Source organism: Hordeum vulgare, chromosome 3H (genome assembly GCF_904849725.1).
Source record: "Hordeum vulgare subsp. vulgare chromosome 3H, MorexV3_pseudomolecules_assembly, whole genome shotgun sequence".
Classification (NCBI taxonomy): domain Eukaryota; kingdom Viridiplantae; phylum Streptophyta; class Magnoliopsida; order Poales; family Poaceae; genus Hordeum; species Hordeum vulgare.
In genome coordinates, this window is record NC_058520.1 from 369900607 (window position 1) to 370044785 (window position 144179).

Consider the following 144179-nt stretch of genomic DNA (forward strand, 5'->3'; position numbering starts at 1 on the left):
GCCCGAAAGGGGGCACAAGAGCATCGAAGGCATCAAGAATAACATCCAGGAAGGCAAGGCCGCAGAATTCTCGGTGGATGAGCAAGGGGTATTGTGGTTTGGGAAACATTTAGGTCTACCCAACAAGGCCGAACTCAAGGATTTGATCCTGCAGGAATCCCATCACACACCCTACTCTATTGACCCCGGTGGCACCAAGGTGTATCAAGACCTGCGAGAAAAATTCTGGTGGCATGGCATGAAGAGGGAAATAGCATAGTACGTCGCTAAGTGCGACGTGTGCCAAAGGGTCAAGGCTGAACATCAACGTACTGCTGGACTGCTACGACCTCTCCAATTGCCCGAATGGAAGTGGGACAAAGTCGGCATGGACTTCATCACTAGTCTTCCGAGATCAAGCAAAGGGCACAATTCCATATGGGTCATTGTCGACCACCTGACCAAGGTGGCCCATTTCATTCTAGTCTACACCAATTATGAAGGTAGCCAGTTGGCTAGCCTATATATCCATCATATAGTGAGTCTCCACGGAGTTCCCAAGGAAATTGTATCTGACCTAGGCACGCTGTTCACCTCAAGATTCTCGAAGAAGTTCCAAGAAGCTCTCGGAACCAAACTCTCTTTCAGCACCACTTTCCACCTGCAGACGTGCGGACAAACGGAGAGAGTGAATCAGATACTCGAAGACATGCTCTGCGCTTGTGTTTTGGCACATGGTACCAAATGGGAAGACTGTCTGTCGTTCGTTGAGTTCTCATACAACAACAACTACCAGTATAGTCTCCAAATGGCCTCATTTGAAGTGTTATATAGACGGAAGTGCCGCACCCTGCTCAACTGGTCCGAAACCGGCGAAGGATTGATTTTCAGGCCGGAAGTTCTGCAAGAGGCAGAAGATTAGGTGCAGCTTGTCCGAGAAAACTTGAAGGCAGCCAAGTCGCGACAAAAGAGCTATGCGGATTCTCACCACAGAGAATTGGAGTTCAACCTCGAAGACCAAGTGTACCTCTACGTTACGCCTCTCAAGGGAATCTAGCGTTTCCACGTCAAGGCGAAACTCGCTCCGAGGTTCATTGGACCTTTTAAGATCACGACAAGACGTGGAGAAGTTGCTTACTAGTTGGAGCTACCTTAGGAACTTTTGGTTGTGCACAACGTTTTCCACGTGTCACAACTCCAAAAGTGTGTGCAAGCGCCAAACCATCCAGATCTTTACAAGTATATTGACCATCAGGCCATTGACCTTCAGCCAGATCTCACTTATCGTGAGAGGCCGGTCTGCATTTTGGATGAAGCAGAGCATTGCACCAAAAGCCGCACCATGAAGTATTTCAAGGTTCAGTGGAGCAACCACACCGAAGCAGAAGCAACATGGGAACGTGAAGACTATCTCCGATCTGAATTTCCATACCTTTTTAGCACCAGCTTATGAATCTCGGGGACGAGATTCTTGTAAGGGGGATAGGTGTGTCACACCCTGTTTTCACTTCACTTTTAGTGTAGTTCAAAAATCTGAGTTTGTTACAACTTTTCAAAAACCAATGATGTGAGTGCCATGGTTGTCATTGTATGCTTGTATTCTTGATTGTGTATTATGAAAACCATATTTTTCATAACCTAAATATTCTCAAAATCCTTTTTCTTATTTCTAACTATTTCAAAACCTTGCTTTGGGTTGCACTACAAGTCCTTGGAAGCACGGGAGTGCTTTCACCCAAAGACGGTGATCTGGTTTTAAAACTATTTTAGCTTACGAAAACCATAAAATAATTATTTTATAAATTATTTTCCTATTTTATTTGCATGTCCATTTCTGAGGCCAGAAATGATATTCCTATATGGAAAAATATTTTTCTGCCTTAGAAAAATCTGAGTAAATTTGGAGATACTCACAGGACATATATTTTTCATACATAAGATTTTCAACCCCTATTTATATTCAAAATATTTGAGTAAATCCTTGAAAACCTATTTTGTCTATTTTGATCTTTTGGAATATTTCCAAACGAAATATTTTGAATAAAATCCCATAAAATTTCAGCATCCTTCCCAAGCTATATTTAGTGGCCACACCAAGTTTCACCTCATTCCAAGGTGGTTTGGTTCCCTAAATAATTCCAAAACCCTTTCTGTCCAGAACCAACTTGAAAGATCTCTACATTACAAAGTTTATCCAAATGGGATGAAACTTTGTGGGAGTGTTCAACACCCCAAATGAGGAGCCTCTACCAAAAATAGGATGTGCAGGAAGTGATTTAACCACATTCCCTTTGGAAGGGACAGATCTGCCATTTGAGGGGTGATTTCTAGTTTGCATTGCCAAACTCATCCAATGAGGCTCAAACTTGGTGGTGTATTTTATTTTTGCACCCAAGCTAATCCTGTTAACTCTCACCGCCAGTGGTGAGGTGTTGCTATTCCAAACACCTATCGAACACCTACTGCCATTATAGCAAAACAGCTCCTACCCCACTCCACACTTAAGCTCTTCCCTCCAAACCTTTTGACCAAGTAGCCAGCACCACTCACCAACTGCAGGAGAGTGGCCGCTCTTCGAATCCAAGCAGAAGGACGCAAAATCCCAATTCTAATTTCTGGTCTAGCACTGGCATCTCTTCTTTCCTCTCCTCCCATGGGCAACAATGAGCCCCTCAGCTCCCAAACGGCTAGACATCTCCAAGCCAAGCCCCAGGACAACCCAGACAAGGCCAAAGTGCCCCCGAGCGCGCCAACATGCTGTGGAATGCCAAAGCTGTGCTATGGCCACGCTGTTGGGCACACCCGAAGCTAAGGTGACCAGCCCGGCTGGTTCAAGCCTCCCCCTGTTGCCATTTCGAGTCCCCAACCACCTCTCCGCATCAGGGCAGCTCCAGGGCCCCTCGTCCCTCGCTTTGTTGACCAGAGCGACGCGTGCCTACGCGCGCCTGATCCACTAGAAGACCGTGGCCATGCGTGCATGCTCCTCCTCACTCTCTCTCACTCTCAATGGGTCACGCAGGTCCTAAACCACGTCCCGCACACCGTGTTTCCACCCCAAAGGCTCACTGCTCCTCCTGTGAGCTACAGTGAAACCACCGGCGCCACCGGTTCGATACACCATCGAGAGCCTATAAATAGGGCCTCCCCATCGCTCTAGCACCTACATCCCAATTCTCCAGAGGCTGAATTCAACCCCTAGCCTCTACATTTGAGCACAACAAACTCATGTGCTCGAGATCGACCGAGGCCCCGCCGCTTCGGAGCTACGTCGATCTCGGGCTACGGGCCAGCTCCGGTGCTCCTTTCGCCTCCTACGGGTTCCTAGCATACTTAGGGAGCTTCCCCATCACCTCCTCGAGCATATCCATGCTCGTAGCACACAGTTCATCGACCTCCCGAAACTGCTCCGCCGTTGCACCTCGTCGCCAGTGAAGCAGGGCCTCCCCCTTCGACCTCTCGACCACCAGCAGATGGGCAACGATAGGCTGGTTCCATTCCTGCCCTTTGTTGGGCTCAAGGCCATCGGTAGCATCGCTGGCGAGCCTTCCCTCCTCTCTGTCCCGAGGTGGAAGACGACCCCGACAGGTGGGGCTCACCTATCAATGGCTCATGTCTCCCCCTCTCTCCCCTCTCTGCTGCTGACCACAGGGATCTGCGCGTCAGGTTCGAACCTGGCCGCGCGCCTGCCTGGGCTGGTTGGCTGGCTGGCCAGCTGGGCCGGCCCAAGCCAGAGGCCGAGCCAGGCTTGAGCTCAAGCCCTTTTTTCTGTTTATTCTGGTTTTAAATGATTTTTTACAAAAATAACTATGCAATATAGTTTTATTATTTTTCCACCATAATTCTTCTAAAAATGAGTAGTATTTAACAAAGCCTTTTGAACAATTTTTGAGACAACGTTTCTGTTTTCCAATAATTAAAAAGGCTACTTGGAATAGGATTGCTTCTGTTAAATTGATTTTAAAAATAATCCTTTCACTAAAACCAGATATAAATATTTTTAAAATAACAATATGGATTTATCAGAATTAAAAAACATTTTTCAAGTGACTTTGTGGTCTTTTTTTGAGTGAGCTACTTATTGCTTTTTATTTATTACGACGATAGGAACGACGTTTGACGAAGGAGTTGGACTTGAAGACCCCGAAGACCCCGGATACTTAGCTGATCAAGGCATGCAGCCCTTTGACCATGTTTGAGCATATGTTATATTGCATGCTAGTAAAGCAAATACTCCCATTGCATATGATCATGAATATTCGGTAAATTATTGAAGTGATGTTACCGATGGATCCTCCGGTGCACTTGCAATTGAGCATGATCCTACCACCTATGAGGGTCACGCTAATATCATGTTGCAAGTAGAGCTAAGCATAATAGTAGCATGAGCATGATGAAGGTAAATATCAAAGGTTTATGAAAACATCGTCGGGTGTCACTAAAGCCCGAGGGTGATGATGAGTTAGAGGCCACTTTTGGTGAAGTGGTGCACCTGGATTTTTCTGTGAGTGGTTTTAGAAATGGGAATATATTTATGATGTGTCGACCGTCCCAACCTTACATGTGCGACCATGTTACCCCTTTATGGGACGGGGCTTTCTTGATTACTCTGGTCGGTGCTAGCAAAGAGCCACATTACTAGTGGCTGGAGTGATATGTGGTCACTCTCATGACCGGGTCGTACCAGGTAGGGCGACTATGCCGTTTTTATGTGTTTTAGGCACACCATTGTTCCATGCATTGATGATACTGTCCAGAGTTGGTGCTCGTAAGACGTACATCATGTTGGTTGGGTACCAATCGTGTGGACCTCTTTGTCTAATATCGTCACGGGAAAGGCATTGATCGGGTACTTACCACGGGCATGTTATATACCCCGAGTCATGGATGACATGAAAGTTTCCCGAATTTTGTGGGTACGACGTACAACCTCTGCGGAGTCTAAAACTATTCGAATAGCCGTGCCCATGGTCAAGGATAGTTGGGTGGTGCTCCTTAAACTACGTCCAGTCGTTGCCGCATAAACCAAGTGTGTATGTGTGTGTGTTTCATGGTGATATCTGAGTAAGAGTTGATATCACCAAGCTTGGTGACTTGGCATATCGGGTGAACCCGGAGTGTTCAACCCTTGACAGATATATTGATATCTGTAACCTGTTCTTCTCAAAACCATCTAGCTTATGTTGCACAACCATGAACAGGTTTACTTATAGTTAAGCTGCTATCAACCGAAACTGCATTTTACATGTTACTCTACTAAATGCATCGGTCATATCATGGGCTGTTTGCGAGTACATTAAAAGTACTCATTGGCTTGCCACTGGTTATATTTTTGACCAGACATGGAAACACCAGAGTTTGGAGAAGATTACGTCATCAGAGACGGCCGTGCGAACTAGGATGCTTACCAGTCAGAATGCCTGTCGGTGTATGCTAATGGCATGGGCACCGCTTAGCCCTAAGATGTCCGCTACTAGTTGTATCAGTGTGATTTGGCCTTATAGGCCCTACCTTGTGAACTTGACCTTATTAGTCATGGGTTGTAATATTTCGGTACTTGGATCTAAAACTCTTAATATTCAGCATCTGTGTGTTCGGTAAGCATTGATCTCTGGGATCACTGAGCACGTGCATTCGGCGATCTCGACTGGTAAGTCGGGGTCCCCACATGTTTCCAATTAGCAATATGCCATCCACATATAATACTGGAAACGCTATAGAGTTCCCACTCACTTTCTTGTAAAGACAAGCTTCTCCATAAACTTGTATAAACCCAAACGCTTTGATCACCTCATCAAAGCAAAGATTCCAACTTGAAGATACTTGCACGAGTTCATAAATGGGTCGCTAGAGCTTGCACACATTGTTGAGCATTTTTCGGATTGAAAAAACCTTCCAGTTTCATCATATACATCTCTTCCTTAAGGAAACCATTAAGGAATGTTGTTTTGAGATACATCTGCCAAATTTCATACTCGAAAAATGCCTTTATTGCTAACATAATTCTGACGGACTTAAGCATCGCTATGGGGAGGAAGTATCATAATGGTCAACTCCTTGAACTTGTGAAAACCCTATTGCGACAAGTCGTGCTTTATAGACCATTTGTTCTGAATAATCTTACGACCATCACGTAATTCTTAAATTACCGTCCGCGTCCATTTTTTTGTTAGAGATCCATTTGTTCTGAATGGCCTTACGACCATGATGTAATTCCTCCGAAGTCCACACTTTCTTTTCATACATGGATCCGATCTCGGATTTCATGGCCTCTAGCAATTTGTAAGAATCCGGGACCACCATTCATAGCTCGTAGGTTCATCATTGTCTAACAACATGACCTCCAAGACAGGGTTACCGCACCACTCAGAGTTAGTACATGTCCTTGTCAACCTACGAGGTTTGGTAGTGACTCGTTCTGAAGCTTCATAATCATCATCATTAGCTTCCTCTTCAATTGGCGTAGTTGTCATAGAAATATATTTCTGTGTCATGCTACTCTCTAATTGAAGTCATGGTTCATGAACGTCACCAAGTTCTACCTTCCTCCCACTTAGTTCTTTCGAGAGAAACTCCTTCTCTAGAAAGGATCCATTCTTGGCAACAAAGGCATTCCCTTCAGATATGAAATAGAAGGTGTACACAATTATTTCCTTAGGGTATCCTATGAAGACACACTTCTCTGCTTAGAGTTCAAGCTTATCAAGCTCGGGCCTTTTCACGAAAGCATCACGTCCCCATACTTTGAGAAATGACAACTTAGGTTTATTTCCATACCATAATTCATATGGTGTCATCTCAGCAGAGTTAGATGGTGCCTATTTAAAGTGAATGCAAGTGTCTCTAATGCATAACCCCAAAATGATAGTCGCAAATTGGTAAGAGACATCATAGATCGCACCATTTCCAATAGAGTACGATTATGATGTTCGGACTCACCATTACACTATGGTGTTCCGGATGGCGTGAGTTGTGAAACGATTCCACATTGTCTCAAGTGTGTGCCAAACTCAGAACTCAGATATTCACAGGCACTATCAGATTGCAGAAATTTTATCTTCTTATTACAAGGATTTTCAACTTCGGTCTAAAATTGTTTGAACTTTTCAAAACTTGTGTTTCACTAACTAAATATAGCCATATCTACTTAAGTCATTAGTGAAGGTAAGAAAATAACGATATCCACTACACGCCTCAACACTCACTCAACCAGACACATCAGTATGTACGATTTCCATCAAGTCACTTGCCCGCTCCATTGTTCCGAAAAATGGGGTTTTGGTCATCTTGCCCATGAGGCATGGTTCGCACATAGTGATTCCAAAATTCCCTCAGCATGGAGTTTCTTCATGCGCTTTACACAAATATGACCTAAGCTGAAGTGTCACAAGTAAGTGGTACTATCATCATTAACTTTGCATCTTTTGGCATCAATGTGATGAACATGTGTTTCACTACAATAGAGATTCAACAAGAATAAACCATTCATATTGGGTGCATGACCATAAAATATATTATTCATATAAATAGAACAACCATTATTATCCGATTTAAATGAATAACTGTCTCATAATAAACAAGATCCAAATATAATGTTCATGCTCAACGCATGCACCAAATAACAATCATTTAGTTTAGAACTAATATCGATGGTAATCAAACAGCGAGCGTGCCGACGAGGATCACATCAACCTTGGAACCATTTCCGACGCGTATCACCACCTCGTCCTTTGCCAGTCTTTGTTTATTCCATAGTTCGTATTTCGAGTTACATATATTACTGACCAAACCGGTATCAAATACCCAGGAACTACTACGAGAGCTAGTAAGGTACACATCAATAACATTTGTATAAAATATACCTTTTTGACATTTCCATGCTTATTATTAGCCAGGTACTTGGGGCAGTTCCACTTCCAGCCGTCGGTCCCCTTGAAGTAGAAGCACTCAGTCTCAAGCTTGGTTCCAGCATTGGGTTTCTTCACAGGAGCGACAACTGGCTTGCCGTTCTTCTAGAAGATTACCTTCTTTCCCTTGTTTTCTTGAAACTAGTTGTCTTTTTCACCATCAACACTTGATGCTCCTTTTTGATTTCTAATTCCACATATTTAAGCATCACGAACAATTTAGGGATCGACTTCTCCATCCCTTGCATGTTATAGTTCATCACAAAGCTGTTGTAGCTAGGTGGAAGTGAGTGGAGAACTATGTCAACCATTACCTCATCTAGAAGATTAACCCCAGTTGGCTTAAGCGATTATAGTACCCAAACAAACATTCTAAGTACATGTTAATTGATAGAGTTGTTCTCCTTCATCTTGCAGTTGAATAACTTTTCGGAGGATTCACACCTCTCGACCCCGGACATGAGCCTGGAAAAACGAGTTTCAAATCTTGGAACATCTCATACTCTCCATGGTGATCACAACATCTTTGGATCTCTGATTCTAAGTTGTACAATATGGCATACTATATTATAGAGTAGTTATCAGCCGATGTCTGTCAGGCGTTCACAACATCCATATACGACCTTGGAGCGCGTGGTTGTAGGATCCAAAGTATGTGTAGAGGGGGGGTGATTAGACTACTTGACCACTTTTCCAAATTTTAGTTGTGGGAAAGTTTTATCAACTGTAGCAAGTCAAGAACACCCTACAGATGCAAGTCTAAGAGTGTAGCAGTGGAATGTATAGACATGAACACGTAAGTAGAGGGTAGGGATAGGAAGATCAAACACAAAGATGACATAGAGATTTCTATCATGGTTCCAACAGGTGGTGTTATTGTACGTCCACGTTGATGGAGACTACAACCCAGGGAGGGTAACGGCTGCCAGAGTCCACTAAGGGCTCCACCCACGAAGGGTCCACGGAGAAGATACCTTATTTATTCCACCATGGCTTACGTCCACGAAGGATTAGCATTACTCTGGGTAGATCTTCACAAAGTAGGCGATCTCCTTGGCCTAACAAATTTCTTGGTTCAACTCCACATGAAGTCGAAGGTTCCCAGGCGACGCCTAACCAATGTAGGACACGCCAGTCCCCAAAAGGTAATAGATGTGGTAGTATGATGAACTCCTTGCTCTTGTGTTTCAAAAGATAGTCTCCTCAACACCCAATCATTCTCTCATATATTTGGCTTGGGTAGAAAATATTGATTGGGTGGAAAGCAACTTGGGGAGTCTAGAAACCACGATTCATATGGTAGGAATGGAATATCTTGATCTCCACACAAGAGTAGGTGGCTCTCTCTCAGAAAAATGGATGGGGAAAGTGTTATATTTTCTGAGTGCTTCCTCTTTGAATGAGAGGTCGGTGGACGGTATATACAGGAATCTCCAAAAATCCAACCATTACAACATTATTGCCCAACTCGGTGAAACCAAAGTAAAAACTCGGTTGCAAGGACTAGTGCAAAATGTGGCAACTTTTGGCATTTCGGTGAGTCCGATATATAAACCTCGGTGGGACCAATTTTGGCTGGCCTACGCAGTTACCTATTTCTGTGTCATCGATTCCTAAAACTTAGATATCCCAATTTTTAGAAATGGTACAATAGGAAGTTGGTCACTGATTTCGGTTTCACTCAAATGGAACTTGGTGTCACCAAGACCTTAGGGTTTGGTATAGGAACTGTGTAGGGTCAAACTCTGTCGGGCCAATTTGGAAATGTTGGTGGCACCGAATTTGGACTTTTGGTTTGGACAGAATATTTGTGGGAGAATTTAATGAGTAGTTTTGGTGGCTAATCTCCAAGCACTTCGAGAAACCATATCATCATAGGCACCTCATCCCCTTTTAATAGTATTGGCTTTCCTATGGACTCAAGTGCGATTTCCCACAAAATGAAAAATGTAGAGTGTTGAAACTTGTTGCCAATAGATGTTTCTAGAATCTAGGGGATCTCCTCACAATTCTTAGCCAATCCATTCATTTAACTTTTCCTGAAATATACTTGGTAGAATCATTACTCCAATGAAGTATATGTTGTTATTAATTACCAAGATCACCTATGGAGAAGTTGTGATTTCAATCTCTCCCTTTTTGGTAATTCATGACAATATATAGATCAAAGCTTCAACATAAATTACAACCAATGAATACTGAAAGTGCAGTATATCGACTAGAGGGGTGAATAGGCAATTTTTATGAACTCGTCACACAGGGATTTCTCTTCGAGGAATTTGCTAAGTGATGAACTACTTGCAGCGAAATGATTACTCACGTGTAAGTGTCACATGGAAAAAATCATGGTCGTCAAGAAGAAATGAAACAAAAATAGAGTGCGAGTAGCATGAACATGATAAGAAGGTGAAGAACAAGTTGAGTGAAGAGTTTCAGATGAGGAAATTGAGAAAGTCTTCAGTCAATGTCTTCGAACAGTAACGATCAATTTCATCAACAAGTACATGAGGAAATACAAGAGTTGAGGAAATAGAACCACGCGCTCGTTGAAGACAATGACTTGAGGACCCAGTTACAACTGATGTGGTAGTCGCAAGTCTAGTTTGGAGTGGCTTGGTATTTAAACCAAAGGACACAAAGTCCTTATCGTATTCTCCTTGGGATAAGGTCAAACAAACCTCGCCCAACACCTGTGTTATGTTTTTAAGGAAGACTTCCAAACCCTCACAAACTCTGTCACTCAGCAATCCACAGTTTACTGTTATATCCTCTAGACCGTGATAACTAACCATCTAGATGACACACATTCATCAAAGATAACAAGCGTCGGTTGCAGACATGAACAATCTCTTAAGTGATGCTCGATCACTTTGGGTTTTGGTTTTTTGGTTTTGTGATTATGGGTTTTCCTCGCTAATGATTTTCTGTCTAAGTCTTCAGAGGATGGGTTGCTCTTAAATGAAAAGTGTCTAGTTCTCTCTTGGAGCAAACAACCAACTAGTGGTTATGGGGGGGGATATTTAAAGCGAGGGTGCAACCGACATGTTATGTCATAAATGCCCTCAATGATATGACTATTATGTGGATAATGTTTTGGGGACAGCTGGCGCTAAGCACAACAACAGTTGGAATTTGTGAACTATGAAAATCCTGAGATATACCATGTTCCTCACTTGCACGCAATTCGCACAGGCAAAATCTGAACTCCTCAATCAGAGCAATGTCCTGAGGGAGCAGAAGATCTTCATGTGTGTCACTGAAGAAATTGACTAAATTATAAAAGTTTTCCAAAGGATTCACTCGAACGATTGGGTATGTGTAGGTTTTGAGATGAGCATCACCTGGAAACTTTTCCTTAGTATTAACTCGACCACCTTTAACAGTACGGTGTTCCTGCGACTTAAGAAAAGGAAAATGAAACAATAGAAATAGAAATCTTGACGTTCATTATCCTCATATCAGTATCTTTAGGGATACACCAATTTCCTCACTTTCAAAGTCTTCAAGGAAATATCAAACTCTTCAAATGAAGGCATTCATTTTTACGGTCAACTTTCTTCGGAAACGTCAAACTCCTGAGCGACTTATAGAGTCTATGTACACTCACAAACACAGAAGTTCCTTAACCTATAAGTCTTCAATGCACCAAAAAAACTAAGAGGCACTGGATGCACTTACAATCTCCCCCTTTTTGGTGATTGATGACAATTAGGTCAAGTTTTCAAAGGGGATAAATATATAAAGTGTAAGTACCGAGTTTGAGGAATTTGATTGCAAGATATAGAGAAACTCCCCTTGAAGATGTGCATATTTGAATAATTTGCTTTGGGCTGCAAATGCACATTTGTAGGATAATATATATCACGGAGATCTCCCCCTATATCTTGTAATCCATACACACATTTGACATATATTATGACGAAATTGAAATGCATCATGGAAAATGGTGTTTGACGAAATTCAACATGCGTGCATTAATCAATATGAGTAATACGCATGCACAAAAGAGTTCAAAAGCGTTAGAGCAACACCGGACTTAAGTTTACAACTCATATAATTGAACACTTTAAAATAAAAAGAGTTGCAACTTAACAAACATAGCCCATATAGAGACCCTCTTGAATACTAACTCAAACTTCTCCCCCTTTGTCGGCAAGTGATGAAAAGGGACGAAATAGAGGAATAAGGAAGCAGTGTCGTCTTGATCCTCATCTTGATCTGTTCTGCATGATCAAGAAAATGTGCTTGTAACCACCAGAGGAACTTGAACTTTCTTGAAATTTCTTCTTTGGTGGGTATGACCAGTCAAAGTCCTGATGAAATTCCATCCACTTAAGTTGTTCCATGGTCTTAAGATGAGATAGAATGGCCCAAGTGTGATCGAAGATTTCAAGCAGATAGTAGTGGTTTTTCCTCACAACATTATGTGTGACAACCATTTCATGAAGAATTGCACCAAACTGACGTTTTACCCACTTGTGGTTGCGATTGAACTTCTGATGAAGACCACGAATATCATGACCGGTCATCACTCATGGGGCAGTTTCTCAAGGAACTTGAGCTGAGGCTTTTGCTGCCAAATCCCATGATGTTGTGTCATCATTGGTGGAGTAAAAGCAGCTTGACGAAATTGTCCATCTAGGGGCCTGATCCTTCATCAATGACAGTTTTTCCCTATCCTTCCATTGAGCAAAATGTTTTCTTCACGACTTCAATCGAGGCAGAAAACTAAAATGATTCTGAAAGTCAGCTTGATAAGGGAATGAGGATCTACCCCTCATGAATTTCATGATCCACAGAGCATATGGCTTTAGTTCAAAAGGTGACAAAGAAATGTTGGCCAAAGTCCACATGAAGAAATCACTAAAGTTGATTGAAATCCCATGAAAAATATTGAAGAGCAGATTCTTCATGATTCCAACCACATCTTATTATTCAGAATTATGACCCTAGATAGGACTGAGGGTTTTGGTCAAGATGTGATAGACCGTCCTTGGCACATAGAGAAAGTCCTTCACTAGAAACGTGGCTCTAGGAGCACAGCCATGCGGCAATGGCTTTATCACCACTTGCATCAGATGATCTGGTAGTTCAGGTTCATCATAGATCCATCTTGCACCTTCTGAACGAATACCGACTAGGACCACATGAAGCAATTCAGTTGCTGGAGCAGTATAGCGTGTGTCTTTTGTCATCCAGTCAAGTACCCATGTGTTGATATCTTGTGCTTCACCAGAGATGTGCACAATCGCATAGAATTGAAGAAGTAGTTCTTCATTCCAGTCATAGATATCAACGCGGAATGGCAAGAGTCCAGCCTCTTGGAGAACATGGAGTACTAAGGAGAAGCACAGAATGAACTCCATATCTGCGTGGGGGAATTTGACGGTATTGTCGGTGCTCTAAAGATTGGGGTCTCTAGTTCCCGGACTAGTGCGCGGACACCGGTAGCCCCTCCGCAGCGGCAATGTGCGTCGCTGGGGCTTAGGGAAAAAGAAAGACTCAGAAGCCACCAAGTGCTGATTGCAAGCCCCGGCAAGCACTCGCTTGCGGGGAAGGAAGAAGAGACCTCAGCAGGAGCTCCCAGCCGGGGAGGTAGACAATGCCACGGCAAGACCCTCCCGCCGAGAAAGAAGGACTCAGCCCCGGCAAGCCACCCTTGCCGGGAAGGGTGACAAGGCCTCGGCAGGCCATCGCCTCTCTGCCGAGAGGAACAGAAAGACCCCCGGCAAGGTAACCCTACCGGGAAGGAAGAGAAGACCCCGGAGTTGCCATGTGTGGGTACGTCTCCAACCCCCCCCCCCCCCCGTGACGAGGTCAGGGAAGTGTGTCAAAGCATTTAATGCACCTCTAAGAAGGCAGTAACACTGTAACTGTCAGTCGACGTTGTTTCACTCGTGAACCCACTGAGCCACTGTGGTGACCCCTTTGCCTATAAATGGAGGCCCAAGGATCAGTAGTAAGGGCTCTTTGGATTTTTGACCAATCGAAATATTGTAAACAGGGACAAATCTACAGTAACCCAAAACGAATAACTAAACACATGCAGGAGTAGGGTTTTACGCACCACGCGGCCCGAACCTATGTAAAAAGATCTTGCTGGGCCTCGATTGTTTGTTCTACTCTTTCCACAACCGGCAAAAAGGGGACCGTTGAGGCCCCCATAGGTGTCGATCCTTCACCGACATCTTTGGCGCGCCGGGTAAGGGGGATCGCCGAACATCCATTGACGGTTCATCTACGTGCGTTATATAACAAAGTGTATTAAAAACTACACAAATCTTGATGAAAATGGAGCTTGGACGGAGCTTCTAAAGGACAAAGCTTAAGTGTGGCAAGGGCATTTCATCGAACACCTCAAGTGCATAGGAGGTGAGCTAGAGCACCACAAAGCTCTACCACGGCCAGCCGAAAAAACAAAGCAATGCACTGCTCTTCTCACGGCGGTATATATAGGCCAAACGTTGGTCCCGATTTGTGGCAGGAACCGAGACTAAAGGACAACCTAAGGTCCCGGTTCGAGCCACAAACCGGGACTACTGGTTGTGGGCCAGGAGCGAGGCACATTGGTCCAGATTCGTGTCTGGAACCAGGACCGAAGGTGACAAATGAACCGGGACAAATGGCCCACGGGGTCCGTCCAACGCCCTGGGCTCACGAACCGGGACCTATGTCCACATGAATCTCGTTTCGTGAGTGACCGGTACTAATGGGATTTCATCAAGTGGACCAAAGCCCTCTTTTCTACTAGTGCCCTCCTCTTTGTCCCGAGGTGGAAGACGACCCCGACAAGTGGGGCTCACCTCTCGGTGGCTCCTGTCTCCCCCGCTCTCCCCTCTCTACCGCTGACCGCAAGGGCCCGCGTGTTAGGTTTGAACCTGGCCACGCACGCGCGTGGGCTGGTTGGCTGGCTGCCAGCTGGGCCGACCCAAGCCAGAGGCCGAGCCAGGCCTGAGCCACAACCTTTTTTCTTTTTTTTTCTGGTTTTAAATGATTTTTATAAAAATAACTATCCAATATATTTTTGTTAGTCTTCTACCATAATTCTTCTAAAAATGAGTAGTATTTAACACAACCTTTTGAACAATTCTGGAGACAACCTTTCTGTTTCATAATAATTAAAAAGGCTATTTGGAATAGTTCTACTTCTGTTAAATTGATTTTAAAAATAATCCTTTCACAAAAACGAGAGACAAATATTTTTAAAATAATAATATGGATTCATCAGAATTAAACAACATTTTTAAAGTGACTTTGTGATATGTTTTTGAGTGAGCTACTTATTGCTTTTTATTTATTATAATGATACAAACCACATTTGATGAAGGAGTTGGACTTGAAGACCCCGAAGACCCCAGATACTTAGCTGATCAAGGCAAGTAGCCCTTTGACCATGTTTGAGCATATGTTATATTGCAATGTAATAAAGCAAGTACTACCGTTGCATATGATCATGAATATTCGGTAGATCATTGAAGTGATGTTACCGATGGCTCCTCCGGAGCACTTGCATTTGATCATGATCCTACCACCTATGAGGGTCACGCTAATATCATGTTGACAAGTAGAGATAAGCATAATAGTAGCATGAGAACGTTGATGGTAAATATCAAAGGTTTATGAAAACCCCGTCGGGTGCCACTAATGCCCGAGGGTGATGATGAGTTGGGGGCCACTTTTGGTGAAGTGGTGCACCGGGTATTTTGATGTGAGTGGTTTCGGAAATGGGAAAAGATTTATGAAGTGTTGACCGTCCCAACCTTACATGTGCGACCACGTTACCCCTTTATGGGATGGGGCTTTGTTGATTACTCTGGTCGGTGCTAGAAAAGAGACACATTACTAGTGGTCGGAGTGATATGTGGTCACTCTCGTGAGGGGGTCGTGCGAGGTAGGGCGACTATGCCGTTTTTATGTGTCCTGGGCACACTGTCGATCCCCGCATGGATGATCCTGTCCAGAGTCGATGCTCGTAAGACGCACATCATGTGGGCTAGGTATGAATCGAGTGGACCTCTTTGTCCAGTATCGTCAGGGGAAAGGCATTAATCGGGTACTTACCTCGGGTATGTTATATACCACGAGTCGTGGATGACATGGAAGTTTCCCGGATCTCGTGGGTACAGCGTACAACCTCTGTAGAGTGTAAAACTATTCGAATAGCCGTGTCCACGGTCAAGGACAGGTGGGTGGTGCTGCTTAAACTACATCTAGTCGTTTCCACATAAACCAAGTGTGTTTCTGTTTAATGCTGATATGTGAGTAAGAGTTGATATGACCAAGTTTGGTGACTTGGCATATCGGGTGAACCCGGAGTGTTCAACCCTTGACATATATATTGATATATGTAACCTGTTCTTCTTAAAACCATCTAGCTTATGTTGCACATCCATGAACATGTTTATTTACAGTTAAGCCGCTATCCACCAAAACTGCATTTTACTTGTTACTCTACCAAATGCATCGTTCATATCATGGGCTGTTTGCGAGTACATTCAAAGTACTCATTGGCTTGCCACTGGTTATATTATTGACCGGACATGGAAGGACCGGAGTTTGGAGAAGAGTACGCCATCGGAGACGGGCCTACAAACTAGGACGCTTCCCAGTCAAAATGCCTGTTGGTGTAGGCTGATGGCATGGGCACCCGCTTAGCCCTAAGATTTATGCAACTAGTTGTATCAGTGTGATTTGTTCTTATAGGCCCTACCTTGTGAATTTGACCTTATTGGTGATGTGTTGTAATATTTTGGTACTTGGTTGTAAGACTCTTATATTCAACATTTGTGTGTTCGGTGAGCATTGATCTCTAGGATCACTGAGCACGTTCATTCGGTGATCTCGACTCATAAGTCAGGGTCCCCACAGAGCTGGTATCAGAGCCATCTTGACTGTAGGAAGCCTTAGGAAGCATTGATAGCCAATACGACTAGTGCACTTAGCCCTTACACTTGAGATTTTCGGCACCCGCCAAAAATTTCTAACCCTCACCTACAACCTTGTAGATGGCCGCTGTACCTGAGATGCTTCTGGAGACAGGCTTTGCCCTACTTTTGGAAGATAGCCTTGAGAAGTGTCAAGTATGCCGCATGCCCATCTTCCTCTACCACGAGCACTGGGTCAACGCCGACACCAAGGAATATCACGTGGACGCGATAGTGAAGGCTAACGACTCCCCAACTAGCTGGTTCTTTGAAGGACCATAGATGGAGAATCTCATGTTGGTAGTGGAGACGGCCGCATGAGAGGCGCTCGTGCATCTCCGTGACATCCTTCTCGAGATGGCTAACGAGCCAACTACTCGTCACTTGCCTTTTATGAAGGACGAGATTGATGGGTGTTGGACACTTAACCCATCTACAGAGGACGGGACGACACTAAGGTTTCCGACCGAATTCAGCCTCTCTGCCGACACCTTGACGCACCTTCTGATCAAGGAGTCGATGACGCTTCGCCAAGAGCTGCACCAAGTCAAGGACCTACTTCGCCTGGAGAACATGAAGACCCGCAAGGTTAATAAGGAAGGAGCACCCCGAGGGCAGTATGCCATTGCCTTCTGAGGAGGAATACCACCGCTCCAGGCCACTCCTATTCAGAGTCGCCGTCTGACCGCGGAAGAGTACACTGAGCTCCTCACCGCTTAACCGACTAAGAGACACCGAGATGGACCACTTCCATCTCCCACACCTCTGAAGGAGGAAATTACCGATGAGGATGAGAACCTGCCTACGAGACCGAGCAGTTCGCCGCTTAGAAGTACGACTTAGGCAATTAGGGGTCTTTCCCCAAGCGTAGTGAGTCCATGTATCGGTTCAAGTGAACCATGAGTGTTGTATGAACATGTATGATGCAAGCCGCATTTCTGCCTTAGGCAGCTTGTAAGCGACTATATCACTTGTTTTAAATTTAATGCACTAGCTTCCCAAAAACCTTTGTTTAAAAATATCACACTAGCACGGCACCAAACCCCCTTATTAGAGCATCATCCCTTATGTTTCCTGGCTAGTTAGGCATATTGACCTATCTACTCCCCTGACAGGATGGTGATTTCAAGTCGCACCAGCACCTTCGGCAAGCCCGACTCTACCTCCGTTTGCCAGCAGCAGGGAACCGGTGGGAACGCTCAAGCTGGTGATCACCACGAGAAGCAGCCAAGCGATATTCCTTCGCCACCGCCTCCTCCGAAAAGCCTGACTGTGGCTCAGTTTCTCCAAGCTCTCCGAGAGGAACGTCAAGCCAATAATGCCGCCCTCCAATAGCTGGCTCAAGTCTTGGTGAACAATCCGCCATAGAACGGAAATGGCAACGGTCGCTCTACTCTATCTTAGTTTATGCGTACTATGCCTCCTATATTCACGGAGACAACTGAACCATTGGATGCCGATGGCTGGATCCGCACTATTGAAGACCTCTTCGCGCTGGTCAAGTGCGCCGATGATCGCGAGAAATTCCTTTAAGCTTCTCACTGTCTCGGAGGCACGGCCAAAGCTCGGTGGGACGGGTTCCAGATCATGCGAGAAGGGCAAGCTATTACTTGGACAGTGTTCAAGGAATGATTATGCGCTTCTCACATTCCTCCTGGATTGATGACCTATAAGAAGTGGGAAATCCGAGCTTTAAGGCAAGGTGGTGGAAGCGTCAAGGAGTATCTGCAGAAGTTTAACCTCCTGTCGAGATATGCACCAGAGGACGTCAACACTGAGGCCTCTAAGGTGGAACACTTTATGGAAGGACTGCAACAGTCACTCCAGTATCAACTGGTTGTTTGTGAATGTCGGACCTTCTGCGGTCTGGTTAACAAGGCCCTCATGTTGGAGGATAAGCATCGTGCAATGGACGACACCCGTAAGCGCAAGCTGATTGGTAGTGGAGGACCCAGTAACACGAAACAATGCCCATGGCAGTCAGCTCCAACAAGACCCAGTTATCAGCAACAGTAGTACAAGGCACCAACATTCTGCCAAAACTACCAGCCACAGCAGCAAGTCAACACCAAGCTAGCATTCAACCCACCGAACAACAGTGGAGTCAAGACCAACATCCTGGGACAGGTTACCTGTTTTGGATGTGGACAAGGTGGGCACTATTCCAGGCAGTGCTCCAACAAGAAGGCCGACGCACAGCGCCCCAATGCGCCAAATCAGGGGCAAGGGCAAGGAGCACCAGGCACGAACCAAGCTCCCCGCAACCAGCAGTATCACAGCAGGGGATGTATTAATCACATCTCGCAGTAGAGGCACATGAAGACCCTGACTGCATTTTGGGTACGTTCCTTGTCAACTCCAACCCAGCAACAATATTGTTTGATTGTGGTGCTTCACATTCTTTTGTCACTCAGAAGTTTGCGGAAAATTGTGGTTTGAAACCTACCCTACTTAACAGGCAAATGGATTGGTTGGCCAAGCACCAGAGCATCTTAGATTGTGCCAACAGGACTATTACCATCACAAGCGACCAAGGGGTCAAAGTCAAGTATGTCCCTGAGCCTACGTCCTCTCAAACCCCGCACGTAAATTACCTTTTGGGAGAAGAGCTGGATCGAGTGCCGATAGTCTATGAATACCCTGACAAATTTCCCGATGAGCTACCAGGGATGCCTCCCGACCGAGACATCGAGTTCATCATTGAGCTCATGCCCGTGTCAAGGCCTATCTATAAGAAGCATTATAGGATGGAATCCGAAGAGCTTGTAGAGCTGAAGAAGCAGCTGGATGAGCAACTCAGGAACGGATTCATTTGTCCGAGTGCACCACCTTGGGGATCACCTGTTCTGTTTGTGTCTAAGAAGGATGGGACTATCAGACTCTGCATCGATTATCGTTCTCTCAATGAAGTCACGATCAAGAACAAGTACCCACTCCCTAAGATTGAAGACTTGTTTGACCAGTTAAATGGAGCCAAGGTATTTTCCAAGATTGTTCTTCGATCTGGATATTACCAACTGAAGAGCCGACCTAAAGACATACCCAAGACTGCATTCGTGACCCGGTACGGTCTATACGAGTGCACTCTCATGTCATTTGGGTTGACGAATGCCCCTGCATACTTCATGTACCTCATGAACAAGGTCTTCATGGAATACATGGAAAAGTTTGTCATCGTATTCATCGATGACATATTAATCTTCTCCAAATTCGAAGAAGAGCATGTGCAACACTAGAGGTTAGTGTTGGAGAAGCTTCGAGAGCACCAACTTTATGCCAAGTTCAGCAAATGCCAATTCTGGCTACACGAAGTTGGATTCTTGGGTCATACCATGATGGCAAACGGATTCACGGTCGGTCTTTCCAAGATTACTACAGTAACCAAGTGGGAGTCGCCAATTGATCTGAAGGAAGTCAGGAGCTTCCTCGGACTCGCGGGATATTACTGCAAGTTCGTAGAACAATTCTCCCACATCGCTCAACCAATGAATCAGCTCTTGAAGAAAGGCAAGAAGTTCGAATGGACGCCAGAGTGTGAAGCAAGCTTCCAGGAGTTGAAGAAGAGATTGACTACCGCCCCGGTATTGGCTATTCGATATATCAGCAAGGAGTTTATGATATATTGTGATGCCTCCAGAACCAGGGCCGATGGAGTCCTAATGCAAGACGACAGGGTTGTGGCATATTTGTCACGACAATTGCACCCGCATGAGGAGAACTACGCCACCCATGATCTCGAGTTGGCAGCAGTAGTGCATGCCCTGAAGACATGGCGACATTACCTTCTAGGGAAGCGATGTGAAATATACACTGACCACAAAAGTCTGAAGTATATCTTTACTCAAAGGAAATTGAATATGAGGCAGCGAAGATGGTTGGAGTTAATCAAAGACTACGACCTCAGCATTCAATACCACCCCGGTAAGGCCAATGTGGTGGGCGATGCCTTAAGCCGGAAGGCCAGCACCTTGAATGTTATGATCAAGGAAAGGCTACCCTCCTTGTATGAAGAAATGGAAAGCTTCGGGTTGGAGCTAGTTGAACCAAGATTCCTATCTAGCCTCGAAGTCGAACCAACGCTGGCAGACGACATCAAGTAGACCCAAAAGGGGCACAAGAGCATCGAATGCATCAAGAAGAAGATCTAGGAAGGCAAGGCTGCGGAACTCTCGGTGGATGAGCAAGGGGTAGTGTGGTTTGGGAAACATTTATGCGTACCCAACAAGGCCGAACTCAATGACTTGATCCTGCAGGAAGCCCATGACACACCCTACTCTATTCACCTCGGTGGCACCATGATGTATCAAGACCTGCGAGAAAAATTCTGGTGGCATGGCATGAAGAGGGAAATAGCATCGTACGTCGCCAAGTGCTGCGTGTGCCAAAGGGTCAAGGCTGAACATCAACGACATGCGGGACTGCTACAACCTCTCCAATTGCCCGAATGGAACTGGGACAAAGTCGGCATGGCCTTCATCACTAGAATGCCCAGATCAAGCAAAGGGCACAATTCCATATGGGTCATTGTCGATCACCTGACCAAGGTGGCCCATTTCATTCTAGTCAACACCAATTATGATGGTAGCAAGTTGGCTAGCCTGTATATCCATCATATAGTGAGTCTCCACGGAGTTCCCAAGGAGATTGTATCTGACCTAGGCACGCTGTTCACCTCAAGATTCTCGAAGAAGTTCCAAGAAGCTCTCGGAACCAAACTCTCTTTCAGCACCACTTTCCACCCGCAGACGGGCGGAGAAACGGAGAGAGTGAATCAGATACTCGAAGATATGTTCCGCGCTTGGGTTTTGGCACATGGTACCAAATGGGAAGACTGTCTGCCGTTCGCTGAGTTCTCATACAACAGCAACTACTAGTCCAGTCTCCAGATGGCCCCATTTGAAGTGCTATACGTACGAATGTGCTGCACCCCGCTCAACTAGCCCGAAACTGGCGAAGGATTGATTTTTGGGCCGGAAGTTCTGCAAGAGGCAGAAGATAAGGTGCAGCTTGTGAGATAAAACTTGAAGGCAGCCAAGTCGCGACAAAAGAGCTATGCGGATTCTCACCGTAGAGAGTTGGAGTTCAACCTCGAAGACCAGGTGTACCTCCGCGTCATGCCTCTCAAGGGAAGCAAGCATTTCCATGTCAAGGGGAAACTCGCTCCAAGGTTCATTGGACCTTTTAAGATCATGGCAAGGCGTGGATAAGTTGCTTACCAGTTGGAGCTACCTGAGGAACTTTTGGGTGTGCACAACGTTTTCCACGTGTCACAACTCCGAAAGTGTCTGCAAGTGTCAAACCGTCCAGATCTTTACTAGGACATTGACCATCAGGACATTGACCTCCAGTCAGATCTCACTTATCAAAATATTTTTCATAAACGAAATATTCTCAAAATCCTTTTTCTTATTTCTGACTATTTCAAAACCCTTCTTTGGGTTGCACTACAAGTCCTTCGCAACAAGGGAGTGCTTTCACCCAAAGATTGTGATCTGGTTTTAAAACTTATTTAGCTTATCAAAACCATAAAATAATTATTTTATAAATTATTTTCCTATTTTATTTGCATGTCCATTTCTGAGGCCGGAAATGATATTCCTATATGGAAAAATACTCTTCCGCCTTAGAAAAGACTGAGAAAATTTGGAGATACTCACAGGATATATATTTTCCATACATAAGATTTTCAACCCCTATTTATATTCAAAATATTTGAGTAAATCCTTGAAAACCTATTCTGTCTGTTTTGATCGTTTGGAATATTTCCAAAGGAAATATTTCCATAAAAATCCCATAAAATTTCAGCATCCTTCCCAAGATATATTTAGTGGCCACACCAAGTTTCACCTCATTCCAAGGTGGTTTGGTTCACTAAATTATTCCAAAACCCTTTCTGTCCATAACCAAGTTGAAACATCTCTACATTACAAAGTTTATCCAAATGGGATGAAACTTTGTGGGAGTGTTCAACACCCCAAACGAGGAGCCTCTGCCAAAAATAGGATTTGCAGGAAGTGATTTACCCACATTCCTTTTGGAAGGGACATATGTGCCATTTGAGGGGTGATTTCTAGTTTGCATTGCCAAACTCATCTAATGAGGCTCAAACTTGGTGGAGTATCTTATTTTTGCACCCAAGCTAATCCTGTTAACTCTCACCACCAGTGGTGAGGTGTTGCTACTCCAAACACATGTCGAACACCTACTGCCATTATAGAAAAACAACTCCTACCCCACTCCACACTTAATCTCTTCCCTCAAAACCTTTTGACCAAGTAGCCAGCACCACTCCTCTACTGCACGAGTGTGACCCCTATTTAAATCCAAGAAGAAGGCCCCTAAAATCCTCATTCTACTTTCTGGTCTAGCACTGGCATCTCTTCTTTCCTCTCCTCCCATGGGCAACATTGATCCCCTCGGCTCCCAAACGGCTAGGCATATCCAAGCCAAGCTCCAGGACAACCCAGACAAGGCCAAAGCGCCCCAGAGCGCGCCAGCATGCTGTGGAATGCCAAAGTTGCGCTATGGGCACGCCGATGGGCACACCTGAAGCTAGGGTGGCCACCCCGACCAGTTCAAGCCTCCCCATGTTGCCATTTCGAGTCCCCGACCACCTCTCTGCATCATGGCAGCTCTAGGGCCCCTCCTCCCTCGCTTTGTTGACAAGAGTGACGCGTGCCCATGCGTGCATGCTACTCCTCGCTCTCTCTATCCCTCTCAGTGGGTCACGCAAGTCCTAAACCACGTCTCACACACCGCGGATTCAACCCCGAAGGCTCACTGGTCCTCCTGCGAGCTACAGTGAAACCACCGGCTCGGTACACCATCGGGAGCCTATTAATAGGGCCTCCCCCTCGCTCCAGCACCTCCATCCCACCTCTCGAGAGCCTGAATTCCACCCCTAGCCTCAAACTTGTCAGAATCGCGATTCTAAATAGGATCGGAGTTCAGTTGGTGGAATCGTGAGTCGTAGAACATAACTAACAAGATCGTAGAAACTTCGATTCCATGAGCAAAGTTGTAGAATCGGAGGGGCTAGTTTGGATCGTAAGGTCTTAAGATTCTAAGGCTTGAGTCACAATTCTGACAACTTTGCCTAGCCTCTACATTTGAGCACAACAAGCTCCTGTGCTCGAGACCGACCCAGGCCCCGCCGCTTTGGAGCTCCATCGATCTTGGGCTATGGGCCAGCTCCGGTGCTCCTTTCACCTCCTACGGGTTCCTAGCATACTCAGGGAGCTTCCCCATCACCTCCTCGAGCTTGTCCATGCCCGTAGCAGCAAGTTCACCGACGTCCCGAAACTGCTCCGCCGTTGCACGTCGTCGCCGGTAAAGCAGGGCCTCTCCCGTCGACCACTCGACCACCATTAGGTAGGCGACGGTAGGCTGGTTCCATTCTTGCCCTTGGTTGGGCTCAAGGCTATCAGTAGCATCGCTGGCGAGCCTCCGCTCCTCTCTGTCCTGAGGTGGAAGAGGACCACGACAGGTAGGGCTCACCTGTCTGTGGCTCCTATCTCCCACTCTCTCTCCTCCCAGCCGCTGACCGTAGGGATCCGCGCGTCACGTTTGAACCTCGTCGCGCGCGCCTGGGCTGGTTGGCTGGCTGGCCAGCTCGGCCGGCCCAAGCCGAGCCAGGCTTGAACTCAAGCCCTTTTTCCTTTTTCTTTTTTTGTTTATTCTGGTTTTAAATGACTTTTATAAAAATAACTATCTAATATATTTTTATTACTCTTCCACCATAATTCTTCTAAAAATGAGTAGTATTTAAGAAAGCCTTTTGAACAATTTTTGAGACAACCTTTCTTTTTTATAATAATTAAAAAGGATATTTGGAATAGTTTAGCTTCGGTTAAATTGATTTTAAAAATAATCCTTTCAATAAAACTAGAGATAAGTATTTTTCAAATAACAATATGGATTTATCAGAATTAAACAACATTTTTAAAGTGACTTTGTGATCTGTTTTTGAGTGAGCTACTTATTGCTTTTTATTTATTACGACGATAGAAACCACGTTTGACGAAGGATTTGGACATGAAGACCCCGGATACTTAGCTGATCAAGGCAAGCAGCCCTTTGACCATATTTGAGCATATGTTATATTGCATGCTAGTAAAGCAAATAATGCCGTTGCATATGATCATGAATATTCGGTAAATCATTGAAGTGATGTTACCGATGGATCCTCTGGAGAACTTGCATTTGAGCATGATCCTACCACCTATGAGGGTCACGCTAATATCATGTTGACAAGTAGAGCTAAGCATAATAGTAGCATGAGCACGACGATGGTAAATATCAAAGGTTTACGAAAACCCCATCGGGTGCAACTAATGCCCGAGGGTGATGATGAGTTAGGGGCCACTTTTGGTGAAGTGGTGCACTGGGTATTTTGGTGTGACTGGTTTTGGAAATGGGAATACATTTATGATGTGTCGACCATCCCAACTTTACATGTGCGACCACGTTACCCCGTTATGGGACGGGGCTTGTGGTTGATTACTCTGGTCGGTGCTAGCAAAGAGCCACATTACTAGTGGCGGGAGTGATATGTGGTCACTCTCATGATGGGAACGTGCCAGGTAGGGCGACTATGCCGTTTTTACGTGTTCCGGGCACACCGTTGGTCCCCGCATGGATGATACTGTCCAGAGTTGGTGCTCGTAAGACGTACTTCATGTGAGTTGGGTACCAATCAAGTGGACCTCTTTGTCTAGTATCGTCAGGGGAAAGGAATTGATCGGGTACTTACCTCGGGTATGTTATATACCACGAGTCGTGGATGACACGGAAGTTTCTCAGATCTCGTGGGTACAGCGTACAACCTCTGTAGTGTGTAAAACTATTCGAATAGTCGTGTCCACGGTCAAGGACAATTGGGGTGGTGCTGCTTAAACTACGTCCAGTCGTTTCCGCATAAACCAAGTGTGTGTGTGATTAATGGTGATACATGAGTAAGAGTTGATATGACCAAGTTTGGTGACTTGGCATATCGGGTGAACCCAGAGTGTTCAACCCTTGACAGATATATTGATATTTGTAACCTGTTCTTCTTAAAACCACCTAGCTTATGTTGCACATCCATGAACATGTTTATTTACAGTTAAGTTGCTATCCACCAAAACTACATTTTACTTGTTACTCTACTAAATGCATCATTCATATTATGGGATGTTTGCGAATACATTCAAAGTACTCATTGGCTTGCCACTAGTTATATTATTGACCAAACATGGAAGGACCGGAGTTTGGAGAAGAGTACGTCATTGGAGACGGCCCTGCGAACTAGGACGCTTCCGAGTCAGAATGCATGTTGGTGTAGGCTGATGGCATGGGCAACCGCTTAGCCCTAAGATTTCCGCTACTAGTTGTATTAGTGTGATTTGGACTTATAGGCTCTACCTTGTGAACTTGTCTTATTTGTCATGTGTTGTAATATTTCGGTACTTGGATGTAAGACTCTTAATATTCAGCATCTGTGTGTTCTGTGAGCATTGATCTCTGGGATCACTGAGCACGTTCAGTCGGCGATCTCAACTCGTAAGTCGGGGTCCCCACATGTTTCCAATTAGCACTATGTCATCCACATATAATACTAGAAATGCTATAGAGTTCCCACTCACTTTCTTGTAAATACAAGCTTCTCTGTAAACTTGTATAAACCCAAACTCTTTGATCACCTCATCAAAGTGAATATTCCAACTCGAAGATGCTTGCACGATTTCATAAATGGGTCGCTAGAGCTTGCACACTTTGTTCTTGATTTTTAGGATTGACAAAACCTTCCAGTTTCATCATATACATCTCTTCCTTAAGGAAACCAATAAGGAATGGCCTTACGACCAACACGTAATTCTTACATTACCATCGGCGTCTGTCTTTTTCTTAGAGATCCATTTGTTCTTAATGGCCTTACGACCATCACGTAATTCCTCCGAAGTCCACACTTTATTTTCATACATGGATCCGATCTCGGATTTCATGGCCTCTAGCCATTTGTAAGAATGCGGCCCACCATCCCTTCTTAATAGCTCGTAGGTTCACAGTTGTCTAACAACATGACCTCCAAGACACGGTTACCGCACAATTCAGAGTTAGTAGATGTCCATGTCAACGTACGAGGTTTGGTAGTGACTCGTTCTGAAGCTTCATGATGATCATCATTAGCTTCCTTTTCAGTTGGCGTAGGTGTCACAGAAACATATTTTTGTATCATGCTACTCTCTAATTGAAGTCATGGTTCATGAACATCATCAAGTTCTACCTTCCTCCCACTTAGTTCTTTCGAGATAAACTCCTTCTCTAGAAAGGATCCATTCTTGGCAACAAAGACATTCCCTTTAGATCTGAGATAGAAAGTGTACACAATAATTTCCTTAGGGTATCCTATGAAGACACACTTCTCTGCTTAGAGTTCGAACTTATCAAGCTCGAGCCTTTTCACGTAAGCATCACATCCCCATACTTTGAGAAATGACAACTTATGGTTCCTATTTAAAGTGAATGCAACAGTCTCTAATGCATAACCCCCAAAACGATAGTGGCAAATTGGTAAGAGACATCATTGATCGCACCATTTCCGATACAGTATGATTATGATGTTCGGACTCACCATTACACTGTGATGTTCCGGGTGGCATGAGTTGTGAAACGATTCCACATTGTCTCAAGTTTGTGCCAAACTCAGAACTCAGATATTCACAAGCACTATCAGATTGCAGACATTTATCTTCTTGTTACGAGGATTTGCAACTTCACTCCAAAATTGTTTGAACTTTTCAAAACTTTTAGCCTTGTGTTTCACTAATTAAATATACCCATATCTACTGAAGTCATTAGTGAAGTTAAGAAAATAATGATATCCACTACACGCCTCAACACTCACTCAACCAGACACATCAGTATGTACGATTTCCATCAAGTCACTTGCCCGCTCCATTGTGTAGAAAAATGGGGTTTTGGTCATCTTGCCCATGAGGCATGGTTCGCACGTAGTGATTCCAAAAGTCCATCAACATGGAGTTTCTTCATTCGCTTTACACAAATATGACCTAAGCTGCAGTGTCACAAGTAAGTGGTACTATCATCATTAACTTTCGATCTTTTGGCATCAATGTTATGAACATGTGTATCACTACAACAGAGATTCAACAAGAATAAACCATTCATATTGGGTGCATGACCGTAAAATATATTATTCATATAAATAGAACAACTATTATTATACGATTTGAATGAATAACCGTCTCACAATAAACAAGATCCAAATATAATGTTCATGCTCAACGCATGCACCAAATAACAATTATTTAGTTTAGAACTAATCTTGATGTTAATCAATGAGCGAGCGTGCCGTCGAGGATCACATCAACCTTGGAACCATTTCTGACGCGTATCGCCACCTCGTCCTTTGCCAACCTTTTTTATTCCATAGTTCCTATTTCGAGTTACATATATTACTCACCAAACCGATACCAAATACCCAGGCACTACTACGAGAGCTAGTAAGGTACACATCAATAACATTTATATAAAATAAACCTTTTTGATATTTCCATGCTTCTTATTAGCCACGTACTTGGGGTAGTTCCATTTCCATCCTTCGGTCCCCTTGCAGTAGAAGCACTCAGTCTCAGGCTTGGGTCCATCCTTAGGTTTGTTCACAGGAGTGGCAACTGGCTTGCCATTCTTCCAGAATATTACCTTCTTTCCCTTGCTTTTCTTGAAACTAGTGCTCTTTTTCACCATCAACACTTGATGCTCCTTTTTGATTTCTAATTCCATAGATTTAAGCATCACGAACAATTTAGGGATCGTCTTCTCCATCCCTTGCATGTTATAGTTCATCACAAAGCTCTTGTAGCTAGGTGGAAGTGAGTGGAGAACTATGTCAACCACTACCTCATCAGGAAGATTAACTCCCAGTCGGCTTAAGCGATTATAGTACCCAAACATTCTAAGTACATGTTAATTGATAGAGTTGTTCTGATTCATCTTGCAGCTGAATAACTTGTCGGAGGATTCACACCTCTCGACCTGGACATGTGCGTGGAAAACCAGTTTCAACTCTTGGAACATCTCATAATCTCCATGGTGATCACAACGTCTTTGGATCCCCCATTCTAAGCTATATAATATGTCATATTTAATTATAGAGTACTCACGATCCCATGTCTGCCACGCGTTCACAACACCCACATACGACCTTGGAGGGCGTGGTTGTAGGATCCAAAGTATGTCTAGAGGGGGGATGATTAGACTACTTGACCACTTTCCCCAATTTTAGTTGTGGTAAAGTTTTACCAATTGTAGCAAGTCAAGAACACCCTACAGATGCAAGTCTAAGAGTATAGCAGTGGAATGTAAAGACATGCACATGTAAGTAGAGGATAGGGATAGGAAGATCAAACACAAAGATGACATAGAGATTTCTGTCATGGTTCTGACAGGTGGTGTTATCGTACGTCCACGTTGATGGAGACTACAACCCAGGGAGGGTAACGGCTGCCAGAGTCCACTGAGGGCTCTACCCACGAAGGGTCCACGGAGAAGATACCTTGTTTATTCCACCATGGCTTATGTCCACGAAGGACTAGCGTTATTCGGGGTTGATCTTCACGAAGTAGGCGATCTCCTTGCTCTAACAAACTTCTTGGTTCAATTCCACATGAAGGCGAAGGCTCCCAAGCGACACCTAACCAATCTAGGACACACCACTCCCCAAAAGGTAATAGATGTGGTAGTATGATGAACTCCTTGCTCTTGTGCTTAAAAAGATAGTCTCCTCAACACCCAAACACTCTCTCATAGATTGGGCTTGGGTAGAAGAGATTGATTGGGAGGAAAGCAACTTGGGGAGTCTAGAAACCAAGATTCACATGGTAGGAATGGAATATCTTGATCTCCACACATGAGTAGGTGGCTCTCTCTCAGAAAAATGGATGGGGTAAGTGATGTTTCTTTAGTGCTTCGCCTTTGAATGAGAGGTAGGTGGAGGATATATATAGGAATCTCCAAAAATCCAACCATTATAACATTATTGCCCAACTTGGTGAAACCAAAGTAAAAACTCGGTTGCACGGACTAGTGCAAAATATGGCAACTTTTGCCGTTTCAGTGAGTCCGATATATAAACCTCGGTGGGACCAATTTTGGTTATCCTACGTTACCTATTTCGGTGTCATCGATTCCTAAAACTTAGAAATCCCAATTTTTAGAAATGGGACAATAGGAAGTTGGTCACTGATTTCGGTTTCACTCAAATGGAACTCGGTCTCACTAAGACCTTAGGTTTGGTATAGGATATGTCTAGGGTCAAACTCTGTAGGGCCCACTTGGAAATGTTGGTGCCACCAAATTTGGACTTTGGGGTTTGGACAGAATATTTGTGGGAGAATTTCATGAGTATTTTTGGTAGCTAATCTCCAAGCACTTTGAGAAATCATATCATCATAGACACATCACCCCCTTTTAATAGTATTGGCTTTCCTATGGACTCAAGTGTGATTTCTCACAAAATGTAAAATGTAGAGTGTTGAAACTTGCTGCCAATAGATGTTTCTAGCATCTAGGGGATCTCCTCACAATTCTTAGCTAATCCATTCATTTAAGTTTTCCTGAAATATACTTGGTAGAATCATTACTCCAATGAAGTATATGTTGTTATTAATTACCAATGCCACCTATGGAGAAGTTGTGATTTCAATCTCTCCCTTTTTGGTAATTCATGACAACATATAGATCAAAGCTTCGACATAAATTACAACCGATGAATACTGAAAGTGTGTTATAACGACTAGAGGGGGTGAATAGGCGATTTTTATGAATTCATCACACAGGAATTTCTCTTCGAGGAATTTGCTAAGTGACGAACTACTTGTAGCGAAATGATTACTCATGTGTAAGTGTCACATGGAAAAAGCATGGTCGTCATGATGAAATGAAACACAAATAGAGTGTGAGTAGCATGAACATGATAAGAAGGTGAAGAACAAGTTGAGTGAAGAGTTTGAGATGAGGAAATTGAGAAAGTCTTCAGTCAAAGTCTTCAAATAGTAACGATCAATTTCATTAACAAGTACATGAGGAAATAAAAGAGTTGAGGAAATAGAACCATGCACTCGATGAAGACAATGATTTGATGACCAAGTTCCAAATGTTGTGACAGTGGTACGTCTAGTTTGGAGTGGCTTGGTATTTAAACCAAAGGACAGAAAGTCCTTACCATATTCTCCTTGAGATAAGGTCACACAAACCTCGCCCAACACCTGTGTTATGTTTTTAAGGATGACTTCCAAACCCTCACAAACTCTGTCACTCGACAATCCATAGTTTACTATTATATGCTCTAGACCATGATGACTAACCATCTAGATGATACACATTCATCAAAGACAACAAGTGTCTGTTGCAGACAGGAACAATCCCTTAAGTGATGCTCGATCATGTTGGGTTTCGGTTTTTTGGTTTTGGGTTTATGGGTCTTCCTCGCTGATGATTTTCTCTCAAAGTCTTCAGAGGCTGGGTTGCTCTTAAATGACAAGTGTCTAGTTCTCTCTTGGAGCAGACAACCAACTAGTGGTTATGGGGGGCGGCTATTTATAGCGAGGGTGCAGCCCGACATGTTATGCCACACTTGCCCTCAATGATATGACTATTATGTGGATAAGGTTTTGGGGACAACTCGCGCTAAGCACATCAACGGTTGGAATTTTTGAAATATGAAAATCCTGAGATCTATCATGTTCCTCACTTGCAGGCAATTCGCACTAGCAAAATCTGAACTCCTCAGTCAGAGCAATTTCCTCAGAGAGCAGAAGATCTTCATCTCTGTCACTAAATAAATTGACTAAATTGTAAATGTTTTCCAAAGGATTCACTCGAACGATTGGGTATGTGTAGGTTTTGAAATGAGCATCACTTGGAAACTTTTCCTTAGTATTACCTCGACCCCCTTTAACAGTACGGTGTTCCTGCGACTTAAGAAAAGGAAAATGAACCAATAAAAATAGAAATCTTGATGTTCATTGTCCTCGTATCAGTATCTTTAGGGATAAACCAATTTCCTCACTTGCAAATCCTTCATGGAAATATCAAAGTCTTCAAATGAAGACATTCATTTTTAGGGTCAACTTTCTTCGGAAATATCAAACTCCTCAGTGACTTATAGAGCCTATGTACACTCACAAACACATCAGTTCCTTAACCTATAAGTCTTCAATGCAGCAAAAAAACTAAGAGGCATTGGATGCACTTACAATCTCCCCCTTTTTGGTGATTTATGGCAATTAGGTTAGGTTTTCAAAGGGGATAAATATATAGTGTAAGTACCGAGTTTGAGGAATTTGATTGCAAGATATAGAGAAATTCCCCCTGAAGATGTGCATATTTGAGTAATTTGCTTTGGGCTGCAAATGCACATAGTAGGATAATATATATCATGGAGATCTCCCCCTATATCTTGTAATCCATACACGCATTTAACATATATTATGACGAAACTCAAATGCATGATGGAAAATGGTGTTTGACGAAACTCAACATGCGTGCATTAATCAATATGAGTAATACGTATGCAGAAAAGAGTTCAAAAGCTTTAGAGCACCACCGGACTTAAGTTTACAACTCATACAATCAAACACTTTAAAAGAAAAAGAGTTGCAAGTTAACAAACATAGCCCATATAGAGACCCTCTTGAAGACTAACTCAAACTTCTCCCACTTTGTCAGCAAGTGCTGAAAAGGGATGAAATAGAGGAATAAGGCAGCAGTGTCGTTATGATCCTCATCTTGATACGTTCTGCGTGATGAAGAAAATCTGCTTGTAACCAGCAGAGGAACTTGCACTTTCTTGAAATTTCTTCTTTGGTGGGTATGACCAGTCAAAGTCCTGATGAAATTCCATCTCCTTAAGTTGTTCCAGGATCTTAAGATGAGATAAAATGGCCCATGTGAGATCGAAGATTTCAAGCACATAGTAGTGGTTTTTCCTCACAACATTATGGGTGACAGCCATTTCATGAAGAATTGCACCGAACTGACATTTTACCCACTTGTGGTTGCGATTGAGCTTCTCATGAAGACCACGAAGATCATGATCGGTCATCACTCGCGGGGCAGTTTCTCTAGGAACTTGAGCTGAAGCAGGACCTCAGTAGTAGCGCTGGAAAATAAAGAACGCTGCTGCTAATTAGGAGCAGCGCGTCTCCAGCTAAGCGCTACTACTAACACCTTAGCAGTATCGCTTCTTTGTAAAACCCGCTACTACTATGTGGGACTAGAATATGCCACAGACGATAGCTGTAGTAGCAGCGTTGCCCAAAATCCAGCGCTACTGCTAAGTGTTTAGCGGTAGCGCTTTGTTTTGCAGCACCGCTGCTGCTAGTTGACCGCACTTAGTAGTAGCGCTCTCTCTGATGCAGCGCTACTACTAATAAAATAGCAGCATCGCACACTGATATCCAACGCTACTGCTAGTTGCGGCTGCCACCTTTTTACCCCCTCCCCTCCCACTCCTTTCCCCCACTATCACCTCTCTCCCCCTCCTCTCCCATCTCCACACTCTCCACACAATTGTTACTCTTATTCTCACTTCCTCCTACCTCTCTTCTGTCCTCATTAATATCCCCGTCCACCATAACTCTCCTTCATAAATGACTTCTCTCACATCTCCTCCCCACCATAACTCCCTCTCCATTATATTAATTCCCCCCTCCACCATAACTCCCTCTCCATTAGTTAGATAGCTAGATTCACCTCTCCTCCCCAACAACTAGATCTTGCTAGCTATTTAGCCATCTATGCGTGCTCTTTCGATCGGTCTCTCTCATCATCTTACTTGATCGGTCTCTCTTGGGAGATATATATAGGTGAGTAAAAAGTTGTTCACTTAAAGAATGGGAATATGTGTGTGAATGAGAATATGTGTCTTTGGGATATATATATTGAGAGATTTGTGCGAGTGTGACATGCCATCCAATCGAGTTGCTTATGTTTTGCAGAACTGTCGATTTATTTCCGTTTTGATGAATTTCGAGCAAACTCAATATGTATTATTTTTATGCAAGGTCATGCCAAAATTTTATATGACTTTGAAGCATGCATGCATTATTTATTTTATAACCCTTTTGCTCGGTATACCGTGCAGTCGGTCATGAAGGTTAGTGGACGGCAGGTGGAGTGGTACACGCAATCCGCGGTGATGGACATGCATGCAAATAATCAGACTAGGATTAGATGTCTGTGTGCAAGATGCAAGGAAGGAGTCCTTTTTTGACCCTTTTGATCATGGCACTTTGAAGGCGCACCTCCTGACGAATGGTTTCATGGATGGCTATACTCGGTGGATAAGTGAAGAAGATGATGAGGAGGAGGAGGACGTCCAAATGGCAGGGAATAACGACATGGGCTAGACGAAGAGATGACCGATCGACACAAAGGCGATGGTTCCGGACATGACGGGGCGGAGAAGATTCTGGACATGGCGAAGAAGAGTCCGGACATGGCGTAGAAAAGATAGTGGTCACGCCGCAGTCTTCGACGCTACTAAGTGCAGTCGTGCAAGACCCTCATGTTCAAGACCTCCTTCGCAAGAGTACGACTACCGAGAGAGTTGCCTATAGAGAGGAGGCCAAGCTGGCTCAACTTGAAGTGGACTCGAGGAGTCCATTGTATGACGGTTGCAATCCTGAGGTGACCCGCTTGAGTTTCACACTCAAACTTCTAAAGACGAAGGCCAAAAACAAATGGACAGATAAAACCCTCGATGAGCATTTGAAGTATCTACATAATAAAGTTCTTCCCGCGGGGAACCTGTGTCCTAGTAGTGTCGAGGAGGCCAAGAAAATCGTTTGCCCTTTTGATTTTCCGCACATTAGGTACCACGCATGCATCAATGATTGCATCATTTATCGGGGGGGGGGGGGCACGCGGAAAAAACCAACTGTCCAGTGTGCAATGCTTCTCGATACAAGAAGGCAGGAAAGAAAGCTCCTCAGAAAGTTGTATGGTACTTTCCGATCACTTCTCGTCTGCAGCGGTATTTCGTAGATTGTAAGGAAGCAAAGCTCATGTGCTGGCACGCGGAAAGGAAGAAGCCCGACGATGGAGATGATCCGAGGCTGAGACACCTCATAGATAGTAGCAAGTGGAGAGCATTCAACATCGTATATAGATTTGCTAAAGAAGATCCAAGGAACATCATGGTTGGTGAGAGTACCGATGGCATGAATCTGTTTGGAAACCAGAACACCAACCACAGCACATGGCCCGTGTTTGTATGGATGTACAACCTCCCCCCATGGAAGTGCATGAAAACAAAGTACATACGCATGTGCATGCGGATTCAAGGGCCGAAACAACCGGGAAATAGTATTAATCTCTATATGGGGCTTCTGCAAGAGGATCTAGACACGTTATCGAAATCACCGGCATGGACATGGGACGCCAGCAAAGGAGACTATTTCCATATGAGAGTCGCGCTGATGACGACGGTGCATGACTATCTCGGTTACGGGTACACCTCAGGCCAGGTGTGCCATGGATACTGCTGATGCACGAGATGCACGGAGGATACAATGTCTCAGCAGCTTACGTCAACGAGAGATGGCGGGTCTGGGAAAATTGTGTACAAGGGGCATCGTAGATGGCTCGAGAAGGATGACCCGTGGAGAAAACATGGAGAACTATTCAATGGGTTGGCTGAGCTTCGAGGACCTCCACGTAAGAGGAGCGGCGCCGAAATCGACGAGCTGTTGAGAAACTAGGAACAATGTCCCGCGCCGGGAAAGATCAAAAGGGAGCCAGAGCCGCTGCTAAAGGTATGAAAAACAAGGTTTGTTTTCTGGGACTTGGAGTACTGGCCCAATCACGACATGCCTCATTGCCTTGATCAAATTCATATCACGAGGAATGTCCTCGAAAGCTTGCTTGGCACATTGATGAACATGCCAGAGAAGACCAAGGATGGGCCAAAGGCAAGGAAAGACTTGGAAGATTTGAAGATCAGGAAAGACATCCACCGTAAAAAGTTGATGGAGGAGACAGAGACCGTGAGAGAGGAGGGGGAAAGGGGCAAAAAAGTCAAGAAGAAGGACGAGAATTATTGCCCCCCTTCCTGCTTCACCTTAAGTCCGAAGGAGATCGATCAATTCATCAAGTGCCTTATGGGAATCAAAGTCAGTTCCGATTACTGTGGGAAGATAAGTAGATTTCTAGACCCCAAGAAGAAAAGGTTCAGTGGAATGAAGTCTCATGACTGTCACGTGATGATGACGCAGATACTCCCGGTTGCCATTAGAGGGATAATGGACAAGCACGTCCGTGACACGCTTATGTGTCTCTGCAACTTCTTCGACATTATCTCTCAAAAGTCCATAAGTGTGAAGCACCTCCGAAGGCTACAGGAAGAGATCGTTGTCATACTATGTGATCTTGGGATGTACTTCCCGCCCGTGTTCTTTGACATCATGGTGCATCTGTGTGTCCACATCGTGGACGACATCATCGACCTCGGACCGACATTCCTTCACAGCATGATGCCGTTCGAGAGGATGAATGGGGTCATCAAAGGATTCATTCGTGATAAGTCATGTCCAGAAGGGAGCATCGTCCAGGGGTATCTGACTCATGAGTGCGTCTCCTTTTCCGAAAATTGTATAAGCGTCGGAGACCCTGTTGTTGGTTTGCCCATCAAGAAGCACGATGGGAAGCTCGAAGGAGATGGTCACAACAACGGCCGGAGGGAATTGTACCTGGACTACTCGGAACGACGAAACGACTTTGACAGGGCTAACTTAGTAGTGCTACAACACCTAGATCTGGTAGATGATTATGTGGCATGACACGAAGAAAGCATCGCAAAGAAGTACCATGATAAGGGGATGCTCAAGACGAACGACGAAGTTACTGTAGAGCACAACGCTACTTTCTTGCGTTGGTTCAAATATCAAGTTCTTCAAAATCCCTCGGAAGAGGGCAGTTCGGACAGATTGCTCATACACGCCTTAGCACATGGCCATGTGCCCAAGATCGCGACCTACCAGTCCTACGGTATCAATGGGTACACGTTCTACAAGGAGACCAAAGACATGGACAATGATTACCAGAACTCCGGGGTGACAATTCAATGCGTGACCGACGCCAACGGCACAACTGAAAGATTCTACGGAAGGATCGAAGAGATCTGGCAGCTTGACTATGCTGGAATGCACGATGCGACGATGTTCCGTGTCAGATGGGCCAAGGACGTCGTAAGAGAAAACAAGTATTTCACCACCATGTCTATACCCAACGCGAAGAGCACTCCCATGAACGTTAACATCATCGCCAAAAATGAGCCATGGGTGCACACTAAGCACGTGACACAATGCTTCTTCATAACCGACCCCGCCAATCCCAGTTGCATTCTCATGAGGAGATCCAAAAGGAGCATCGTCGAAATGGATGGAGTAGCTAACGAGGAAGACTACGACCAATACGGCAACCCGATGAGGGAAGTTCACGATGACGATGAAGCATACGTGAAAAGAAGAATCAAGACTACATGGTGGCGGAAAGGTCGTACTCCATGGCTCCGAAAAAGTCTCAAGGAGGGGCTCAATTAATCGGCAACGAACAAGAAAGGGAAGAAGCTCAATGTGAAACATCGTCGATGCAGCTGATCAGAAACCCACATTTATATATTTGTATCTATTTTGTGTATGCACTTAAGTAACCGTTATCGGTCAAATGATATGTTACCACATGCATGTTTCCGGTGATATTCGCGCATTGGGGGAGAGGAAGACGCCGTCGTCGTCTGGAGAAAAACAAATAATAAAAAGAAAGTAATGAAAAAACATAATAAAAAGAAAATAATAAAGAAACATAATAAAAAGAAAGTAATAAAGAAACATAATAAAAAGAAAGTAATAAAGAAACATAATAAAAAGAAAGTAATAAAGAAACATAATAAAAATAAAGTAATAAAGAAACATACTAAAAAGAAAGTAATAAAGAAAATAACGTTAGCAGTAGCGCTTTTTTAGTTCCAGCGCTACTGCTATAGCCGTTAGCAGTAGCGCTGGTTCTACGGCTAACAGCTATAGCAGTAGCAGTGGAACTAAAAAAGCGCTACCGCTAGTTTGAGCTAACCTCCGCGCGCGCTAAGTCCCGAATTCCTCCCTGCCGCCTCTGTTTCTTCCCCAATTCTTCCCCCCGCCGCCCGTGTCCACCCAGCGTCGCCGTCACCCCCCGCGTCGCCCCTGACTCCTCCCCGCGCCGCCCTGACTCCTCCCCATGCCGCCCCTGACTCCTTCCCACACCGTCGGCCTAACTCCACCCAGCGTCGTCGTCGCCACCCTAAGCTCTCCCATCGGCGCCGTCGCCCCTCCCTGTCGGCTAGGGTTGAGGTGAGGCCCCGGCAGGTACCCGACCCCCACCTTCTTTCTCTCTCTGAAAGTGCTCTTTGGCAGCAGGTACCCGACCCCCCGGCAAGGTGCTCTTCGACAGTAGGTAACCGACCCCCCCACCCCTCCCCCCGGCAAGGTCCAAAGAGTGCTGAACTTGAAATGTTTTACTTTGGTATGCATGCATATGGCTGATGTGTAGATAGTGGTTGATGGAATTTTTTTAACTAGTGAATTATTTTAACTAGTGTACATAGTGCTTGATGGAACTAGTGTAGATAGTGCTTGATGGAAATTTCTGTTTATATTTGATGGAACTAGTGTAGATAGTGCTTGATGGAATTAGTGTAGATAGTGCTTGATGGATTTTTTTTAACTAGTGAATTTTTTAACTAGTGTAGATAGTGCTTGATGCAACTAGTGTAGATAGTGCTTGATGGAACTAGTGTGAATTATTTTTTGTTTATATTTGTATAATTAATCTTGTGATGGTGTCAAGAGAATTCAATTTATTATCCTCATGGTATCCGAGTGGCCTATGTTTTGCCGGAATGTTGATTCATTTCCATTTCGGCAAATTTCACGCGCTCCATATATCCACTTTTTAGCAAAGGTCATGCCGAAATATTCGGCATGACTTGTGCTAGAAACTAGGACATATGGAGTACCCGGGATTTGCCAGAAGGGGAATGAATCAACATTCCGACCAAATATAGGCCCCTTTTTCTCTTCATTATATCTTTTATTTACAATTGTTGCATAAGAAACATGTCTACCGACGCCAAAGTCGTGGGTGCTTCTGCTCACTCCGCAGACCCGTGCAGGCAGCAAATCACTTTTTCGAATACCTGGACAAACATCAGATGGGGTTGCATGGTGGCGGCAGTAAACCCAATCCCGACCCCGGCGCCGATACCGGCACCACCACCGACACCGCCCCCGAGACCGGCAACGATGATGTCGTAGCCGGTAAAGCACCTAAGAAGAAGAGGACACGAAATCCAAACGAGCTTGGCATCAGACAAATTGTGGTCACGGAGATTCACCCCTTGAAGTTAGAGCAAACGGCACCAGAGGAAGAGCGCAAGTGCTGGGGCAATCCACTTGGATGCATCCTCAGGGAAACCGCCAACATCAACGACGAGAGGTTGAAGCAAATACCACATATGGAGCACATGCTCCTAAAGAAGTTGCAGAATAGGTTCATGTTCCCCGGCTGGGATGAAAAGGAATATAAAGACCCGTGGAAGGACCCCGCCATGACAAAGATAAATGAGAAGGCGATGGTGACGTTCACCAACGAGTTGTCCTCCTGGAAAGTTCAGGTGAAAAAAGCGGTTGCGAAGAATGAACCGTGGTCCAAGATTCATGCTGATAATCCGACAATAACGGAAGAGGACTTTGCAAAATTCCTTTTGAATTGCGAAAAAGAAGAGGTCAAGTCGGAGAAAATGAAGGCGCTCCAAGCCTGGAACACGCCTCCCCACCGCCTCGGAAGCCGTGGTTACGAGGGGAAGAGGCACATATGGGCCAAGGAGGACGCCGAACGTGAAAGTCTCGGGATCCCAGACCCCTTGGTGGAGTTCACCGATCCGTTGGAGCATGTCTAGATCAGGGCCCGGTACAAGTTGGACAAAGTCAAAAGATCTTTTATACGGACCCGAACACGAGGGAGTTCATGAGACTTCTGGTAATTGTTATACTACCACATTATCATATTAGCTTCCAATCAATTTGACTGCAAGTTTTGTCACATTAGTAAACCATCCACGTTCCTTTTGGAGAAAGAGCAACACCAAAAGGTAGCCAAAACCGACGAGTCGTCACAGTCATCGGCGAGGCCCAAGTGGGACACCCCATTTAACCGGTCCCTGAACATACTGAAAAAGGTCACGGTGGACAAGCCGCCGTCCTATGGACGTGTGCACGGCGTCGGAGATGGCGCCTCATGGAAGACGTGCTACCTCGAGGGTCCAGAGGATAGAAGGAAGAGACGCTTGGTCGTCACTCAGCAAAGCATCAACGAGAAGGTCGCGATTGCGGTCAATAAGACCAAAGCTGAGGCCAAAGAAGAGTTGGTCGACGTAGTAAGTGGGTTGGTCACTAACGCGGTGGCCATCTTGATTCCGAGAATTTTCAGTTGGTCAAAGAGCAATCCAAATGCATGGCCGGGGGACTACCCAATTCCCAGCTTCGGCGCGAGCAACTCGGCAAACACCAAAGCACCAACACCTTCCCAAGCAACCGCAAAAGGTCTCGTTCCTGTTCATAGCAGCCCGACCTCCACCTCTGGCATGATCGGCGGGCCTTCCTCGCTGGTTGAGCTTTGCGCCCTCATGGTAATTACGCTTCATACCCTTTTCACTAGCATGTCTATAGTCTTCCATTTCATTTGCCTTTCAGATGTTTGATGTCGCAGACATGTCTCCCTCGTATAGGCCGACGACACCCCGTGCACCCTACTCTACGACATCAAGGGCCAGAAGGTGGCTGTGGGAAAGGCAACCATCGTGAAGCCGAAGGACCGCATGTTCCACAATCGACAGATGCCCGATGGTGTCTTGAAGGTTAACGTGGCTAGTGTCTTAGCGAGCTTCAAGGATTTGACTCCTCTGATACCAGCCGGTGACGACGAGACCCCTACCTTATTCGCGGATGCCGAAGTCTCTTATTCGTCTCGAGGAGCCCAGTATCACGCCAATGCCAAGTTCTCAAGAAGGTATGAACACCACCCCACCTACCAAATTATCTGCACCAGTCGTGGCGGATGATGGTAGCGTACGACGCGAGGGAGAGCCTCCATTAGTGCCAGATCATGTCGCCCCCGCTGTCGAAGAAGCAAATGTTGATGATGATACGGAGGATTATCATGAGGACCCGAACCGGTATTTCAATACCGCCTATGATGGATTGATGGCTCAGGACGCCGAAGACTCAGGCTATTACCGTGGAGATGATGACTTGATGCTCCCTGATTTGCCAGAGCCAGAACGTCCTAAGGTGGAATGCAAAAAGTCTCTCTTCAAGCCATCCTCGCAGGAGACGCCTCCAGATGTCGCCTCTACCCAGCAACCCGCCAAGGCCCGTCCACTGTTTAGCCCGAGGACACTTGGGGTGGTGGTTAGGGAAGGTATGGTGGGCTCACTACCACCACCCCCTAAGGAGAAAAGGAAGAGATCGACCAAGAGACCTAAAGGCGCCATAACTGCTTCAAGCAGCCAGTCGCCTCTGAAACCCGTGGTGGTAGACAAAATACTTATCGAAGGTAAGACGCGTGTCCACATCGCCGGCGAGCCGATCCTACTTGCCAAAGCTCTAGATCACATACTGAACAATGATCTAAAGAGACTCCATGAAGATGTGCTGGCCAGAGAGAAAAACCTTCTCGCCGGGAAACATCCAGGATACCCGCTTTACGCGGCTCATGTGCCGGGTGGGAAGATGTACGTCGATACGTGGCCCGTGAATCAGTTCCTCCTGCGATTTGACTACATCTACAACAGGTTCCACATGACCAAGCTGGATTTCCACTTCATCCGCATGTATGCGTTGTATGTCAAGTCCATCATCAATATGGAGAGCATCAAATATATCTGCGTCGCGGACCCATACTATATGCACGAGGAATTCTTGGGAGTTTGCAAAGAGCGCCGTGACTATGCGAGCAAGTACCTCGGCGATTTCTTGATTGCTAATAAGGACAAGGAAGCGATTCTCCTGCCTTATCATTCCTCGTAAGTCATCTGCGCATATCCTTCATACACGTTTCATTCCTTTGCAAGCATGGAGGCTAATTTGAGGTGTACTTAATTTGCGCAGCAGGGGCGGCGCCGTCCTCGTTGTTCTGTACCCGGAATACTCCCATGCTATCTACTTGGACTCGTCGAAGAACCTCAAAGGATTACACACACGTAAAGAGTGTTCTCGACTCTGCCCTGTGGACCTTCAGCCTGACTGGTGGACATATCAAGGTGAAAAAGACCAGGAATAAAGCACCGGCTTTCGGCCATAAGACCGACTTCTGCTACATCCAGCAACCGAACAACAGTATGGCTGATGGATTCTTCCTCATGCATCACCTGATGGAATTCAGAAGGGATAATCAACGCCTTCGCATGTCAGCTACTACCAAAGATGCCGAGATTGTCAGCTAGGCCACAAGCATAGGAACGACATCGGATCAATGAATCCGAGCAGAGTTTTATCACATACAGTGTGAACTAGCCCAAGTGATCATGAAGCAACTCCTCGAACCAACGGGTAGGTTCTACAATGGGGCAATCATGCGGGTTGATGTCCGAGCACTGCTAGTCGCTCAACGTCTGGACATGAACCCTTTCACGAAGCTCGGGTGCGTCCTTGCTGACTATGAAGATTGGGACAAGGACCTGAATGATTGATTGTCAATGACAATGTGATGTAACTTTGGCAAAACTTTGAAACTGTGGGATGTAACTAAACTGTGGTCCTGAACTAGCATAGATCATTCTATTTAATTAGTTTGGGTATGAGTAACTTCATCATTTATGTTTACTATTGGTTGCTTTTATTTTTCTAATCATGCCTCTTTGTTTCCTTAAGTACATTATGTTGCATATTATCGTTCAAATCAACATCTCACGATGCAGGTACCTAGATCAGAGAAGTCGAAGCACTACTACGTCGTGTACGTTGGGAGGGTTCCAGGAGTCTACGACCACTGGCCAGCCGCTCAGGCCCAGGTGCACAGGTACCCGGGTGCTACCCACAGAGGGTTCGACACCAGAACCGAAGCGGAAAGTAGTTACTTCAGGTGGACACTCCAGCATGAGCAGGGGCAGGACCGTCGGTACTACATAGTCGCGCTCTTCCTCATGTTGATCGCTCTTCTCTTGTACATCATGTTGTAGATAGAGATGATGAAACTTGTGGGTGTGCCATGACCATGCAGTTGCACTTATTCGAGACATGACATGATCGCACTTATGTATCGCTATTTTGAAGATTATGTGATGATATTTTGTGTTGAATGATGATGATGATGATGATGGTATAACGAGACTATTGTATATCTATGATATGTGAGAATGGTGTAAGTTTAATATGATGTGATGAAAATATTGTATAAAATCTGTATAAATACATCAGAAATACGTGGAGGGTATAAAGGTGTGAAAGCAGCAAAATTTGGCAGTAGCGCTGGTAACTACTTACGAGTAACGCTGCTTAGGAGCAACGCTTTATAGGGGCAAACGCTACTACTATAGTTAGCAGCAGCGCTGGGCAGGCAAGCGCTACTCATAATACTACCTACGAGTAGTGCTGCCCATACCTGCGCTACTACTAGGATTTAGCTGTAGCGCGATAGTAGTAGCGCTCGACCAAGCGCTACTACTAGGATTTAGCTGTAGCGCGATAGCAGTAGCGCTCGACCCAGCGCTACTGATACACATATTTCTAGTGCTACTGGTAGGGTTTTCCCTAGTAGTGAATACGCGTGCGGAAAAGAGTTCAAAAGCGTTAGAGCACCACCGGACTTAAGTTTACAACGCATACAATCAAATACTTTAAGAGAAAAAGAGTTGCAACTTAACAAACATAGCCCATATAGAGACCCTCTTGAAGACTAACTCAAACTTCTCCCCCTTTGTCAGCAAGTGATGAAAAGGGACGAAATAGAGGAATAAGGCAGCAGTGTCGTCATCATCCTCATCTTGATTTGTTCTATGTGATGAAGAAAATCTGCTTGTAACCAGCAGAGGAACTTAAACTTTCTTGAAATTTCTTCTTTGGTGGGTATAACCAGTCAAAGTCCTGATGAAATTCCATCTCCTTAAGTTGTTATAGGGTCTTAAGATGAGATAGAATGGCCCAAGTGAGATCGAAGATTTCAAGAAGATAGTAGTGGTTTGTCCTCACAACATTATGGGTGAGAGCCATTTCATGAAGAATTGCACCAAACTGACATTTTACCCACTTGTGGTCGCGATTGAACTTCTGATGAAGACCACGAAGATCATGATCGGTCATCACTCGTGGCACAGTTTCTCAAGGAACTTGAGATGAGGCTTTTGCTGCAAAATCCTGTGATGTTGTGTCATCATTGGTGGAGTAAGAAGCAGCATGACGAAATTGTCCATCCTAGGGCCTAATCCTTCATCAATGATAGTTTTTGCGTTTACTTCCATTGAGGAAAATGTTTTCTTGATAACTTCAATCGGAGGAAGAAAACTAAACTGATTCTGAAAGTCAACTTGATAAGGGATTGAGGATTTACCCCTGATGAATTTCATGATCCACGGAGCATATGGCTTCAGTTCAAACGGTGACAAAGAAATGTTGGCCAAAGTACACATGAAGAAATCATGAAAGTTGATTGGAATCCCATGAACAATATTGAAGAGCAGATTCTTCATGATTCCAAGCACATCTTATTATTCAGAATTATGACCCTAGATAGGACTGAGGGTTTTGGTCAAGATGCGATAGACCATCCTTGGCACATAGAGCAAGTCCTTCACTAGAAAGGTGGCTCTGGGAGCACAACCATGCGGCAATGGCTTCATCAGCACTTGGATCAGATGATCTGGTAGTTCAGGTTCATCATAGATCCATCTTGCACCTTCTGAAGGAATACCGACTGGGACCACATGAAGCAATTCAGTTGCTGGAGCAATATAGCGTGCGTCTTTAGTCATCTAGTCAAGTACCCATGTATTGATATCCTGTGCTTCACCAGAGATGTGCACAGTCGCATAGAATTGAAGAATTAGTTCTTCATTCTAGTCACAGACATCAATGCAGAATGGTAAGAGTCCAGCCCCCTAGAGAACATTGTGTATTAAGGAGAAGCACGGAATAAACTCCATATCTTCTTGAGGAATTTGACGGTGCTGGACGATTTTGTTCTTGTCAAATAGCACATTGTGGGTGCACTAAACACTGGGGTCTCTAGTGCCCCGGAATAGTGCGCGGACACCGCCAGCCCCTCCACAGCACCAAGGTGTGTCGCTGGGCTTAGGTCAAAAGCAAGACTCAGAAGCCACCAAGTGCTGATTGCAAGCCCCGGCAAACACTCCCTTAGTGGGAAGGAATAAGAAACCCCGGTAGGAGCTCCCTGCCGGGGAGATAGACAATGCCACAGCGAGACCCTCCCGCCGAAAAGAAGGACTGAGCCCCGACAAGCAACCCTTGCCGGGAAGGCTGACAAGGCCTCGGTAGGCCATCGCCTCCCTACCGAGAGGAACAGGAAGACCCCCGGCAAGGTAACCCTGCCGGGAAGGAAGAGAAGGCCTGAGGAGAGGCGCAGGCCCAGGGCGCCCCGCGACCTATGAATCTCTCCACCGACGGGCATGCCACCGACGATGCATGAGCCACGTGTTCGCCCGTACGCCAGCGCAACGCCCCGGAGTTGCCACGTGAGGGTACGTGTCCAGCCCCCCTAACGAGGTCAGGGAAGTCTGTCGAAGCATTTAATGCACCCGTGACAAGGCAGTAACACTGTAACTGTCGGTCAGTGTTGTCTCACTCGTGAACCCACCATTCACCCACTGAGCCACTGTGGTGACCCTTCGCCTATAAAAGGAGGCCCGAGGATGGGTAGTAAGGGCTTTTTGTCTTTTTGACCAATCGAAAGGTTTTAAAGTGGGACAAATCTACAGTAACCCAAAACGAATAACTAAACACTTGCAGGACTAGGGTTTTATGCACCACGCGGCCCGAACCTGGGTGAAAAGATCTTGTCGGGCCCTGACTGTTGGTTCTGCTCTAGTCGCGACCCCTCTCCCCGCAAAACCAGCAAAAAGGGGACCGTTGAGGCCCCCATAGGTGTTGATCCTTCACCGACATCTTTGGTGCGCCAGGTAGGGAGATCGCCGGAAGCAGGTCAGCGTCAGCGCCACCCCGATCCGACGAGCCGCTCGTCAGCTCCACATATCTCAGTTCGCCACTACATCTTCCCTGAGTGGGAGGAAGCAGTGTGTGCTCTGCCCGCGCAAGAGCTCATAATACCTCCATAGGTGCTATGCGAGTGCAGGTGGAAGGAGCGGAAGCCCCGAGCTCCGCATCGCCCGACCGACACACCTCCTTGGAATATCACGCTACTATTGAGGGTGCGACAGGGGGCTTCGGCCAGGCCTCTAACTCTTACTCCGGCCGACACACATCTCCGGAGTGCTGCATGGTCGTCGAGGACACGTCCAAGGCCCCGAACCGCCCCTTCACGCGCCCTCTGGCTCACATTTCTCCTTGGAGCGTTGTGACGCCCGAAAGATGCGCTCGGGGGCTCCGTCAGCAAATCTCTTGCAAAAGGGATGAGAAAGTGATACGCCCCTGCGTGCCTCTTTCCTTCAAAGTCGCCAAAGGTCACTCGTGAAAACCTCGTCGGCAAGGAGGCTGCTGGAGGCAACATCACCTTGCCGGGGGTACGGATATTCCTCCCCGGCAGCACCTTGAGACGCTACAGCTAGGCATGCCATGACGCGCGAGATAAGTACACTGGCAAACCTCCTGCCAGACTCTTGGTAGATTAGTTGCATCCTTTTGAAGCATCAACTTTTGTTTGAGAACCCTGCGCGCAGATGGACCTTGCTAGGATTAGTGCACTCCGACTCTGTTTTGAGCCTATTCAACGACTAGAGCGGCCACACAACGCCCTTATATCGTTTTCAACTCGTTCGTCGTTTCGGACGGCTACGTAGCACCTTATTTCACCAAGATCCACGCTCGACGGTTGACATGGTTGCACCGAGTGTGACAAGGAGTCTTGACGGTGACGACCTCCTCTGCCGAGATTTCTGAGGATCCGCTCGTCTAAGTGCTCGCGGCAGGAGAAGTCAAGCCGACAAGCATCCGGAGAGTGCAAAGTAATAATCATAAAAAATGAGAGTCGAATAAAGGATGCATCTTGCTACGGCGACAGAAATCTTCTGTCGTCTCTTGAGCTTGCGTTGGTTTTCCCTTGAAGAGGATAGGGCGATGCAGCACAAGAGCAGTAAGTATTTCCCTCAGTTTGAGAACCAAGGTATCAATCCAGTAGGAGATTCTCATTAAGTCCAGAGTACCTGCAAAAACACAAAAGAGCTTGCACCCAACGCTATAAAGGGGTTGTCAATCCCTTGAAGATTGATTGCAAAGTGAGATCTGAAAGCGGAAAGTGCAACAAAGAAAAAGTGTAAGGCTGAAAATATGACGGGAAGTAGACCCGGGGGCCATAGTGTTCACTAGAGGCTTCATTCAAAATAGCAAATATTACGGTGGGTGAAGAAAGTACTGTCGAGCAATTGATAGAACCGTGCAAAGTCATGACGATATCTAAGCAATGGTCATACATATAGGCATCACGTCCGAGACAAGTAGACCGACACTTTCTACATCTACTACTATTACTCCACACATCGACCGCTATCCAGCATGCATCTAGTGTATTGAGTTCATGACGAACAGAGTAACGCCTTAAGCAAGATGACATGATGTAGAGGGATAAACTCAAACCAATGATGAAAACCCCATCTTTTTACCCTTGATGGAAACAACACGATGCGTGCCTTGCTAAGCCTTCTGTCACTTGGTGAGGTCACCGCATGGTATGAACCGAAAACTAAGCACTTCTCCCATTGCAAGAATCATACATCAAGATGGCCAAACAAAACCCACAACTCGAAGAGAATTACAAGGATATGTAATCATGCATAAGAGAGATCAGAAGAAACTCAAATAAGATTCATCGATAAGCTGATCATAAATCCACAATTCATCGGATCTTGACAAACACACCGCAAAATAAGATTATATCGGATAGATCTTCATGAAGATCATGGAGAACTTTGTATTGAAGATCCAAGAGAGAGAAGAAGCCATCTAGCTACTAGATATGGACCCGTAGGTCTATGGTGAACTACTCATGCATCATTGGAGAGGTCATGGTGTTGATAAAGAAGCCCTCCGTATCCGAATCCCCCTCCGACAGCGCACCAGAACGTGCCCCGGATGGGACCTTGCGGAGACAGAAGCTTGCGGCGGCGGAAAAGTACTTTCGATGATATGTTTATTTTTTATGGAATTATTGGGAATATATAGGCGAAAGACCTAGGGCCGAGGTGGCCCAGGGAGCCAACAAGCCTGGGACGCTCCCCCTGGCCACCGCTAGGGGGCTTGTGGGGTCCCTGGTGGTCCCCTGCCTTGGTTCTCAAGTTTCTCGATCTTCTTGTGTTTCGGAAAAAAATCTTTTTGGAAGTTTCGTTCCGTTTTAACTTCGTTTAAAAATCCTCCTTTGAAAGGGGTCAAAAACACGGAAAAAACAGGAACTGCCAGTTGGCACTGAGTTAATAAGTTAGTCCCAAAAAGATATAAAAGGCATACAAAACATCCAAAGTTTGACAGGATAATAGCATGAAACCATCAAAAATTATAGATACGTTGGAGACGTATCAAGCATCCCCAAGCTTAACTCCTGCTGGTCCTCGAGTAGGGAAGTGATAAAGACTGAATTTTTTAATGTGGAATGCTACCTAGCATAGTTGTCCTTTGCAACTTCTTTCGTGTGACATGGATGTTCAGATCCATAAGATTCAAAACAATAGTTTGCTAGTGACATGAAAACAATAGTACTTCAAGCAAACTAGCAAGGTAATCATGAACTTTCGAAATAACAAGGCCAAAGAAACTTATCCCTACAAAATCATATAGTCTGGCTATGCTCCATCATCCCTACACAACTAATTTAAATCATGCACAACCCCGGTATTGGCCAAGTAATTGTTTTCGCACTCTTACTTTCTCAAACCTTTTATAACTATCACGCAATACATGAAGGTGAGCCATGGATATAGCACTATAAGTGGAATAGAGTGTGGTGGTGGTTGTGAGACAAAAAGGGAGGAGATGGTCACGTTGACTCGGCGTATCAAAGGGCTATGGAGATTCCCATTAATAGATATCAATGTGAATGAGTAGAGATTGCCATACAAAGGATGCACTAGAGCTATAAGTATGTGAAAGCTCAAAAGGAGAACTAGTGGGTGTGCATCCAACTTGCTTGCTCACGAAGACCTAGGGCAATTTTGAGGAAGCCCATCATTGGAATATATAAGCCAAGTTATATAATGAAGATTCCCACTAGCATATGGTGGTGACGGAACGAGAGGCTCTCAATTAGGAAGAACATGGTGTTATAATGAAGCACAAGTGTGGAAAAAGATAGTAGCATTGTCCCTTCTCTCTTTGTCTCTCTTTTTTTATTTGGTCTCTTGGGCCTCTTTTTTTCATTTGGGCTCTTTGGCCTCTTTTTTTTTATTTCCTCACATGGGACAATGCTCTAACAATGATGATCATCACACTTTTATTTACTCATAGCTCAAAGCTCAGAACAATGCTGACTCTATAGGAAATGCCTCCGGCAGTGTACCGGGATGTGCAACAATCTAGCTTGGCGTATGAAGTTGAAACATATCGCTAGCTATCTTACGATCATGCAATGGCAATATGTGAGTGACGGCACAAGTCAAGAGATGGAACGGTGGGAGTTGCATGACAATATATCTCGGAATGGCTATGAAAATGCCATAGTAGGTTGGTATGGTGCCTGTTTTGAGGAAGGCATATGGTGGGTTTGTGCACCGGCGAGAATTGCGCGGCACTAGAGAGGCTAGCAATGGTGGAAGGTGAAAGTGCATCTATACCATGGACTCACATTAGTCATGAAGAACTCACATACTTGTTGTGGAAGTTTTTATTAGTAATTGAAACAAAGTGCTAAACGCATACTCCTAGGGGAAGGGTTGGTAGGTGTTAACCATCATGCGATCCCGACCGCAACACAAAGGATGACAATCAATAGATCAATTATGCTCCGACTTCCTAACATAGTGGTTCACCATACATGCATGCTACGGGAATCACTAACTTCAACACAAGTATTTCTAGATTCACAACACCCTACTAACATAACTCTTAATATTACCAAATCCACGTCTCAAAACTAATTTAGTGGAATCAAAATTCTCTTTCTACTCAATGCACATGAAGATGGAGGTTTTTGTATCCTCTTTGGGTACCTATCACCTTTGGGGACTACTTTCATAGCACAAGCCAACTACCAAGTCACGCACCGCCGTGCTCTAAAAGATCTAAGTGAAGCACATAGAGCAAAATTATCTAGGCCAAAAGATATAAGTGAAGCACTATGAGCATTCTAGCAAAATCACGATGAGTGCATGTCTCTCTCAAAGGGTGTGCAGGAAGGATGATTGTGACACAAAAAAAGGACTCCTACGATACAAGACGCTCCAAGCAAAACACATATCACGTGGTGAATAAAAATATAGCTCCAAGTAATGTTACCGATGGGTTGAAGACGAAAGAGGGGATGCCTTCCCGGGGCATCCCCAAGCTTAGGCTTTTTGGTGTCATTGAATTTGGCTTGGGATGCCATGGGAATACCCAAGCTTGAGCTCTTTCCACTCCTTATCTCTTTGTCCATGAGAACATCACCCAAAACTTGAAAACTTCACAACACAAAACTTAAACAGAAACTCGTGATATCATTAGCACAAGAAAACAAACTATCACCTCTTTAGGTATTGTAGAAATCCTGATTTCTATTTATATTGGTGTTAGATTACTGTATTCTCACTTTTCCATGGCTAGTACCCCCCGATACTATCCATAGTTTCATAAAAACAAGCAACCAACTCAACAAAAACAGAATCTGTCAAAAACAAACTAGTCTTTAGCAATCTTTATACTTCGTATACTTCTGGTACCTCAAATTTTTTGAACAATTACGACTGCCTTGGAAAAAGGCATATCAACCAGCAGCAAAAAGAATCAACTTAAAAGCTCTTTTTGAATAAAAATGAAAAATAATCTCGTGAGCGAAAAGTTTCTATCTTTTTCCAGCAGGATCAAACAACCATCACCAAGACTAGTCATAAAGGTTTTACTTGGCTCAAACACAAAAAGAAACACAAAAGACACAATCAAAAAAGAATTATGATGGTGTGGACGTAACAAAACAGAAAGAAAAAGGTAAATTGATTGGGTTGCCTCCCAACAAGCGCTATTGTTTAACGCCCTTAGCTAGGCATTGATAATTCAGTCATGCTCACACAAAAGACAAGAATTGAAGCACAACGAGAGCATCATAAAGCATGAGAAAATCACATCTAAGTCTAACATATTTCCTATGCATAGGCATTTTATAGGAAAATAGATTGTCAGGACAACCAATAGTTCCCATATGCAAGGTTGAAGAAAGATACAATATCAATCTCAACATAACGAGAGGTGATTGGGTAACAATAAAGTTTCTACCACAATATTTTCCTCTCTCATAGCAATTACATGTGGGATCATATTCAAATTCAACAATATAGTTATCCCATACGATATTCTTTTCATGATCCACATGCATGCAAAGTTGACGCTCTTCAAAAATAGTGGGATTATCATCAACTAAAGTCATGACTTCTCCAAACCCACTTTCAATAATATTGCAAATATCATACTCATCATGAGGTTTAAACAAATTTTCAAGATCATAAGAAAAATCATCACCCCATTCATGATCATTGCAACAAGTAGAGGACATAGCAAAACTAGCATCCCCAAGCTTAGGGTTTTGCATATTTTTAGCATGATTTTCATTAATAGAATTTATAATGAAATCATGCTTTTCATTCAAGGAGCCCTCGTGAATGACTTCATAAATTTCTTCATCACGATTTTCAGCTTCACTTATCTCAAGCAAAACTCCATAGAGAAAGTCAAGTGGACTCAACTCACTAGCAATTGGATCAACATAATTGGATCTCTTAAAGAGATTAGCAAGTGGATGAGGATCCATATCACTAGATTTTCAGCAAGCGAAGATGCAAGAATATTGAAGGCACATAGCACACGAGCAAAGGAAAGGCAAACGAAGAAGGCAAACGAAAGAGGCAAAAAAATTGTAAATATTTGTTTTTCAGAAGTGGGGGAGAGGAAAACGAGAGGCAAAAAAGGTAAATGCAAGAGATGAGTTTGCGACACTTACTTGGATGAGTTCTTGACTTGATCTTCCCCGGCAACGGCACCAGAAATTCTTCTGATACGGTGACAGAAATCTTCTGTCGTATCTTGAGCTTGCGTTGGTTTTCCCTTGAAGAGGAAAGGGCAATGCAACACAGGAGCAGTAAGTATTTCCCACAGTTTGAGAACCAAGGTATCAATCCAGTAGGAGAATCTCATCAAGTCCAAAGTACCTGCACAAACACAAAATAGCTTACACCCAACTCTATAAAGGGGTTGTCAATCCCTTCAAGATTGATTGCAAAGTGAGATCTGAAGGCAGAAAGTGCAACGAAGAAAAAGTGTAAGGCTGAAAATATGGTGTGAAGTAGACCCGGGGGCCATAGTGTTCACTAGAGGCGTCTCTCAAAATAGAAAATATTACGGTGGGTGAACAAATTACTATCGAGCAATTGATATAATCATGCAAAGTCATGACGATATCTAAGGCAATGATCATACATATAGGCATCACGTCCGAGACAAGTAGACCGATACTTTCTGCATCTAGTACTATTACTCCACACATCGACTGCTATCCAGCATGCATCTAGTGTATTGAGTTCATGACCAACAGAGTAACGCCTTAAGCAACATGACATGATGTAGAGGGATAAACTCAAACCAATGATGAAAACCCCATCTTTTTACCCTTGATGGAAACAACATGATGCGTGCCTCGCTACCCCTTGTGTCACTGGGTGAGGTCACCGCATGGTATGAACCCAAAACCAAGCACTTCTCCCATTGCAAGAATCATAGGTCAAGCTGGCCAAACAAAACCCACAACTCGCAGAGAATTACAAGGATATGAAATCATGCATAAGAGAGATCAGAAGAAACTCAAATAAGATTCATAGATAAGCTGATCATAAATCCACAATTCATCGGATTTCGACAAACACACCGCAAAAGAAGATTACATCGGATAGATCTCCATGAAGATCATGGAGAACTTTGTATTGAAGATCCAAGAGAGAGAAGAAGCCATCTACCTACTAGCTATGGACTCGTAGGTCTATGGGGAACTACTCACGAATCATCGGAGAGGTCATGGTGTTGATGAAGAAGCCCTCCGTATCCGAATCCCCCCTTCGGCAGGGCACCAGAATGTGCCCCAGATGGGGTCTTGCGGAGACAGAAGGTTGCGGCGGCAAAAAAGTACTTTCGGTGATCTCTTGATTTTTTCTGGAATTATTCGGAATATATAGGCGAAAGACCTAGGGCAGAGGTGCCCAGGGAGCCCACAAGCTTGGGAGGCGTGGGGTCCCCTGGCTGCGGCTAGGGGGCTTGTGGGGTCCCTGGTGGTCCCCTGCCTTGGTTCTCAAGTTTCGCGATCTTCTTCTGTTTCGGAAAAAATCTATTTGGAAGTTTCGTTCCGTTTGGACTCCGTTTAAAAATCCTCCTCTGAAAGGGGTCAAAAACACGAAAAAACAGGAACTGGCACTTGGCACTGATTTAATAAGTTAGTCCCAAAAAGATATAAAAGGCATACAAAACATCCAAAGTTTGACAGGATAATAGCATGAAACCATCAAAAATTATAGATACGTTGGAGACGTATCTCTTCTATTCATTCATTTGTCTGGATACATTTGATACCTATTACAAAGCATTGTTGTCCTAACCTAAAGACTCTATCTTTTAACAAGGATCGACCTATGTGGAGGAATTGGAGTTCATGAAGACAAGATGCGGCTAGGCCCGCGGTACATCCATGCTGGCTCCTCCGAGACTAGCACTGTACCGACGAGAGCGGGTTCGGCCTCGTCAAGCCATAGGAAGGGGCGACGGATCCGATAGAGACCCCCTCTAATTAAGGAGGGGGAGGGGTGTGACCAGGTCGTGCCAGTGCAGGAAGCACGCAATCCAAGCCGGGGGAATCGTCCTTCGATTTGATTCCCCCAGTCTTGAGACTAGGCTCAGCAGCGTCACCACTACCGCCCTCCCCTTCGCTGTCGCTCGAAGCAGAACATTCAACGCCGCTCGAGCCTTCTTCGCAGCAGCCAAGACGCACACCGGAGCGCCCGTAGAACTTGACGACGAGCATATGGGCCTCCATCAGCTTGAAGCGGAGGACGTAGCCGTCCTCGAGTCCATGAGCCCGGGCGAAGGCCTTCCAGCCGTGCCCAAGTAGCGTGGAATGGGGCTTTGGATATTCTGCGTGCACCTGCATTGCGCCATCAGAGCCTCCATGCACTCGGAGCCAGAAGATGGGAGGCCTATCGACCGAGATGGAGGTGACCCTGAAGGGGGCCACGAAGCTCTGTGGCAAACTCGAATGGCGTCACCTCCGAGTGGCCACCCGAAGAAGAAGGCACGAGGAGGGAGATCGGGGCAGCACTCCACCTCCCTCGGCCACGACCCCGGCGTCCTCGGCCCCTCGAGCCTCTCCCGCCACGGTCGACGGGGCTGCTGCTGGTTGCGGCTCCTAAAGTTGTGGCATGATCCGAGCGGGATCCCCTTGCCGCCTTGGTGGCCGACGGAGCTCGACCCCTTCCCCTAACCATGGTTAGGGGCAGGTGCCACCGGCAAAGCTGAAATAAACAAGAGAAGGCAAGGCGACAGGCGCTGAAGGCTTCGAGAGTCAGATGGATGGGCAAAACCTCCATGCAAACACCCTAATTTATAGGGCAAAGCTCGACGGCCACACTCCTTGCTCAAGAAGCCACCTCCCCTCTCGCCAAATCGCCCTCAAGTCATTAGCGAAACATGGAACCGCCCTGATGCACCAATGCATGCAGGGGTGGGCCCATCCACGCCCACGGCTTTTGAGGCCACGATCGCCACTGGCCTTACCGCCGTTGCGCATGTCCTACGCATGGCAGAGGCGTTTTCAGGGAATAAAGAGGCCATCACGCGCACGCCGCACACCCTGCCACTTCGCGCGTTCAATGCGCGACATGGGGAAAGAAAGCCTCTAATGGCTCGATTCCGATAAGCCCGGCGCCCGTGAGTCCGCGCACCGCTTTGGGCCTGGTACAACAGGGCCTCACATGTGTGTGTGCCCCAGGCCCGGGGGCTCCTGTTGGTGCACTAAAGACTAGGGTCTTGAGTGCCCCGGACTAGTGCACGGACACCGGCGGACCCTCCTCAGCGGCAAGGCGCGTCGCTGGGGCTTAGAGCGAAAATAAGACTCAAAAGCCACCAAGTGCTGGTTGTAGGCCCCGGCAAGCACTCGCTTGTTGGGAAGGAAGAAGAGACCCCAGAAGGAGTTCCCTGCTGGGGAGATAGACAATGCCACGGCGAGACCCTCCCGCCAAGAAATAAGGACTGAGCCCTGGCAAGCCACCCTTGCCGGGAAGGCTGACAAGGCCTCGGCAAGCCATCGCCTCCCTGCCGAGAGGAACAGGAACACCCCCGGCAAGGTAACCCTACCAGGAAGGAAGAGAAGGCCCGAGGAGAGGCGCGGGCCCAGGGTGCCCCCGCGACCTACGAACGCCTCCTTCGACGGGCATGCCACCAACATTGCATGAGCCACGCATACGCCCGCACGCCAGCGCAATGCCCCGGAGTTGCCATCTGTGGGTACATGTCCAACCCCCCATGACGAGGTCAAGAAAGTCTGTCAAAGCATTTAATGCACCTGTGACAAGGCACTAACACTTTAAATGTCGGTCGGCGTTGTTTCACTCGTGAACCCACCACTCTGGTGACCCTTCGCCTATAAAAGGAGGCCTGATTCTCAGTAGTAGGGGCTTTTTGGCTTTTTGACCAATCGAAAGGCTGTAAAGAGGGACATATCTATAGCAACCTAAAACGAATAACTAAACACATGCAAGAGTAAGGTTTTACGCACCACGCGGGCCGAACCTAGGTAAAAATATCTTGCTGGGCTCTGACTGTTGGTTCTGCTCTTACCGCGACCCCTCTCTCCGCCAAACCAGCAAAAAGGGGACAGTTGAGGCCCGCATATGTGTCAATCCTTCACCGACACACATCACCATAAATGTTGATCTAAGTTGATGTTCAGAACCTCTTGCGCCTAATTCAAGGAGAATCATAGGGGTTTGCACTTGTTAAGAAAGGATGTTCATTATAGAATCTCTCTTTGAATTGCGGACGCTTGGTTCCTGTCGTGGTTTTATCATGGCAGATGTCCTCGTGAAAGGACTTAGTGGTGCAGCCATCGTAACTACGCTGAGACTCAAAGGGGTTGATCGGGAAGGGAGACGAGTTTAGCCAAGTTCGGCCCCTCTGATGAAGGTAAAAGCCTACGTCCTACTTTGTGTGTATTGATGATGAAATCGATTACAACGGTGCCGTTTTGCCTAACCTAGCTCTCGATTGATTGTAACTTAACCTTATGAGCCCTAGATACTCGCCTTTATATACACATCGAGACCCTAGGTTTACAAGAGTCCAAGTCACATTATGATCTGTGACCTGTTATGTTTCTAAATCGCCTTGCTCCTTTAACCAAGAAAACTCCTGGCGACCTTCTCCCTGATGGGCCAAGAGTCGCCATCTTCGTGTCCTGGGCCGCCGCCTCCTCTCTTTAATGAACCACCTTGTGCCACCTACCTCATATGTCAGGGCCCATCTTGGGTATGAACGTATAAGCCGCCGTCATCTTGACCCGGCCACATAGGGCAGGTCATACGGTGGGGTACTATCCCCAACATTAGGCCCCAGATTGACTTGAATTTATTCGTATAAATAGTCTTTGCTTCAATCTTCGCGACTCGTGTGCAACCCATGTTTTGTCTTCCGAGGTAGAAATGTCGGCTTCAAATGTGTTCTTAATCTCTCGCTATGTTTATCAATGACGTCACCCGCCCGAGGATCCTAGGGCTTTAATGATGTCATCACAACGGCTCCTTTGGCTTATCCATTTAGCCCAAAAATAGAGGCGCCATCAGCTTCGAAATTTACTGCACCTCGTGGATTCCCGTGCCTCCCATTTTCATTTTAGTTCCCGGTCTTTAAATACCCACAAGGGCATCTTTTACCTTTACCTTGATCCCCTCTTCTTCTTCCTGCTCGAGCTCGGACCTTCATTGCGCCGCTGCCGTGCGACCCTAATCATCAAGCAATCTAACATGGGAACACCACGCCACGCGACTTCACCTCCGTATCACGGGTCTTCTACGCTGTCGTCAGTGCTGTCAGTTCATTCCTCTTCCGAGATCTGCCTATTAATCCATTGTAGCCCAGTAGAGTTCGTCGGAGTTCATCCCGTGTTCATCGCCATTGCAGGCTTGCTTGATTCTCGAATGAATCTTTTCCCATCGTTAGGGTCCGGTAGATGTATTGATCTTGTCCCTCTATAGCTTCCCCTAGATGTTCTGTAAGATCCGTTAAATAATGACCTGCCTTCTTCTTAAATATCTTTTTGTCATCGAGGGTTAGTTAATTTTTCCTATTTGAACCCTTGGTAGATCCATACTTTCATGCAATTTGGTAGAAACCTGTTTGTCCCACACTTAGTAAAATCTTAAATCTCGACCCCTTTGTAAGCCGCCTTTACCCTTATTTCGACCTCCTTGATAGGATCATAAATCCTTTGTAAGCCGCCTTTATGTTAGGGTGACTTGAACATAACTACAAACCGCCCCCTTCCAGTGCCATCTTTGTCACTCCTCGTGTTGAGTCATATTTGGGCGACTTTAAGAATAATCTTGTTGTTTGTAGTCACCTAAACTATTTCAATCCGAATATTTTGCTTCTTGACTTTTTTTTCCTTTTAGCTAACCCACCAAATACTCTTTTGCAGCTCTTGTCTTTCTGAAAACACTAACATGACCAAACCGTCCACATGCAACTGGGTTCCTTCTCTGATCAAAGACGAAGTACTCAGTGAATATGTAGCTGTTGGAATCTTGCCATCCTAGGAGACCATTGGTTGACAAATCACCTATGGGGAAGAAAGACTCGCACCATGTGAAGGAGAAGTTGTAATTTTTGCTGACCATTTTGAACGGGGTTTTGATCCTGTAGGGTCAAAAATCTTCAGAGACATCATGCATTTTTATAACCTCCATCCTCAATACTTGGGCCCTAATTCCATAACCAACTTATGCCAGTTCCAAATATTTTGTGAAGTTTACGTGGGGATAGAACCTTCTGTTCTTCTATTCGGGGAATTCTTTTATCTTAACCTTCAGACTGAATTTGCTGATGGACCCTGCTCGGAGCTTGGCGGGGTCAATATCCAAAGGTGAAGTGAGTGTGGATTTCCAGCTGCCACGTTGTCGAGTCATCCTAAGGGCTGGGGTAAGATATTGTTTTACTGCAAGGATACATCCCCTGCTGATGAGAATCCTCTGTCGGGTTACACAGTTGAGCGTCTCCCAATGAACTTTGAGCTACCCGGCCCGATTACTGATGCAGACCGTACTCAACTCGCCAATGTATATCATAAGCTTAGAGCTCTCTAATGGCTTAATTGGTGTTGATCTGACATGCTGTTGGGTAGACTAGCGTATCTTGCCCTTTAGTCGCCTCAGCTCATTACTGTGTCAGTATGACGGCGACTTAAACAACCCTCTGCGTTTTAATAACGCCCTGCTTGACACTGATGACATCAACAAGATTGTGAAGAAATTGCTGGGTGAAAACAAAGATGCGTGTAGTAAAATTGGGCTGAAACCTTTCTACATTAAAAATCCTGCTCCTGAGGTAACAAAACTTTTCATAACTCATCTTGTTTTGTAAGGATTCTCATTGTTTAGACTTCCTTATCCTTTTCTAACACCACCGGAGGCTAACTCGTCATTTTGGAAACGGCGTCAGACCAAAGTTCCTTCCACTAAACCCAAAGCCTCCCTGAAGAACTCAAAGAAGAAAGCCACTCTAGCAGAATCATCAGCTATGGGCGATTTTGAGCCTGTAGACAACCATTCTAAGGTAAAACCTTTATTTTATTACACCACCCTTTAATTGAACTTGCTAACGCCTCCTTATTGCCAGAATGATAAAGAAGATAGTCAAGATGAAGCTGTCGGGGTAATTTCTATTTCCTCCGGCTCGGAAAACTCACTTCCAAGGCCAACAAGGTGGTTCGTTAGGAAAGTTCCTTTATCTCACCCAGAGGCTTATTTGGATCCTGATTTCATTTTGAAGAGAAATATTTATACTCCAAGGCGCCATACCCGAAGGCTTATGGTGAACTTATATCTAGTCTACCCAATAAGCCGACCTCTGTAAAGCGTCCAACTGAGGTGCTTCTCATTCCAACTTTTTCCTTTTCAAAAGTTGGCCTTTTCCGCCATCTTCTTGACCCTTTTCATTCAAATTATCAGGAGTCGCCCCCATCATCAGGTGACTCAACTGCCTCAAAATTGCTTCCCCTTATCATCAATCCAGGGTAAGATTATTACTTTCTGTACGTAATATTACTTTGACACCTTTAATATTTATATATACCTTGATGTATTATGTTCATTATGCAAGGCTCAAGCCAAAAATAGGAAGGTAGGCGGGTCATCAACGAATCCAAGTGCGAATGAAACGGGAACGTAGGAGCTTAATCCTCGTGAGACGGCGGATCCGTGTGAAACTCGTGTTGAATCCCCTATGGCTCGCTAAGACGCCCGTGATATAGAATAGTTAAAATTCCACCTATAACCCCCAAGGGCCGGGTCATCTTCTTGAAGATGAGCCAGGTCTTTATACAGAATAGTTGAAATTCGACCAGTAGCCCCCAAGGGTCGGGTAATATTCTTGAAGATGAGTCATGTCTTTTGATATAATATAGTTGAAATTTGACGTGTAGCCCCCAACATCCAGGTCATCTTCTTGGAGATGGGTCGGGTCTTTTGATAGACTAAAAACCGGTATACATTAGCCCCCAAGTGTCAAGTATATTGTTGGCAATCTGCTTGAGACTTGTGATAATCCATCTGATAGCCCCCAAGCATTATTATGCACCTAAATGTCGGCTCATAACATGAACTTGATACTCATGTGGATATGTTGAAATGCAGGAGACTGTAACTCTGGCTGACTCCGAACTGGATAGCATGAGAAAAATCCTTGGGCAATAACAGGATGCATGAGCCACAGCTGATGAAAAACTCCGGGTTGCTTGTGTACAAATAGAGAGAATCAAAGCACACTTCAAGGCTTTCATAGAAACTTCGGAGACTGAAAAAGCCACTTTGATTAAGCGTGCAGAAGTCACCGAGAAAAAGCTAAAGCCGAGCACTAAAGAGTTGACTGGCTTAAAACTCCATATCTCGCAGATGACGAGTGTTGTCTTTGGTAAGTAGTATATGAGGAACTTCTTATGATAACTTGTGATGATCAAATCTGTTGTAGAATAAAGACCCTCTAGGTGATTTATATACTTGAAAACGTTTTTACAGTCCTCTCGACTCATAATCTTCAGGATGATTGCATTTTAAAATTGAAAGCTTTATATACTCTTATGGAGCAGCTGTATGTTGGAAGCTTGATGACAATCAGAGCTATAATGGGTGAAAAGGACCTTGCAAAGTTCATCCCTGACGTGCTAAGATCGCTCTCAACAATCCCTAAGAAAATCAAGGAATTGAATAGATCGGTCGCTCGAAAAGTTGTTATAGTTGCATTGAGTCGAGCCTTGGCATACGCACGTGAACTCAAACCGGAAGAAATCACTGGAGGTTTCCGTGAAACCAAAAAGGACGGATTGTATTTTAGTCAGGAGGATTATACCAACTGTGTAAGGGTGTCTCGTGTGCCGATGAGTCATATAGTAGCGGACGTTAACCGGAAGTGTTATCAGCCGGCTTGTAATGATGACACCGTACAAGTTCGACCTCCCAGTTCTGAGTCAACCAACTTAACTCCTCAACACCGTAAGCCTCTCTTTGCCCTGTAGTTGACGTGTCCCCAATCTTGCACGAAGAAGCTGAATTCCATGCTTTAAACCATTGCAATTGGGATATGGGTAATCTTCAAATCTAGGACCCAGAAGACCCGCCACAGGCTGACATGGAGGCGAGTTATGCAACTGGGCTTTCTCAAAGTTGACCCAGCACAACTTTGTGACCGGAGGTAATATGTAATTGTGTAAAAACTTTGACGCAACTCGTTTGGGCTCTATGTAGCCTTGTAATAGCCATAGGGTCAAAACTTATGTTCTTCATTATGCCTTCATGCATGCTAAAGATTTTTGGCATCACTTTTTTAATATAAGCCGCCTTTCTAAAATTTAATGTCTTGCAATTGGATTTTTCCTTCATAAGACAATGACTTCATAGCCACAATCCTTTGCATGGGCCGGCAAGAATACTGAATCCTTCTCTGGAATAACACCACATAGGGCATCAAATTAGTATAAATAAGTCGGCTCAGTGAGTCATAGCAGGTAGACGGCCTTGCAAGGCTCTAGTCATACCCTAAGATAGTTTTGTGCAATAACGTTTATAATTTAGACTAGGAAATCAGGCTCAAGTCAGGCTTCAATGAAGCAGGTTCCATAAACCCATGGTTTTTCTATTTTCCATATGCCAGCTCTCATATGACACCTCAATGTTATAACATTGACAAGTTAGGGTCCACAATGGATTGACTCGACAAGAGTACACGGGGACAATAGGGGGAGTCACAAAGGCATATAGTCCAGTATAACAATTGTAAAGCGGTAATTTTTCGCAAGCCAAGAGGGTAAGAAAGTTGAACTCAACGAATTGGAAGCCCCCAAGTGACCTATGATCAGGGAAAATCCAAGCATAGGATTGCACGAGACAATGCTATTACTACTAAACAACCTGGGAACTAATAGCCCCCGGGTAAGCCGGCTTGATTCTCCGGAAAATAAATTGGCACCTATGTTTGAACCATGCATCATGGCAACTAGTCCTCTTTGGCTTATCAGCATCCAGGTTTGAATGATTGCAACATGGAGGCTCATCCTCTTTGATACTAATAGCTTCCATGTTTGAATGACCTCCTTGGCGGCGTCTCATCCTCTTGGGCGGCTTATGAAAACAATAAAGACGCATGCTCATTATTAGGTTGAAAAGGCAGAAACCCCAAATTTCGTGGGTGCCAACTTTATTGTATTGATAAAAATAGTGCAAAATATTGCACTATGTACATGAATAAGCAGCCAAGGGCTCTAAGTATAGTAAGGCCTAAGGTGGGCAATGTTCCACGACCAGGTCGTCTCCTCTTACGAAGTTGGCCTATTTGGACAAAGGTCTATCAAATAATAGGAGCCATTACGAAGACTTTTAATCATGACGAAAGGACCTTCCCATGGGGGTGATAGCTTGTGCAGCCTGTGTGATCTTGAATCAATCAAAGCACTAAGTCGCCTGCCTAAAAAATTCGGCTCTTAACTCTATGATTGTGATATCGGCGTAGGTCTTGTTGATACATAGCTGACCGTGCTGCAGCCAAATCACGCTCTTCCTCCAAGGCATCGAAGGAATCCTGACGTGCATGCTCATTGACTGCTTCCACATAAGCAGTGACTTGAGGAGAATCATGCCTTATATCACTAGGTAAAACTGCCTCGGTCCCATAAACAAGAAAGAAGGGCGTGTAACCAGTGGATCTATTTGGCGTAGTCCTGATACTCCAAAGCACTACGGGGAGCTCCTCGACCCAACAACCCGGAGTGCGTTGTAAAGGAAACATAAGTCGGGGCTTGATCCTGATTAGCTTGCTCAGCCTGACCACTGGACCGCGGATGTGCTACCGCGTATACATCAAACCAGATATGTTCCCGCTGGCAAAACAGCTTCATGGCGCCTTTGGATAGATTGGTACCGTTATCAGTAATAATGCTATGACGATAATGAAAAAGAAAGATCAACTTTTTGAGGAACTTGACGACTGTTTCTGCTTCGCAATTGCTGGCCGGCTCCGCCTCAACCCACTTGGTAAATTTGTCAACCGCCACCAACAGATGAGTCTTTTTGTCAGAAGACATTTTGAACGAGCCAACCATATTAAGCCCCCAGACCGCAAAAGGCCATGTGATCGGGATGATGCGCAATTCCTGAGCCGACACGTGATTTTGACGACCAAATTTCTTACATCTATCACACTTGCACACTATATCCTCCGCATCTGCATGAGTCGTCAACCAATAAAAGCCATGTAGAAAAGCCTTTGACACCAAGGATCACAACCCGGTGTGATGCCCATAGTGGCCAACATGTATTTCATTGAGAATTTCTTGTCCTTCTTTAGGTGAAACACATCACTGAAGAATCCCACAAGTGCTTTGTTTGTGTAATTCACCCCCCTAGGCCGCGCCCCTGGCTTGTGGGGCCCGTGGAGCTCCACCGACCTTGTTTCCACTCCTATATATTCCCATCCGCCGAGAAAAACATCATAGAGAAGAGTTCATCACGTTTTACGATATGGAGACGCCGCCACCTTCTGTTCTTCCTCGGGAGGGCAGATCTGGAGTCTAATTTGGGCTTCGGAAAGGGGAAATCGACGCCATCGTCATCACCAACCATCCTTCATCACCAATTTCATGATGCTCTTCGTCGTTCGTGAGTAATTCCATCATAGGCTTGCTGGACATGTGATGGGTTGGATGAGATCTATCATGTAATCAAGTTAGTTTTGTTAAGGTTTGATCCCTAGTATCCATTATGTTCTGAGATTGATGTTGCTATGACTTTGCTATGCTTAATGCTTGTCACTAGGGCACGAGTGCCATGATTTCAGCTCTGAACCTATTATATTTTCATGAATATATATATGTGTTCTTGATCCACTCTTGCAAGTTATAGACACCTATTACGAGTTATGATCCGCATCCCCCAGGGTGACAATAACTGGGATTCTTTCCGGTGATTACCGTAATTTGAGGAGTTCATGTATTCACCAAGTGCTAATGCTTTGGTCCTGTTCTCTATTAAAAGGAGGCCTTAATATCCCTTAGTTTCCATTAGGACCCCTCTTCCACAAGAGGGTAGGACAAAAGATGTCATGCAAGTTCTTTTCCATAATCACGTATGACTATATATGGAATACATGCCTACATTACATTGATGAATTGGAGCTAGTTCTATGTCACCCTATGTTATGACCGTTGCATGATGAATGTCATCCGACATAATTATCCATCGTTGATCCATTACCTACGAGCTTTCCACTTATTGGTCTTTGCTAAATTACTTTTCTGTTGCTATTGTTACGATCACTACAAAGCTACTACTGTCACGTTTGCCACCGTTACCGCTACTTTCATACTACTCTCCTACTAAATACTTTGTTGTAGATATTAAGTTTTTAGGGTGTGGTTGAATTGACAACTCAGCTGCTAATACTCGAGAATATTCTTTGGCTCCCCTTGTGTCGAATCAATAAATTTGGGTTGAATACTCTACCCTCGAAAACTGTTGTGATCCCCTATGCTTGTGGGTTATCATGACCTTTTTGTGGCAATGTTGCCGGGGAACATAGCAATATTCTCTGAGTCACTTGGTATTTATATCTGTTGATCACTATGAAGAATCTGAAAGACGCTAAAACCAATATGTACCCCTCAACTACGAGGGCGGTAAGGAACTGCCATCTAGCTCTATACTTGATTCACCATCTGTTATGAGTAAATTTGTGATGCCACCACCTACTACTAAATCTGATATGTCACAAGTAATTGCTGATGCTACTTCTACTCTGCATGATGCTTATGATGATATTTTTCTTAATACTACTGTGCCACTTGGTGAATTTCTTGATGAACAAATTGCTAGAATGAATGCTGAAACTGATAATATTGTTCAATCTGATGAAACTAATATACCTGAGGGTTATGTTATGGAAGGAAAAGTAGCCAGGGACTTTCTTGCTTGTAAGGATAGAGATGATCTTAAGAAATTGCTATGCAAATTGAAGGAAAAATCTTTGAATGCTAGAATGCAATATGATCCCAAGTTTGCTACTTCACCTATCTGTATCACAGATAAGGATTATGAATTCTGTGTTGATCTTGAGTTAAATACTTTGGTAGAATCTGATCCTTTTCATGGTTATTAATCTCAAACTATTGTGGCACACCTTACTAAATTGAATGATATAGCCACCCTATTTACTCATGAGGGAAAATGCGTTACGATTATATTCTTAAGCTGTTTTTGTTCTCATTAAAGGGTGACGCTAAGATATGGTTTAATTATATTGCTGCTGATTGTGTGCGTAGTCCCGAGGATATGATTTTCTACTTCTCTAAAAAATATTTTCCTGCCCATAAGAAACAAGCTGCCTTGCAGGAAATATTTTACTTTGTGCAAATTGTAGAAGAGAGTGTCCCACGAGGTTGGGGGAGGCTTCTCGAGTTACTTAATGCTTTGCTTGATCACCCTCTCAAGAAAAATGAAATACTTGATATCTTGTATAATGGACTAACCGACGCTTCTAGGGACCACCTAGATAGTTGTGTTCGTTGTGTTTTCTGGGAACGCACTGTTGAACAAGTTGAACTACTGTTGAATGATATATTGAGCAATGATAATGATTGGACTATTCCCGAACCACCTCCAAAACCAACTCCGAAGAAAAGAGGTATTCTATTCCTCAGTCCTGAAGATATGAAAGAGGCAAAGAAGTCTATGAAATAAAAAGGTATTAAAGCTGAAGATGTTAAGAATCTACCACCTATTGAAGAAATGCATGGTCTTGATAACCTGACACAGGTAGTAGAGGTAAATTCTCTTCGTAGGTTTGATGAAGGTGATATTCCTTGTAATAAGTCTGCTAGCCAATGCTTGGATGAATTTGATAATTTTTTTGTTAAACAAGAAAGTTTCAATGCTTATGTTAGTAGACAATTGAAACATAATGCTTACATGCTTGATCGCTTGGGTGAATATATGAGTAGAACTGTTAATGACCTTACGCTTATTAGTAAACATGCTTACATGGTAACTACTCAAGTAGAACAGGTACTTCAGGCACAAAATGATTTCCTCAATGAAATGATTAGTAAGAACAATGATCATTCTGTTAGAGTTGTGACTAGAGGTGGTAGAAGGACTCAGGAACCTTTGTATCCTGAGGGCCACCCTAAGAGAATTGAGCAAGAATCTCAGAAAGTTAATATTGATGTACCTGTCCCTTCTAATAAGAAGAGAAATAATGATGATAGGACTTTGCATGCTGCTAGTGAACCTGATATGGAGTCACATGAAAACCCAAACGATACCTCTATTTCTGATGTTGAGACACAATCTGGTAATGAACATGAACCTAGTGATAATATTAATGATGATCTTCATGTCGATGCTCAACCTAGTAATAACAATGATGTGGAGATTGAACCAGTTGTTCATCTTGATAACCCACAACCTAAGAATAAGAGATATGACAAAAGAGATTTTGTTGCTAGGAAGCATGGGAGAGAAAGAGAACCATGGGTTCAGAAACCCATGCCCTTTCTTCCTAAACCATCGAAAAAGAAGGATGATGAGGATTTTGAGCGCTTTACTGAAATGCTGACACCTGTTTTCTTACGTATGCGCTTAACTGATATTCTCAAAATGCCTCCTTATGCTAAGTACATGAAAGATATTGTTACTAATAAACCAAAGATACCGGAAGCTGAGATCTCCACCATTCTTGCTAATTACACTTTTAAGGGTGGAATACCAAAGAAATTAGGAGATCCCGGAGTACCTACTATACCATGCTCCATTAAGGGAAATTATGTTAGAACTGCTTTATGTGACCTTGGAGCTGGTGTTAGTGTTATGCCGTTCTCATTATATCATAGACTTGACTGGAATAAATTGACACCTACTGAAATCACTTTGCAAATAGATGATAAATCAACTGTTTCCCTATCGGTATTTGTGAGGATGTGCCTGTTGTGGTTACTATCTTAACGGACTTTATTATTGTTGATATTCCCGAGGACGACAGTTTGTCGATCATCCTTGGTAGACCCTTTTTTAATACTGCAGGGGCTGTTATTGATTGCAACAAAGGCAATGTCACTTTTCATGTCAATAGTAATGAGCATATGGTACACTTTCCGAACAAACAATTTCATGTTCATAGCATCAACTCCATTGAAAAAATTCCAACGTTCATTATTGGAGACTTTCAATTCCCTATTCCTACTGCCAAGAAGAAATATGATATACTTATTATTGGGGACATGCATATCCCCTTTGAGGTAACCTAGTGTTATTCAAAAGTTCTTCGGTTCCATGTCATTTGAAAAAAGTTTGTCAATAAGACTTGATCAACCTTATTGATGGATTCTTTTTGACGGGTATGAGATTGATGAATTTGGAAAGCATAACTTTATGTACCTAACTTTTTATTTCCTGTTCCTTAGTTTCATTTAGTAAAAAAATATTATTTCCCCATTTTCTGTTTTATCCGTGCAATAGAAAAATAACCTGAAAAATAAAATTTCTCAGAACTCTGTGGAAATTTAGTATGACTTTTTCTAGAATATTTAAGAATTTCTGGTACTAAGAACACATCAGGGGGCTGCACCAGTGGGCCACAAGCATGCAGGGCGTGACCACCCCTGGGTGCCCCCTGGCTTGTGGGTCCCACATGGGGCCCCTTCACTTATTCCAGAACCCATCCACTCGTTCTTCCTCCAGAAAAAATCCCACCATTGCTCAAACCCATGTTTTAGCTCATCTTGCTGCCATTTTTGATCTCTCCGCTCAAAGCTCCATTTGTAAAACTATTTTAGGGGATTGATCATCGGTATGTAACTCCTTCAATGGTCCAATTAGTTCTTATTCTAGTGCTTTATATATTACAAAATCTTGCTGCTGTGGTGACCTTATTCTTGAGCTTGCATGTCAAATTTGTAGGGTCCCAAGTAGTTTTGATGCATGATATAGCTTCTATGCACTTGTGGGAGTAGTTGCTATAAGTTTTAATTGAGTTTGTTCATTTTTATTTGGAGTCACTAGAAATTTCAGATTTATTTTTCAGAAAAAGTAAAATGTTAAGGAAAATATACCAAGGTGGTTCCTCGAGCAAGAAGACCCCGAGACTCGCGATACGTGAGCCCGACCTTGAACACCCAAGTGAAGCTCAAGTGCGGCCTTGTGAATGGCCATCGGAATCATTCATAGTCCAGGCTGGATTCAAGGAACAATTTTATGTGTATATACGAAATGCTGGCCTTGAAGTTTTTGTTTCAGACCAATGCAAGCAATCTTATCAACTCACTGATTCCTTCGTGCAGAGGTTTGAATTTTCGTCCAGGCGTAACACGGATTCCGTTCTATGTAATCTTTATGATGAATCTTATACTATGGACCTAGAAGATTTTAACCATGCGTGCATAATTCCACAATGGGGTAGCTTTAGTGATCCTCACAAAGTTGAATATAATGATTTTCTTGCTAGCATCACTAGGGGAGAAACTAGAAATATTACACCGGCTACCGTGGGGAGCATTCACTTTCCTTCCATACATTATCTTGCTCTCTTTGTAGGTAGATGTATTAACGGTAAACATGAGCATTGCCACCTTTGTCTACCTGACCTTAGCATTCTTAGGAGTGCGGTCATGGGTGATAGATCATATAACTTAGGAGCTATTATTGCGAGGAGGCTACACAAAAATTCTAAGGATGGAGATTTCTTTGGTGGAATTTATGCCACCCGTGTAGCCAACTATCTTAGGATACCTATAAAGAAGTATGATATTGAGCTACCACCTGCTTTTCTTGATTATGAAGCTATGGTGCGCTACCAGTTCCTCAAGACAAATAAACAACATCTCATATATTGACTAATTTTTGATAGACAGCATGTTGTCCATATTACCCTTCCTTCTCCTACCTTCTTTAACTTTTAGGAAAAACAAAGGTACTTCATAACGAGAGAGGAGGTGGTCGAGTACAAGAGAGAGGCGGAAACCGCTCGCCTCCGCGCTGAAGCCGTTCAGGCGGCAGCTGTCGCAGCCCTGTACAACCCCAACTATGACTTTTGATATTATTCGGGCCAACTTAGGCCAAAATCCTAAGCTTGGGGGAGTACGTATTTCTCACCGACATTACATCCATGTTCACACACACATTCCAATTGTCGGTGTTCATGCTTTTTCATTGTACTATCCATGGTAGTTTATTTCTTCTTTTTGTTTTCCTCTTGTGTGTTTGATTAACCTTGAGAAAATCCAAAAAAATAGTTATAGCTTTGCATTCTAGTTTGTTTAGTTGTAGTGTTAAAAGAAAACCCAAAAATATTTTTCATTCTTCTTTTCCTTGTTGCGGGCTTTCCCGTGTAAATAGTTTTTCTTTTTTCTTTGGGTCATAAGGAGAAGACCACGATGACATGCTGAGTGGTTCTCATATTCTTTACGTTTATCTATTAGAGAGTCCATACTACCTTGTCTTCTCCTTTGAGTTATTGCTTGCAGATTCCAGCTTAGTCCAATGCACGAACACTCTTATTATTATTTTTCACACCGTTCGGTCGTGCAAGTGAAAGGCAATAATGACGATATATGATGAAGTGATGGAGTTGGAGAAAAGCTGGTATGGACTCGGCCTATTTTGTTTTCGTAAATATGACTATCTCATCGATCTGGATTCAGCTCGTTATGGATTGAACATGTTTGCAATGACAATTAGAGATTATAGTTACTTATGCCATGCTTAATTAGCTAGGAGTGAATAATGGTTGCGATGTAGTATGATACAATGGTATCCTCCTCCGAATGATTCAAGTGGTTTGACTTGGCACATGTTCACGCATGTGGTTGACACAAAACCAACATAGCCTCCACGATGTTTATGTTCATGGTGATTTATATCCTACTCATGCTTCCACTCAATGTTGGTTAATCTCAAAGCATGTTTATGATTGTTGTCGCTCTCTAGTTCGTCGTTTCCCAGTCTTTTGCTAGCCTTCACTTGTACTAAGCGGGAAAACTGCTTGTAAATCCATCCTCATAAACCCAAAGTTGTTCCATATGAGTCCACCATACCTACCTATATGCAGTATTCACCTGCCGTCCTCAGTAAATTTGCATGTGCCATACTCTAAACCTTCAAATAAATATTCTGTTTTGTATGGCCGAATTGCTCATGTGGTGACTAGGGGCTTTTAGTATCATCCATGCTAGGTGGGTTATTCTCAAGATATGTGTTGATTAACTATCATTCATGAGAAAGTGGTTGGTAATTGGGAATCCCATTTCCATGCTCAAAAGTCAAATCAAACTTAATGAAACAAAACTCCCTGAGGATTGTTGTTTGTATGGACGGTACCTGTGGATGCAACCTGGTGTGGAATGTGATTGATTGGTGGAGGGGGAGTAAAAACTTTACTATTCTGTTTGGGAACCGCCTATAATGTATTTAGCATGGAAGATATTGAGAACTCTTAGTTATTACATTGACAATGAAAGCATACCACCCAAAATTTTGATTCATCCCTGTTTTAAAAGCTCGAGCTTTGGCACCTCTAGAAATCAATGCTACCCTCTACGAAGGGCCTATCTATTTTACTTTATTGTTGAGTCATCCTCTTCTTATAAAAGGCACCAGTTAGAGAGCACCGCCGTAATCTATATGCTTTGCTATTAATTGATATTGAGTATGAGTATGACTGGATCTCTTTTACCATGAATTACAATGTCTAGTCAGTCCTTGTTCTTCGGAGGTGGTCTGCATTTATGTTTTGCGCTCTCAAAAAGGGCTAGCGAGATACCAGTTTATGATATTGTATTATGATTGTTTTGATAAAAAATTTGTCATCCGAGACTTATTATTATTGCTCGCTAGTTGATTATGCCACTGATATAAGTGAATACGAGACCTAAATATTATTGTGAATGTGGTTAGTTCATAATCCGAGCTGAAAATCTGAACATAAGTTAGACGTATTTACAACAACAAGATCAAACAGAGTTTGTAAAAGTTTTTCTTTATCACTTTCAGTTTATCAACTTAATTTCTTGAGGACAAGCAAAAGTTTAAGCTTGGGGAGTTGATACGTCTCCAACGTATCTACTTTTCCAAACTCTTTTGCCCTTGTTTTGGACTCTAATTTGCATGATTTGAATGGAACTAACCCGGACTAAGCTGTTTTCAGCAGAATTGCCTTGATGTTATTTTTGTGTAGAAATAAAAGTTCTCGGATTGACCTGAAAATTTACGGAGAATATTTCTGGATTTAATAAAAAATACCGGTGGAAGAATCTACTAGAGAGGGGCCACCCCCAGGCCACAAGCCTGCAGGCCACCCCCTAGGCCGCGCCCTAGCTTGTGGGGCCCCTGGAGCTCCACCAACCTCGTTTCCACTCCAATGTATTCCCATCCGCGGAGAAAAAAATTCAGAGAGAAGAGTTCATCGTGTTTTATGATATGGAGCCGCCGCCACCTCCTGTTCTTTCTCGGGATGGCAGATCTGGAGTCTGATTTGGGCTCCGGAGAGGGGAAATCGACGCCATCGTCATCACCAACCATCCTTCATCGCCAATTTCATGATGCTCTACATCGTTCATGAGTAATTCCATCGTAGGCTTGCTGGACAGATGATGGGTTGGATGAGATCTATCATGTAATCGAGTTAGTTTTATTAGGGTTTGATCCCTAGTATCCCTTATGTTCTAAGATTGATGTTGCTATGACATTGCCATGCTTAATGCTTGTCACTAGGGCCCGAGTGTCCTGATTTTAGATTTGAACCTATTATGTTTTCATGAATATATATGTGTTCTTGATCCTATCTTGCAAGTTATAGACACCTATTACGATTTATGATCTGCATCCCCCAGGGTGACAATAACCAGGATTCTTTCCGGTGATTACCGTAATTTGAGGAGTTCATGTATTCACTAAGTGCTGATGCTTTGTTCCTGTTCTCTATTAAAAGGAGGCCTTAATATCTCTTATTTTGCATTAGGACTCCACTGCCACGGGAGGGTAGGACAAAAGATGTCATGCTAGTTCTTTTCCATAAGCACGTATGACTATATATGGAATACATGCCTACATTACATTGATGAATTGGAGCTAGTTCTATATCACCCTATGTTATGACTGTTGCATGATGAATGACATCCGACATAATTATCCATCATTGATCCATTGCCTATGAGCTTTCCCCTTGTTGGTCTTTGTTAAGTTTTTTTCCATTGCTATCGTTACGATCACTACAAAACTGTACTGTCACGTTTGCCACCGTTACCACTACTTTCATACTACTTTGCTTCTAAATACTTTGTTGTAGATATTAAGTTTTTCAGGTGTGCTTGAATTGACAACTCAGTTGCTAATACTCGAGAATATTCTTTGGCTCCCTTGTGTCGAATCTATAAATTTGGGTTGAATACTCTACCCTCAAAAAGTGTTGTGATCCGCTATACTTGTGGGTTATGAGAGAGCCGCCACCAACTGTGACTCTGGGTCAGGAACTGCTATGTCCTCTTGAGAAGGCAACTTCACAGAAGGGTTGTGTAGGACATCCAAGAACACATTGGGGGGGGACACGCTTGCGTTGAGATCTGAGTCATGACAAAGTGCCAGCCGCCTCATTGTGTTGACGATCAATGTGATCAACCTGATAGCCGTGAAAATGACCCGCCACCTCGGTTACTGCATGCCTATAAGCCGCCATCAGTGGATCTTTAGAGTCCCAAGTTCTAGAGACTTCTTGAGCTACGAAATCTGAGTCAGCCAAGCATCTGCCCGGCTAAGATTCATCTCTTTAGCTATTCTGAGCCCGTGTAAAAGAGCCTCGTACTCAGCTACGTTGTTATTGCAAGGAAACATGAGTCGTCAGACATAGCAAAACTTGAGCGCTCCAATTGCCTGGAACTATCAAAGTGAATAGTCCAGTACATGTTATCCGGGCTATCTTCTGGAATCTGAACTCGGTCCAGTCGTTGATGAAATCCACCAAAGCCTGAGACTTGATGGATGTGCGGGGCATATACTTCACGTGATGGGGACCACACTCAATTGCCCATTTAGCAATCCATCCAGTAGCCTTGCAGTTCTGTATAATGTCCCCAATTGGCACTGAATTGATCATAATTATTGGGTTCTCGTGAAAGTAGTGTTTCAGCTTCCGGCTCGCCATAAAAGTCCCAAAGACCAGCTTCTTCCAATGTGGATATTGTTGTTTAGACAAGGTTAACACCTCACTTACAAAATACACCAGCAACTGAACCAGATATTCCTTGCCTTCTTCCTTGATTTTGACAACAACCACTACACTTACCGCCTTTGAATTAGCGGCAACATAGAGGAGCATAGGCTCCTTATCAGTCGAGGCGGCTAACACAGTCAACTTAGCAAGTTGTTTCTTGAGGGCTTCAAAGGCCTCATTAGCCGCATTTGTCCAAACGATGTTATCTGTCTTCTTGAGCGGCTGGTAAAGGGGGATGGCCTTTTCACCAAGGCGGCCTATGAAATGGCTTAACACTGAATTGCGACCCACCATGTGCTGGACCTGGTTGACATTAGCCGGCTTACCAATTGAAGTTGGAGCCAGGATTTTGTCCAGGTTAGTCTCAATGCCTCGCTCGGACACCAAGAAACCGAATAACTTGCCCGCAGGAATGCCAAAAACGTACTTGGCCGAGTTAAGCTTCATCTGGTACACGCAAAGATTATCGAACGTCTCCTTGAGATCTTCCGAGATCGTCTCCTTCTTCTGAGATTTCACCATGATGTCATCAACATAGGCGTGAACGTTGTGCCCGATCTAACCATGCAAGCAATTCTGAATACAGCGTTGATAAGTCGCCCCCGCGCTCTTAAGTCCAAAGGGCATAGAAACATAGCAGAAAGCGCCAAAAGGGGTTATGAAAGCCGTATTTTCTTGATCCTTCTCAGCCATCTTGATCTGGTGGTAACTGGAGTACGCATCCAGAAAGCACAAATGCTCGTAACCCGCCATAGAGTCAATGATTTGATCGATACGGGGGAGAGTGAAAGGATCCTTCACACAAGCTTTGTTGAGATCGGTGTAATCAATACACATACGAAAAGTTTTGTTCTTCTTGAGAACTAAAACCGGGTTAGCCAACCATTCTGGGTGAAAGACTTCGATGATGAACCTGGCGGCCAAGAGCCGGGCGACCTCTTCCCCAATTGCCTTTATTTATTCAGGGCCAAGTGCCAGTTCCTGTTTTTACGTGTTTTTGACTCTTTTCAGATCTGATTTTGGATGGAGTCCAAACGGAAGAAAAACCCCGAAATTATTTTTCCCGAACGAAAAAATATCAGGGGGCCTTTGGGCCAGGCCAGGTGGGCTCCAGGGAGCCCACAAGCGCCCACTCCGCCACTAGGGGGGAGGCGGCGGTGGGCAGGCTTGTGGCCTCCCTGGACGCCCCCTGACCAAGATCTTTGGCCTATAAATTCCCAAATATTCCACAAAAAAACAGGGGAGCCTCGAAAATACTTTTATGCCGCCGCAAGCTTACGTTTCCGCGAGATCTCATCTGGAGACCCTTCCCAGCACCCTGCTGGAGGGGACTTTGGAGTTGGAGGGCTCTTTCATCATCATCCTCGCCCCTCCGATGACTCGTGAGTAGTTCACTTCAGACCTACGGGTCCATAGTTAGTAGCTAGATGGCTTCTTCTCGCTCTTGGATCTTCAATACAAAGTTCTCCATGATCTTCATGGAGATCTATCCAATGTAATCTTCTTTAGCGGTGTGTTTGTCGAGATCCGAATAATTCTAGATTTGTGATCAGATTATCTATGATATATATTTGAGTCTTTGCTGATTTCTTATATGCATGATTTGATATCCTTGTAAGTCTCTCTGAGTCTTGGGTTTCATTTGGCCAACTAGATCTATGATTCTTGCAATGGGAGAAGTGCTTGGTTTTGGGTTCTGCCATGTGGTGACCTTTCCCAGTGACAATAGGGGCAGCAAGGCACACATCAAGTAGTTGCCATCAAGGGTAAAAAGATGGGTTTTTTTATCATTGGTTTGAGATTATCCCTCTACATCATGTCATCTTGCTTAAGGCGTTACTCTGTTCTTACGGACTTAATACACTAGATGCATGCTGGATAGCGGTCGACGTGTGGAGTAATAGTAGTAGATGCAGACAGTATCGGTCTACTTGTTTTGGACGTGATGCCTATAGAAATAATCATTGCATAGATATCGTCATGACTTTGTGTGGTTCTATCAATTGCTCGACAGTAATTTGTTCACCCACCGTCTACTTGCTTTCATGAGAGAAGCCACTAGTAATCACTATGGTCCCCGGGTCTATTCACATCCATCGTTTACATCTCCGCTTTTACTTTGCTTGGTTACTTTGTTGCTTTTAGTTCTCACTTGGCAAACAATCTATAAGGGATTAACAACCCCTTCATAGCGTTGGGAGCAAGTTTTTGTGTTTGTGCAGGATCTTGAGATACTCCTCCACTGGATTGATACCTTGGTTCTCAAACTGAGGGAAATACTGTCGGGACCCCAATCCTAGGTCATAAGAACCCTGCCTGGAACACATCACATCACTTTGCGGCCTCACACACGGTACACTCCACGGCCACCACCTTACCTTGGCCGGGACCGTTTGCGTCTTTTGGCTCACATATATGAATGTGTCGCTAGCATTCAAACGACAAGAACCCGGGTCGACATGACTAGTTATAAACCCAAGCAATACATCCGTACAGGGACAGGCATACATAACCCAGCAAAGCAGGTGTCGGTCATCAGCGTGTGTAGACGAGTCGTAGCAAGCTACAAGGACTCCATTACACCGTGTGACATTTCCCCGAGGGGACAGACACAGCAGCACAGAAGGATACACGCCGGTCAATCAATGTGTTCCGAGCAGTAGCAAGCTACCAAGGCCCGATGGAAACACAAAGAGGCATTTCCCTGTAAAGAGTACTACTAAAGGCAAACAACTAGGTGTCGAATCCCACACATATAATGCATTTCAAACATACACAAACTATGCACGATATGTGTAGATACAACATGGCATCACAACATAACTCTATGACTCAAGCATTCATTAAAGACTCATAAGAGTCAACATAGTATGATATTACAAACACGGGTCTCGTGACCCGATACTCAAGTCATACAAACAACAAGCGGAAGCAAATCATGTCTGGGTACAAACATCGACTAAAAGTCGCTGGAAGAGCCTGAAAAGCTACTACGACCCTACCAAAGGAGCCAGACCTCTGTCTGGGATTCCCAAGCTATTCCGGTCAACATCAAACACATCGTGTAGAACCTTTTAATGAGTCTAAGTCTTCTCTGCAAAAACATAAATAAAGTAACCGTGAGTACAAAGGTACTTAGCAAGTCTTACATCAGAACTATCTACATATGCATCATGTTTCAATGAAAGGATTGTGGGGTTTGATTGCAGCAAGCCAGCTTTGACTCTTGGCTAACCTGTACTACGACTACAAGTTCTTTCTTTGAGGTGGGATAACGCACACGAGTCCACATATTCACCAATTCAATACACCACTATGGATCCACTCTCGTCTCCCTACGAGAAGGCCTTCCATAGCACTCACACTTATCTTGCATGTTTTAGAGTATCCATTTAAATTGTCTATGTACAACGTAATGCTTCCAAGTAGTCCAGATCCGAGGACGCGGCTATTCGAACAGATTGAATCACCCTGCAGGGGTATACTTCTTCACACACGCTCCCACCACTTATCACCATGTGCACATCATGCATCTCGGCAACCTTCAAGCGGAAGCACTGGCGAGGATGTCGGCCACGACCCTTAACCACACAAGACCCTAGTCCAAGTTTATCGCCTATTTGAGACTGAACCCGCAAAGAAGTCCGGCCGAGGTTTCCTCTACGGCCCCAAACGATGTGCGCAGGGTTCCCAAGCCCACCATCCGGGTGCCACTTGGTACACCGTGCCACTGTGTATCTACCGTAGTGAAGCCTACCCCGTCGGGCAGCGCTAAACACAGCCACCAACACTTTTCCTACAAACACGAGAAACTAATTGCAACTCCTGGACAGAGATCTAGGCGATTAATAAGACGAGAGGGTCAATTAAGTATCCCAATGTGTGGTAGTATCTTGTCTTGCATAACACACACATAACTCAGTTCTTAAGGACGGTCCCAATGAGACAACCCGCCATGTACTCCTACATGGCCTCTCATCGCTACCTTTACCAAATCAGATTCACACCTTTACTCTCACACTATAGGACATGAACACAACCATTCCGATACATCATTCAGATGGATCAAACCCGACACGACTCTAAACATAGCAGGCATTGTAAACAAGCATGGATGAGTAAGCACAACAAGGCTCAAGCACTTGCTACTCATGCTAAGTGGTTTCAAGTATTTACTTTGACAAAATCAGGTCATGCAGAGGAATGGGTTCAACTACCGATAACATGTACAGTTGAATCGTGTTTGACCTGATTCAGTAAAAGAGAGCAGGAGTGAGAGAGTGGGTTTATTTCAATATGCTCAAGGGGGGTTTGCTTGCCTGACACGTCTGAAGATAGCAATGAGTCTTCATCAATGTCAACGATCACATCGTTGGAAACATCGTCTACCGGGAGGGAACAACACCGGCAAACAAGAAAGGAACAACAATCACTTCACGAAAATGCAACACCATGATGCATGCTCATGACATGAAATGATAGGTGACAGGGCTAATGTGGCTATTATTTCTTAAGTCGAAGTTGGTTTGAATTAGGATCCAAACATCACTTCAAGCCGGGTATCTTTCCAAGTACCCTTATAATTGATTCGACTTGATGCTCATAACAAATTATTCCAACATGTATGGAGTTAGTATTTTGAGGTATTGATTTGCATTGACCAATGTTTGGTCATAACAATTGAAGTGGAATTCAAATAAGTATCAATTTCCAACTCCAGTCTATTTATTAAATTTACCCTATTCATCATTTTGCCTATTTGGTGTTGTTAACTATTTCAAACATGCATGAAAATGCCATAATCAGATTCTTTGGATTTTTCTGGTCCTTTTTCATATATAAATTATTTCCATCCGAGTTATATTTTAATTTCTATGATTTTTACAAGTTTTAGCAATTTCCTGGATTTATATTATAATTGAAAATCAGTTACTGCGTCAGCACTGCATCAGCATTGCATCAGCAGTTAACTGTCTTGGTCAGAGTCAAACCTGACGGCCAGGGCCCACTAGTGAGTGACACACGTGTTAAGAACAGTTTAATTTTAATCTTTTATTCCTAATTCGGGTCTGGGCCCACTGTCAGTGAGTCATTAGATTAGTTAACCAATTTATTTAATTTTTGAGATTAACTAAAACTTAACAGGGGCTAGGCCCCACCTGTCTGTGACCCTGGGAGGTCAAACCCCTAGTTGACAGGGTCAGACCCACCGGCGGCTCGACGTCGGCGAGGTCCGAGGCGGAGGAGGCACGCCAGAGTTGCCTAGATGGCACTACAGGGGCCGGAATCAAGTGCTGAGAGCACTGGGGTGTAGCCCAGGCTCGCGCGAATGCGATGGGTTACATGGAGGGACATGAGATCGCCGGAATGATGGCCGACGACGAGCTTAAGCGGCGGCGGGGTTCGGCCGTGGTGGGGCTAGCGCTGGGGATGCGGAACGGGACAGGGAGATGGGGGAAAAACGGTCAGCGGGTCACGGTGATTCGAACGGAGTCGGCGGCAAGGTCGGAGGTGCATCGGAGCTAGCGAGTCAACGACGGCATCCGGCGGCCAAGGGGGACGACGGCGATGGCGGCATCATGGGGCTCCGTCCTCCATTCCTTCAGCGGGGAGGTGTGGCTCGTCGTTGTGGAGTCGAAGGACAGGTCGGGGAAGGCTAGCAGGGCCGAAGGGGGCAGTGGAGAGCTTGAGCCCGAGCTCATCAATGGCGGGAGTAAGAAAAGAGAAGAGAAGGGGAGGAAGAAAATGAGGCAGAGGGGTCGGGGGCGGTTCAGCGGCGCGAAGATAAGGGAGAGGAGGGCGACGAGGCAGGCACGCGGGGAGGAGGTGGAAGCAGGAGGTGGCCAGGCACGACGGCGAGCTCGCCACAGCTCTGCCCGTCGTCGTGGCAGAGGAGGAAGATGACCTCCTCGCCCGTGGTGGACTCGGCCTGGAAGGGCGATAGGTAAGCTTTTCTATTTTCTTCTCTTTATTCTTTTCTGTTTTCTATTTGCTAACATTTGTGTTGATTTGAAAATAAATCCAAATCATTTTGCAAAATCCTTATAATATTTTCATGTGGCATAAATATAAATGTCCAATACCACATAATAGTTTCAGTATTTACAAAGCTATATTTATATATAGAAATATAATTCCATTTGTAATAGTTGTTTGATTAAATCAAAAATCCAATATAAAAAGTTTCTGTGATCCAAAATATTGGTTGACATTTTTATTTCCGTCCAATATTTTATTGGAAAATCAGGGACATTTCCTTGAATCAATTTGAAGCAATATTTATGTTGCTTGTTTGACAAAAAGTTAAATGATGAGGCTTGATCACTTCTCATTTCATTTCCAAAAGAGAAAAAAATAGGAATGCATGCATGAGATGCAAAGACAAACAATTCTAGGTCTGGGGCTGTGACAACTCACCCCCACTAAACAAGAATCTCGTCCCGAGATTCAGTCGTAGTCGGGAGGAGGAAGAGGGGACACTAAACTATCACAATCTTCACGATCCATTTGCTTCTCTCGAGGATGTTGATTCATCGTACCATGTTGATCTTGACATCTTCGTCCTTGAGGTCTTCATCTATCTTGATGACAAAAGAACAGAGAGACGACATAAGATTCGATCTCCTCAAAGATCGAGCAACTCAAGATCAACTCATAGAATGAGACGTAGGAACGTCCCTCGAGCTGAGACACAACACACCTAACACGGACGACGAAATGAGACATATGACAGAGGTTCAATTGGTAGGCAACAAATCCAGGCCTAAAACAGATGCTGGCGAGGTTTCAAAGTAGCGAGGATTAGGTTGCCCTTCATACCACAACGGGGCACCTTAGGAAGGTGACTCTTAGAGTTATTCCCCTCAAGTGGCAAAAAGAATTACTTTTGATCCTAAGATCATTGAAACTCTTCATACCAGGGTAAGGCAATTCACAAATGATTGTTGGAGGAATTTGAAAGAATGGCATACTCAGTTGGAAAGAAACTAGGGTTATAGAACAACTCGGCGAACGGAAGGCTCATTCCAAGTATTACCGAGGATATAACCTAGTGTCTGAGCGTGCTCTCAAGAACTTGAGCATTTCCATATTCATCAAGGTTTACCAACATCCGTGCCAAGGATCCTCGTGACACAACATACTACCATGATGAACAGTGATGGAGGATGCGGATGCAAAGGAAGACAACACTTCCTCAGATTTCAGCTTAGCTGTGCCAAGGGAACGAAATCTGGTTGATCGACCGAGAGACATTTAGCACTTCGCTTCTAATGTTCCCCTTGATGTACTAGCACAACCCAGTTATAGATCATGCTTGATATCTAGCACATCAAGTATAGGTCGGAATTCGGGGCATCAAAGGAAGTCCATGAGGAACAACTTCCAAAATAAGTCATACAAAACCGCACGGGGAGATGGCTAAGATTGCTGATACAAGATATTATAATATCAAGTCTTCCAGCTAGATGTGTTATCCATTACATCACTTTACCGGGTTACATAGGGACCAATATTATAATTCTTGGGGAAAATTCCAACCATTATAACTGCCTGAGATTCAGCTCCGGTTGGTGACATGATGCTTCAGACTCAGCATGTCTGAAAAGAAAGTTTGCAACACAAATCGACGAGATAACGTTGCATGATTCTCAAGAAATGAACTATGGAAGACAACTCCAAAACATGAGCTGGATCACAAGACACATGTGAACACGCTGCCCAAGACAATGATGACCACATGAAAAGTCTTACAACAAAACACTACCGCGTTCTCGTTTGGGAACCATCATTGCGGATGACGAAGCCATGTGCAAGTCCATCTGGTACCTTCAGGAATGGCACTTACCTTCTTTTCCTTGAACAAATCAATCAGTGGCTTGGTGTGCTAGGAGATACATATGGAGTGAAGATGATCAGTCTATCAAACCATAGAATACTTCGCACGTGCATGATTGACTTGGGATGATTCCGAAGAAAACAAATTAACTTTTCTCGAATTCACGACAACAACTTGCATCAGATGCACATGAATTAGAGGAAGTCACTTCTTACACCTAACATATACCTCGTGTTCGAGACGCGAAGACAATGTCTACAAAGTTTCCAGCACTAGCTTGATGTCCAACACAGATCATGGAACAAATTAGAATGTTGCCGATGGGCACAACAACAATTCATCAAAATACCCATATAAATGGATTTCCACAACTATGTGAGCAAGATAATAGCATTGGTCAGATCAAAGAATATAATGGTGTAGGCTCAAGGAAAACCCTGAGTAAGACACCGCTACGAAAATCTTTGGTTCTGAGTTTGATTTGACAATAGCCCATGGTCAAATCAAAGTTGAACAAGATAATATATGCAACAATTGATCACACGAATCAACCGATGAAAATATCATCTTTCTTCAGACTCACACAATAGGAAAATATCCTTTTTAAATGAGCTAAGTTTAGTCAAAGCTTTTATCTTCCAACTCTCCAAGTTGTTGTTTAGCTTAACCAACTAGCTCGGGGTATCCAACACGGATTCTTGGAGAAGATGGCTTATAAAGAAACCAACTTGATCACGAGCTCTATCATAATAGTCAGGAAACAACCTGGTAATACTTCCGAGAAGATATTTGAAAAATCACGAACCATCGATATATTATTAAGCTCGGGAACAATCTTGCTTTTCAGGGCAAGATGATGTGATCAATAGAGCGAGGGATTGACACAATCCTAACCCATCGACCGAAAAGTGCACCATGAAACATGGACTAGGTAGCACACTCAATCTTAGGATGACGATTCAATCACCATCACCATAAGAGTAAAATTATTGTCCATTGGCTACCAAGCAATAGCATTGCTAGGAGTATTGATTTCACACATCATGGTTCACTTGTCGATATTCCGGTTACAACCAACACGAAAACCGGGGGATGAACAATCATAGCGAGAAGTATCGCTACATCAAGAGCTCATAAGAGATGGTGCAATTCTCACGACATTCTTGACAAAAGAAGATAATACTCCAAGATAGAACAGAACAAAGCTGGTTTAGCATTTCGATCTGCGGAATACAACTACTTTGACCCAATCCAAGAAATGGATAAAGTACTGGAGTTTGCTTCTCCCAGTCATTCGAGAATAGAACAACTTGATAGACTAAAAGAATAATAGGCATCGATGACATGGATGCACAACTACTCTTAACTATCCTCTCATAGATGAAGGTCAGAATCCAACTAAAGAGGGGCAACTCAAAGGCACATGATTTTCGGAGTTGTAGATGCATAGATTAACATGTCGAACGAGTTCAACATAATTCTTCCAGATAAGCCATGCAGAAAGGCGGAGTTGACAGAGTCACAATATGGAGTGGGGAACTCATCACGAGCACTCTTATTATGATCTTTAGTTCACGAAGAACTTCTGCCAAAGATGATTCATCGTGTTGGAAGAATGATATACCACAAACCTTGGGAGCTACAACAGGGTTATTAATCATTCTAAAGGAACTAGCAACACTATCATCAGAGATGAGTAGAATGATCCTTGGATTCAAAGACCCAGAAATAGAATACCTAAAACTAAATAACATCACAAGATGTTTTCGAAAATGATGGCCAGAACTATCACACTGGAAGACATAGCACACAACTAGACTATTGGGTAGTTTTCGGAGTACCATGTTTTCCTAATACTTCAACAAAACATCGAGGTAATAAAGTACCTCAACACAATTATTAGTGTGCTTTGTCCGGCCAAAAGACATTAGCTCAGGAGGAGAGAATTTGCAATTGCATCAGACTATTTGGGAACTTTGGAAAACTCGGACAACATAACGGCTGTACGGGCATGAATTATGAGGCAACCTGCAAGAAAACTAACAACATAACAATTGAATTCTTATGGAGGCACTGATCCTTGAAGATATCAACTTTCCTATAGGTGTCCAACATAGTAACTCGTCATCCTAATGAATAGATTGGAAAGCCTAATTCTTAAACCCCGTAGAATAAAGAAGAGGGTGACTCAGAATAAGAATGACACAAGGAAAGGGGTAAAAAGAGCCTTACGTTCCCTTTCACAAACAATTCCCTTATATAACTAAAGAGTTGCTGAACTCAACATCGACCAGTTTGGCTTGGTTATCCTACAGGCAGTCAGGCTCTGATACCAAAGCTATCGGGACCCCGATCCTAGGTCATAAGAACCCAGCCTGTAACACATCACATCATTTTGCGGCCTCACGCACGGTAATCTCCACGGCCGCCACATTACCGGGGCCGGGACGTTTGCGTCTTTTGGCTCACGTATATGAATGTGTCGCTAGCGTTCAAACGACAAGAACCCGGGTCGACATGACTAGTTATAAACCCAAGCTGTACATCCGTACAGGGACAGGCATACATAACCCAGCAAAGCAGGTGTCGGTCATCAACGTGTGTAGACGAGTCGTAGCAAGCTACAAGGACTCCATTACACCGCGTGACATTTCCCCGAGGGGACAGACAATGTGTTCCGAGCAATAGCAAGCTACCAAGGCCTGATGGAAACACAAAGAGGCATTTCCCTGTAAAGAGTACTACTAAAGGCAAACAACTAGGTGTCGAATCCCACACATATAATGCATTTCAAACATACACACATTATGCACGATATGAGTAGATACAACATGGCATCACAACATAACTTTATGACTCAAGCATTCATTAAAGACTCATAAGAGTCAACATAGTATGATATTACAAACAGGGGTCTCGTGACCCGACACTCAAGTCATACAAACAACAAGCGGAAGCAAATCATGTCTGGGTACAAACATCTAACAAAAGTGGCTGGAAGAGCCTGAAAAGCTACTACGACCCTACCAAAGGAGCCAGACCTCTGTCTGGGATTCCCAAGCTATTCCAGTCAACATCGAACACATCGCGTAGAACCTTTTAATGAGTCTAAGTCTTCTCTGCAAAAACATAAATAAAGTAACCGTGAGTACAAAGGTACTCAGCAAGTCTTACATCAGAACTATCTACATATGCATCATGTTTCAATGAAAGGATTGTGGGGTTTGATTGCAGCAAGCCAGCTTTGACGCTTGGAGAACCTGTACTACGACTACAAGTTCTTTCTTTGAGGTGGGATAACGCACACGAGTCCACATATTCACCAATTCAATACACCACTATGGATCCAATCTCGTCTCCCTACGAGAAGGCCTTCCATAGCACTCACACTTATCTTGCATGTTTTAGAGTATCCATTTAAATTGTCTATGTACCACGTAATGCTTCCAAGTAGTCCATATCCGAGGACGCGGCTATTCGAACAGATTGAATCACCCTGCAGGGGTATACTTCTTCACACACGCTCCCACCACTTATCACCATGTGCACGTCATGCATCTCGACAACCTTCAAGCGGAAGCACTGGCGTGGGTGTCGGCCACGACCGTTAACCACACAAGACCCTAGTCCACGTTTATCGCCTATTTGAGACTGAACCCGCAAGGAAGTACGGTCGAGGTTTCCTCTACGGCCCCAAACGATGTGCGCAGGGTTCCCAAGCCCACCATCCGGGTGCCACTTGGTACACCGTGCCATTGTGTATCTACCGTAGTGAAGCCTACCCCGTCGGGCAGAGCTAAACACGGCCGCCAACACTTTTCCTACATACACCAGAAACTAATTGCAACTCCTGGACAGAGATCTAGGCGATTAATAAGACGAGAGGGTCAATTAAGTATCCCAATGTGTGGTAGTATCTTGTCTTGGATAACACACATAGAACTCAGTTCTTAAGGACTGTACCAATGAGACAACCCGCCATGTACTCCTACATGGCCTCTCATCGCTACCTTTACCAAATCAGATTCACACCTTTACTCTCACACTATAGGACATGAACACAACCATTCCGATACATCATTCAGATGGATCAGACCCGACACGACTCTAAGCATAGCAGACATTGTAAACAAGCATGGATGAGTAAGCACAACAAGGCTCAAGCAGTTGCTACTCATGCTAAGTGGTTTCAACTATTTACTGTGACAAAATCAGGTCATGCAGAGGAATGGGTTCAACTACCGATAACATGTACAGTTGAATCGTGTTTGACCTGATTCAGTAAAAGAGAGCAGGAGTGAGAGAGTGGGTTTATTTCAATATGCTCAAGGGGGGTTTGCTTGCCTGAAATGTCTGAAGGTACCAATGAGTCTTCATCAATGTCAACGATCACATCGTTGGAAACATCGTCTACTGGGAGGGAACAACACCGGCAAACAAGAAAGGAACAACAATCACTTCACGGAAATGCAACACCATGATGCATGTTCATGACATGAAATGAAAGGTGACAGGGCTAATGTGGCTATTATTTCTTAAGTCGAAGTTGGTTTGAATTAGGATCCAAACATCACTTCAAGCCGGGTATCTTTCCAAGTACCCTTATAATTGATTCGACTTGATGCTCATAACAAATTATTCCAACATGTATGGAGTTAGTATTTTGAGGTACTGATTTGCATTGACCAATGTTTGGTCAAAACAATTGAAGTGGAATTCAAATAAGTATCAATTTCCAACTCCAGTCTATTTATTAAATTTACCCTATTCATCATTTTGCCTATTTTGTGTTGTTAACTATTTCAAACATGCATGAAAATGCCATAATCAGATTCTTTGGATTTTTCTGATCCTTTTTCATATATAAATTATTTCCATCCGAGTTATATTTTAATTTCTATGATTTTTACAAGTTTTAGCAATTTCCTGGATTTATCTTATATTTGAAAATCAATTACTGCGTCAGCACTCCATCAGCATTGCGTCAGCAGTCAACTGGCTTGGTCAGAGTCAAACCTGACGGCCAGGGCCCACTAGTCAGTCACACACGTGTTAAGAACAGTTTAATTTAAATCTTTTATTCCTAATTAGGGTCTGGGTCCACTGTGAGTGAGTCATTAGATTAGTTAACCTATTTATTTAATTTTTTAGATTAACTAAAACTTAACAGGGGCTAGGCCCCACCTGTCTGTGACCCTGGGAGGTCAAACCCCTGGTCGACAGGGTCAGACCCACCGGCGGCTCGACGGCGGCGAGGTCTGAGGCGACGGAGGCACGCCGGAGTTGCCTAGATGGCACTACAGGGGCCGGAATCAAGCGCTGAGAGCACTGGGGCGTAGCCGAGGCTCGCGCGAATCCGATGGGGCACATGGAGGGACATGAGATCGCCGGAATGATGGCCGACGACGAGCTTAAGCGGCGGCGGGGTTCGGCCGTGGTGGGGCTAGCGCTGGGGATGCGGAACGGGACAGGGAGATGGGGGAAAATGGTCAGCGGCTCACGGTGATTCGAACGGAGTCGGCGGCAAGGTTGGAGGTGCATCGGAGCTAGCGAATCAACGACGGCATCCGACGGCCAAGGGGGACGACGGCGATGGCGGCATCAGGGGGCTCCGGCCTCGATTCCTTCAGCGGGGAGGTCTGGCTCGTCGTTGCGGAGTCGAAGGACAGGTCGGGGAAGGCTAGCAGGGCCGAAGGGGGTGGTGGAGAGCTTGAGCCCGAGATCGTCAATGGCGGGAGGAAGAAGAGAGAAGAGAAGGGGAGGAAAAAGATGAGGCAGAGGGGTCGGGGGCGGCTTAGCAGCGCGAAGATAAGGGAGAGGAGGGCGACGAGGCAGGCACACAGGGAGGAGGTGGAAGCAGGAGGTGGCGAGGCACGATGGCGAGCTCGCCACGGCTCTGCCCGTCCTCCTGGCAGAGGAGGAAGATGACCTCCTCGCCCCTGGTGGACTGGGCCTGGAGGGGCGACAGGTAAGCTTTTTTATTTTCTTCTCTTTATTCTTTTCTGTTTTCTATTTGCTAACATTTGTGTTGATTTGAAAATAAATCCAAATCATTTTGCAAAATCCTTATAATATTTTCATGTGGCATAAATATAAATGTCCAATACCACATAATAGTTTCAGTATTTACAAAGCTATATTTATATATAGAAATATAATTCCATTTGAACTAGTTGTTTGATTAAATCAAAAATCCAATATAAAAAGTTTCTATGATCCAAAATATTGGTTGACATTTTTATTTCAGTCCAATATTTTATTGGAAAATCAGGGACATTTCCTTGAATCAATTTGAAGCAATAATTATGTTGCTTGTTTGAAAAAAATTTAAGTGATGAGGCTTGATCACTTCTCATTTCATTTCCAAAAGATAAAAAAAATACGAATGCATGCATGAGATGCAAAGACAAACAATTCTAGGTCTGGGGCTGTGACAAATACTTACCACCGCTACGCTACATCACCCTTTCCTCTTCGAGGGAACACCAACGCAAGGCTCCAAGGCCATGGGGGAAATCCTTTGCATACTTGCCTAGGAAGTCCCTTAAGGCGTAGCCGCAGCAGAAAGATCAAGCCAAGTATTCTCCCGTCGATGTGCCTATTTCTAGCGCCGTTGGAAGGTCTTTTGTTGCAGTAGCAGAAGTATTTCTGGCGCCGTTGTCGGGGAGGAGAAATCAAGATCTATCCAAGTAGGTCTCACAAATTCTTCTCTTGCATTTACTTTTGTTGCCAGTTGCCTCTCGTTTTCCTCTCCCCCACTTCACATTTTCCGTTTTCATTTGCCTTTCTCCTTTGCCGTTTTCTTTTGCCTTTGTCGTTTCCCTTTGCCGGTTTTCTCGCTTGCTTGTGTGCTTGTTTGTTTGTTGAAGTCATCGTGGCTGAAAACACCAAACTTTGCGACTTCTGGAGCACTAATAATAATGATTTTATTAGTACTCCGATTGCTCCCGCCACTAGTGCGGAATCGTATGAAATCAACGCAGCTTTGCTGAATCTTGTTATGAAAGAGCAATTTTCTAGCCTTCCTAGTGAAGATGTCGCATTCCATCTCAATATCTTCATTGAGCTTTGTGATATGCAAAAGAAAAGAGATGTGGATAATGACGTGATTAAGTTGAAACTTTTTCCTTTCTCGTTGGGAGATCGCGCAAAAACTTGGTTTTCTTCTTTGCCTAAAAATAGTATCGATTCTTGGGATAAGTGCAAAGATGCTTACATATCCAAGTATTTTCCGCCGGCTAAGATCATCTCCTTACGTAACGATATCATGAATTTCAAGCAACTTGATCATGAACACGTTGCACAATCTTGGGAGAGGATGAAGCTTATGATTAGAAATTGTCCCGCTCATGGCTTGAGTTTATGGATGATTATACAAATCTTTACGCTGGCTTGAATTTCGCTTCTCGCAATATCTTGGACTCCACCTCAGGTGGAACGTTCATGGAAATCACGTTAGGAGACGCTACAAAACTCCTAGACAATATCATGACTAACTACTCTCAGTGGCACACTGAAAGGTCGCCTGCTAGCAAAAAGGTGCACGCTATAGAAGAGATTAACTCGCTTAGTGCTAAGATGGACGAGTTGATGAATTTGGTTGCTAGTAGAAATGCTACCGTAGGTCCTAATGACATACCACTATCTTCTTTGATTGAGAGTAGCAACGCTAGTTTGGGCGTGAATTTTGTTGGTAGGAACAACTTTGGCAACAACAATGCTTTTAGAGGAAACTATGTTCCTAGGCCTTTTCCTAGTAACTCCTCTAACAATTATGGCAATTCCTATGGCAACACTTATGGAAATCACAACAAATTACCCTCTGATCTAGAGAGTAATATAAAAGAGTTCATCAACGCTCAAAAGATTTTCAATGCGTCCATAGGAAAGAGCGTTGATAGGATGTCTTGCGATATTGATTCTTGGAAAGTTAGATGCGCTCCTCCCAAGGTCAACTTGGATGAAACTTTGAAAGCTATGCGCATCTCCATGAATGAGAGCAAAGAAAGAACCGCCCAAATTCACGCTAGACATGAATGGTTTAAAAGGGTGCGTTCTAGTGATGTAAATCACGAAGATCTTAAAGTGCTTGGTGTGTATCCTCTTGAATCTTTGTTTTCACGTGTCAAACCTACTTATGGAGGGGCTGGATATGAATCCACTTTGGTTGAAAAACGCCCCAATGATTCGGAGTCCACCTATCTTCATGATAAAGGTGTGGAGAGTGGAGTAGAAGAAGACAAAATTTTGGGTAGTAATGAAACTCCCACTTTGGATTTCAAGGAATTCAATTATGATACTTGCTCCTTGTTTGAATGCATTTCTTTGATGCAATCCATCACAAACTCTCCACATGCTTATAGCCAAAGCAAATTCTTTACCGCGCATATCGTAGATGCTATGATGAAATCTCTTGAAGAGAAGCTCGAACTAGAAGTCTCTATACCTAGAAAACTTCATGATGAGTGGGAACCTACCATCAAAATCAAGATCAAAAACTATGAGTACAATGCTTTCTGTGATTTGGGTGCTAGTGTTTCCGCGATTCCAAAGTCTTTATGTGATATTCTTGGTTTTCATGAGATTGAAGAGTGTTCTCTTAATTTGCATCTTGCGGATTCTACTGACAAGAAACCCATGGAGGAGGATCGATGATGTTCTTATTGTTGCAAATAAGAACTATTTACCTGTGGATTTCATTGTACTTGACATAGATTGCAATCCTTCATGTCCCGTTATTCTTGGTAGACCTTTCCTAAGGCCTATTGGTGCTATCATCGATATGAAGGAAGGGAATATTAGATTTCAATTTCCTTTAAAGAAGGGCATGGAGCACTTTCCTAGAAATAAAATAATATTGCCTTATGAATCTATGATGAAGGCTACCTATGGTTTGAGCACCAAAGACGACTATACGTGATTCCATCACTTTCGCCTAGCTAAGGGCGTTAAACAAAAGTACTTGTTGGGAGGCAACCCAACGAATCTATCATTTTTTCTTTCTATTTTGTGTTTTCCACACTTTCATAATTCTGTTATGATTGTGTTTTTGTGTTTCTTTTTGTGTTTGTGCCAAGCAAAACCGTTATCATTAGTCTTGGGGATGATCGTTTGGTCATGCTGGAAAGGACAGAAACTTTCTGCTCAATAAAGAATTTTCAATTTTTTTTCTGTAAGAGCTTTTGAGTTGATTATTTTTGCTGCTGATTTTTACGCAAATTCTTCAGACTTTCGTAATTTTTTAGAATTTTTGAAGTACCAGAGGTATACGAAATATACAGATTGCTACAGACTGGTCTGCTGTTAACAGATTCTGTTTTTGTTGTGTTGGTTGCTTATTTTGATGAAACTATGGATAGTATCGGGGGTATTAGCCATGGAAGATTTAAAGTACAGTAACCCAACATCAGCACAAGTTAGTGGTGGTTTTCTTTCTTGTACTAATGTTATCACGAGTTTCTGTTTAAGTTTCGTGTTGTGAAGTTTTCAAGTTTTGGGTGAGGTTCTTATGGACAAAGAGATAAAGAGTGGCAAGAGCTCAAGATTGGGGATGCCCAAGGCACCCCAAGATATTCAAGGATGTCGTAAAATCCTAAGCTTGGGGATGCCCCGGGAAGGCATCCCCTCTCTCGTCTTCAATCCATCGGTAACGTTACTTGGGGCTATATTTTTATTCACCACATGTTATGTGTTTTTGCTTGGAGCGTCTTGTATCGTAGGAGTCTTTTATTTTTGTTGTGTCACAATCATCCTTGCTGCACACCTATAGAGAGAGAGACATTCACACACCATGATTTTTTCGAGCTTCACTTATATCTTTTGGTAGACAATTCAGCTCACATGTGGTTCACTTACATCTTTTGACCTAGATACTTTTGCTCTATGTGCTTCACTTATATCTTTTAGAGCACAGCGGTGCGTGGCTTGGTAGTTGATGTATGCTTTGAAAGTAGTCTCAAAAGGGGTAGTTATCCAAAGGGATACGAAAACTTCCACCTTCATGTGCATTGAATAGTTAGAGAAGTTTGATTGCTCTCAATTAGTTTTGAGTTGTGGTTATGGTAATATTAAAGTCATGCTAGTAAGGTGTTGTGGATCTAGAAATACTTGTGTTGAAGTTAGTGATTCCCGTGGCATGCATGTATGGTGAACCGCTATGTGATGAAATCTAAGCATGATTAGTCTATTGATTGTCATCCTTTGCGTGGCGGACGGGATCGCGCGATGGTTTATACCTACCAACCCTCCCCCTAGGAGTATGCGTTGAATGCTTTGTTTCGATTACTAATAATACTTTTGCAACAATTATATGAGTTCTTCATGACTAATGTTGAGTCCATGGTTTAGATGCACTTTCACCTTCCACCATCACTATCTTCTTAGTGTCGTGCAACTTTCGCCGGTGCACAAAACCCACCATTAGCCTCCCTCAAAACTGCCACCATACCTACCTACTATGGCTTTTTCAAAGTCATTCCGAGATATATTGCCATGCAACTACCACCATGACATGTGCCACCACGTCTACATTGCCATTGCATGATCGTAAGATAGCTAGCATGATGTTTCCATTGATGTCTATGCCGTGCTAGATCATTGCCACGATACACTACCGAAGGCATTCCATATAGAGTCATCGTTACTCTAAGTTTTGAGTTGAAAGTGTGATGATCATCATTAATGGAGCATTGTCCCATGTGAGGAAATAAAAGAGGCCAAAGAAGCCCACCGAAATAATAAAAAAAAGAGGCCAAAGAGCCCACCAAAAAAAATAGAGAAAAAGAGAGAAGGGACAATGCTACCACTTTTTCCACACTTGTGCATATTAAGCACCATGATCTTCATGATTGAGAGTTTCTCGTTTTGTCACCACCATATAGCTAGTGGGAAATTTTCATTATATAACTTGGCTTGTATATTCCTATGATAGGCTTCCTCAAAATTGCCTTAGGTCTTCGTGAGAAAGCAAGTTGGATGCACACCCACTAGTTTTCTTTAAGAGCTTTCACATACTCATAGCTCTAGTGCATCCATTGTATGGCAATCCCTACTCATTCACATTGATATCTATTGATGAGCATCTCCACAGCTCATTGATATGCCTAGTTAATGTGACTATCTTCTCCTTTTTGTCTTGCAACCTCCACTACATTCCACACCATCTATACTGCTATAACCATGGCTCACGCTCATGTATTGCATGAGAGTTGAAAAGGTTTGAGAAAGTAAAGGTGTGAAACAATTACTTGGTAAATACCGGGGTTGTGCATGATTTAAATTCATTGTGCAGTGATGATAGAGCATAGCCAAACTGTATGCTTTTGTAGGGATAACTTTCTTTTGGCCTTGTTATTTTGAAAGTTCATGATTACTTTGCTAGTTTGCTTGAATTATTATTGTTTCCACGTCAATAGCAAACTATTGTTTTGAATCTAATGGATCTGAACATTCACGTCACATAAGAGGAATTACAAAGGACACCTATGCTAGGTAGCATGTAAGTATCGAAAATTCATTCTTATCACTTCCCTACTCGAGGACGAGCAGGAGTTAAGCTTGGGGATGCTTGATACGTCTCAAACGTATCTATAATTTTTTATGGTTTCACGTTGTTATCTTGTCTTCTTTGGTTGTTTTATGTACCTTTTATATGTTTCTTGGGACTAACTTATTAATTCAGTGCCAAGTGTCAGTTCCTGTTTTCCGTGTTTTTGACTCTTTTCCGATCTGATTTTGGAACGGATTCCAAACGGACGAAAAACCCTGAAATGATTTTTTCCCGAACGGAAGAAGATCACGGGGCCTTTGGGCCAGGCAAGGTGGGCTCCAGGGAGCCCACAAGACCCCACTCCGCCACCAGGGGGAGGCGGCGGTGGGCAGGCTTGTGGCCTCCCTAGCCGCCCCCTGACCTAGATCTTTGGCCTATAAATTCCCAAATATTCCGCAAAAAAATCAGGGGAGCCTCGAAAATACTTTTCCGCCGCTGCAAGATTCCGTTTCAGCGAGATCTCATCTGGAGACCCTTTTCGGCACCCTACCGGAGGGGACTTTGGAGTTGGAGGGCTTCTTCATCATCATCGCCCCTCCAATGACTCGTGAGTAGTTCACTTCAGACCTACGGGTCCGTAGATAGTAGCTATATGGCTTCTTCTCTCTTGTATCTTCAATACAAAGTTCTCCATGATCTTCATGGAGATCTATCCGATGTAATCTTCTTTGGCGGTGTGTTTGTCGAGATCCGATGAATTGTGGATTTGTGATCAGATTATCTATGAGATATATTTGAGTCTTTGCTGATTTCTTATATGCATGATTTGATATCCTTGTAAGTATCTCTGAGTCTTGGGTTTTGTTTGGCCAACAAGATCTATGATTCTTGCAATGGGAGAAGTGCTTGGTTTTGGGTTCTTGCCATGTGGTGACCTTTCCCAGTGACAGTAGGGGCAGCAAGGCACACATCAAGTAGTTGCCAAAAGATGGGGTTTTTATCATTGGTTTGAGATTATCCCTCTACATCATGTCATCTTGCTTAAGGCGTCACTATGTTCTTATGGACTTAATACACTAGATGCATGATGGATAGCGGTCGACGTGTGGAGTAATAGTAGTAGATGCAGACAATATCGGTCTACTTGTTTTGGACGTGATGCCTATAGAAATAATCATTGCATAGATATCGTCATGACTTTGCGCGGTTCTATCAATTGCTCGACAGTAATTTGTTCACCCACCGTCTACTTGCTTTCATGAGAGAAGCCACTAGTAAACACTATGGCCCCGGGGTCTATTCACATCCATCGTTTACATCTCCGCTTTTAGTTTGCTTTGTTACTTTGTTGCTTTCAGTTCTCACTTGGCACACAATCTATAAGGGATTGACAACTCCTTCATAGCGTTCGGAGCAAGTTTTTGTGTTTGTGCAGGATCTTGAGATACTCCTCCACTGGATTGATACCTTGGTTCTCAAACTGAGGAAAATACGTACCACCGCTATGCTACATCACCCTTTCCACTTCGAGGGAACACCAACGCTAGGCTCCAAGGCCACGGTGGAAATCCATTGCATAGTTGCCTAGGAAGTCCCTGAAGGCGTAGCCGCAGCAGAAAGTTCAAGCCAAGTATTCTCCCGTCGACGTGCCTATTTATGGCGCCGTTGGAAGGTCTTTTGTTGCAGTAGCAGCTATCTTTCGATCTCCATTGACTGTGATGGTCCCTTTAAGACCCGACATCTTGAGCTTGAGGTACACATAGCAGGGCCGGGCCATAAAACGGGCGTAAGCCGGCCGTCTGAACAAGGCATGGTAAGGACTCTTGGTATTGACCACCTCAAACATCAGAGCCTCGCTCCTATAATTGGATTCGTCAACAAAAGTAAAGTTTAATTTGATTTGCCCAACTAGATATGCCGACTTGCCTGGAATAATGCCATGAAAGACCGTGGTCGAAGGCATCCAGTTGCCCTCGAATAAATTCATTCGCCGGAAGGTGTCATAGTATAAGATATTGATGCTGCTTCCTCCATCCATGAGAACCTTGGAGAGGGTATATCCCCCAACCTGTGGTGCCACAACCAATGCTAAGTCGCCGTGATTATCGACCCAGGGTGGGTGATCATCTCTACTCCATGTGATGGGTTGTTCGGACCAGTTGAGGTACATAGGAACCACCGGCTTAGCCATGTTGATCGCCCTCTACCTGACTTCCTTATCCCATCTGTAGTTGTTGGTGGTGAAAACATGGTACTGACCACTGTTCAATTGCTTAGGGTTGCTCTGAAATCCGCCCTGGTTGTTCTGCTGCTAGAAACCACCCTTGTTATTATGTTGCTGGAAGCCGCCTTGGTTGTTGTACTATTGGTTACCCTAACCACAGTTTTTTCCACCGCCATTTTTTGAGCCGCCCTACCCATGAGGGACGGAGCCAGGGAACCCGCCTAACAAACCCCCTTTCGACCCGCCAGGACCAAACTGACCCGGGTGTCCCCCACTGTTACCCCCTTGGTTATACTTGGACACTTGGAGACGAAATTCCTGCATCATATAACAGTTTTCCCAAGAGTGAGTAGACGGGGCATTTGGGGTAGTGTGCTTAGGACAAGGTCACTTAAGCATCTCCTCGTAATTACGTGATTTTCTCCCACTATAGCCTCGAGATTGACTAGTATTCTGACGCTGATTTCTAGGGCCGACGCTGGTATATTGGCAACAGAATCTGACCCACCATCTTGTTGCCTTCTGTTTCCTTGACCTCCCTGGTTACCATTGCATCCATGAACTAGATAATGACCCTTGGTTACATCCCCTTTCTTAACTTCACTTGCTTTGCCATCATCAGAGCCAGCGTCTTTCGTGTCGTCTCACTCGACGTACCTGGTGAGAGTGTCCATTAACTCTCCCATATCCTGCACCTTTTCGCTTATAAAGACCAAGCTTTAAGACCAGAGGTTGAAAATGACAGTTTTTCTCCAAGATCAGCACAGCTTGAGCCGCCGTTATGTCATCCGATGAGTGATGGTCCCCACAACTCGGCGTGTCTAGTGGTGAGCCGACTCATCCATACGCTTAACACAGTGTTGTAGATCCATAATCGTCATTGGGCGCTTGCAAGTTCCTCGGAATTTTTTAATAAATTGTTCCTTCAATTCCTCCCAAGTTTTGATGGAGTTGGGCGGTAGATTTTTCAACCACGGCCTAGCCGGCCCTTCCAACATCATCGTGAGATACTTGGCACACACTGCATCACTAGCGTAAGGCATGTCCATAGCAAGCTCATAACTCTCAATCCACGCACCTGGCTCCAGGTCGGGTGTGTAATTGGGCACCTTGCGAGGACCTTTGAAATCTTTAGGCATACGCTCGTTGCGAAGAGAGAAAGACAAATAGGGGACTCCTATGGTCCTTCCACCTCACACGCTGTACGCAGGTGCAGGCTGTGCATAAGTCAGAACCACCTGAGACACCACCGCCATCGCCGCCTCTGATTCTGCCTGACGGGCGGCTCAGGCCGCATTCAAAAGCGCATGGGCATTCGACGGCTGCTACCGGTGACCGCCGGTGGAAACCGCCGGAGGATCCTCATGTCGACTCTTGGTGCGGCTGGCGTGCAGTGTGGACTGTAACCGATCACGAGTGTAAGGAAATTGCGCATGTTGAACCACGACCGACTTCAGCATCTCGATAGCGTTCCTAGATCCCACCTTGATCAGGGTGTTTCCATGAATGGGGAGAGACTCCAAGTTGCGTGTAGGAGCTAGCATGTTGTCTCCGGGGTTGGAGAAGTGGCCCTGCGGCGTTCGGAAATGCTGAACTGGTGGCTGGATCGGCGGAGGCTGAGCCGGCTGCTGTGTCGGAGGCGGCCAAGCCGGCTCAACATGGACATCAATGTGTCGAGGCGGGTTATGTTCCAAATTAGGCGTGTGTGGGCTGTCAAGCAACCGAGTAGGATTGAGATTGGCTGAAAAACGACTCTGATGCCTCCTCTGGTGCACCGCATCGGAAGTGTCTTGCCGACGCTCGAGCCGCCATGCCTCAGCCTTCAAACTGTCCACCTCCTCACTGAATCGAACCTGTTGATCCGCCATCCGGGTATTTTCAGCGTCAATCTCTCGCTGAATCTTGGCCATCTCTTCAAGCAGTTTTACTAGCTCTCCGTTGATTTCCTCCTAATTTTCGGCAGTAACGATGACTGCCACAAGTTTTGACATCTTGCCCATAAGATCCATCATGGCCTGGGAAGGTGTTTTTTCAGATCCGCTTGCTCCATTGTCGGCTTCCGCATCTGGCTAATTCTTAGCCGGCACTGCACATGCCATGTAGACAGTGACCTAGCGAGGCGGCTCTTGCGGGCCTTCAAAGATTGCCACCTCATGGAAACCCCCAAGCCTTCCATAGACATGGCAAATTGAATCGTGTTTCCCATGGACGACTCGCCATCTGAGTTGACAGGGATGTCTCCATCAGTCGCCGCTCATCCGGGAGGCTGACCCCCTGCATGAAGCCAACGAAGACGTGACGCCGCACGACCTGACGTTCGGTGGGTTGCGAAAGACGAGTCGGCTCGATGATGTCGGTGTAGATGTACGGCTGGGGAACACGCGCGCTGATTTTGCCGATGAAGACGTGAATCTTGCCGAAGGGGACCCAGTAATGAGATTTGATTGAACCGGCGTCGGGACCCTTCTACCTCTTGATCTTCCGTTGGTTTCCCCTTAAAGAGGAAAGGGTGATGCGGCGAAGTACATTAGTATTTCCCTCAGTATGTTGAGAACCAAGGTATCAATCCAGTAGGAGGAACAAGCGAGACTCTAGTAGTAGTACCTACACAAATAATCAAACACTTGCACCCAACGCTATACATGGGTTGTCAATCCCTTCAGAGTTATTTGCAAGGATGAGATCTGATAGAGATAGATATAAAACATTGATAGATCTGAAAGTAAAATTACAGTAATTAAATTGCAGCAAAGTATTTTTCTATTTTTGGTTTATAGATCTGAAAATATGATATGGAAAATAGACTAGGGGGCAATAGGTTTCACTAGAGGCTTCTCTCATAAAGGAAAATAATACGGTGGGTGAAAAAATTACTTTCGAGCAATTGATAGAAAAATAATAATTGTGAAGATATCCAAGGCAATGATTATGCATATAGGCATCACATCCGTATCAAGTAGACAAAAACAATTCTGCATCTATTACTATTACTCCACAGATCGACCGACTCCTACGTGCATCTAGAGTATAAAGTTCATGAAGAACAGAGTAACGAATTAAGAATGATGACATGATGTAGAGGGATAAACTCAAGCAATATGATGAAAACCCCATCTTTTTACCCTTGATGGCAACAATAAAATAGTGCCTCACTACCACTACTATCATTGGAAGAGGACACCGCAAGAGTGAACCCAAAATTAAGCACTTCTTCCATTGCAAGAATTACCAATCTAGTTGGCCAAACCAAGCAAATAATTCGAAGAGACTTGCAAAGATATGAAATCATGCATATACGAATTCAGAAGAGACTCAAATAAGATTCATGGATAATATGAACATAAACTCACAATTCATTGGATCTCGACAAACACACCGCAAAAGAGTATTACATCGGATAGATCTCCATGAAGATCATGAAGAGCATGGTATTGAAGATCAAATAGAGAGAAGAAGTCATCTAGCTACTAGCTATGGACCCGTAGGTGTGTGGTGAACTAGTCACACATCATCTGAAGGGAAATGGAGTTGATGTAGATGCCCTCCGTGATCAATTCCCCCTTCTGCAGATTACCGGAAAAGGGTCCCAGATTGGATCTCTCGGGAACACAGGATCCCAGCGGCGTAAAAGTATTTTCGTTGCTCTTTTGTGTTTCTGGAATATTTGGGATTTTAAAGGCCAAAAATTAGGGTTAGGAAACCTACAAGGGGCCCACAAACCAAGGGGCGCGACCACTCCCCAGGGCACGCCTTATAGGCTTGTGGCCTCCCGGCAACAACCTTGCCCCCTACTCCAGTTCTGTTGTGTGTCTTCTGGTCCAAGAGAAATCTTTCTCGAGATTTTATTCCGTTTGGACTCCATTTAATATTCCTTATTTGCAATATTCAAAAATTTGGAAAAACAGAAACTGGCACTAGGCTCTAGGTTAATAGGTTAGTCCCAAAAATAATATAAAACAACATATTCATGCATATAAAACATCCAAAACATATAATATAATGGCATGGAACAATAAAAAATTATAGATACGTTGGAGGCGTATCAGCATCCCCAAGCTTAATTCATGCTCGTCCTCGAGTAGGTAAATGATAAAAAAATATTTTTATGTGGAATGCTACCTAACATATTTATCCATATAATATTCTCTGATGTGGCATGAATATTCAGATCCGTAAGACTCAAAACAAAAGTCTATATGGACATAAAAACAATAATACTTCAAGCATACTAATAAGGTATTTGCTTCTTTTGAAATAGCATGGTCTTAGAAAGTTATCCCTACAAATTCGTATCGTGTGGCTATGCTCCATCTTCACCACACAAAGTATCTCAATCATGCACAACCCAGGTGAAAATCAAGAAATTGTTTCACACTTTTTATGTTCTTAATCCTTTTCAACTCTCACGCAATACATGAGCGTAAGCCATGGATATAGCACTATAGGTGGAATAGAATGTGGTGGAGGTTGCAAAAAGAAAGGAAGACTATAGTCTCACATCAACAAGGCATATCAACGGGCTATGGAGATGCCCATCAATAGATATTAATGTGAGTGAGTAGGGATTGCCATGCAACAAATGCACTAGAGCTATAAGTGAATGAAAGCTCAAAAAGAAAACTAAGTGGTTGTGCAAAAGATGTGTACCACTGGTTATATGAAAGTGACAACATAGGAGACTCTCTATGAAGAACATGGTGCTATTTTGAAGCACAAGTGTGGAAAAAGATAGTAGCATTGTCCCTTCTCTCTTTCTCTCATTTTTTTCTTTTTCTCTTTTTTTGGATGGGCTTCTTTGGCCTCCTTTATTTTATTATGGGATTCACTAGCATCTTTTATTTTATTTTTGTAAAGACCGGAGAGTCATCCCAACTTGTGAGGGAATCATAGCTTTCATCATCTTTTTTTCTCACACGGGACAATGCTCTAATAATACAAAATCGTCACACTTTTATTTACTTACAACTCAAAAGTTTACAACTTGACATCTAGAACAAAGATTGACAAGCAATATGGAAGTGATGGTGCGTGTCATAAAAATGGGACGGTGGTGTTGCATGGCAATGCATATAGGAATGGCTATGAAAATGCCATAATAGGTAGGTAAGGTGGCTGTTTTGAGGAATGTGTGTTTAATGTACAGGCGAAAGTTATGCAGTACTAGAGAGGCTAGCAAAATTGGAAGGGTGAGAGTGTGTATAATCCATGAACTCAACATTAGTCATAAAGAACTCACATACTTATTGCAAAATCCTATTACTTATCAAAGAAAAGTATTAGATGCATGCTCCTAGGAGAAGGGTTGGTAGGAGTTAACCATCACGCGATCCCGGCCTCCATACAAAGGTTGACAATCATTAAACAAGTCATGCTCCGGCTTCATCACACAACGGTTCACCATACATGCATGTAACGGGAATCACAAGCTTCAACACAAGTATTTTTTATAATTCACAATTACTTACTAACATGACTATCAGATAACCATCCTCACATCTCAAAACTATATGCAAGGAATCAAACTTCTCATCATATTCAATGCACTTAATATGAAAGTTTCTATTATATCCCTCTTGGATGCCTATTATATTAGGACTAAATTAATAACCTAAACCAATTGCCATGCTGTTTACAGAAATCTCAAAATAATATAAGTGAAGTACAAGAGTTTAATATTTCCACAACTCTGTCGTGCTCTAAAAGATATAAGTTAAGTACTAGAGCAACATTGCCTATCTCAAAACATATAAGTGAAGGACAAAGAGTATTCTAATAAAATTAATGATTTAGTGTGTGTATATTTCTCAAAATATGTGAGCAGTAAGGATGATTGTGGTAAACTAAAAAGTAAAGACTCATATCATACAAGACGCTCCAAGCAAAACACATATCATGTGGCTAATAAAAATATAGTCTCATGTAAATTTACCGATGGATTGAAGACGAAAGAGGAGATGCCTTCCGGGCCATCCCCAACATTAGGCTCTTTGGTATCCTTGAGTATGTCTTGGGGTTCCTTGGGAATCCCCAAGCTTAGGCTCTTGCCACTCCTTATTCCGTAGTCCATCAAATCTTTACCCAAAACTTGAAAACTTCACAACACAAAACTGAACAGAAAACTCATGAGATCCGTTAGTATAACAAATATAAATCACTACTTAGGTACTGTTGTGAACTCATTCTTTATTTATATTGATGTAATATTTAATGTATTCTAACTTCTCCATGGTTCATACCCCCCGATACAACCAATATATTAATCAAAATAAGAAAACAACACAAAGAAAATAGAATCTGTCAAAAATAGAACAGTCTGTAGCAATCTGTTTACTTAGAATACTTATGTAACTCCAAAAATTATGAAACATTATGATGACCTGAGAAATTTGGAAAACCAATATTGTGTAAAAAAAAATCAGATCAAAAGCACGTTCGAGTGAATAATATAAAATTCCTGGACCGAGAGCGGAAGTTTCTGTTTTTCAGCAAAATCAACTTACAAGCACCATAGATCACCCCAAAGGTCTTACTTGGCGCAAACACTAATTAAAACAAGAAAACACAATTATTACAGAGGTAATAATATGTGCAGCACACAAAAACAAAAACAAAAACAAAAAGAAAAGCAAAACATATAAAATTGGGTTGCCTCCCAACAAGCGCTGTTGTTTAACGCCCCTAGCTAGGCATAATGCAATAGATCTAAGTATTATCATCTTTCGTATGCAATCCATAGGTAGCTCTCATTACAAATTCATAAATTAATCTTATTTTCTTTCTAGGAAAGTGCTCCATGCCTTTCCTTAATGGGAATTGGAATCTAATATTACCTTCCTTCATGCCAATAATTGCACCAATCATTCTAAGGAAGGGTCTACCAAGAATAATAGGACATGTAGGATTGCATTCTATATCGAGAACAATGAAATCTATGGGCACATAATTCCTATTAGCAAAAATAAGAACAACATTAATCCCTCCTGTAGTTTCTTAATTGTGGAATCCGCTAGATGCAAATTTATAGAACAATCATCAAATTCATGGAATCCTAACACATCACATAAAGTTTTTGGAATTTTGCAAACGCTAGCACCCAAATCACACAAAGCATGGCACTCATAATCTTTAATTTTAATTTTAATTGTAGGTTCCCACTCATTATAAATTTTTCTAGGTATAGAGATCTCCAACTCAAGTTTCTCGTCAAAATATTTCATCATGGCATCGACAATATGTTTAATAAAAGCCTTATTTTGACTATAAGCATGTGGAGAATTTAACATGGATTGCAAAAAGGAAACACAATAAATTAAAGAACAACTATCACAATTAAAATCCATGAAATCCTAAAGAGTGGGCTCATTGCTATTTAAAGTTTTGACCTCTTCCGTCCCACTTTTATCAATCTTATCACTAAAATCTATGAACTCCGAATCATTGGGACGCCTCTTAGCTAAAGTTCACTCATCTCTAGTCCCATATTTTTTAGGATTTATTCTATAAAACAAAGATTCAATAGGTGTCACAGCAATCACTTTTAGATCTTCATCAATATCATCATGAGAAAACACCTTTTCAAGCCATTCACGCTTAGCGTGTATTCTAGCGGTTATTTCTTTAAACAAAGATTCAATAAGAATTGTTGTATTAATTACCATAAATATTAGAGGAATTACTAGGAAACAGCCTAGGATTAAAATTACCTCTATACGCGTTATTGCCAAAATTGTTCCTACCAAAAAAGTTCACATCCATATATTAAATATTATTTCCAATGAAAGAACACAAAGCCATATCATTGGGATCAATACGAGCAATCTTACTTGCAAACAATTTCATTAATTCATCCATCTTTCCACTCAAAGTATTTATTTCTTCCATAACATGCATTTTTTTACTAGTAGGAGATCTTTCAGTATGCCATTGAGAGTAATTTTCCATAATATTATCTAGGAGTTTAGTAGCTTCTCATAATCTGATTTCCATAAAAGTACCACCCAAGGCTGATTCTAAAAGATTTCTAGAAGAAAAATTCAACCCCACATAAAAAAGTTGTATAATCAACCATAAGCACAAACCATGCGCTGGGGAATTCCTAATCATTAATTTCATCCTCTCCCAAGATTGGGTAACATGCTCATGATCAAATTGCTATTCATTATATCGTTCCTAATGGACATAATCTTAGTGGGCGAATGTACTTGGAAATAAAAGCATCCTTACACTTATTCCATGAATCAATACTATATTTAGGTAAAGATGAAAACCAAGTTTTGGCATGATCTCGTAACGAGAAAGGAGATAGCTTTAACTTAATAATTTCATTATCCACATCTTTCTACTTTTGCATGTCACACAACTCAAAGAAAGTATTTAGATGGGATGCGAGATCTTCAGTAGGAGGGCCAGAAAATTGTTCTTTCATAACAAGATTGAGCAAAGAGACATTAATTTCACAAGATTCCGTGCTAGTGACGAGAGCAATCGGAGTACTAATAAAATCATTATTATTAGTAGTATAAAAATCACATAACTTGGTATTCTCTTGAGCCATCGTGACAAAGCAAGCAATCTAGCATCTAAAAGACTGAGATTGGCCAGAAAATGACTCTGATGCCTCCTCTGGTCCACTGCATCGCAAGCATCTCGTCGATGCGCGAGACGCCACGCCTCAGCCTTTAAACGTTCCACCTCCTTGCTGATTCAAACCTGCTGATCCGCCATCCGGGTATTTTCAGCATCAATCTCTCGTTGAATCTTGGCCATCTCTTCACGCAATTTTCCTAGCTCTGCATTGATTTCCTCCCAATTTTCAGGAGTAACAACGACTGCCACGAGTTTTGACATCTTGCCTATCAGATCCGTCATGGCTTGGGCCGACGTTTTTCCAGATCCGTTTGCTCCATTGGCGGCTTCCGCATCTGGCTGATTCTGAGCCGGCACTGCCCCCACCATGTAGATGATGACCTGGCGAGGCGGCTCTTGCGGGCCTTCGGAGATCACCACCTCAGGGAAAGCCCCAACCCTTCCATCATAGAGATGGCAAATTGAGTCCATGTCTCCCATGGATGACTCGCCATCTAAGTTGACAGGGTGTCTCCATTAGTCGTCGGCTCATCCAGGAGGCTGACCCCTTGTGTGAAGCCAACGAAGACGTGATGCCGCACGACCTGACATTCGGTGGGTTGAGCAAGCCAAGTCGGCTCGACGATGTCGGTGTAGATGTCCGGCTTGGGAACAGGCGCGCCGATTTTGATGACTAAGACATGAATCTTGTCGAAGGGGACCCGGTAACCAGATTTGATCGAACCGGCCTCGGGACCCTGCTACCTCTTGAGCATGCTTTGGTTTCTCCTTTAAGAGGAAAGGGTGATGCAGCAAAGTAGATAAGTATTTCCCTCAGTTTGTTGAGAACCAAGGTATCAATCCAGTAGGAGGAACAAGCGAGACTCCAATAGTAGTACCTGCACAAATAATCAAACACTTGCACCCAACGCTATAAAGGGGTTGTCAATCCCTTCAGAGTTATTTGCAAGGATCATATCTGATAGAGATAGATATATAATATTGATAGATCCGAAAGTAAAACTAAAGTAAATAAATTTCAGCAAAGTATTTTTGGTATTTTTGGTTTATATATGTGAAAATATGATATGGAAAATAGACCGGGGGGCCATAGGTTTCACTAAAGGCTTCTCTCATAAAGGAAAATAATACGGTGGGTGAACAAATTATTGTCGAGCAATTGATAGAAAATAAAATAATTATGAAGATATCCAAGGCAATGATTATGCATATAGGCATCACGTCCGTATCAAGTAGACCGAAATGAGTCTACATCTACTACTATTACTCCACACATCAACCGACTCCTGCGTGCATCTAGAGTATTAAGTTCATGAAGAACAGAGTACCGCATTAAGTAAGATGACATGATGTAGAGGGATAAACTCACGCAATATGATGAAAAACCCATCTTTTTACCCTTGATGGCAACAATACAATAAATGCCTCGCTACCCCTACAGTCACTCGGTGAGTACACCGCAAGATTGAACCCAAAACTAAGCACTTCTCCCATTGCAAGAATTACCAATCTAGTTGGCCAAACCAAACAAATAATTCGAAGAGACATGCAAAGATATGAAATCATGCATATAAGAATTCGGATGAGACTCAAATAATATTCATGGATAATCTGAATATAAACTCACAATTCGTCGGATCTCGACAAACACACCGCAAAAGAGTATTTCATCGGATAGATCTCCATGAAGATCATGAAGAACATGGTATTGAAGATTAAAGAGAGAGAAGAAGCCATCTAGCTACTAGCTATGGACCCGTAGGTCTGTAGTGAACTACTCACGCATCACCGGAGGGGCAATGGAGTTGATGTATATGCCCTCCGTGATCAATTCCCTCTCTGGCAGATTACCGGAAAAGGCTCCCAGATTGGATCTCTCAGGAAGAGAGGCTCCCGACGGTGTAAATGTATTTTTGTTGCTCTTTTGCTTTCGTGGAATATTTGGGATTTTATAGGCCAAGAATTAGGGTTAGGAGACTTTTAGGGGGCCCACAAGCCGGGGGCTCGGTCACACCCCAGGGCGCACCCTGCAGGCTTGTGGCCTCCCGGCAACTGCCTTGCCCCCTACTCCAAGTCTGTTGCGTGTCTTCTCGTCCAAGAAAAATCTTTCTAGAGATTTTATTCCATTTGGACTACGTTTAATATTCCTTATCTGCAATATTCGAAAATGTGGAAAAAACAGAAACTCGCATTAGGCTCTAGGTTAATAGGTTAGTCCCAAAAATAATTTAAAACAACATATTAATGCATATAAAATATCCAAAACATATAATATAATAGAATGGAACAATAAAAAATTATAGATACGTTGGAGACGTATCAGGACCCAGCTCGAATTGTCAATGTAGCACTTTCCACAACGGCTCTTGGTCATGAGACGAACCGCGTAGCTCCCGAACCCTGGAAGGGCTCCCTTTGGGAATTGAACTCCACTATGCGCAGGCCCCACGATAGGCGCCAACTATCATGGTTTTATCACGGCAGATGTCCTCATGAAAGGACTTAGTGGTGAATCCATCGCAACTACGTGGCAACTCAAAGGGGTTGATCGGGAACGGGAGATGAGTTTACCGAGGTTCGGCACCTCCGATGGAGGTAAAAGCATACGTCTTACTTTGTGTGTATTGATGATGAAATCGATTACAAGGGTGCGGTTTCGCCTAACCAAGCTCTCGATTGATTGTAACTTAACCTTATCATCCCTAGAGACTCGCCTTTATATACAAATCGAGACCCTAGGCTTACAAGATTTTGGGTCACATTATGATCCGTGACCTGTTATGTTTCTAACTCGCAAGGAAACTCCCGATGACCTTCTCCCTAGTGGGCCAGGAGTCACCATCTTTATCCTGGGCCGCCGCCATCTCTTTTTAATGAACCGCCTTGCGCCTCCTGCCTTGTATGTTAGGGCCCATCTTGGGTATGAATGTATAAGGCTCCATTATCTTGACCTGGCCTCATAGGGCTGGTCATACGACGGGTTAATATCCCCAACAATGCCTTTGAATGTCTGAATGGGCTTGGGATGAAGATTTGGCTTGTTTCAACCGTCAAGTCCTCGTTGCACGATCGTTGTTTCAACTTGAGGAACTTGAGCCACAACAACTGCAGTCTGAGGATTTTGAACAATATCTTCAGCAACATTCTCAATGTTAATGATACCAACATCTAGTTCCTCACGTGTTGATAGAGGAATTTGAGGGTGAGTTTCTTCAGCCACTCTTGCTTTAGACTGAGGAATTTGTGGAGCATATTCTTCAGTCACACTTTCATTTGCAGTGGACTAAGCAATAGGTGCAGCAATATTTTCAGACATATTCTCTGTTGACTAAGTAGTTTGATCAGTAGATTCCTGAGCCGATGTAGCTGGTATTTCCTCTAGAATTGATTTCATCAGAGTTGGACGAACCTCACACCATGTATGAATTTCTTCAGTTTGTGCAGGCGACTGAGGAATTTGTTGAAGAGGGGTGGTCAGTGGTCCATTTGAGTGAGTTATTGCCCAAAATTCATCAAGTATCACTGGGGTGGTGCAGCCAATATCCACCTCTTCTTCAATTTCTTCAGCACCATCATCTTCAGCAGTGAACTAAGGCTAGGGTGATGATACCTGAGGGGGTGAAGTATTCACATCCACCCCAATTTCTTCATCAAGCGGTTCTGAGGAAGCAACATATCGATTTTCTTCATCCCCTTGTGGGATGACATAATCTTCACAAAACGGTAACATTTCACAAGAGGGTACAAAGGTGATATGAGTTGTATCAATTGGCTCAGTGGAGGACCTTTGCAGAATCCTCAATCGTTTGGCTTCTTAGGATTCCGAAGTGGTTGATGCCTTTCTCTTTTGTGCGGCTTATTTTTCCGCAGCTTTGGTTTTCTTCGCTTCTGATGCAGAAGGAAGTATGACTCTCTTCACCCTTGAAGATTTTCTAGATGGAGCAGAGGGTGAAGCTGATGTTGGTTCTTCATGCACAACTGATGCAGTCGTCCTAAGAAGAGCATTTTCCTCAGGTGCAGCGGTTTCTTCAACTGGCCTCGTAGTTTCTTCAGAAGCAACAGTGGAGGTTGCCCTCGCAATTTCTTGAGGAGCTACATCTTCTTCGTCAGACCTAGCAATTTCTCCAGCCGCTGGAACTTCTTCAGCGGGCTAATTAGTTTCTTCAGACTAAGCAGAAGAGGTAGCCAGAGGAGTTGATGGTTGTGATGGAGCTGCAACCCTAGTGTTCTGGTCGGTAATGGCCTTGGTTGCCAAATTAACAAACCTGACCTTTGCTCCTTTCCAATCAGCATGGTATCGAATGTATTCTTCACGGAGGTTCTTTATCTCAGTCTATGCAGAAATGAGTTGTCCAGAAGACAGGGAAAGAAAGTTATTATTCAGAAATCATTTCTTTCGAGTATGTTCCCTTCTGGCCCTTTTGGTCTTTTCAACCTTCCATTTTTCTTCAGCGATAAAGGTCGTCAACACATGACTGGGGCCTGGTGACAGATTCAAATCGTCAATTGGAGTTTGAGGATCTTGGTACTAGACATCAATGAAGTTCAGTACATCTTTTGGATCCAGCATGAGAGGAATTTGAGTGCCCATTTCTTGAGCCACTCTCTCTTATTTGTTTGTGATGATTTCAACGAGTTCTTCATCATCACCTTCATCTTCCATAGATCCTGAGGGGACATTGAAGACCACCTTTTGAGGAGTTGATCTTCTGCCCGTCTGGTGATACTTCTCCGTCATATCTATAATATTTGATTGTCTCATGCCAATATTCTACAATTTTCATATACTTTTGGCAACATTTTATATTATTTTTGGGACTAACTTACTTATCGAGTGCCATTGCCAGTTCGTATTTTGTGTGTGTTTTTCTTTTGCAGAAAATCCATATCAAATGGACTCCATATGCGATAAAAGTTTACGGAGATTTTTTTGGAATATATGTGAATTTTGAGAGTCGGAATCAATGCAACACGGTGCCCGAGGGAGGCACAAGCCAACAGGCCGCGACCTCGGGGGGGGGGGGCTGATGGCTTGTGCCCATCCCTTAAATTAGTTGAGGCTCTCCTTCCACCGCAAGAAATATATTTCCGCGATAAAAATCCTCTTAAAATTTCAGCCTAATCAGAGTTACGGATCTCTGTATATTTCAGGAACAGTGAAGGGCCATAAAACAGGAGCAAAAACATGAGAGAAACAGAGAGAGAGAGAGAGATCCAATCTTGGAGGGTCTGTTTCCCTTCGGAAGCCATAGCATCCATGGACCAGAGGGGAAACACTCCTCGCACCTAGGGAGGACGCCAATGAAGAAGAAGAAGGAGGGGCTCTCTACCCCTCTCTCCTGGTGGCGTAGGAGCACCGCCCGGGCAACCATAATGACCACAATGTACACCAACAACTTTGCCGCCGTCACCACCAACTCTCTACCCCTCTTTGTAGCGGTGTAAAACCTCTTTTCCCCACACTAATCTCTACTTAAACATGGTGCTTAATGCTATATATTATTATCCAATGATGTGTGGCTATCCTATGATGTTTGAGTAGTTCCTTTTTGTCCTATGGGTTGATTGATGATCTTGATTGATTTGAGTTGCGTGGTTTATATTGGTTTTGTCCTAAGGTACTTTCTGTGAGGCGCCCACGTGAAAGATTCACGCTGGAGGGGTGGCATATGTTCATGATTCACATATAGTGGGTGGTTAGAGTGACAGAAGCTTACACCCGAGTAAGGGAGTTGTTTGCGTATGGGAGTAAAGGGGACTTGATGTTTAATGCTATGGTTGGGTTTTACCTTACATCTTTATTAATTGCAGATGCTTGCTAGAGTTCCAATCATAAGTGCATATGATGAATGTACGGAAAGTATGTTATATCACGCCTCTCCCTCATATAAAACTACAATAATGGTTACTGGTCTAGTATTCAATTGCCTATAGACAATCTTTGTCTTGCGTTACCCAAAAAGCTTTCTACTAAACGACTAAGTAAATTAATATTTTTTAAACAATACCTAACTTTTATTTCCACACCCTTTATTATCTTGCAAAACTTTCTATTACACCTACTAACTACTTTTAGTTTCTTTCCCGCAAAGTGGTTTCATAATTTTTTTAGGTAAAGTAAGCATTAGTGTGCATAGAGTTGTATCAATGGTCGATAGAACTTGAGAGAATATTAATTCTACCTTTAGCTCATCGTTGTGTTTTACACTCTTAATCATCGAGAAAGGCTACAAACGATCCCCTACACTTGTGGGTTATCATCAAGAAGTCATCTTTTTCTTCATGGCTATGGCACTCGAGGAGGTGAGTCGGAGCCAGTGGAAGATGTTCGTGTGGGAATTGTAAAGCCCAAGGTTCACTGACATGTTGCAAGGTGCAATGGTCTTGAGGAATTTGTGGTAGTTGCTGAGGAAGTGGTAGCCATAGTCGGAGCTGGTTGAGGAATTTTCTATGAGGGATTCGAACTTGAAGACTTTGTCTTCACAGCAGATTTCTTCACAAGATATCACTTTGGAGTTTATGGACTTGCACATGCTCTAGTAGCAGATCAGGCGGCAGCAGTAGCAAGAGCAGTTTCGAGGTTGAATTTACTCACAGCTTCTTCAGAAATTATCTACAGATTGTCCTGATGCTTGGCCCACTCCTTGGGAAATTGCTCACCACTTATAATGCTCGTGGGATCAGCAACTTGGCCTTCAACAAGAGGAGGTCTTGGGCATGGAGGGTTTATTGCGAATTTCTTCAAGTATTTAGGAGTAACATATATGTACTTGCTACCTCTTGAGCTTCTGTTGGTTTTCCCCTTGAAGAGGAAAGGGTGGTGCAGCACATTAGCAGTAAGTATTTCCCTCTGTTTGAGAACCAAGGTATCAATCCAGTAGGAGTATCAAGGCAAGACTCCAAAGTACCTGCGCAAAAACAGCAAAGTTGCACCCAACGCTACAAAGGGGTTGTCAATCCCTTCACGGTTAACTGCAAGGTGAGATCTGAAGGCGGAAGGTGCAACAAAGTAAAAGTGTAGGGCTGAAAATATGATGTGAAGTAGACCCGGGGGCCATAGTGTTCACTAGAGGCTTCTCTCATAATAGAAAATATTACGATGGGTGAACGAATTACTGTCGAGCAATTGATAGAACCGCGCAAAGTCATGAAGATATCTAAGGCAATGATCATACATATAGGCATCACGTCCGAGACAAGTAGACCAATACTTTGTGCATCTACTACTATTACTCCACACATCGACAGCTATCGAGCATGCATCTAGTGTATTAAGTTCATGACAAACGGAGTAACGCATTAAGAAAGATGACATGATGTAGAGGGATAAATTCATGCAATAGATATAAATCCCATCTTTTTACCCTTGATGGCAACAACATGATGCGCGCCTCGCTACCCCTTCTGTCACTGGGTGAGGTCACCGCATGGTATGAACCCAAAACCAAGCACTTCTCCCATTGCAAGAATCATAGATCAAGTTGGCCAAACAAAATCCACAACTCGAAGAGAATTACAAGGATATGAAATCATGCATATAAGAGATCAAAGGAAACTCAAATAAGATTCATAGATAATCTGATCATAAATCCACAATTCATCGGATCTCGACAAACACACCGCAAAAGAAGATTACATCGGATAGATCTCCATGAAGATCATGGAGAACTTTGTATTGAAGATCAAAGCGAGAGAAGAAGCCATCTAGCTACTAGCTATGGACCCGAAGGTCTATGGTGAACTACTCATGCATCATCGGAGAGGCAATGGTGTTGATGGAGAAGCCCGCCGTGTCCGAATCCCCCCTATGGCAGGGCACCAGAACGTGCCCCAGATGGGATCTTGCGGAGGCAGAAGCTTGCGGCGGCGGAAAAGTATTTTCGTGGCTCTCTCTGGCAGTTTTGGATTTTTAGGGAATTCATAGGCACAATAAGTTGGGCAAAGGATTCACAGGGGACCGACAAGCCTGGTAGGCGTGCCCCCTCAGGTTGCGGCTAGGGGGCTTGTGGCCTCCCACGGGATCCTTTGCCTTGGTTCTCAAGTTCCCTGCGTATCTTCTGTTACGGAAAAAAAATCTTTCCGAAGGTTTTATTCCGTTTGGACTCCGTTTAATATTCTTATCTGAAAAGGGTCAAAAACACGGAAAAAACAGGAACTGGCGCTTGGCACTAAGTTAATAGGTTAGTCCCAAAAAAGAAATAAAATAGCATAATCATGCAAACAAAATAGCCAAAGTTGACAAGATAATAACATGGAACCATCAAAAATTATAGATAAGTTGGAGACGTATCACATGTGCAGTTGTGGACGTACAGGTGGCAGGCGCGACCTTCAATGCGTAGTAGTGGCTGGGCCCGCCCGTGCATGCATTGGTGCAGCAGGGCGGTTCTCTGTTCGCCCGTGAGCTCGAGCGATTGGGCGAGAAGGGCGGTGGCTTTTGGAGTAAGGGAGGCTAGCCCCCGCGCCCCGTCCTATAAATTCGGAGGGTTTGCGAGGGATTTTACTCACCCAACTCCCCTTGAATCCACCAACTCCTCAGCCTTGGTCTTCGGAATCTTCTTCTGTCTGCTGGTGGCACTCGCCCCTAACCATGGTTAGGGGACGGGGTCGGCCACCGTCGGCCGCCAGGGCGGCGAGGGGATCCTGTTTGGATCATGCCACAGCTTCTAGAGGCGTCGTGGTGGAAGACGGCCCGAGCGCCAGTGGCGGAGGAAGGGCGAGGGGCCGCTGCGGTCGTGGAGGCCGATGCCGGGGGAGGCGGAGCGCTACTCCAACGCCACTGCCTTCCCCCAAGGCTTGCTCCTGACGCAGTCCTCCATGTTTCTTTAGGGGGCCCCATGTGTGCTTCTTGGCTTCTGCGAAGGTCGCTCGAGCGGCATGGGGAGCTCCGCTTCGACTGACGGTGACGAGGGGGGCGACGGGGGTAACGGTGCCGGGCCTAGTCAGAAGCCCGGGAGAATTGAATCGGATGGCGATTCCCCCGGCTCGTACTGCGTGCTTCCTGCACTGACGTGGCCCGGTCACGCTCCTCCCCCGCCCCGGAGGGGGTATCTCAGTCGGATCCGTCACCCCCTTCTCCCGGTTTGACAAGGCCGAACCCGCTTCCGTCGGTACAGCGCTGGGGGAGCCAGCGTGGATGTACCGCGGGCCTTGCTATGTCTCGTCTTCATGAACTCCAATTCCTCCGCGTAGGTCGATCCTCGTCAAAAGACAGAATCTTTAGGTTAGGATAACACCGCTTTGTAAGTGGAGTCAAATGTATCCATTCAAATGAATGAAAAGACTGTTTTCCCCTTTTTCGGATCCCGTTCTTTGTATGATTTGCCCTTGCATAATCTGGGAGCTTGCCGGCAACTACCGGCAAGGCTTCTTGCCGCGTTCAGCGCAACCATGGAAATTGCCAAGCGCAGCTTGAGATGAAATCGGGTGCTACGTAGCCGCTTGCTCTGTTGATCAGGTTCACAACTGTTTAAAGGTGCTCTGTGGCGGTTCAGGTCATTTGAACGAGTTCGAAACAAAGACAAGGTGCACTGAACTTTGGGAAGGTCCCAGTACGCGCAGACTCCACACACAAAGATTTGAATCTTTCAAAGGGAAAGAATAGAGAGAATATCTACCTCGGATGTGAATCTTAAGCTTAAAAACTTATTTGTCCACGCTGTGGTTGCGAAGTGCTTGAATCTTTTGCCGGGGCGTCGGAGCCCTCAGCAATCAAGAAATAACTGCTCCTGGCAGCCATTTCTCTCGCAACGACTTCTTGCCGACGGTCCATGACTGTCGCTTGGAGAAAAAGCCAGCCAGGGTGTAACCCCTTTGCTTTTCTCTTGCTAGGATGTGCTTGCGGAGCCCTCGAGCGCGTCCTTGGGCGACGATGCGACGCTTTCAGGGGTGCAACACTCGCACTGGAGTGCGTGTCGGGGCTTTGGGACCGTGTGGCGCATCCTCAAAGATTGTGCATCGCTCCACGGAGGTGCGTCTGCCGGTGTATGCGCCGAGGCCTCTATGAAGCGCCCGGGCACGACCTTGACAGGTGCGCGTCGGCCCCAAGCGATGCATCGGCCTGACGATGCTGCCCTTCGAGCCTCCGCCTCCCTGCCCCGTGCGTGTGCATGCAGCAACGCGCTCGCATAGGCCTTGGGAAGCCATAGCAGAATAGAGCGTCCGCCGCGGTACCCCGTTTTCGGGGGAACGCGGCGTAGCGCGAAAACTTCAAAGAATCCGGTGCCGAGCATGCTCTGATTCACGCACAACTCCGCCACCCCTACCTGGCGCGCTGAAGATGACGGCGATGCTAGGTCGACACCTATGGGACTCAACGTGAAACCCTTGTGATCGTAGGGCGGGGAAAGACAACGTCAAGAGTAGAGCTAGCAATCGGCACCCGACAAGCCTTTTTACGCAGGTTCAGGCCGCTTACACGTAAAACCCTACATCCTGCTCGTCTAGTTGTATTAAGCGTTTTGTTGTTTGTTACAGTGATCGATGATAACCGTCTTATGGGGAATGTCCAAAGAGTCTAACCCGTTGTGAATGAGCTAAGGGCCTCCTTTTATAGGCAAAGGGGTCTCCTACAATGCTCGATGGTAGGTTCACCACAAGTTACATTGAACCTAGAGCGGTGCTTATCCATCTACCACTATCAGGTGCATTAAATGCATGCCTTGTCCTTGTGAGCAACGTGCTGGTGAAGACATGGGACGCCGCGCTGGCGCGTGCGAAACGCGCTGGAACTTGGGGGCGGTGGCACTATGGCAAGGAAGGTTGCCCTCCAGTGCCTAGCCTTGTCATCCCGGTAAGGGAGCTTGTCGAGGCCTTGGGTCTTCATCCCGTCAAGGAAGCTTGACGGAGGATTCAGTTGTCATCCCGGCGAGGGAGGCTTGCCGAGGTCTTGCGCTTGGTGCGTTCATCACGTCCACTAAACTGGTGTGGCCTTGGTTATATTCCCGGCAAGGCAGGCTTGCTGGGGCCTTGGTAATCTTGGGGGTGCACCTTGTATGGATCCTACCATGGCCTACCGTTAGGGGCTCTTTGCGCCCGTGCACAAGTCTGGGGCACTAGGGACCGCAGTCTTTAATGCACCGACACTCTGCCATATTGACCTATGCTCAAATGGCCACATATGATCTCTTCACGTCAGCAGCGTTGATCGATGGGCTAACGGAGGGAACACCATTTTCCACAACATACCAAAGATTGTTGTCAATTTCTTCAAGATGCATGCACATCTTGTTCTTCAAGTGGGGGTTGTCCGTCCCTTCAAAGGTAGGACAATCCACATATATCTTGATCATACCTGCAGTCGACATAACGTAAACATCATGTGGTTAAACCAAAATCACACACAACAATGGAGTACGTTGTGCTGATACCAATTAAAAGTGTGTTATATCGACTAGAGGGGGTGAATAGGTGAATTTTATGAATTCGTCACACATGAATTTCTCTTCGAGGAATTTGCTAAGTGACGAACTACTTGCAATGGAATGATTACTCGGGAGTAAGTGTAACATTGCAAAAGCATGATCATCATGTTGAAATGAAACAAACACAGAGTGCGAGTAGCGTCAATACGATAAGAAGGTGAAGAAAAAGTTAAGTGAAGAATTTGAGATGAGGAAATTGAGAAAGTCTTCGGAAAAGTCTTGAAACAATAATGATCAATTTCATCAACAAGTACATGAGGAAATACAAGAGTTGAGCAAATAGAACCAGGTGCTCGGTGATGAGAATGATTTGATGACCTAGTTCCAATTGTTGTGATAGTCATACGTCTGGTTTGAAGTGGCCTGGTATTTAAACCAAAGGACACATAGTCCCAGGACACACAGTCTTTACCGTATTCTCCTTCAGGTAAGGTCACACAGACCTCGCCAAACACTCGTCGTAAGTCTTCACGGAAGACTTCCAAACCCTCACAAACTCAGTCACTCAGCAATCCACAATTTACTATTGGATGCTCTAGACCATGACGGATAACCGTCTGGATGATACACAATCATCAAAGGTAACAAGCGTCGGTTCCACATAGGAACAATCTCTTGAGTGATGCTCGATCACTTTGGGTTTTGGGTTTTGGATTTTTGGTTTTGGGTTTATGAGTTTTCCTCGCTGATGATTTTCTCTCAAAGTCTTGAGAGGATAGGTTGCTCTCAGATGACAAGTGTCAAATTATCTCTTGGAGCAGCCAACCAACTACTGGTTATGGGGGCGGCTATTTATAGCCAGTGTGCAACCCGACATGATATGTCATAAATGCCCCCAATGATATGACTATTATGTGGATAAGGTTTAGGGGACAACTGGCGCTAAGAACAGCAACGGTCGGAATTTTTGAAGTATGAAAATCCTCAGATCTATCATGTTCCTCACTTGTAGGCACTTCGCACTGGCAAAATCCTAACTCCTCAGTCATAGCAATTTCCTCAGAGACTAGAAGATCTTCTTCTGTGTCACTGAAGAAATTGACTAAAGTATAAAAGATTTCCAAAGGCTTAACTTGAAGGATTGGGTATGTGAAGGTTTTGAGATCAGCATCACTTGGAAACTTTTCTTTAGTATTGCCTCGACCCCCTTTAACAGCACAGTGTTCCGGACAAGTGCACGGACACCGGCAGCCCCTCCGTAGGGGCAAGGCGCGTCGATGGGGCTTGGGGCAAAAGCAAGACTCAGAAGCCACCAAGTGCTGATTGCAAGCCCCGGCAAGCACTCGCTTGCTGGGAAGGAAGAAGAGAACCCGGCAGGAGCTCCCTGTCGGGGAGATAGACAATGTGTAATGCCCCAAGAGTGTAGCTTACCATATTTGGAACCTTCTCTATGTGGGTCCAACTTGTCATTGATATGAGAGCTCAATGCATATGATTTCATGTGATGTCACCTTGATTTGTGTTCCTTTGCATGCATGCAGCACTATCCTTTCGTGTCTTTGTATTGTTGCCTTGTGATCTTAATGCATGGTGTGATGACATGTCATGTGATGTGTTGATGCTATGTATGAAGTGGTTGTTGCTTGTACTACGTAGGTATGTGAATTCAAGTAGGTATTAAAACCTTCCCTCTCCCTTTTATGCCAAGGCCAAGTTTCACTTGTTCCTTCCCTATTTCAAAAATGCCCATGTTTTAGCATGTTTTGTGGTGGATGAGGCAGTAGGGTTTTAGTGTTTTGAGGCTATGTCCTAGTGGTACAAATATCCACAAAACAGATCAACTTAATGCTGTTTTTTAAATATTTACTTGCTCCTAAAATTCCTTTTCTATTTTTCTTAAATAGGTCATAGTTTCTTATGACCAGGGGTACCTTTGCTTTTATTTTTAGCATTATCTGGGTAGCTTGTGCTTTATTTTCTTTGTCTGGTCTTGGTTTAAATAAGAAAACCCCAGAGGTTTATTTTCTATCTTATTTGGCGCCACTGGTGGGCTTCCTCCCCCTGCGTGGCCCAAATCCCTCCTCTCTGTCCCCGCGACAGCCCAGGCGCGCGTTCCTTGTCCTTCTTCACACGCCGTCCCCCCTCATCCCGCGCACGCTTTCCGTCAGACAGCAGGAGAGAGCGAGCACGCCGTGAGGGTTCACAGATGTCGAGGCCTCATATAACCCTCGGCATGCGTGCCCCTTGGCTTAGGGTTCCTCCCTTTCCCCTCCTTGCGCCGCCACCTCCCTCCATCTCTCCTTCCTCTCCAGGTAAGAGTTCTCTAGATCGATAGCAGAGAGAGATAGAAGGGCGTCGCCGTCGTCCTCCACGTGTCCGTCTCCTCCGGCGCCGGCTAACATATCCGGGGGCTCGGGGAGGATGCCCGCGCTCCATTCCCGCCGTCGTTGAGGTCGGGGAGCAACCACAGCGACGGGCAGGAGCTCGTCCACGGCGTGTACCCGACGATCTCCTTCCTCTACGTCGGTTCTGCATCAGGCCATCTTTAGGGCATCTTCGTTCTTCTCAGGGCGACTCCTTCTTCCTGATCAGCCCTCTCCCTCCTTTCCCTAGGTGAGCATAGGTCCTCCTCCCTTTACCCTCGGTTGTGAACAAGTAGGGCTCGTCGCCGTACCTCTGTCCTGAGAGGAGTTCGGCAGATGTGTGCATGTGTGATGTGTGCAGTATGTGTGCTCGGGCTTGTGCAGGTAGCCAAGCAGTAGTGGCAGCGTAGGTGTACTCCCCCCTTCCCTGCGGGCGTGGCAGTAGCGGTAGTAGAGGCCAAGCTCCGGTGAACTTCTCTGTCGACGTCTCTCTTTGTTCAGAGCAGAGCAGGGCGGCCTGGTAGTATACCTTGTTAACCCCTCTGTTCAGTCGAGTTCCGTACCGCAGCACAGTGGTACCATGCATGTGTGTTGATCACGCGGTCGAGGGATCGATTCCCCGCAGCGCCACCCCCCCCCCTTTGTGATATTGTTTTGCACAGTAGCATAGTAGCGCAGGGGCATGCTTTACCTTGGTTATCCCCCTTTGCTCTGTCGAGCTTGTGCTAGTAGCAGAGTGGCTTGCCAGTGTGTTGTAGATCCAGGGGGTCTTGGGTTCGAACCCTCCCCCAGACCTTTTATTTTTTCCCTTGTTTCTCTTTTGCTGTGTTCTTTTGCTTGCAATAATGTGCTGCAAGTGCTTGTGAGGCAAGTCTTGTAATGCTAGATTTATTCCAGCAATAGTTGTTCCTAGAATATGCTAGCATGTGTAGATATTATATGTGTAGGTATTTGTAATGTACTGTAGTGTAGTGTGGTGAGAGCTAGATCATGTTTATGTGTGGTATGCACTAGGTTTTTATGTGGAGATGTGTGTCTCCATCCCTGTGTATGTGAGTTTTGCACTAGCCTAGAGATGCATATGTGTGTGCTTCTTATCCTCTTGGGTGATGGTCTTGTGCACTATGATGTGAGTGTGGTGTATGTGTGTGGGTCCCCCCCCACATACCTTGTGTGTGTGTGTGAGCATGTGTGTCTGTGTCACACCCGTGCCCAAGGGAGGGGTGCCTTGATAAGCACTTGTGCAAGTTTATATGTGTAGGTGTAGAAGTGCATCTGTGAGTGTAAGCTAGGGTGTGAGCGATATTAGCATGTGTAGGTGCTTGCATATATGGTGCTTGATGTATGTGGTGTGTGATTGTGTGCTAAAGCACATGAGCATGAGGTCTACCCCTCATGTGCACCACTGGTATTGTGTACATGTGCAAGAGTATGTAACTATGTATAAGTGATGAGCTAGTGGAAGCACATGTGATGATGCACTATTCATCTCTATGTGATTCCATTTAATTCTTCTTCTTAGCTTTGTGCCCAATTATTCTATGCAAGTGTGTATGTATTATATATGTTTTTGGGGTAGAATCATCCCAGACATCCATTGGTGGAATCAGTTTTGCCTTTGGAACACTTTGTGGCAATGTCATATTTCAGTTTTGTTCCATGTTTAGAGCTTGGTTACATGTGATGTGATGAGCCCAAGACGTTGATTCTTTGTTGTGGCAGTAGAGGGTGAACCCCTCTACCACATGTTGGTTTTGTTTCATGCTTAGGAGTTCATGTGTGCAAGTGGTGCTTAGTCAAAGTAGGCATGTGGCTGAAATTCCAGTTTAGTGAAAATCTGTGATTTTCACGAAGTCCGAGAATCTGCTTATATTTTCTTCTCCTGTTATTGTGCTTGTAGAAGTCCATGTGTTGGGAATCAACCTTTACTATCAACTGGGAAGTTGTAGCTTTTGAGTTTATCTAGCCCTTTGTCAATTTTAATTCCATTTGGAGTCCTGTACATATTGTTTTGGGTGATGTCAAAATGCTTCAGAGCATAAACAGCTACTGAGAATCTGGAATTTTCACTAAGTCCCTGAAAACTGATATGTTTTTCCAAGTTAGCACCTGTGTAACTTTCTGTGTGTAACTCGTTTGCATTATCTTTTTTGCTTGTGCTTGTAGTACTCTTGGATAGCTTCTGCCACATATCCTATTCGACATATTTGGGTGGCTGTAGGTGCTTTGCATGTAGCTCTCAAACTGCTATGATGTTGTTTATGGCAGATTGTATAGTTTTGATGTTTTGATGCTTGTGAGTGCATAGATGATGTTGTGCTGATATTCCTTTGCACCACCCCATCAATACTTGCTTGTTTTATGTCTTGGCAACCTGGGAATACTAGAAGTATGCCATTGGAGTGTGTTGTGATGGATTTGACACGTAGGACTCTATTTCTTGTTTCGTTGTTTTCGGTTGATCCGTAGCTCCATTTGAAACGTTCTTTATATGGTTTGGCATCATTTTTGCGTGAAGCATCTGTTCATGACATCCTCATGCATGTCAAGATAGCTTAGAGTGCAGTTCTGTTCAGGAACTTATATTTTCTTCTCATGCTTGTGCTAGTAGCTAGGATAGAGATGCATGTTCATTTTCATCTCATACATCATGTGCTTGCTGCATCTTGTTCTGCTGTTGTTCATTGGATGATATTTTTATGTTGGGTAGCACCGGGATCGGAGAACGAGTACGTGGATCCGGCAGAGTACGTACAGGACGAACAAGAGCAGTTCCAAGCTGAGGACATCACATGTAAGATGATATGACCTTGATTCCATCTCTAGACTTGTTATGCTAGATTACGTTTCTCGTCATATGCTCGCCGCCTACCACTAAAATAATTGCCTCCTGATATTTCCATGAACCCAAACACTTATCCCCTCCTAGCAAATCTTGAATGGCTAAGTAGGCTTTGCTCAGCTTCTAATGTTAGCGTTGCTAGTTGCAGGTGCAATTTTCTCATGTGATAACATGAGTTTGATATCATTATATTAAATCTGTTATTTAATTAATGCACCTATATACTTGGCAAATGACGGAAGGCCCAACCTTTTGCCGGGTGTTTTGTTCCGTTATTGCCGCCATAGTTTCCGGCTACCGGTGTTTGATTCCATAACTCATCGCTCCTAACACGTTCGGGGTTGTTATGGGGACCCCCTTCATAACTCGTGTCGTGTTAAGACTTGTCCGGAAGGACCAAACCTTGGTGTTAATTTGCTAATCACCTAATAATCATCTGCATAGGGAATGGCCTCCCCGACGAATTTAATCAACAACCCGGGCCAGAGCTCCTCATGAGAGTTGGTCCAAACTAGAGAACTGTGCGGGGCCAACTCAGGGCAACTTGAGAGATTTCTATCAGGCCACTATACGCGTCGCTCATCCGTCGTGTCTTTAGACTGAGATACGCGGGTCTTATCGGGGTCGTCGACACGAGGGAGGTCCTGCTAGTCTTGTCTTACCTTAGCGATATATCTTGCGTATAGGAATCCCGGTGAATCTTTGGTTCTCCCCACAGTTGAGGTTTTCCTCTAAGGAATCCAACGAGATCACGAGATTTCTAATAGAGGATTGCTTTGCGGGCCATGACTGTTTGTGATGGACTAGTTGGAGCACACCTGCAGGTTTTAATCTTTCGGAAAGCCGTGCCCGCGGTTATGTGGCAACTTGGAATATTTGTTAACATCCGGTTATAGATAACTTGAACATAATCTAATAAAATTGCCAACTCTATGCATAACCAGGACTGTCCCCTTCGAAGACCTCTCTTCGATGGGGAACACGGTGGGGTTATGAATGACGTAAGTAGGTGTTCAGCATCACTTAGTGATCAGATAATCATCGATCGCTAGTATAGACCACCTTCAATACATGTTATACGTAAGTTAGCCACCATATATGCTTAGGATGATGCAACCTAAATACTCCACCTTCCTTACCTAATAACTTGACTAGTTCTGGCACCGAGGTCATAGATAGCTGAGTCCCCGTGGCTCACTGATTCCTTCACAACACCAACAGGTTCAGGTACCCCCGAGACTACTGATCCCGACGGCACGCAGCTGGCGTGGCAGTACGATGAGGAGAACGACCGCCTGTACGTGAACTATCCGGAAGACTGAGGCATGGTCGTGATCGTGGGCAAGCATGCAGGGTAGCATAGTCATTTCTCATGTTTTGCAGTCCGTAGCAGAACTACCTTCTTTGGATGTGTGATGTAACTCTGATATTATTTATGAGATGGCAGTTGAATCCCTAATTGTCATTCTTTTATTATGTATCTGATGTGTTACCGTGTTTGCGAAACGCTTAGATGCGCTTCTTTCCTCTTTGGGGCCTCGTTCCCCTAAACCCGGAAAGGACCGCATCTTAGTCGTTACAAGTTGGTAATCGGTGCCTTACGACCATAGGAGCCTTTGTGTGATCGTACTTGGCCGAGTCGAGTCTAGTAAAATGTTTTGAGTCTTAGTTATATCGGAGAGTAGGATTCTTTTTTCTCCTCTTCCATGCTCTGGTGAGGTTCCCGACTTACGAAATCTTAATTCTACTCCTCTTCTCGCTCAAATTTTTTTAGGATCACGCGGGTATTTTGAAATCTATATGATTTCGATGTGACAGAGTTCTGTCTTGGTGCCTCCTGTCTGCCTTGATTTCTTCCGGGGAGTTGAGCTCCAGGTGATTCTTGCGCACATCACCGTCATTCAGATTTCTGAGTATCTAAGAACGAAGGATGTTCGTAATTGCTTCAATACTAGTAGTGGCGAGATAACTCCGATGTCCCCAGTACTGGTGCAGATTATTCGGGAGTACTGCCATACTTTGTATCATTGTGATTACGAGGGTCTGTTGTAGATGAAGGTCCGAGATTCTGGTTATGTGTTGACGGATGTGATACAGTGGACGGGTTAGTATAGGAGTTGTGTGAACATTACTCCTTGTATTCGTGTACCAGATTGCATGACCTGATATTTTGGGAATTCATAGGTGGGATATCAAGTAGTAACTTATAGGACAATCTTCCTACACATGCATGATGTGAGGTTGGGATTCGATATTCAGTGGGTGTGTTTGTTCACGGTCGTCTTACAGCGGTTCTCGTTGTGTCCTAAAGAGTCCTTGTAGCTCGCTATGACTCGGGGATACTTCGTAAGTCGTGTGCACTACCTTGCACAGGATGGCTACTGTAAATTCGAGCCCGTGCGATCTTATTGACAAAGATATCAGATGAAATCTCGATCATATGTTTGTTCCAAGAAGTTCTAGCTCATACTTGTTTTCAAGTGGTCTTAATTAGAATTTTGTCGACCGTCACTTTGAGGAAGCATTCTTACTATTTTGTTCGAGTGAAATTGCTTTATTCCTGTTCAGATATTCCTGCCATCTTGATTCAGCTATACCTTCAATCTATTCTGTGTGCTAATGTGTTGTCCGTCTTCAGGATGGCTCCACCAACTCGTCAGAATCCAGGGCGTGAGGATGTGCCTCCACCACCTCCTCCTCCGGAGAATCCTCCTCCGTCACCGCCTCCTCCTACTGAGGCTTGGCAAGCGGTGATGGCTGCTACAAATGCAAACACTCAGATGCTGCTACAGTGGTTGCAATGGAGGGGTAATCAGCAGCAAGTCAATTTCCAGCATGGTGGCAATCAGTTTGCTAATCTGAGTCAGTTCCTGTCAAATCAGCCGAAGACTTTCACTTCCTGTGACCAGCCGTTTGATGCTGAGGATTGGATCCGTGACATGAACAAGCACCTTGAATGCAGCAATGTTCGTCCTGAGGATTTCGTCAAATTTGCAACATTCCAGCTGAAGGGGAAAGCATCTATGTGGTGGCAACAGTTGAAGGAGTCCAGGGGTGCTAGAGTGATCACTTGCTATGAGTTCTGCCGTGACTTCAGATCCCGGTACATTCCGTCCAGCTTCGTGGAGGAAATGCATGAGAAGTTCAGGCGCTTGAAGCAAGGCGGTAACTCCATGTACAAGTACAACGTTGAGTTCCACGAGCTAGCCCGATACGCCTTGCAGGATATCCCTGATCAGAAGAGCAAGATTTATCAGTTCAGAGGTGGCTTGAAAGAAGATTTCCAGTTAGGTCTTGCTTTTCACGATCCTGAGGAGTTTGATAAGTTCTACAACTTAGCTCTCAGGGCAGAGGCAGCCTTTCTCAGGGTGGAGAATTCTAAGAAGCGCTTCAGAGATTCCAGCTCGTCTTCTACTCAGGTGGTTCAGAAGCAACAAAAGTTTTGGGTGTCTCCTCCTCCTCGGCACACGCAGTAGTTCAAGCATTCTGGTGGTCATGGTTCTTCCCACCCACCCAACCCAGCTTTCGAGCAGAGATTCCAGGAGCAGAAGCAAGGGCCTCCTCAGACACAGTACCATTAGCCAGCAGATGTTACTTGTCACAAGTGTGGGCAGAAGGGTCACTATGCCAAGAAGTGCACTTCTTAGCTCCGTCAGCCACCTCCTCCTCCAGGCAAGCCTCCAAGCAATGCTCTCGTGAAGTTCAACCCCAGGTCAGCTCGAGTCAACATGGTGAATGCGGCTGAGGCAGAAAACTCGTCAGATGTGATCATGGGTAACCTCCTCCTTAATGATATTCCTGCTAAAGTGTTCTTTGATTCTGGTTTTTCTCTTTCGTTCATGTCTACAATGATCTTTCCCGAGCATGATTTTGATTCTGAGTATTTGAAGAAGGCATTGCGTGTGGTGTCACCTGGTACTCTTATGAGCGCCAACAAAGTGGTTCATGATGTCTCTGTCAAGATAGGCAGTTATTCTTTTCTGCCGTCTCCTATTGTCTTGGGCAATCCCGACATCCATTTGATCCTTGGTATGGACTGGTTAGCCATGAACAAGGCATCGATTGATTGTGAAGCTAAAGAAGTGAAGCTTACTCACTCTTTGGAGGACGTGATTATATTCGCGGCGCGCGATGATACAATCCGTCTGTTCTCTTTGAATGAAAAGGGTGAGATTAATCCTATTTCGCAGGTCCCAGTGGTCTGCGAATATGAAGATGTGTTTCCAGAAGATCTGCCAGGAATGCCTCTGCACCGAGAAGTTGAATTTTTCATTGAGCTTGAACCAGGTACTGAGCCTGTGTGCAAACGGCCGTACAAATTGGGTCCAGAAGAGTTGAAGGAACTTAAGAGGCAACTCGATGAGCAGGAGCGTTTGGGTCTGATCAGACCGAGCTCGTCTCCGTGGGGCTGTGGAGTTCTGTTTGTCAGGAAGAAGGTTGGCACGGACCGGTTGTGTGTTGATTACCGTACATTGAACAAGAAGACAATCAGGAACAAGTATCCACTTCCGAACATAAATGAGTTGTACGAACAGTTGAAAGGGGCTAAGATCTTATCCAAGCTTGATCTCAGAATGGGCTATAATCAAATTCGCATTCGCGAAGAGGATATTCCGAAGACTGCTTTCAGGACTAGTTTTGGCTCGTATGAGTATACGGTCATGTCTTTTGGTGTGGCAAATGCTCCTCCGACATTTTGTCGATTGAGGAACTACATATTCTCTCCATTCAAGAATGACTTCGTCTTGCTTTTTCTCGACGATATTCTGGTCTTTTCTGAAACTAAGGAACAACATGAAGAACATCTCAGATTGGTTCTTGATAAGCTGAGGGAGTTCAAATTGTATGCCAAGTTTTCCAAGTGTGAGTTCTGGCTGAAAGAAGTCATCTATCTTGGTCACATCATCTCTGGTGAGGGCATCAAAGTTGATCCGTCAAAGGTGCAGGCCATTGTTGAATGGGAGCCTCCGCAGAATGTGAAGCAGCTTCGAAGCTTTCTCGGGCTTGCAACCTATTGTAGAAGGTTCGTTGAGAACTTCTCCAAGAATGCGAAGCCTCTCTCAAGTGTTCTTCAGAAGGGTGTGAAGTATGCTTGGTCTCCAGAGTGTCAGTTGGCCTTCGACGCACTCAAAGAGAAGCTCACCTCTACTCCAGTCTTGGTTCCTCCGGATGATTCCAAACCTTACCAGGTGTTCTGCGACGCCTCTCTTCAAGGTCTTGGTGCAGTTCTGGTGCAAGAGAAGAAAGTGGTTGCTTATACCTCCAAGCAGTTGAAGCCAGCGGAGAAGAATTATCCTATGCATGGTCTTGAGCTAGCAGTTGTGGTACACGCTCTGATGACTTGGAGACACCTCTTGTTGGGACGAAAGGTTCAAGTGTTCACCGATCACAAGAGTCTCAACTACATCTTCACCCAGCCTAACCTGCATCTCCGGCAAACTCATTGGGTGAAAATGCTCCAAGATTTTAATCCGAGTGTTGAGTAAACGCCAGGAAAAGCTAATGTCGTGGCAGATGCTCTGAACAGGAAGGCTTACTGCAACAGTCTCATTCTGAAACCTCTCCAGCCTGACCTTTGTGAGTCTTTTAGGAAGCTCAACCTTCTGTTAGTACCTCAGGGATTTCTTGCAAACCTTTAGATATCTCCTACCTTGGAAGATCAGGTCCGAGCAGCACAGATTCTTGATGCAATGGTGAAGAAAGTCAAGATTGGCGTGGCAAAGAGTCTTCCCAAATATAAGTGCTTCAGTGTTGATGCCACAGACACGTTGTTCTTTGAGGATCGTCTTGTCGTTCTGAAAGGTGATCTCAGAAAGGTAATCATGGAAGAAGCTCATAAACTCCTTGCTCTCAATACATCCAGGAAGCTCCAAGGTGTATCGGGACTTGAAACATACCTTCTGGTGGACTCGCATGAAGCGTGATATTGCTTAGTTCGTAAATGAATGTGATGTATGTCGAAGGGTGAAAGCAGAGCATCAATGTCCAGCAGGTCTTTTGCATCCTTTGCCCATTCCCGAGTGGAAGTTCGATCATATTGAGATGGATTTCATCACCTGGTTTCCGAAGTCCAAGAAGGGTACATAATGATGCCATCTTCGTCGTCATCGACAAGTTGACTAAAGTGGCTTATTTTCTTCCAGTCAAGGAATCCATTTCGGCAGCTCAGCTTGCAGAGTTGTACACTTCCAGGATAGTGTCTTTGCACGGCATGCCTATTATGATTTCTTCGGATCGCGGAAGTATCTTCACTTCCAAGTTCTAAGATTCTTTTCAGTCTGCGATGGGCACGAAGATACGCTTCAGCACAGCTTTTCATCCTTAGACTAGTGGTCAAGTGGAGCGAGTCAATCAAGTTCTAGAGGATATGATGAGAGCATGTGTTATCTCTTTTGGCATGAAGTGGGAAGACTGCCTGCCTTTCGCTTTGTTGTCGTATAACAACAGTTATCAAGCTAGTTCAGGCAAAGCTCCATTTGAGATTCTCTATGGCAGGAAGTGTCGTACCCCGCTCAACTGGTCCGAGACCGGCGAGCGTCAGATTCTTGGGAACGATTTGATAGAAGAAGCTGAAGAGATGTGTTGGGTCATTCGCGATAATCTCAGAGCAGCTTAGTCCCGTCAGAAGAGCTATTATGATAGCAAGCATCGTGACATGTCTTATGAGCTTGATGACTTCGTCTATCTCAAGGTGTCCCCTATGAAGGGTACACAGTGCTTTGTCATCAAAGGCAAGCTTGCGCCTCGTTTCGGGGGTCCTTTCAGAGTGGTTGGCAAGAGAGGCGACCTTGCGTACCAGCTCGAGCTCCCGTCAAACTTTGCAAATGTGCATGACGCGTTCCATGTCTCTCAGCTCCGGAGATGCTTCAAGACTCCCGAGCGCACTGTACATCTTCAAGACATCGACCTTCGACCCGACCTATCCTATCGTGGGCATCCAGTTGCGGTTCTCGAGGCGACTGAGCGCAAGACCCGCAACAAGACTGTCAAATTTCTCAAAGTGCAGTGGTCACACCATTCCGATAAAGAGGCTACTTGGGAACTCGAGGATTACCTCCGTTCTGAATTTCCAGAGTTCTTTCAGTCTTAGATCTCGGGGCGAGATCTTTTTGTAGTGTGGGACAGTTTGTAATGCCCCAAGAGTGTACCTTACCATATTTGGAACCTTCTCTATGTGGGTCCAACTTGTCATTGATATGAGAACTCAATGCATATGATTTCATGTGATGTCACCTTGATTTGTGTTCCTTTGCATGCATGCATCACTATCCTTTCATGTCCTTGTGTTGTTGCCTTGTGATCTTAATGCATGGTGTGATGACATGTGATGTGATGTGTTGATGCTATGTATGAAGTGGTTGTTGCTTGTAGTACGTAGCTATGTGAATTCAACTAGGTATTAAAACCTTCCCTCTCGCTTCTATGCCAAGGTCAAGTTTCACTTGTTCCTTCCCTATTTCAAAAATGCCCATGTTTTAGTATGTTTTGTGGTGGATGTGGCAGTAGGGTTTTAGTGTTTTGAGGCTATGTCCTAGTGGTGACAAAATCCACAAAACAGATCAACTTAATGTTGTTTTGTAAATATTTTCTTGCTCCTAAAATTCCTTTTCTATTTTTCTTTTATAGGTCATAGTTTCTTATGACTAGGGGTACCTTTGCTTTATTTTTAGCATTATATGGGTAGCCTCTGCATTATTTTCTTTGTCTGGTCTTGGTTTAAATAAGAAAACCGCAGAGGTTTATTTTCTCTCTTATTTGGCGCCACTGGTGGGCTTCCTCCCCCTGCGCGGCCCAAATCCCTCCTCTCTGTCCCTGGGGAAACCCAGGCGCGCGTTCCTTCTCCTTCTTCAGACGCCGGTTCCCCCCCCCCCCCCCCCCCCCCCCCGCGCACACTTTCCGTCAGATAGCAGGAGAAAGCGAGCACGCCGTGAGGGTTCACGGACATCGAGGCCTCATATAACCCTCGGCGTGCGTGCCCCTTGGCTTAGGGTTCCTCCCTTTGCCCTCCTAGCGCCGCCACCTCCCTCCATCTCTCCTTCCTCTCTAGGTAAGAGTTCTGTGGATCGATAGCAGAGAGAGATAGAAGGGCGTCGCCGTCGTCCTCCGCGTGTCCGTCGTCTCCGGCGCCGGCCAGCACGTGTGGGGGTCAGGGAGGATGCCCGCGCTCCATTCCCGCCGTTGTTGAGGTCGGGGAGCGACCACAGCGACGGGCAGGAGGTCGTCCATGGTGTGTACCCACGACCTCCTTCCTCTACGTCGGTTCTGCATCAAGCCATCTTCAGGGCGTCTTGGTTCTTCTCCACGCGACTCCTTCTTCCCGATCAGCCATGTCCCTCCTTTCCGTAGGTGAGCAGAGGTCCTCCTCCCTTTCCCCTCGGTTGTGAGCAAGTAGGGCTCGTAGCCATGCCTCTGTCCCGAGAGTTGTTCGGCAGATGTGTGCATGTGTGTTCTGTGCAGTATGTGTGCTCGCGCTTGTGCAGGTAGCCGAGCAGTAGTGGCAGCATAGGTGTACTCCCCCTTCCCTGCGGGCGCGGCAGTAGCAATAGTAGAGGCCAAGCTCTGGTGAACTTCTCTGTCGACGTCTCTCTGTGTTGAGAGCAGAGCAGGGCGGCCTCGAAGTATACCTTGTTAACCCCCTCTGTTCAGTCGAGTTCCGTAGCGCAGCGCAGTGGTACCATGCATGTGCGTTGATCAGGCGGTCGAGGGAACGATTCCCCGCGGCGCCACACCCCCCCCCCCTTTTTGATATTGTTTTGCACAGTAGCACAGTAGTGCAGGGGCATGCTTTACCTTGCTTATCCCCCCTTGCTCTGTCGAGCTTTTGCTAGTAGCAGAGTGGTTTGCCAGTGTGTTGTAGATCCAGGGGGTCTTGGGTTCGAACCCTCCCCCAGACCTTTTATTGTTTTCCCTTGTTTCTCTTTTGCTGTGTTCTTTTGCTTGCAATAATGTGCTGCCGTTGCTTGTGAGGCAAGTCTTGTAATGCTATATTTATTCCAGCAATAGTTGTTCCTAGAATATGCTAGCATGTGTAGATATTATATGTGTAGGTATTTGTAATGTAGTGTAGTGTAGTGTGGTGAGAGCTAGATCATGTTTATGTGTGGTATGCACTAGGTTTTTATGTGGAGATGTGTGTCTCCATCCCTGTGTATGTGAGTTTTGTACTAGCCAAGAGATGCATATGTGTGTGCTTCTTATCCTCATGGGTGTGTGCTTATGTGGTGTGAGTGATATTAGCATGTGTAGGTGCTTGCTTATGTGGTGCTTGATGTATGTGGTGTGTGATGGTGTGCTAAGGCACATGAGCATGAGGTCTACCCCTCATGTTCACCATTGGTATTGTGGACATGTGCAAGAGTATGCATAAGTGATGAGCTAGTGCCAGCACATGTGATGATGCACTATTCATCTCTATGTGATTCCATGTAATTCTTCTTCTTAGCTTTGTGCCCAATTACTCTATGCAAGTGCCTATGTATTATATATGTTTTTGGGGTAGAATCATCCCAGGAATCCATTGGTGGAATCAGTTTTGCCTTTGGAACACTTTCTAGGAATGTCATATTTCAGTTTTGTTCCATGTTTAGGTCTTGGTTCCACGTGATGTGATGAGCCCAAGAGGTTGATTCTTCGTTGTGGCAGTAGAGGGTGAACCCCTCTACCACATGTTGGTTTTGTTTCATGCTTAGGAGTTCATGTGTGCAAGTGGTGCTTAGTCAAAGTAGGCACGTGGCTGAAATTCCAGTTTAGTGAAAATCTGTAGCCTGAGAATCTGCTTATATTTTCTTCTCCTATTGTTGTGCTTGTAGAAGTCCATGTGTTGGGAATAAGCCTTTGCTATCAACTGGGAAGTTGTAGATTTTGTGTTTGTCTTGCCCTTTGTCAATTTTCATTACATTTGGAGTCTGTGGATATTGTTTTGGGTGCTGTAAAAATGCTTCAGAGCATAAACAACTTGTGAGAATCTGGAATTTTCACTAAGTCCCTGAAAACTGATATTTTTGTCCAAGTTAGCAGCGGTGTAACTTTCTGTGTGTAACTCGTTTGCATTATCTTTTTGCTTGTGCTTGTAGTAATCTTGGATAGCTTCTGCCACATATCTTATTCGGCTTATTTGGTTGGCTGTAGGTGCTTTGCATGTAGCTCTCAAACTGCTATGATGCTGTTTATGGCAGATTGTATAGTTTTGATGATTTGATGCTTGTGAGTGCATAGATGATGTTGTGTTGATATTACTTTGCACCACCCCATCCATACTTGCTTGTTTTATGTCTTGCCAACCTGGGAATACCAGAAGTATGCCATTGCAGTGTGTTGTGATGGATTTGACTCGTAGGACTCTATTCTTGTTTCGTTTTTTCCGGTTGATCTGTAGCTCCGTTTGAAACGTTCTTTATATGGTTTTGCATCGTTCGTTTTCGCGTGACGCTTCTGTTCGTGACATCCTCATGCCTGTCCAGATAGCTTAGAGTGCAGTTATGTCCAGGAACTAATATTTTCTTCTCATGCTTGTGCTAGTAGCTAGGATAGAGATGCATGTTCATTTTCATCTCATGCATCATGTGCTTGTTGCATCTTGTTGTGCAATTGTTCATTGGATGCTATTTTTATGTTGGGTAGAACCGGGATCGGAGAATGAGTAAGTGGATCCGGGAGAGTACATGCAGGACGAACAAGAACAGTTCCAAGCTGAGGACATCACAGGCAAGATGATATGACCTTGATTCCATATCTAGACTTGTTATGCTAGATTACGTTTCTCGTCACATGCTCGCTGCCTACCACTGAAATGATTGCCTCCTGATATTGCCATGAAACCCAAACACTTATCCCCTCCTAGCAAATCTTGAATGGCTAAGTAGGCTTTGCTCAGCTTCTAATGTTAGCGTTGCTAGTTGCAGGTGCAATTGTCTCATGTGATAACATGAGTTTGATATCATTATATTAAGTATGTTATTTAATTAATGCACCTATATACTTGGCAAATGACGGAAGGCCCAGCCTTTTGCCGGGTGTTTTGTTCCATTACTGCCGCCATAGTTTCCGGCTACCGGTGTTTGATTCCATAACATATCACTGCTAACACGTTCGGGGTTGTTATGGGGACCCCCTTGATAAATCGTGTAGTGTTAAGACTTGTCCGCAGGACCCAACCTTGGTGTTAATTTTCTAATCACCTAATAATAATCTGCATATGGAATAGCCTCCCCAAGGAATTTAATCAACAACCTAGGCCAGTGCTCCTCATGAGTGTTGATCCAAACTAGTGCACTGTGCGGGGCCAACTCAGGGCAACTTGAGAGATTTCTATCACGCCACTGTACGCGTCGCTCATCCGTCGTGTCCTGAGACTGAAATACGCGGCTCTTATTGGGGTCGTCCACATGACGAGAGGTCCTGCTAGTCTTGTCTTACCTTAGCGATATATCTTGCGTATAGGAATACCGACGAAGCTTTGGTTCTCCCCAGAGTTGAGGTTTTCCTCTAAGGAATCCGACGAGATCACGAGATTCGTGATAGAGGATTGCTTTGTGACCCATGACCGTTTGTGATGGACTAGTTGGAGCACCCGTGCAGGGTTTATTCTTTCGGAAAGCCGTGTCCGCGATTATGTGGAAACTTGGAATATTTGTTAACATCCGGTTATAGATAACTTGAACATAATCTAATAAAATTGCCAACTGTGTGCGTAACCATGACTGTCCCCTTCGAAGACCTCTCTTCGATCGGGAACATGGTGGGGTTATGATTGACGTTAGTAGGTCATCAGGATCACTTAGTGCTCAGATAATCATCGATCGCTAGTATAGACCACCTTCAATACATGTTCTACGTAAGTTAGGCACCATATATGCTTAGGATGCTGCAACCTAAATACTCCACCTTCCTTACCTAATAACTTGACTAGTTCTGGCACCGAGGTCATAGATAGCTGAGTCGCTGTGGCTCACAGATTCCTTCACAACACCAACAGGTTCAGGTACCCCCGAGACAGGTGATCCCGACGGCACGCAGCTAGCGTGGCAGTACGATGAGGAGAATGACCGCCTGTACGTGAACTATTCGGATGACTGAGGGATGGTCGTGATTGTGGGCAAGCATGCAGGGTAGCATAGTCATTTCTCATGTTTTGTAGTCCGTAACGGAACAACCTTGTTTGGATGCGTGATGTAACTCTGATATTATTTATGAGATGGCAGTTGAATCCCTAATTGTCATTCTATTATTTTGTATGTGTTGTGTTACCATGTTTGTGAAACACTTAGATGCGCTTCTTTCCTCTTTGGGGCCTCGTTCCCCTAAACCCGGAAAGGACCGCATCTTAGTCGTTACACAATGCCACGGCTAGACCCTCCCGCCGAGGAAGAAGGACTGAGCCCTGGGAAGCCACCCTTGCCGGGAAGGCTGACAAGGCATCGGCAGGCCATCGCCTCCCTGCTGAGAGGAACAAGAAGAGTCCCGGCAAGGTAACCCTGCCAGGAAGGAAGAGAAGCCCAAGGAGAGATGCGGTCCCAGGGAGCCCTCGCGACTTGCGAACGCCTCCACCGACGAGCACGCCACCAACGATGAATGAGCCACGCGTCCACCCGCACGCCGGCGCAATACCCTGGAGTTGCCACGTGTGGGTATGTGTCCACCCCCACCCCTTGACAAGGTTAGGGAAGTGTGTCGAAGCATTTAATGCACCTCTGACAAAGCAGTAACACTGTAACTGTCGGTCGGTGCTGTTTCACTCGTGAACCCACCGTTCACACCACTGATCCACTGTGGTGACCCCTTCGCCTATAAAAGGAGGCCAGGGCTCAGTACTAAGAGGCTTTTGGTTGTTTGACCAATCGAAAGGCTCTAAAGAGGGACAGATCTATAGTAACCCAAAACGAATAACTAAACGCATCCAGTAGTAGGGTTTTATGCATCGCGCGGCCCGAACCTGGGTAAAAAGATCTTGCCGGCCCCTGACTGTTGGTTTTCCTCTTGCTGCGACCCCTCTCCCCGCCAAACCAGCAAAAAGAGGACCGTTGAGGCCCCCGTAGGTGTCGATCCTTCACCGACATCTTTGGCGCGCCAGGTAGGGGGGTCGCCGGAAGCAGGTCGGCATCAGCGCCACCCCGATCCAACAAGTCACTCGTCGGCTCCACGAATCTCAGTTCGCCGCTGCCTCTTCCCTGAGTGGGAGGAAGAAGTGGCTGCTCTGCCTGCATAAGAGCTCATAGCGCCTCCATAGATGCTATGCGAGCGCGGGTGGAAGGAGTGGATGACCCGAGCTCCGGATCGCTAGGCCGACACACCTCCTTGGAACGCCGCGTTGATGTCAAGGGCGTGATAGGGGGCTTCGTCCAGGCCTCCGATGCTTACTCCGATCGACGCACATCTCTGGAGTGCTCCATGGTTGTCGAGGACGCGTCCGAGGCCCCGAACTGCCCCTTTACGCGCCCTCCAGCTCGCATTTCTCCTTGGAGCGCTGTGACGCCAGAAAGATGCGCTCGGGGGCTCCGCCAGCAAATCTCTTGCAAAAGAGATGAGAAAGTGATACGCCCCAGCGTGCCTCTTTCCATCAGAGTGGCAAAAGACCACCGGCGAAAACCTTGTCGGCAAGGAGGCCTCCGGAGGCAACGTCAGCTTGTCGGGTGTATGGATACTCCTCCCTAGCAGCACCTTCAGACGCTGCGTCTAGGAATGTCGCGACACGCCAGATAAGTACAGAGGAAAACTTCTTGCCAGACTCTTGGTAGATTAGTTGTATCCTTTTGAAGCATCGACTTTTGTATGAGAACCCCGCGCGTAGATGGACCTTGCTAGGATCTGTGCATCCCGACTCTGTTTCGAGCCTGTTCAACGACTTGAGCGGCCATAGAGCGCCCTTGTCTCGTTTCGAACTCGCTCGATGTTTCGAACGGCTCCGTAGCACCCTATTTCGCCTCGAGCCACGCTCGACGATTTATATGGTTGCACTAAGTGTGGCAAGGAGTCTTGCCGATGACGACCACCTATGCCGAGTTTTCTGAGGATCCGCTCCTCTAAGTGCTCACGGCAGGATAAGTCAAGTCGCAAAGCATCCGGAAATTGCAAAGGAATAATCATACAAAATTAGAGTCGAATAAAGGATGCATATATTAATGCATCTATTTATTCATTTGTCTGGATACATTCTATTCCACTTACAAAGCATTGTTGTCCCAACCTAAAGACTCTTTCTTTTTGACAAGGAACGACCGATGCAGAGGAAGTGAAGTTCAAGAATAAAAATGGCGGGTCAGCCCCCGACGCAACCCAGGCTGACTCCTCCTGGACCAGCATTGCGCAATGGAGAATAGCGTCGGAGGACAGGGCGACCGAAGGAGATGAAGGGGCCGGAGCCAATGGTCGTGCCCCTCAAAGACGAGGCGTCGATGCGGGCTCCGGCAAGATACCCCCGCTAGGCGGGGGAGAGGCGTGAGCGGGCCCCGGCGGCAGGGCAAGCTGTCAGTTGGAGCTCGGGGAGTCGTACTCCGACTTGAACCCCAAGATCCTGGCCTGCCAAGAGCGCCACTGCCGCTGCTGTCCCCCTCGTCGCTATCGCTCGAGGAGGGACACTCGGCGCCGCTCGAGCTCTCTTCGCAGCAGCCGAGACGCACACCTCTGCGCCCTAAAACTTGACGGATAGCATATTTTCCTCCGCTAGCTTAAAGCGGAGGATATTCCCATCCTCGAGGCTGTGGGCGCGAGCGAAGGCTTTCCAGCCCCGCCCGAGTAACATGGAGTGGCGCTTCGGGTACTCCACGCGTGCCTGCATAGCACCGTGGGAGCAGCCGTGCGCCCGCAACCACAAGACAGGGCGCGTGGCAGCCTCCCTCGCCCTAGCGAAAGGGCGGGGGAGATGCAAATGGCCCCGTGGGACGCCGTGCAGCTCGACGACGAACTCCAGCGCCATCCCGTCCGAGAGCCCGCGAAGCCCAGGAGAAGGCGGAGACGCTAGAGTAGCGCTCCGCCTCCCTCGACCACGACCCCGGCGTCCTCGGCCCCTCAAGCCTCTCCCGCCACGGTCTACGGGGCTGCCGCTGGCTGCGGCTCCTGAAGCTGTGGCCTGATCCGAGTGGGATCCCCTTTCCGCCCTGGCAGCCGATGGAGGCCGGCCCCGTCCCCTAACCATGGTTAGGGGCGGGTGCCACCGGCAAAGCTGAAAGAAACGAGAGAAGGAAAGGCGACAAGAGCTGAAGGCTTTGAGAGTGAGATGGATGGGCAAAACCTCCGTGCAAACACCCTAATTTATAGAGCAAAGCTCGGAGGCCACCCTCCTCGCTCCGGAAGCCACCGCCCCTCTCGCCCAATCACCCTCAAGTCACGAGCGGAACATGGAACCACCTTGATGCACCAATGCATGGAGGGGCGGGCCCATCCACGCCTGCGTCTTTTGAGGCCATGATCGCCACTTGCCAGACCGCTGATGCGCATCTCCTACGTGTGGTAGTGGTGTTTTCAGGGAATAAAGAGGCCATCACGCGCACGCCGCACACCCTCCCACTCCGCGCGTTCAATGCGCGACGTGGGGAAAGAAAGCCTGAAACGGCTCAATTTCGATAAGCCCTGTGCCCGCGAGTCCGCGCACTGCTTTGGGCCTCGCTCAACAACGCCTCGCATGCATGTGTGGCCCAGGCCCGGGGGCTCCTGTCGGTGTACTAAAGACTGGGGTCTCCAGTGCCCCGGACTAGTGCGCGGACACCGACAGCCCCTCCGCAGCGGCAAGGTGCGTCGCTGGGGCTTAGGGAAAAAGCAAGACTCAGAAGCCACTAAGTGTTGATTGCAAGCCCCGACAAGCACTCGCTTGCTCGGAAGGAAGAAGAGACCCCGACAGGAGCTCCCTGCCGGGGAGATAGAAAATGCCACGGCGAGACCCTCCCATCATGGAAGAAGGACTGAGCCCCGGCAAGCCACCCGTGCCGGGAAGGCTGACAAGTCCTCGGTAGGCCATCGCTTCCCTGCCGAGAGGAACAAGAAGAGCCTCGGCAAGGTAACCCTGCCGAGCAGGAAGAGAAGGCCCGATGAGAGGCGTGGGCCCAGGGAGCCCTCGCGACCTGCGAACGCCTCCATTGACGAGCACGCCACCGACGATGCATGAGCCACGCGTCCACCTGCATGCCGGCGCAACACCCCGGAGTTGCCACGTGTGGGTACGTATCCAACCCCCCCCCCCCCCGTGACGATGTCCGGGAAGTCTGTCGAAGCATTTAATGCACCTCTCACAAGGCAGTAACACTGTAACTGTCGGTCGGCGCTGTTTCACTTGTGAACCCACCATTCACCCACTGAGCCACTGTGGTGACCCCTTCGCCTATAAAAGGAGGCTCGATGCACAGTAGTAAGAGGCGTTTGGCTTTTTGACCAATCGAAAGGCTGTAAAGAGGGACAGATCTATAGTAACCGAAAATGAATAAGTAAATGCATGCAGGAGTAGGGTTTTACGCACCACGTGGCCTGAAACTGGGTAAAAAGATCTTTCCGGGCCCTGACTGTTGGTTCTGCTCTTGCTGCGACCCCTCTCCCTGCCAAACCAGCAAAAATGGGACTGTTGAGGGTCCCATAGGTGTCGATCCTTCACCGACACTATCAGTCTTCAATACACCAAAATCACTAAGAGGCACTAGATGCACTTACAAATATCATCGCCGCTTTGAGAAGTATGTGATAAGAAAGGGCTCCCCCTGAATTCGTTCATAGTTTTAAATTTACTTTTGAATGCAAAAGCACAATCGATTAGGATAATGGGATTCTCTTCCATGTCACATACATCTTGGTGTTGCGCATAAATGATATGAATGGATTACAATGTGCATAAGACCAATAATGAGTGAACGATCATCACATAGACATCTCAAAGATATAAAGTAGTAGCATCAAACATAAAGTGTATGATCAATCACAACAAGGTTTAAGACATGCACACGATAAACCAAATGTTTTAGAAACCAAAGAGAGCAACCAAAATGCAACACTCTCTCTCTCTCGAAGCCCAATGATCTATAAAACTTCTCCCCCTTTGGCAAGAAGTTACCAAAAAGTTCAAAGGTATAGAGCTAAGCGCCGCTCTAGATACGGTCTCCCCTTGTAGCTGTGGAAGGAGTCAATAGGAGAACACTCGCGAGGGCTTTAGTTGATGTCCTCTAAAGTGGTGGTGTAGACACTGGAGGTGTAGGACCTTATTGAGTTGATGTTGGAGATGGTAAAGATGGTGTCGACTCTGGAACTGGCATGGCAGAAGATTTACTGTTTGTATTGAACTGGGTGTGTGTGTGTGGAGAGGAGTACTATCATCATCATCATTACTAGATATGAGAGGAGGCACTTCATCTACCTCCTGCTTCAACTGGTAGACCGTGGTAGTCAACTTAGTCACCTTGATATCAAGGTCATGCAATTTTGCTTCCACTATACTCTCAAGGCTCTTCTGGTTCCGGAGAATGTCTTTGATGTTCTTCTACGTCCCTTGAATGGTGCTGATAATAAATGCCAACTGATAACTCTTGGCCTTTGGCATTCGAGCACTAGTGGCTCTGGCTGCCTCTTCTTGGGTCTCAGCCTCTACCTCATCTTGTGTTGTAGCTGAAGTGGGATGGATTGGATCCATCACCACAACATTATCCTAGAATTCTATCTTGAGTGGCACGTGTTGACGATCAAGTAGATAAAATCTCTTTCCAACCTTGGAGTTGATCAATATATGAATGTATGGAGCATATCCACATGACCTCTTCTGGTCAGCAGCTGTCCTCTTGATTGTCTTAACAATCAAGTCCATCACTCAAATCCTCGTGTGTGTGTGTGTGTGTGTGTGTGTGTTTATATGATGCAGCATATTAGTGGAGTACCTCGTGATGATCTTGTCATCACCTGATTTGGGCATCAAGGTGTACCTCATAATAGTGTTTGTGGTGGGTGGCCCTGCTTGCAAGGAATAGGCACGTTCGAGCTTTCGTGTCTTCAGATATTGCTTGGGAGCTGGGTTATAGAAGTTGGCCAAGGAGTTGTGGTTCATCTTGGCCTGAGCATAAACATCCAGATCTCCATCCTCTACCTCTGGGGATCCTAAGATGGTAGCCCACTCATCAGCAGACGATTGATACCTAGTGCCTTCTATCATCCATAAAATTTTCCCATCTGGATAGAAATGAGATGTAGAGTAAAATTGCATGATCGTTTCACCATTGTGGTCATCTCTCCGCCAACAAAGTTTTCAGTGTCTATGGCCTTGAAGTTCTCTTGCACATGAGGGAAGTAGTCTTTATTCTCCTTGATGTACTTCCAATCAGCATGCCTCATGTCACTGACAACTGGACTCTTGTCTAACAGAACAGTCTCATAGAAATCTTGCTCCTCCTTAGTGTGGAATCAAGCATCTACAACAGTCCTTCTTCTGACGTCATAGGGGTCAACTGCTCTCCACTTCCTGATCCCTTGATCCTTTCTCTCCTCCATGTTTTCAGCTATCGAATGATCGTCATTGTGCTCTGGCAAATGAGGTCTGATGACCCACAAGTATAGGGGATCAACCATAGTCCTTTCGATAAGTAAGAGTGTCAAACCCAATGAGGAGCAAAAGGAAATGATAAGAGGTTTTCAAAAAGGTATTCTCTTCAAGTGTTGTAAGTAATAGTGATAGATAGTTTTGTAGCAAGATAATTCGTAACAAGTGACAAGTAACAATAGTAGCAAAGGTGCATCAAGGTAGCCCGATCCTTTTTATAGCAAAGGACATGCCTGAAAGTACTCTTATATTAAGCGAGCACTCCCGAGGACACATGGGAATTTCTGTCTACTCATGTTCACCATACTAAGTTGATTCATGTCGCTTCTTTGATAATTTGATATGTCAGTGGACCGATGCTAAGGTATTATTCTTACTTGAAGAAACAAAGAATTAAGATAAATCTAACCATAACATTAAATGTGTGGATCCAAATTAGCCCCTCATGAAGCAACACATAAATTGGGGTTTAAGCTTTTGTCACTCTCACAACCCATCATCTTCTTGTTACTCTACAATGACTTCCCTTAGGCCCATAACATGATGAAGTGTGATGTAGTCGACGTTCACATGACACCACTAAGAGAAGTAACAACATACATATAATCAAAATATCGAACGACTACCAACTTTATATATTACTTATAGCAAGACTTCTCCCATGTGCTCAGGAACAATAGTTACTACTCGCACCTCATAAACATGTTCAAGATCAGAGATGTAATAATAATAATTAAGGATCTGAACATAATATCTTCCACCAAGTAATCCAACATGCATCAACTACAAGATATAATCAACACAACTAGTAACCCACAGGTACAAATCTGAGGTTTTGAGACAAATATTGAATACAAAATATGAACTAGGGTTGGAGATGAGATTGTGATGGTGAAAATGTTGATGAAGATTGGTCCTCCCACGAAGGAGGAAGTGTTGGTGTTGACGATGGCTTTGATTTTCCCCTCCCGGAGGGAAATTTCCCCGATAGAATCTCTCTTTCGAAGAGAAAAAGGGCCTCTGCCCATGTTTATGCCTCGAGACCGTGGCTCTACGTCCTGAAAGGTTGCTTGCGATTTTTCTAGGTAAAAACACACCATATAGGAGAAGAGGGACGTTAGAGGGCCAGCAGGTGCCCCCCACAGCATTAGGGCGCAGCCACCCCCTGGTCGCGCCTTGTTGCCTTGGGGCCAACATTTCCCCCCCTCTGGTATATTTTTGGCCCCATAATTATTAAATATTCCAGAAAAATTGTCCATGAAATTTTAGGTCATTTGCAGCATGTTCATTTTTCTTCCTTTTTCTCAGTTTCCTCGTCTACAATTCCAGTTTCCAGATATTTCCATCTTTGTGATGTACCTTGCATATTCAGAGAGAAAGGACATAAGAAATGTATGATAATAGGGAATAATGTACAAGAAGAACACAAATATCAATAATAATCCATGATGCAAATGGTTGTATCAACTCCCCCAAGCTTAGACCTCGCTTGTCCTCAAGCAAAAGCCAAACTCAAAAATAATGACCACGTGATTTGAGATGGAGGTATCAATAAAAAAATAATACGAACATGAGAGCATCATGAATATTAGCATAGCAACAAGTATTTTATCATATAGCTCGTCATAAACAAGTAACAGTCCATTCACAACTATTGGAGTAAGAAGTATAAACTATATTGACAATCAACAAACTATGTTCTCTGTCATTGGGGTAGTCATAATTCATCATATTTCAGTGGAGAGTCTACGTAAGAGATTTCTTTTTGGCAAGTTCACATCCTAAGCTATCATTTAATCTTCTATGATTGCTCATGCTCAAGGCATATTTTTGGATCTCATGTTTCCATAGGACCCATAGGAAGATAGGGGCTTAAATGATTTGCCACCCAACTTATTTACCTCAAGGATAATGTCAACAATAATAAATCATGATAATATACATCCACATGGATATATAAGTGTGGATCTCTCCTCAACACATGTTGCTTGCCACTATAGAGTTAATAGGTAGGAAGAGGAATACACTTTATTGACTCACACACATGAATGAACTCCTGAAGATAAAAGATAGGCCGTTCGCAGAGGGAAGGAGAGGTTGTCATGCGCTTTTAAGTTGTTGGATGTGCAAACTCTTAATGCAAAGGAACATCACTTTATATTGCCCCTTGTAATAGCAAGCTTTATTATGAAGCCCAACGCTTTTATTTCTTTACCATCACAAGATTGTACAAAACTTATTTTCCCTTACAATAAAGGATCATATATTTTTTAAGATAAATTTTTATTGCTTGGTTCACCGATGACAGCTTACTTGAAGGATCTTACGCAATCCATATGTAGGTATGGTGGACTCTCGTGGCAAGATATTGGGTTTCAGGGTTAAGGATGCACATGTAGTATCTCTACTTAGTGCGGAATTTTTGGGCTAGAGAGGATCTAAAGCAAGCGCGACATGTTAAAGGATCCATGACCATATAACTTCTATGTGAATGTAAACTACCATAACCATTAAGTTGTCTTCCATGTCCAACATCAACACTTGATCATTATATAATATTTGGTAAGGGTTCATAATCGTGAAAGCTGTCCAAGATAGTGTATTTATATATGTGAGTCTTCTATCCTCTATCACGATCTTTCTTAGATAGCATCAATGACTACTACTATGTTTGTTTACTATCAAAAACTTTTATCACTTATACCATTTTTCGTGTGAGGTAATTAGTTCTCATGAGATAAGCATATGAAATTTCCATTTATTTTTTATTGCCATGTTATGATGATGGGTGCACAAAAGTAAAGCACACAAACTCAATTAATATTTATTATATAACTCTCATACTCAATTACAAGGATAGATGGATCTCAAAGTAAAAAATCTAAGAAAAGAAAATATGAAATGTATTTCTCTAGATCATGAAACAGCTCAAGATCAAACTAAGATAGATGTTAATGGTGGAAGTGATGGTGATACGATACCGGGGTGCCTCCCCCAAGCTTGGAACAAGCTAAGGGTGGTGCCCATACCCATGTACTTGTGCGTCCTTTTTGGGTGATGATGGTGGTGGTGTGGTGGCATTCTTCTTCTCTAGCTTACGTCAGAGGATAAAATTCTCCTGCCTCAAGTCGTTGTTTTCTTGCTCAAGCTTTAGTATCTTTTTGCATAATGCTGCCTTGTTTCCTGTAGAAAATTGGATGTGATAAATTGAACCTTAGCTTTGTTTACCCCGTTTGGGATACTTGACTTCTTGAATTCCACGTGCATATCTCTTGGCTGAGGTAGGGGAGTTTCATCTTCATTTGAGATGGAATCCCATGTCTCCTCCACTTTGGTGTCCCCTTCTTCATCTGTGTACCCAAGGTAGGATAGATATCCCCAAAGATCTTTGGATCCACAACATAGTGGGAATCATAATTCTCTCCATCTCAATCTTGTGACAACATATTTTTAGATCTGCGAGAAAAATAGCCCAAAACGATAACATAGGAAAATGTCGAAGTGCGGTGGTCAAAACAGTCGGGAGTATATATAATTACTTTTCTAGGTAAGAATACGTGCTCAAGAAGAAAACGGAGTCCGGAAGGCACACGAGGGCCTCCCAAGGCATCAGGGCACGACCAGGGGTGGTTGCGCCCTGTTGTGTTGGGGACTCCTTGTGGGGCCCCCGATTCCTTTTCATTTTTGGAAATTTTCTAAAATACCAAAACCAACAGAACATATTATTTTGGAATTTTTGGATTTGGTTTTCTTACTGTTTCACGTACCTACTTCTTCTTCGGGTTTCTAGAGTGTTCCAGAAGGTCTCTCTTATGTGCTCCTCCGGTGTTATCACTTGGATAATGTTAGTTTCAACATTAATGGGCATACTTGAGATGTAATGCCTAATTATTTTCCCATGTACCACTCTAGGAATTTTGCTTTCAAAGTTAGGATGTTTACAGCGGCAGAGTGATAGACCTCCTCAACAACATATGGGCCTTCCCATTTGGAGAGGAGTTTCCCTACACAAAGACTCTGAAACGAGAATTGTACAAAACCAATAGATCTCCTACATTGAATTCTCGTTTTTAAATTATCTTATCATGCCATCATTTAACTTTTTCTTTAAATAACTTGGCATCTTCATAGGCTTGTCTCCTCCATTCATCTAGTGAGGTAATATCAAATAACCTCTTTTCACTGGCAAGATTAGATTCATAGGTAAGTTCTTTAATTGTCTAGTAAGATTTATGTTCTAACTCAAGAGGTAAATGACAAGCTTTTCCATAAAACATTTTATAAGGAGACATCCCCATGGGAATTTTATAACCAGTTCTATAAGCCATAAATCATCATCAACTTTCTTAGACCAATTCTTTCTAGACTTATTCACAGTCTTTTGCAATATTACTTTCATTTCTCGGGTGCTCAATTCAACTTGGCCACTAAACTGAGGATGATAAGGTGATGCAATTCTATGATTAACATCATATTTATCTAGGAGTTTTCGAAAAGCACCATGAATAAAATGTGAACCACCATCAGGCATTAAATATCTAGGGACTCCAAACCTTGGCAAAATGATGTCTTTAAGCTTTTTAATAGAAGTGTTATGATCAACACTACTAGTTGGAATAGCTTGTACCCACTTAGTAACGTAATCAAATCAACTAAAATATGAGTATACCCATTAGAGGAAGGAAATGGTCACATAAAATCAATGCCCCAGATATTAAATGGTTCAATACCAAGTGAATAATTCATAGGCATTTCCTAACATTTACCAATGTTAGCAACTCTTTGACAATTATTACATGAAAGGACATACTTACAAGCATATTTAAAAAGAGCAGGCCAATAAAAACGGGATTGTAATACCTTGTGTCCACTTCTTTCACTAGCATAGTGTCCTTCGTAGGCCTTAGAATGACACTTACTTAGGATCTGTTCCTATTCATGCTCACGTGTACAACGTCTAATAACACCATCTAATCCTTCTTTATAAAGATGTGGATCATCCCAAAAGTAATATCGTAAATCATAGAAGATTTTTTTTCTTTTGTTGATAGGTGAAGCTAGGCGGAATATATTTAGCAACAATGTAATTAGTGGAATCCACTTACAAAGGAGCACTACTTGAAGTATTTATAAAAACAAGTTGCTCATCAGAAAAATTATCATCAATAGGCAGTGGTTCATCAAGGACATTTTCCATCCTAGACAAGTTATCCGCTATAGGGTTTTCAGCTCCTTTCCTATCAACGATACGCAAGTAAAATTCTTGGAGTAGTAGCACTGTGACACCCTCAATTTGATCGTATGCTAATCATACACGCAAATATGTACTACCAAGCTCAAGGACTCACGGGAAGATATCACAACACAACTCTAGACATGAATAAAAACAGACAAGCTTCATATTACAAGCGAGGGGCCTTGAGGGCTAGAATGCAGAAGCTTGATAAACACACGATTCAGCGGAAGCAACAAATATCTCAGTACAGACATGAAACATGACAATTCCTTAGAGAAGGCTAGCACAAAAGATACAATGATCGAACGAGGTGAGGCCTCCTTCCTGGGAACCTCCTAAACTACTCATGGTCGTAAGCAGACTCCACAAAGTAGTAGGCATCGTTGGGGTAGTAGATGTCGTCGGTGGGATACGCCATCTCCTGGGCTCCATCACCTGGTGGTAGCAATCGAATGAAGGGGAAAAGGGGGAGCAAAGCAATGGTGAG